The 134,756-nt window shown below is 42.6% G+C and overlaps 1 long non-coding RNA gene and 1 other non-coding gene across 2 annotated transcripts; one reads left to right on the forward strand and one right to left on the reverse strand.

Annotated features, from left to right (window-relative positions):
- Nucleotides 1-5,592: 5,592 nt before the first annotated feature.
- On the reverse strand, nt 5,593-93,724 carry LOC103224120 (uncharacterized). The gene is made up of 4 exons (XR_005240337.2): nt 93,600-93,724; nt 77,615-77,699; nt 77,328-77,506; nt 5,593-5,864 (listed from the first exon to the last, which is right to left on the reverse strand). It is a non-coding gene; the product is annotated as an uncharacterized lncRNA (long non-coding RNA).
- Nucleotides 91,278-91,400, forward strand: LOC119624628 (small nucleolar RNA SNORA40). The gene has a single exon (XR_005240784.2). It is a non-coding gene; the product is annotated as a small nucleolar RNA SNORA40 (small nucleolar RNA).
- Nucleotides 93,725-134,756: the final 41,032 nt, after the last annotated feature.

A 134,756-nucleotide genomic window follows, 5' to 3' on the forward strand; every position in this document is an offset into this window, starting at 1 on the left:
GATTTAAGCAACAACATCTCCAGATTTAGGTTAAGCAGCACCTTTGTTGATGTTTGGATCTGCCACCAAGAAGGTGGGGCCTTGAGCATTACTACCCTGGGAGAAAGTATAAAGCATTTGAAAAATTATTGGAGAATTTAAAAGGGAGTTGAAAATCAAGGTTAGAGAGGAAGAAGATGCCATAAATATGGTGTTAATGTTCAAAAAGGAAAGCAAAAGAAAGCTAATTGTGGAATTTACTGGCCAGTAAATTAGATAGTCACAGTAATAAAACAAATGTCAACAGTGAAAATCCATCGCCATCTGGAAAGGGTAATGTCACAGAGGATTTATGGAAAGAAGTGAGTTCAAGCAACTCAGCAGAGGAGAAAAACAGAGCAAGGCCAGGTTTTTAGTAAATGGTTTGGAACTTCGGTAAAAAATTTTGCTCACCCTGCCACACCATTTCTCCTCTAAGGCCAGCTCAAATTGCCTTGGATGAGAATGTGGTCACATGGACTCAACAACTGGCTGGGAAGATCATAAACAAAGAATAATGATATATGTACCCAGAAACAGCTCCAGTGAGTAGAGTGGGGGGAGGGGCCTAAGTGCACTTCCCCAGAGAGTGGGGTCAGGTCTGGTTTCATTTAACATCTTTGCTAATGATTTGAAAGCAGGAACAAACAAATGTCAAGAAAATGCACAAAGCACATCAACTAGAGACAAGGCACACATCAACTAGGAACGTCACCCAACAGGACTGAGGCAGTTATGAAAAGGAGCTAGAAATAACCTAGGTCAAAACAGCCTAGGAGAATAATCTACCATGGTTTGAATGTTCCTCCCAAAACTCATGTGGAAATTTAATCGCCATTGTGACTGTGTTAAGAGGTGGGACTTTTAAGAAATGATGAAGTCATGAGGGCTTTTCCTTCTTGAATGGGTTTATGCCATTATTGTGGGAGTGGGTTTTTTATTCCAGGCATTCAGCCACCTTTCTCTCTGTCTTGCGTACCCACCTCCTCATCATGTGATGCCCTCCACCATGTTATGATGCAGCAAGAAGGTCCTCACCGAATGCAGCCCCTCAATCTGGGACTTCCCAGACTCTAGAACCATGAGCCAAATAAATCTCTTTTCTTTATAAATTATCTAGTCTGCGGTATTCTGTTATGACAACAGCAAGTGAACTAAGACACAATATTAAATTAAAAAACAGTCACTCTTCAAGGTGGTGTGGGGAAAGGGTGATAGCTGGAGGGGAAGAGTAGGAAATAAGGGTGGCCAAGAGCTGCCCCAGGAGACAAATAATGTTTAATAGCATAACATGGTAATGAGGAAGACCAACAGAACAGAGGCCCAGTTTTGTAAGTATGTGGCTATGGTTCAATACATGTGAAATGATAACTGCCCCATTTATTCGAGTCAGAGGGAGAAGAAAAAAGGGTAGGAGTGTTCAGATTGGATTTTAGACATTTATCCTGAACATTCAGACCAAAGGGTGTGCATCTGTGCACTTTTGTGTCAGACTTCTAGAATGTTTGAAGTCCCATCACCTAGCACAGTACCTAATGTATAGTAGGTGCTCAGTGATTGTGAGAGAAATGCAGAAAGTATATCTGTGATCATCGAGTGATAATGGAGTGAGGGTTGCAGCCAAGGGTTCTTGCATCCTTGAGATTTGGGAGTCTCTGTGATTAAAAGAAAAAGAGCCAGGAGCCACCAGGTGTTTAAGCAAATAGTGACAACCGCCCCAGCTTCTGCTCTGGAGCCCTATCTGCCCCATCTCTGCCTGTGAAAATGGAATGGTGGTGTGTCCACAACCCCTCTGGTTCTGACGCTCATGCTCCTGGCCTTGCCTAAGAGACTAGTCACCTATGATCAAACAGTACTTTCCTGTGTTCTGTACCTGCCCCACAATGTTCTGACTCTATCCAGGACCCCACTTGGATTCACGAATGGTCTCTTTATTTTCCCTAACTCTGAGTTGGCAGCTCAGAGGAGAGGCCCAAGCCTCTTGTTCCACCATCACCAAATGCAATACCACTGTATCCCCCTGTACCTCAAAACCCACTGTGCCTCTAGACCGTCTAGAGTAGGGCTTCTTTAACTTTAGAGTGCATAAAATCTCCTGGGCAGGGAGACTCTGAATTTCTAACAAATTCCCAGGTAATGCCAGTGTTGGTCTATGGACCATGCATTTGGAAAGAAAAGCTGTAGAGCTTGCTGCTATAAAGACACATGCACACATATGTTTATTGCGGCACTACTCACAATAGCAAAGACTTGGAATCAACCCAAATGTCCATCAGTGACAGACTGGATTAAGAAAATGTGGCACATATACACCATGGAATACTATGCAACCATAAAAAAGATGAGTTCATGTCCTTTGTAGGGACATGGATGCAGCTGGAAACTATCATTCTCAGCAAACTATCGCAAGAACAGAAAACCAAACACCGCATGTTCTCACTCATAGGTGGGAACTGAACAATGAGATCACTTGGATACGGGAAGGGGAACATCACACACTGAGGCCTATTGTGAGGAGGGGGGAGGGGGAGGGATGGCATTTGGAGTTATACCTGATATAAATGACGAGTTGATGGGTGCTGACAAGTTGATGGGTGCAGCACACTAACAGGGCACATGTGTACATATGTAACAAACCTGCACGTTGTGCACATGTACCCTAGAACTTAAAAGTATAATAAAAATAAATTAATTAAAAAAGAAAAAGAAAAACTGTAGAGCAGCAGTGTTCAGTAGAACTTTCAGTGAAGATGGAAATGTTCTTTATCTACACTGTCCAATACAGTAGCCACTAGACATGTGACTATTGAATATTAGCATGATTTGAAAAGTAACTTTTAAATTTAATTTTTATATTTATATTGTAATTTTATTTAATTTAAATTTAAATAACCACATGTGGCTAGTTGCTACTATATTACACAGCACAGTCACAGAGCAATTATATGCACATGAAATGTTGAGAAGTGCTGGTCTGGAGAACACCTTGTCATCAGTTCCTCCCCACAATAAAACATCAATCATGTACTCATATGGGCTACACAAAACTGCATGACCTGCTGGATCAATAACTAGTTTGACTGGAAATAAGTGTTTAATTTATATGATGCTTTCTGAACAAAATTGTTCTCCATTTACAGAGATTAAAAGAAAGATGACAAGACATTTACAAGGAGACATTAAAAGATTTGCTACATTTGAATTTTGTTAAACCATTTTATAGAGTTACAGTTGACATAGAGTTGGTTGTATACATTTAAAGTGTAAAATTTGACAATTTTTTAGTTACTACAATTGCTGCAATCAAGATAACAAATAGGCCAAGTGCAGTGTCTCATGCCTGTAATCCCAGCACTTTGAGGGGCCAAGGCGGGAGGATCACTTGAGCTCAGGAGCTCAAGACCAACCTGAGCAACATGGCAAAACCCCGTCTCTATGAAAAAATACCAAAAATTAGTTGGACGTGGTGGCATGCGCGTTGTAGTTTCAGCTGAGGTTGAGGTGGGAAAATTGCCTCAGCCCAGGAAGTTGAGGCTGCAGTGAGCCCTGATTGCGCCGTAGCGCTCTTGTCTCAGTGACGGATTGAAACCTTGTCTCAAAAAAACAAAAACAAAAGAGAACAAACATATACATTACTTACAAAAGTTTCCTTAGGCCCCTTTGTATGCCCTTCGCCTTGCTTTTCCCTACCCCACATCTGCCAACAGGCAATGACTGATCTGTTTTTTCTTTTATAATACATTTGTTTGCATTTTCTAGAATTGTATATAAATGGAATCATATAGTATGCATGATTTTATTTGCCTGGCTTCTCTTACTCAGCATAATTATTTTAGAATTCAACCATATTTTTTCATACATCAATAGTTCATGCTTTTTTTTATTGCTGAGTAGTATGCAATTTGTTCACCCATTCACCAGTTAATGGAGATTTTAGTTGTTTCTAGTTTTTGACTGTTACAAATAATGCTGTTATACATTTGTGTATAAGTTTTTGTATAGCTATATGTTTTGATTTCTCTTGCATAAATATCTAGGAGTGGAAAGACTAGAAGTTCTGTAGGCATCTATTTAAATCTTTAAGAAACTGACAAAATGTTTCCCAAAGGGTACCATTTTACATTTCAACCAGAAGTATATAAGAGTTCCAGTTCCTCCACATTTTCATTGACACTTGATATGGCCAGACTTGTAAATTTTAGCCATTCTAACAGAAGAGTAATTATCTCTTATTGTGGTTTTAATTGCATTTCTCTAATGATTAATGATATTTAGCATATTTTCACATACTTATATGCCATCTGAATATCTTCTTCAATAAACTGTCTGCTTAAATCTTCCACTCATTTTGAAAAATTTTTTTTCGTGTTATTACTGAGTTTTCAGAGTGCTTCATTACATCCTGGATCAAGTGTTTTCTCAGATAGAAGGTTTGCAGATATTTTCTCCCACTTGATGACTTAACTTCTCATTCTCTTGAAAGTGTCTTTTAAAAAGTAAATATTTAATTTTGATGAAGCCCAATTAATCAATTATTTCTTTTCTTTTAGCATTTTATCTAAGAAATCTTTGCCTAACTCAAGATCACAAAGACTTTCTCTTATGTTTTCTTAATTTTTGTACACAGTATTAGGTATTAAAGTTCATTTTTTTGGCATATAGATATCCAACTATTCCAACACCATCTATTGAAAAGACTATCATTTCTCTACTGAATCCCTTTCTATCTTCATTGAAACTCAATTGATGATATGCATGTGAGTCTATTTCTGCACTCTTTATTCTTCTTTTTGTTGATCTATCTTGACTTCAATATCACACTATTTTGACTACTGTAACATTTTTTTTTTTTGTTTTTTTGAGGCAGAGTCTTGCTCTGTCGCCCACCCTGGAGTGCAATGGCACGATTTCGGCTCACTACAACCTCTGCCCCAGGGCTCTAGTGATTCTCCTACCTCAGCCTCCCGAGTAGCTGGGATTAGAGGTGCCCACCACCAGGCCTGGCTAATTTTTTTGTATTTTTAGTAGAGACGGGGTTTTGCCATGTTGGCCAGGCTGGTCTCAAACTCCTGGCCTCAGGTGATCCACCCGCCTCGGCCTCCCACAGTGCTAGGACCACAGGCGTGAGTCAGCATGCCCAGACTGATTACTATAACTTTATATTAAGGCTGCAAGTTAGGTAGTGTTAATCCTCCAACTGTGTCCTTCTTTCTCAAAGATGTTTTTAGCTATTCCAGATGTTACGAATTTCCAAATAAATTTTAGAATCATCTTATCAATTACTACCAAAAAAGGCCTGCTGGGATTTTGATTGGGCTTTCTTTGATTCTATATATTAATTTAGGGAAAATTGATATTTTAAGAATATTTCATCTTCTGATCCATAAACAGCATCTCTCTGCATTTATGTAAATCTTCTTAATTTGTCTCAGCAATGATTATTAGGTATGGTGGATGCAGGCTATAAATCACAAGTTGGAGGTTCATTCAAAAATACACAGACACACACACACATATATATTTTTAAATTTTATTTTATTTTATTTTAAGCTCTGGAATGCATGTGCAGGACGTATAGGTTTGTTACATAGGTAAATGTGTGCCATGGTGGTTTGCTGCACCTATCAACCTAGTAATTAAGCCCTGCATGCATTAGCTATTTATTCTGATGCTCTCTCCCTCCCCCTACCCGCCCCCCAGCAGGCCCCAGTGTGTGTTGTTCCCCTCCTTGTGTCCATGTGTTCTCACTGTTTGACTCCCACTTATAAGTGAGAAAACGCAGTGTTTGGTTTTCTGTTCCTGTTTTAGTTTGCTGAGGATAATGGCTTCCAACTCCATCCATGGCCCTGAAAAGGAAAATATAAACATATATTTTGAAAACATAGTGTTGATTGGGAAAAAGTACAAAATGATGAGATGTATGGCACAATAGCATGTATAAAAATTTAAGATGAACATATAACCCTTAAAATTGTGTTTTTCACAAATATTTTGCACAAATATTTAAAGACAGGAAAAAGTATATTTGAATGACTTTGTGGTATGTGGTATGGTAAGGGAGGGAATGGAAGTCAGAATCTGGAATGAAGGAAAAACAAAAGAGGGACCTTGTAGGAACATGAAGGTAATGCACCAAGAAGCAAGTATGGTTAACAACTCTCTATAAACCTGTAAACCAAAAGTGTTAATAATATTGTATAATATGTAGTGTTTTTGTAGACCCTACTGAATATTATACATAGACAACCATGTCATCTGCAAATAAAGACAGTTTTGCTTCTTCCTTTCCAATCTGAGTGTCTTTTATTTCCTTGTCTTACCTTATTGCACTGACTGGAACCTCTAGCATAATATTGAATAAAAGCAATGAAAACAGGCAATTTTTGCCTTGTTCCTGGTTTTAAAGGGAACGCATTAAGTCTTCCACCATTGAGTGTGATGTTAGCCATTGGCTTACATAGATGTTCTCTGTCAGGTTGGGGAAGTTCTTTGTTGCTTTTAGTTTCTGAGACTCTTTATCAGAAATAGGTGTTACATTTTGTCAGATGTTTCCTCTTCATCTATTGAGATAATATTTTATTGAATTTTCTTTGTTAGTCTTTAGTATGATAAATTCCATTGATTGATTTTCAAATGTTAAATCAAACCCTGCATTCTAGGGATAAACACTGCTTGGTTATGTTGTATTATTCTTTTAATGTATTGTTGGATTCACTTTGCTAAAAAAAAAATAGTTAAAAAATTTTGCATTCCTGTTCATGATGGATATTGTTCTATAGTGGTTTTATTCTTGAAATATCTTTGGTTGTGGTATCAAAGTAATGCCAGGCTTATAGAGTCATTTGGAAAGTATTCCTTTTACTTCAACTTTCTGGAAGAGTCTGCATGAAATTGATATTACTTCTTCATTGTATATTTGATAGAATCCCCTCAGATGTCATTTTGGCATTGAGTTTTCTTTGTGGGAAGGTTTTCAACTTTAATTTCTTCAATAGATATTGGACTATTCAATACCAATTTCTTCTTGAATAGTCTTTGGTAGTTTGTGTGTTTCAAGAAATTTGTTCATTTCATCTAAGTTGTAAAATTTATTGGCATAAATTTGTTCAAAAGACTTCCTTATTGTCTTTTCAATATCTGTAGAATCAATAGTGATATACCCTTTCTCATTACTGACATTGGTAATTTGTGTCTTTTCAACTTCCTGATGAGTCTGGCCAGAATTTTATCACTCTTGTTGAGTAGTTTTGTTTCTTAGACTTTGGCATTACGGGGAGGATCAACAATTATATTAAACAGACAAATAGAAAGCTTTGAACCTGTTGAAGCATCAATCAGACTAAGTTGGCTACTATTTTATGGCCATGCTTTCCTACCCTTTCTCTGCCAGCCCCAACCTATTCCTCTACTCCTTGCCCAAATCCAGGTATAGCAATTCAAACAGGTTTTAAACCCTTGCTAGCAGAACCTTCACAGACTCTTTCAGTGATAATTCTCTGTTAAACCAATAAATTAGCACTGCTGCCTAGCATAGTGATAGTTGAAAGCAATCTGTTGTACTTCTGCCCTCACAAGTCAACACCATTTCTCCCTACTACTTGACCAAAACAACCAGAGGTGAATGAGGTGTGAGGGGTAGAAGAAACACTTAACAGAGTTGTGGCCACAGAGAAGCAAGAGCGCCAGGCCCAGGAGTGGATAAATTGAAGAGGAGTCAGCATTGCCCTTTAGTTATAATTTTTGTAACCTATTATTTTGTAAGACTGCAAGTTGTTAAGTAGGAAATAGTGGGCAATTTTTAACACTGTAAGCCAGGAAAAGACGGAAAAAGAATAAAGATAGATTATAGAAGCCAAACTTTACCCTGTGTGTAATGAACCGTTGTCATCAAAGTTTCTAATCAGGGAAATGATAATATCCAATCTATATTTTCAGGAAGTCCTCTCTGGGGATAGTGTGGAGAAGGGGCTGAAAGGGACCAGGACTGGAAAAGGAAGACTAGGAGAATATTTGAATGACTGAAACCTGGATCAAAACTGATTGGCAGTGGGGTATTCATTAAGTATAGAGTGAAGGTAAAAACAGGAAAGAGGAATGTTTAGGGGATCTCTTATTGCTTATACCTTTGCTGGCAGGACTTCATAGAACCATAAAATATATCCCATCAAATGCACACTAAATGATTCCCCCAATTCAACTTCCACTTAGCTAGATCACAAAATACTCTCAGTTATACCACTGCCATCTGTCATGAGGGCAAGTGTGACGGAGGCTGAATTAGAGTAGAAAGAAACTGCAGTTTTATCTTACTCTCACAAATTCTGCAAAAACATCTGAGCATAAGAACTCATTGTTGGGCTCTCTCTCAGGGCCATATAAAAGCTTTGTGCTAGTGAAGAGCCATATAAATAAGCTTCATAAACATGATAGTAAGTCCTTTTTGCCTTGATTTTACAATAGCATCCAAACTGGCCTCCCAATCTATTTTCCATATAGTAGCCAGACTAATCGTAAAAGACAAACTAGGTGATATCAGCAAGATGACAAAATAGAGGTCCCCAACCTACACACACACATACCCTACACACACACACACACATACACACACACACACACAACCTCTTAAATATTTGGTAGCTATTTATGGGAAAGTGTCTTTGTAGGAGTTTGGGGATCTGGGCAGAAGGTTGCAAAGCCCTGGTGGCACCCAAGACTCGGGAGGGCTGCTTTGCGAAGGCAAGGCAACACATTGGTGACAGTTTCACTGGCCAGAGTTCCAGCTGTGGGCTGAAGGAGCTCCATTCCCCTATGAACTCTGCTCCAGCACCCCTTGTTCACAGTCCTGACACCAGCCCCTTCCACCAAGGGACCTAGGAGAAGTCACATCCATTCATGCTCCCCATAAGAAGCCTACCAACCTTGGACCTGATTGAGGTCTCTGGAACAATTAAATGACCTGGCTTCAGCCCCATTCTATCATTGTCCATGGCAGTCTTGCGCACCCAGGGACCTGCCCAGGGACCTAATGGAAGCCACACCAAAAAACAACCAGGTAGCAGATCTGACATCATTGAATCCAACTGTGGTTACTGAAGCAGTCCTATGACCTGGCTTCAATTCTATTTTACTGAAGTTCAAAGGCAGTCCTGATCACCCAGAGATCAGCCCAGCTACCTAACAGGAGCATACTTAGAGCCTCAAAGAAGCCATACCTCAACATGTTCCTGGTAACAGGCTTGCCAACCACAGATCTGACAGTGAATCTGGAAACAGCCATCAGACCTGGCTCTAGCCCCACCTAACCACAATCCTGGAGGTAGTTCATCCAGGAACGTGGCAGGAAAAAAATCTTTACCTACTGAAATCAGTTTATAAAGACAGGAATAAGTGTCTTCTCCTTCAAATGCATAGACACCAATGCAAGACTACACAGATCATGATAAATTAGGCAAACATGAGAGCAGTAAAGGAAACTAATAAAGCGCCAGTAATAAACCCTAAAGAAATGGAGATCCATGATATTAAAAAATTTTTAAAAATTAAACTTAATCTTAAAGTACAATTAAAAGTAATCTTAACGAGGCTGAAAGAACTAAAAGAGAACACAGATAGATGACTAAACAAAAATTTTTAAAAAATGAGCAAAATTAGAAGCTTAACAAAGAAATAGAAACCATAAAACAGAACTCAACAGAAATGCTGGAGCTAAAGAGTACAATGACTGAACTAAAAAATTCATTAGAAAGCTTAACAGTAAACTCTCTCATGCAGAAGAAAGAATTAGTACCTTAAAGACAGGTCATTTGAAATTATTCAGTTAGAGGAATGAAAAGAAAAAAGAATGAAAAAGAGTGAGGAATGTCAACATGACCTATGGTACACTATCAGGCAAACCAATGTACACATTATGTGAGTCCCAGAAGGATTAGAGAATGAGAAAGTGGAAGAAAGACATAATGACAGAAAACCTTCCATGTTTGGGGATATGATTTTCCAGAGCAGGATGCCTAGAGAATCTCAAATAGATTGAACATCAAGAGGTCTTTACTGAGCCACATTGTAATCAAACTGTCAAAAGACAAGAAGAAGGAAGAAAGGAAGGAAGGAAGGATAGGAGAGAGGGAGAGATGGAGGGAGAGAGGGAGGGAGGAAAGGAGGAAGGGAATGACTAATTAATTCTGAAAATGACTTATCAACCATAAGGGAACCACCATAAAATTATCAGAATATATCCCAGCAGAATCTTTGCAGGCCAGAAAATATTGGGATAATATATTATAAGTGTTGAAAGAAAAAATACTGCCAGTCAAGAATATCATATGTAGCAAAGTTATCCTTAAGAAATGAGAGATAAAGACTTTCCCAGACAAACAAAAGCTGAGGAAATTAATCACCACCAGACATGCCTTACAAGAAATCCTAAAGGGAGTTCTTCAAGTTTAAATGAAAGGATACTATCAACATGAAAGTGTACAATTCAGTGGCAAAGGGAAGTATATAGTCAAATTCAGAATATTGTAATATTGTAATAGTAGTACACCTTTAACTCTAGTATAAAAGTTAAATGAAAAAAGTATCAAAATCACTATATCTTAAATGATTTGTTAATGAACACATAATGTAATAAGATGGACTCTGTTACTTCAATAACATAAAATGTTTGGGGGGAGTAAAAGTGTAGAGTTTTTGTATTCAATTGAAATTAAGTTGTTATCAGGTTAAAATATACTATTGTAACTATGAGATGTTTTATGTAAGTCTCATGGTAATCACAAGGAAAAAAATCTGTAGTCAATAAACAAAGGAACAAGAGAAAAGAATCAAAGCACACCACTCCATGTACATTATCAAATCTCAAAAGAAGACAGCAATAATGAAAAAAAGGAAAAAAAGAACTGCAAAACAGTCAGAAAACGATTAACAAAATGGCAATAGTAAGTCCTTGCTTAATACTTACTTTAAAAGTGAGTAGATTAAATTCTTCACTCAAAAGATGTAGGACTCCGTTCCAACATGGCTGAATAGGAACCACTCCAGTCTGCTGCTCCCAGCGTGATCAACACAGAAGACAGGTGATTTCTGCATTTCCAACTGAGGTACTTGGTTCATCTCATTGGGACTGGTTGGACAGTGGTGCAGCCAAAGGAGGGCAAGACAAAGCAGGGCAGGGTGTTGCCTCACCCAGGAAGTGCAAGCGGTCAGGGGATTTCCCTTCCCTAGCTAAGGGAAGCTGTGACAAACTGTACCTGGAAAAATGGGACACTCCCACACAAATGCTGTCCTTTTCCCACAGTCTTAACAACCAGCAGACCAGGAGATTCTCTCCTCGGCCTGGCTAGGTGGATCCCACACCCATGGAGCCTTGCTCACTGCTAGTGCAGTAGCCTGAGATCAACCTGCCAGGCTGCAACCGGGTGGGGGGAGGGGCATCTGCCATTGCTGAGGCTTGAGTAGGTAAACAAAGTGGTTGGGAAGCTCGAACTGGGCAGAGCCCACTGCAGCTCAGCAAGGCCTACTGCTTCTATAGACTGCACATCTGTGCGCAGGGCATAACTCAACAAAAGGCAGCAGAAACTTCTGCAGACTTAAACTTCTCTGTCTGAGAGCTCTGAAGAGAGCAGTGGTTCTCCCAGCATGGCATTTGAGCTCAGAGAACAGACAGGCTGCCTCCTCAAGTGGGTCCCTAACCCCATGTAGCCTAACTGGGAGACACCTCCCAGTAGGGGCCAACAGACATCTCATACAAGTGGGTGCCCCTTTGGGATGAAGCTTCCAGAGGAAGGATCAGGCAGCAAAATTTGCTGTTCTGCAATATTTGCTGTTCTGCAGCCTCTGCTGGTGATACCCAGGCAAACAGGTTCTAGAGTGGGCCTCCAGCAAACTCCAACAGACCCACAGCTGAGGTACTTGACTGTTAGAAGGAAAACTGACAAACAGAAAGAAATAGCATCAACATCAACAAAAAGGACATCCACACCAAAACCCCATCTGTAGGTCACCAACATCAAAGACCAAAGGTAGATAAAACCACAAAGATGAGGAGAAGCCACAGCAGAAAAGATGAATATTCTAAAGACCAGAACACCTCTTCTCCAAAGAATTGCAGCTCCTCGCCAGCAACGGAACAAAGCTGGACAGAGAATGACTTTGATGAGTTGACAGAAGTAGGCTTCAGAAGACTGGTAATGACAAACTTCTCCAAACTAAAGCAGCATGTTCTAACCCATTACAAGGAATATAAAAACCTTGAAAAAGGGTTAGATGAATGGCTAACTAGAATAAACATTGTAGAGAAGACCTTAAATGACCTGATGGAGCTGAAAACCATGGCATGAGAATTTCGGGACACATGCACAAGCTTCAATAGCCAATTCGATCAAGTGGAAGAAAGGATATCATTGACTGAAGATCAAATTAATGAAATAAAGTAAGAAGGCAAGTTTAGAGAAAAAAAAGAGTAAAAAGAAATGAACAAAGCTTCCAAGAAATATGGGACTATGTGAAAGACCAAATCTACAATTGATTGGTATACCTGAAAGTGACAGGGAGAATGGAACCAAGTTGGAAAACATTCTTCAGGATATTATCCAGGAGAACTTCGCCAACCTAGCAAGGCAGGCCAACATTCAAATTCAGGAAATACAAAGAACACCACCAAGATACTCCTTGAGAAGGGCAACTCCAAGACACGTAATTGTCAGATTCACCAAAGTTGAAATGAAGGAAAAAATGTTAAGGGCAGCCAGAGAGAAAGGTTGTGTTACCCACAAAGGGAAGCCCCTCAGACTAACAATGGATCTCTTGGTAGAAACCCTACAAGCCAGAAGAGAGTGGGGGCCAATATTCAACATTCTTAAAGAAAAGAATTTTCAACCTAGAATTTCATATCCAGCCAAACTAAGCTTCATAAGTGAAGGAGAAATAAAATTCTTTACAGACAAGTGAATGCTGAGAGAGTTTGTCATGACCAGGCCTGCCTTACAAGAGCTCCTGAAGGAAGCACTAAAGATGGAAAGGAACAATAGGTACCAGTCACTGCAAAAACATGCCAAATTGTTAAGATCATTGATTCTATGATGAAACTGCATCAATTAATGGGCAAAATAACCAGCTAATATCATAATGACAGGATCAAATTCACACATAACAATATTAACCTTAAATGTAAATGGGCTAAATGCCCCAATAAAAAGACATAGACTGGCAAATTGGATAAAGAGTCAAGACCCATCAGTGTGCTGTATTCACGAGACCCATCTCACATGCAGAGACAAACATAGGCTCAAAATAAAGGGATGGAGGAAGATCTACCAAGCAAATGGAAAGAAAAAAAAAGCAGGGGTTGCAATCTTAGTCTCTGATAAAACAGACTTTAAACCAACAAAGGTCAAAAGAGACAAAGAAGGCCATTACATAATGGTAAAGTGATCAATTCAACAAGAAGAGCTAACTCTCCTAAATATATATGCACCCAACAGAGGAGCACCCAGATTCACAAAGCAAGTCCTTAAGAGACCTACAAAGAGACTTAGACTCCCACACAATAATAATGAGAGACTTAAACATCCCACTGTCAATATCAGACAGATCAATGAGACAGAAGGTTAACAAGGATAACCAGGACTTGAACTCAGCTCTGCACCAAGCAGACCTAATAGAAATCTCCACCCCAAATCAACAGAATATACATTCTTCTCAGCACCACATTGCCCTTATTCTAAAACTGATCACATAATTGGAAGTAAAGCACTGCTCAGCAAATTTAAAAGAACAGAAATCACAACAAATTGTCTCTCAGACCACAGTGCAATCAAATTAGAACTCAGGATTGGGGGGCGGAGCAAGATGGCCGAATAGGAACAGCTCCAGTCTCCAACTCCCAGCGCGAGCGACACAGAAGACCGGCGATTTCTGCATTTTCAACTGAGGTACTGGGTTCATCTCACTGGGGAGTGCCAGACGATCGGTGCTGGTCAGCTGCTGCAGCCCGACCAGCGAGAGCTGAAGCAGGGTGAGGCATTGCCTCACCTGGAAAGCGCAAGGGGGAAGGGAATCCCTTTTCCTAGCCAGGGGAACTGAGACACACAACACCTGGAAAATCGGGTAACTCCCACCCCAATACTGCGCTTTAAGCAGACAGGCACACCAGGAGATCATATCCCACACCTGGCCGGGAGTGGCCCACACCCACGGAGCCTCCCTCATTGCTAGCACAGCCGTCTGTGATCTACCGGCAAGGCAGCAGCGAGGCTGGGGGAGGGGCGCCCGCCATTGCTGAGGCTTAAGTAGGTAAACAAAGCTGCTGGGAAGCTCGAACTGGGTGGAGCTCACAGCAGCTCAAGGAAACCTGCCTGTCTCTGTAGACTCCACCTCTGGGGACATGGCACAGTAAATAAACAACAAACGCAGCAGCCCTGCAGACGCAAACGACTCTGTCTGACAGCTTTGAAGAGAGCAGTGGATCTCCCAACACGGAGGTTGAGATCTGAGAAGGGACAGACTCCCTGCTCAAGTGGGTCCCTGACCCCTGAGTAGCCTAACTGGGAGACATCCCCCACTAGGGGCAGTCTGACACCCCACACCTCACAGGGTGGAGTACACCCCTGAGAGGAAGATTCCAAAGCAAGAATCAGACAGGTACACTCGCTGTTCAGAAATATTCTATCTTCTGCAGCCTCTGCTGCTGATACCCAGGCAAACAGGGTCTGGAGTGGACCTCAAGCAATCTCCTACAGCTACAACCTACAGCTGAGGATCCTGACTGTTAGAAGGAAAGCTATCAAACAGGAAGGACACCTACACCAAAACCCCATCAGTACATCACCATCATCAAAGACCAGAGGCAGATAAAACCACAAAGATGGGGAAAAAGCAGGGCAGAAAAGCTGGAAATTCAAAAAATAAGAGCGCATCTCCCCCGGCAAAGGAGCGCAGCTCATCGCCAGCAACGGATCAAAGCTGGACGGAGAATGACTTTGACGAGATGAGAGAAGAAGGCTTCAGTCCATCAAATTTCTCAGAGCTAAAGGAGGAATTACGTACCCAGCGCAAAGAAACTAAAAATCTTGAAAAAAAAGTGGAAGAATTGATGGCTAGAGTAATTAATGCAGAGAAGCTCACAAACGAAATGAAAGAGACGAAAACCATGGCACGAGAAATACGTGACAAATGCACAAGCTTCAGTAACCGTCTCGATCAACTGGAAGAAAGAATGTCAGCGATGGAGGATCAAATGAATGAAATGAAGCGAGAAGAGAAACCAAAAGAAAAAAGAAGAAAAAGAAATGAACAAAGCCTGCAAGAAGTATGGGATTATGTAAAAAGACCAAATCTACGTCTGATTGGGGTGCCTGAAAGTGAGGGGGAAAATGGAACCAAGTTGGAAAACACTCTTCAGGATATCATCCAGGAGAACTTCCCCAACCTAGTAGGGCAGGCCAACATTCAAATCCAGGAAATACAGAGAACGCCACAAAGATACTCCTCGAGAAGAGCAACTCCAAGACACATAATTGCCAGATTCACCAAAGTTGAAATGAAGGAAAAAATCTTAAGGGCAGCCAGAGAGAAAGGTCGGGTTACCCACAAAGGGAAGCCCATCAGACTAACAGCAGATCTCTCGGCAGAAACTCTTCAAGCCAGAAGAGAGTGGGGGCCAATATTCAACATTCTTAAAGAAAAGAATTTTAAACCCAGAATTTTATATCCAGCCAAACTAAGTTTCATAAGTGAAGGAGAAATAAAATCCTTTACAGATAAGCAAATGCTTAGAGATTTTGTCACCACTAGGCCTGCCTTACAAGAGACCCTGAAGGAAGCACTAAACATGGAAAGGAACAACCGGTACCAGCCATTGCAAAAACATGCCAAAATGTAAAGACCATCAAGGCTAGGAAGAAACGGCATCAACTAACGAGCAAAATAACCAGTTAATATCATAATGGCAGGATCAAGTTCACACATAACAATCTTAACCTTAAATGTAAATGGACTAAATGCTCCAATTAAAAGACACAGACTGGCAAACTGGATAAAGAGTCAAGACCCATCAGTCTGCTGTATTCAGGAGACCCATCTCACATGCAGAGACATACATAGGCTCAAAATAAAGGGATGGAGGAAGATTTACCAAGCAAATGGAGAACACAAAAAAGCGGGGGTTGCAATACTAGTCTCTGATAAAACAGACTTTAAACCATCAAAGATCAAAAGAGACAAAGAAGGCCATTACATAATGGTAAAGGGATCAATTCAACAGGAAGAGCTAACTATCCTAAATATATATGCACCCAATACAGGAGCACCCAGATTCATAAAGCAAGTCCTTAGAGACTTACAAAGAGACTTAGACTCCCATACAATAATAATGGGAGACTTCAACACTCCACTGTCAACATTAGACAGATCAACGAGACAGAAAGTTAACAAGGATATCCAGGAATTGAACTCATCTCTGCAGCAAGCAGACCTAATAGACATCTATAGAACTCTCCACCCCAAATCAACAGAATATACATTCTTCTCAGCACCACATCGTACTTACTCCAAAATTGACCACGTAATTGGAAGTAAAGCACTCCTCAGCAAATGTACAAGAACAGAAATTATAACAAACTGTCTCTCAGACCACAGTGCAATCAAATTAGAACTCAGGACTAAGAAACTCAATCAAAACCACTCAACTACATGGAAACTGAACAACCTGCTCCTGAATGACTACTGGGTACATAATGAAATGAAGGCAGAAATAAAGATGTTCTTTGAAACCAATGAGAACAAAGATACAACATACCAGAATCTCTGGGACACATTTAAAGCAGTGTGTAGAGGGAAATTTATAGCACTAAATGCCCACAAGAGAAAGCAGGAAAGATCTAAAATTGACACTCTAACATCACAATTAAAAGAACTAGAGAAGCAAGAGCAAACACATTCGAAAGCTAGCAGAAGGCAAGAAATAACTAAGATCAGAGCAGAACTGAAGGAGATAGAGACACAAAAAACCCTCCAAAAAATCAATGAATCCAGGAGTTGGTTTTTTGAAAAGATCAACAAAATTGACAGACCACTAGCAAGACTAATAAAGAAGAAAAGAGAGAAGAATCAAATCGACGCAATTAAAAATGATAAAGGGGATATCACCACCGACCCCACAGAAATACAAACTACCATCAGAGAATACTATAAACACCTCTACGCAAATAAACTGGAAAATCTAGAAGAAATGGATAATTTCCTGGACACTTACACTCTTCCAAGACTAAACCAGGAAGGAGTTGAATCCCTGAATAGACCAATAGTAGGCTCTGAAATTGAGGCAATAATTAATAGCCTACCAACCAAAAAAAGTCCAGGACCAGATGGATTCACAGCTGAATTCTACCAGAGGTACAAGGAGGAGCTGGTACCATTCCTTCTGAAACTATTCCAATCAATAGAAAAAGAGGGAATCCTCCCTAACTCATTTTATGAGGCCAACATCATCCTGATACCAAAGCCTGGCAGAGACACAACAAAAAAAGAGAATTTTAGACCAATATCCCTGATGAACATCGATGCAAAAATCCTCAATAAAATACTGGCAAACCGGATCCAGCAGCACATCAAAAAGCTTATCCACCATGATCAAGTGGGCTTCATCCCTGGGATGCAAGGCTGGTTCAACATTCGCAAATCAATAAACATAATCCAGCATATAAACAGAACCAAAGACAAGAACCACATCATTATCTCAATAGATGCAGAAAAGGCTTTTGACAAAATTCAACAGCCCTTCATGCTAAAAACGCTCAATAAATTCGGTATTGATGGAACGTACCTCAAAATCATAAGAGCTATTTATGACAAACCCACAGCCAATATCATACTGAATGGGCAAAAACTGGAAAAATTCCCTTTGAAAACTGGCACAAGACAGGGATGCCCTCTCTCACCACTCCTATTCAACATAGTGTTGGAAGTTCTGGCTAGGGCAATCAGGCAAGAGAAAGAAATCAAGGGGATTCAGTTAGGAAAAGAAGAAGTCAAATTGTCCCTGTTTGCAGACGACATGATTGTATATTTAGAAAACCCCATTGTCTCAGCCCAAAATCTCCTTAAGCTGATAAGCAACTTCAGCAAAGTCTCAGGATACAAAATTAATGTGCAAAAATCACAAGCATTCTTATACACCAGTGACAGTCAAACAGAGAGCCAAATCAGGAATGAACTTCCATTCACAATTGCTTCAAAGAGAATAAAATACCTAGGAATCCAACTTACAAGGGATGTAAAGGACCTCTTCAAGGAGAACTACAAACCACTGCTCAGTGAAATCAAAGAGGACACAAACAAATGGAAGAACATACCATGCTCATGGATAGGAAGAATCAATATCGTGAAAATGGCCATACTGCCCAAGGTAATTTATAGATTCAATGCCATCCCCATCAAGCTACCAATGAGCTTCTTCACAGAATTGGAAAAAACTGCTTTAAAGTTCATATGGAACCAAAAAAGAGCCCGCATCTCCAAGACAATCCTAAGTCAAAAGAACAAAGCTGGAGGCATCACGCTACCTGACTTCAAACTATACTACAAGGCTACAGTAACCAAAACAGCATGGTACTGGTACCAAAACAGAGATATAGACCAATGGAACAGAACAGAGTCCTCAGAAATAATACCACACATCTACAGCCATCTGATCTTTGACAAACCTGAGAGAAACAAGAAATGGGGAAAGGATTCCCTATTTAATAAATGGTGCTGGGAAAACTGGCTAGCCATAAGTAGAAAGCTGAAACTGGATCCTTTCCTTACTCCTTATACGAAAATTAATTCAAGATGGATTAGAGACTTAAATGTTAGACCTAATACCATAAAAATCCTAGAGAAAAACCTAGGTAGTACCATTCAGGACATAGGCATGGGCAAAGACTTCATGTCTAAAACACCAAAAGCAACGGCAGCAAAAGCCAAAATTGACAAATGGGATCTCATCAAACTAAAGAGCTTCTGCACAGCAAAAGAAACTACCATCAGAGTGAGCAGGCAACCTACAGAATGGGAGAAAATTTTTGCAATCTACTCATCTGACAAAGGGCTAATATCCAGAACCTACAAAGAACTCAAACAAATTTACAAGAAAAAAACAAACAACCCCATCCAAAAGTGGGCAAAGGATATGAACAGACATTTCTCAAAAGAAGACATTCATACAGCCAACAGACACATGAAAAAATGCTCATCATCACTGGCCATCAGAGAAATGCAAATCAAAACCACAATGAGATACCATCTCACACCAGTTAGAATGGCGATCATTCAAAAGTCAGGAAACAACAGGTGCTGGAGAGGATGTGGAGAAATAGGAACACTTTTACACTGTTGGTGGGATTGTAAACTAGTTCAACCATTATGGAAAACAGTATGGCGATTCCTCAAGGATCTAGAACTAGATGTACCATATGACCCAGCCATCCCATTACTGGGTATATACCCAAAGGATTATAAATTATGCTGCTATAAGGACACATGCACACGTATGTTTATTGCAGCACTATTCACAATAGCAAAGACTTGGAATCAACCCAAATGTCCATCAGTGACAGATTGGATTAAGAAAATGTGGCACATATACACCATGGAATACTATGCAGCCATAAAAAAGGATGAGTTTGTGTCCTTTGTAGGGACATGGATGCAGCTGGAAACCATCATTCTTAGCAAACTATCACAAGAACAGAAAACCAAACACCGCATGTTCTCACTCGTAGGTGGGAACTGAACAATGAGATCACTTGGACTTGGGAAGGGGAACATCACACACCGGGGCCTATCATGGGGAGGGGGGAGGGGGGAGGGATTGCATTGGGAGTTATACCTGATGTAAATGACAAGTTGATGGGTGCAGCACACCAACAGGGCACAAGTATACATATGTGGCAAACCTGCACGTTGTGCACATGTACCCTACAACTTGAAGTTTAATAATAATAAATAAATTAAAAAAAAAAAGAAAAAAAAAAAAAGAAAATAAAGAAGTGTAATTGCCAAAAAAAAAAAAAAAAAAAAAAAAAAAAAAAAGAAAATGGCTTAGCAGTTTGTTATAAAATTAAACCCAGCAATTCCATTCTATTTTGCCCAAGAGAAATGAAAATCTATGTTTGCAAAAAGACTTGCGGAAGAATGCAGCTTTATTCGTCTCCAGTGTCCCCAAAGTGAAAAGAACCCAAATGTCCTTTAATACATGAATGGGTAAACAAATTCATCAGTGGAATAGTATTCAGCAGTAAAGAAAAACTACTGTTACATATGACAACATGTACAAATCTCAAAAAATATTATGTTGAGCCAAAGAAGCCAGACATGAAAACTTATACTGTATGATTCATTTATATTTCATTTTAGAAGAGGACAAACTAATATGTGGTGATGGAACATTGACAAGTGTTTGCCTTGGGATGGAGACTAGGGAGGAGAGTGTGGAGGAGAGTGGGGTTAACTGCAAAGGTGCTCAAGAGAATTTTCAAAGGTGATAAAACTTTTCTATCTCTGTATTGGTGGCTATATGGAAGTGTCCATTTGTCAAAACTTATTGACTCATACAATTAAAATCGGTATATTTTATTATATACAAATTAATCTCAATAAAATTGACTTTTAAAAAGTTAAAAAAAAAAAAAAAAAAAAAAAGAACTCAGGATTAAGAAACCCACTCAAAACTGTACAACTACATGGAAACTGAACAACCTGCTCCTGAACAACCTGCTCCTGAATGACTACTGGGTAAATAACAAAATGAAAGCAGAAATAAACATGTTCTTTAGAATAAATGAGAACAAAGTCACAACATACCAGAATCTCTGGGACACATTTAAAGCAGTGTGTAGAGGGAAATTTATAGCACTAAATGTCCACAAGAGAAAGCAGGAAAGATCTAAAATCAACACCCTAACATCACAAATAAAAGAACTAGAGAAGCAAGAGCAAACACATCCAAAAGCTAGCAGAAGGCAAGAAATAACTAAGAGCAGAACAGAACTGAAGGAGATAGAGACATAAAAAATTCTTCAAAAAAATCTATGAATCCAAGAGATGGTTTTCTGAAAAGATCAACAAAATAGACTACTAGTGAGACTAAAATAGAAGAAAAGAGAGAAGAATCAAATAGACACAATAAAAAATGATAAAAGGGATATCACCACTGATCTCACAGAAATACAAACTACCATCCAAGAGTACTATAAACATCTCTACACAAATAAACTAGAAGATCTAGAAGAAATTGATAAATTCCTGGACACATGCACCCTCCCAAGACTAAACCAGGAAGAAATTGAATCTCTGAATAGACCAATAACAGGCTCTGAAATTGAGGCAATAAGTAATAGCCTACCAATAAAAAAAAAAAAAAAGCCCAGGACCTGACGGATTCAAATTCTACCAGAGGTACAAAAAGGAGCTGGCACCATTCCTTCTGAAACTATTCCAATCAATAGAAAAAGAGAGAATCCCCCCTAACTCATTTTATGAGGCCAGCATCATCCTGACACCAAAGGCTGGCAGAGACACACACACATAAAAAGAGAATTGTAGACCAATATCCCTGATGAACATCGACGCAAAAACCCTCAATAAAATACTGGCAAACCAAATCCAGCAGCACATCAAAAAGCGTATCCACCACAATCAAGTTGGTTTCATCCCTGGGATGCAAGCCTGGTTCAACATATGCAAATCAATAAACATAATCCATCACATAAACAGAAGCAACAACAAAAATCATATGATTATCTCAATAGATGCAGAAAAGGTATTCGACAAAATTCAATAGTCCTTCATGATAAAACTCTCAATAAACTAGGTATTGATGGAATGTATCTCAAAATAATAAGAGTTATTTATGACAAACCCACAGCCAATATCATACTGGATGGGCAAAAACTGGAAGCATTCCCTTTGACAACCAGCACAACGCAAGGATGCCCTCTCACACCACTCCTATTCAACGTAGTGTTGGAAGTTCTGGCCAGGGCAGTCAGGCAAGAGAAAGAAATAAAGGGTATTCAATTAGGAAATGAGGAAGTCAAATTGCCCCTGTTTGCAGATGACATGATTGTATATTTAGAAAACCCCATCGTCTCAGCCCAAAATCTCCTTAAGCTGATAAGCAACTTCAGCAAAGTTTTTTTGCTGAATATATTTTATATCTCAGGATATAAAACCAATATGCAAAAATCACAAGCATTCCTATACACCAAAAACAGACAAACACAGAGCCAACTCATGAGTGAACTCCCATTCACAATTGCTACAAAGAGAATAAAACACCTAGGAATCCAACTTACAAGGGATGTGAAGGACCTCTTCAAGGAGAACTACAAACCACTGCTCAACGAAGTAAAAGAGAACACAAACAAATCGAGGAACATTCCATGCTCATGGATAGGAAGAATCAGTATCATGAAAATGGCCACACTGCCCAAAGTAATTTATAGATTCAATGCCATCCCCTTCAAGCTACCAATGACTTTATTCACAGAATTGGAAAAAACTACTTTAAAGTTTATATGGAACTAAGAAAGAAACCGCATTGCCAAGACAATCTTAAACAAAAAGAACAAAGCTGGAGGCATCACGCTACCTGACTTCAAACTATATTACAAGTCTACAGTAACAAAAACAGCATGGTACTGGTACCAAAACAGATATACAGACTAATGGAACAGAATAGAGGTCTCAGAAATAACACCACACATCTACAACCATTTGATCTTTGACAAACCTGACAAAAACAAGAAATGGGGAAAGGATTCCCTATTTAATAAATGGTGCTGGGAAAACTGGCTAGCCAAATGTAGAATGGTAAAACTGGATCCATTCCTTACACCTTATACAAAAATTAATTCAAGATGAATTAAAGACTTAAATGTTAGACCTAAAATCATAAAAACCCTAGAAGAAAACCCAGGCAATACCATTCAGGACATAGGCATGGACAAGAACTTCATGACTAAAATACCAAAAGCAATGGCAACAAAAGCCAAAATAGACAAATGTGATCTAATTAAATGAAACAGCTTCTGCATGCAAAAGAAACTACCATCAGGGTGAACAGGCAACCCACAGAATGGGAGAAAATTTTTGCAATGTACCCGTCTGACAAAGGGCTAATATCCAGAATCTACAAAGAACTTAAACAAATTTACAAGAAACAAACAACTCCATCAAAAAGAGGGCAAAGGATATGAACAGACACTTCTCAAAAGAAGACATTTATGCAGCCAACAGACACATGAAAAAATGCTCATTATCACTGGTCATCAGAGAAATGCAAATCAAAACTACAATGAGATACAACCTCACACCAGTTAGAATGGCAATCATTAAAAAGTCAGGAAACAACAGATGCTGCAGAGGATATGGAGAAATAGGAACACTTTTACACTGTTGGTGGAAGTGTAAATTAGTTCAACCATTGTGGAAGACAGTGTGGCGATTCCTCAAGGATCTAGAACTAGAAATACCATTTGACCCAGCGATCCCATTCCTGGGTATATTTCCAAAGGATCATAAATCATGCTACTATAAAGACACAAGCACACACGTGTTTATTGTGGCAATATTAACAATGGCAAAGACTTGGAACCAACCCAAATGTCCATCAATGATAAACTGGATTAAGAAAATGTAGCGTATATACACCATTGAATACTATGCAGCCATAAAAAAGTATGAGTTAATGTCTTTGCAGGGACATGGATGAAGCTGGAAACCATCATTCTCAGCAAACTATCACAAGGACAGAAAACCTAACACATGTTCTCACTCATAGGTGGGAATTGAACAATGAGAACACTTGGACACAGGGTGGGGAACATCACACACCAGGGCCTTTTGGGGGATCGGGGGCTGGCGGAGGGATAGCGTTAGGAGAAATACCTAATGTAAATGAGGAGTTGATGGGTGCAGCAAACCAACATGGCACACGTATACCTATGTAACAAGCCTGCATGTTGTGCACATGTACCCTGGAACTTAAAGTAAAATAATAATAAAAAAAGATGTAGAGTGACACCCAACCTCCTATGCTTATGACAGCACTATTCACAATAGCAACATCATAGAACCAACCTAAGTGTCCATCAGCGGGTTGACTGGATAAAGAAAATGTGGTATGTATACACCATGGGCTATTATGCAACCATAAAGAAAATGAAATCATATCCTTTGCAGCAATAGGGATGGAGCTGGATGGCATTATCCTAAGTGAACTATCCTAGAAGCAGAAAATTGAGTATCACATATTCTTGCTTATAAGCGTGAGCTTAACATTGGGTACACACGGACATAAAGATGGAAATAGTAGACATGGTGGACTCCAAAAAAGGGGAGGAAGTGAGGGGAGTGAGGGTTAGAAGATTACCTATTGGATACAATGTTCAATATTTGGGTGATGAGTACACTAGAAACCCAATCTCCATCATTAGATAATATATCCATGTAATAAACATGCACATATACCCCCTGAATCTAAAATAAATAAATAAATATTTGATGAATTGTAACTAAAAATATATAGAGAGAATGAATAGCTAAAAAGAATAAGATCATCTCGGTGCAGTGGCTTATGCCTATAATCCCAGTGCTTTGGAAGGCCAAGGCAGGAGGATTGCTTGAGCCCAGGAGTTTAAGACCAGTCCTGGCAACATAGCAAGATCCTGTCTCCATAAAAAATTTTAAAATTAGCCAGGTGTGATGGTGCACATCTGTGGTCCCAACCACTCAGGAGGCTGAGGTGACAGGATCGCTTGAGCCTGGGAGGTTGAGGCTACAGTGAGCCGAGATCATGTGACTGCACTCCAGCCTGGGTGACACAAAAAGAACTTGCCTCTAAAAAAAATATTTTTTTTTTGAGATGGATTCTTGCTCTGTTGCCCAGGCTGGAGTACAATGGCATAATCTCAGCTCACTGCAAGCTCTGCCTCCTGGGTTCAAGTGATCCTCCTCCCTCAGCCTCCTGAGTAGCTGGGACCACAGGCATGTGCCACCATGCCTGGCTAATTTTTGTATTTTTAGTAGAGATGAAGTTTCACCATGTTGGCCAGGCTAGTCTTGAACTCCTGACCTCAGGTGATCTGCTCGCCTCAGCCTCCCAAAGTGCTGGGATTACAGGCATGAGCCACTGCGCCTGGCCAAAAAAGTTTTTTAAAGGATAAGATCAACTATATGCTATTTACAAGGGATTAACTTTAGATTTTAAAACATACATAAACTGAAGGGGAAGAGGTGGAAAAATATAGAAATGGTAACTGAAAGGTGACTAAACTTATATCAGACACAATAGACTTTAAGTCAAAAGCTGTCACAAAAGACAAAGAATGTCATTACATACTGATAAAGGCATCAATTCATCGAGAGGATATACTAATCATAAATATATGTGCATCCAACAATGGAATGCCTAAATATGTAAAACAAATATTAACATAAATGAAGGGAAAAGTAGATAGCAATACAATAGCAGTGGGGAATTTCAACACTTGACTTACAATGGTGGATAGATCATCTAGACAGAAAATCGATAAGAAAATAGCAAAGTTGGACAACACTATAGACCAAATGGGCCTAATAAACATATACAGAAAATTTCATTCAATAGCAACAGAATATACATCCTTTTCAAACACATGTAGAACATCCCCCAGGATAGATCATTTGTTAGCCCACAAAACAAGGCTTAACAAATTTAGGAAGGTTGAAATATATCAAGTGTCTTTCCCAACAATAGTGGCATGGAACTAGAAATCAATAACAGAAGAAAAATGGAAAAATTCACAACGTGGGGAAATTAAACAACATATTCCTGAACAAGTAATGGGTCAAAGAAGAAATCAAAAGGGAAACCAAACAATACATTAAGACAAACAAATATGAAAACGCAACATACAAAAATTTATGGGATGCAGCAAAAGCAATTTTAAGAGGGAAGTGTGTGGTGATAAATGCCTATGTGAAGAAAATAAAGATCATAAATGGACAACCTAACTTTATACATCCAGGAACTTGAAAAAGAAAAGTAAACTAAGCCCAAAGTTAGCAGAAGAAAGGAAATAATAGAGTAGGACAGAAATAAATCAAATAAAGAGAAAACATAGAAAATATCATGAAACTAAGAGTTGGTTGTTTTAAAAGATAAACAAAATTGGTAAACCTTTAACCGGACTACAAAAATGAAGAAACTAAAATAAATAAAATCAGAAATGAAAGAGGAAACATTAAACTAATACAAAGGATCATAAGAGACTACTATGAATAATTATACATCAACAAATTAGCTAACACAAAAGAAAGGAATAAATTCCTGGAAACATACAACCTACCAAGACTGAATCATGAAGAATTAAAAAACCTGAACAGACCAATAACAAGTGAATCTTCTTTACTGAGTAGTAGATCTCAACAGTGGGCTTAAAATATTAAATAAACCATGCTATAAACAGATGTGCTATCATCCGGGCTTTGTTGTTCCACTTATACAGCACAGGCAGGGTAAATTTAGCATGATTCTCAATGATCACCAGATTTTCCAGAATGACAAATGGGCATTGGTTTCAACTTAGTAACCAGCTGCATTAGGCCCTAAGAAGAGAGTTGGCCTGTCCTTCGAAGCTTTGAAGCCAGGCATCGATTTCTCCTCTCTAGTTATGTAAGTCCTAGATGGCATCTTCTTACAATTCTGTTGGAAGGATGTATTGTCTACATTGAGAATCTATTATTTGGTATAGCCGCTTTCATTAATTATCCTAGCTAGCGCTTCTGGATCACTTGCTGTAGCTTCTACATAAGCATTGACTGCTTCGCCTTGCACTTTTATGTTATGGAGGTGGCTTCTTTCCTTAAACCTCATTAACCAACCTCTGCTAGCTTCAGACTTTTCTTCTGCAGCTTCCACATCTCTCTCAGCCTTCACAGAATTGAAGAGAGTTAGGGTCTTGTTCTGGATTAAGCTTTGGCTTAAGGGAAATGTTGTGGTTGGTTTGATCTTCTATCCAGAACACTAAAACTTTTTTTGCATCAGCATTAAGGCTGTTCCACTTTCTTATCATCTATGTGTTCACTGGAATAGCACTTTTAATTTTCTTCAAGAACTTTTCCGTGCCCCTGGGCTGGCTTTATCTGCTGAGAGGTGGAGCCCTGGAGAACTGGGTAGCCCTCTGTAGCCATTTGCAGCAGCCCTTATAGGAAGAGAGAGACGGTGAGGTGGGGTAAGGGCTAGATTTTCTGAATCTCATTGGCCTGGCTCCTGAGCCAGAGGTGGGGTGGGTTCAGGTGGGGAAAGAAAGCAGCCATACCATACTTTGCTGAGCCCAGATGGTGGATTCGTGAGAACCATTTAATTGCCCACAGAGAGTGGACATCTCACTTTGGCAGAGGACAGGCTAATCAGAAGCAGCCCCCAGCCTCTCCTCCCTTCTTCTCTCTCTTCCTCTGTGAATTCAGCTTGATGGATACAAGGAAAGGCTCAAGCACTTTGATCCCTAGCCACACTGCCCAGCCTCAAGCATGGGACATTCAGAAATAACTCAGGGATTTTTTTTTATTGCAAGGAGGGAAGGGAAGTTCCCATGTAAGCTCACCTTGGCCATGCCCCCAACCCATCATGAACCAAACTATCCCAGCTCTCACTACACCCAGCCAGAAAACTTTTTTTTCTTTGTAACAGAAGGCTTCATGCTGGGAATACTCTGAAAAACAAACAAACAAAAAAGCAAGTGGGATTACAGACAGCTTGGGGTTCAGGAGGTAAACAGATCAGGTTGCCAATGAAATAAGTTAGGCATCTATCATTTCACAGAGTGCCTCTGTCATGTAAGAACTGCATGACCTCAGGAAAGCCAAATAACCACCATGAGGTTTAGGTTCCTCCTCTACAAAATGAAGATGAAGATACCTGCCTGATGGGACATGAACGGGATGCCTGGTGCTCATTCAGGGCATTCTTTTCTCTCTCAGGCTGATGGGATGCTAAGACTAAAGATTAGGCTCAGTTTTATAGTCCTCCTTGGCCAAAAGTTGTGTTGTTCAATATATAGATTTGTCTACCACCTCCTTTACTATCTAATTCCTCGTTTTGTTTTTTCTACTGTGTCAATCCTATTATCCTTATTATCCCTATGATTTTTATTGTAAAGTCTTCATAATCCAACCAGGATGATTGATTGAAAGGACAGGTTGAAACCACAGTGGATTTTGTAACACCCAGATGGGCGTCTGAAACATATTGCATGCAAACTGTCACCTTGAACAGAGAATCATATTCAAATATGATTGATTAGGTCTGGTATGGTCTCTTTTGTTTGTTTGTTTGTTTTTTGTTTGTTTGTTTGTTTTACCTTCAGCGACCGACAGGTGGTTTCAGAAACTTCTAGCCCTGTCCCTGGGACCTTGCTATTATTCTTTGACTGTGGCCATGGGACTCCCCCATCCCCAGCCATTCCTCAGAAAAAAAGATGGCGAGAGCCCCCTCCCCTCTCTTCTCGACATGGTGGCTACCTAATGCCTGAAATGATGGTCTCTATCCAGTTCCAGAACATCATTGGCCCCATTTTCTCATTGCTGAGATAGGTTTGAAGGCTGGACTCGTGAGAGTGAGGTGGGGAAAACAATATATATCTTCTTTTCTCTCTAGCTCATCCACTTATTCCCACATTCCTTCTCTCTTAAAGTGTCCTTACCCCTTTAAATCCTGGGTTGAGGATTTGAAGTGCACTCCAGAGTAGTCACCAATTGACTTGACCTTCAGCCTCAACCTGCCAGAGCCAGAGTGTGGCCAGTGGCAAACTGGACCATACCAGACCTAGTCCTGGGATCACAAGAGCTAGGTTCTATTCTAGTCCCAGCCTCACAAACTGTGTGCTACCGGAGAAGCCACTTCTCCACTGTATGTACCCACTGTTTCCTCAACCCTCAAATCAGTGGGAAGACAGATGACTCCAGGCTCTCCAGGGAAATGTGGGAATTGAGAGTGGCCACTAGGTGGCAGTACTCAGAAAGACACGGTGCGGGAGCCCCTGACAGACACGAGGGCTCTGAGGCGCTTTAGCCTCTGAGACAGATGCCCAGGTTGGGCCTGAGGAGAAAGCTGCGACTTCCCTCGCCCGGTAAACGCATTTACCCTTCCGAGCCCCCGTTTGCAGCCGTGGGAATCGGGTACACCCCTCCTCCTCCCTCTCCAGCTGACCGTAGGCGTCCCTTAGGACTCTGGTGAAGCTCTCCCTGACTAAGTCTCTCTCCCCACTTCTCAGGGTGAATCCTTGTCACCTCTGTCTCCCCACCGCCCTTAATCCACATCTTGATCAGGACACCACTCTAGAGAGCCGTCATTCCCCTCTTGGTCTCCCTGTGAGGTTCTGGAGAGCAGACACCAGGTTTTCTTCACGCCTGTCTCCCCAGTGCCCCGCATGGGACTGGCACAGGGCCTGCTGCTATGTATGTATTTGTCTTCCGGATGAATAGGTTCCTGAATAGAGCTTGAGAAGATTAAATTAACCCCTTTATTCAATGACTTTCGAGCTCCTTTTTTTGGTAACTCAGTACTGAGTTATGCTTTTCTTGATTTTGATCAGCAAATATTACTTTGGTGGGGTTTTAAGCATCTCTTAGCTGTGGGTTTCTTGGTTCAAACAAAAACTTATGACAACCCAAATATATAAAATGAATAAAAGTAGAGCTACTTGATTTGAAGCTGGGTGGGAAAGCCTGGAGTCTGTACTGCTCCTACCTCCATCCCCTGGTTGGTTAGAGCAGGCCCCGCTTAGAACCCGAGGGCCCTGTAAACATGTTTTTTAAGCTCCACCTTGGTTGTCCTATCAGTTCTTCTTCTATTTATCTCCCGTTTCCAGAAAAGATAAATGCCTAGGGAAGTACTGAGTTTCTTGGGGGCAGAAGCTGTGTGTCCTGTCACAAGGCAGCCAGGGGACAGTGCACTCAGAGGGTGTTTGACTCGCTAATGAAGTTGAATTGAATTATAATAATAGGGTTCAAAGACAAATATTGCTTTAGAAGTTGGAAAGAAGTGGCCTTTCCTGGCTTTTCCCCAAAAGGAGACATGGGAAGGTGACTAAGGAGATGGCTGGCCTGACCATCACCTCTGAAGGACTCCTGAGTGAAGTCGTTGTAATCTCTGCATCAGAGAGGCCTAGGGGTGGCCAAATGGTCAACAGCTCTTGCTTCAGAACTGGATGATTCCGTCGGTGCTATGGTTTCAATTTATCTGCGTGTTCCACTGGGTTAGTGTAAGGCAATGCAAATACTGAAAACTCCAATAAATCACTGTTACATTGCAAAATCTTAGAGTTAGAAGGTGCTACTGGATTGAGCTATGTTGGTCAAGGAAGTCTTCCTCTAGCATTCGTGATGGAGGGCTCATTCCTGTGAGGGGCAGGATGGGCCATTGCCAGAGTGGACTGCCTTACAGTTGGCCTCTATCTTCAACCCCTTCTCCTCTGATGGCTCTTCTCTTCTCCACATAAATGTGCTCAGGTCTCTCAATGTCCTTTAAAAAATTCCTCCCTCAACTGGAACCTCTTTATCAACCTGTCCTTTCTTCACGGCCAAGAGTCTTGAGAGACCAGACCATGTTCTGTCTCCACTTCCTCTCCTCCCGCTCCCCCTCAGCTCCCTGCAATCTGGCTTGTGTTCTCATGACTCCATTGACCTGCTCTTGACTGGATTGAAACTGCCCTGGTATTGCGAAGTTCAATACTTGAACACTGATGGCTTTTTACTTGCAACTCTTGCATTTCTTAATTTTTCATGCCAGCTCTCTGCTGGTTTCTTTCCTCCTTCTTTGCCTGCTTCTTCTCAACTTTCTTCTTGGTTTGAGCTCCAGCCAACCCTCCATCTTCTTTTCATTTTATCCCAGCACTCTCCCTGGGCCATCTCATCCATGTCTTTCAGTCATTAATATTATCTTCTGCGTTATCATCAGCAGTAGCATCAGGCCTTTTTGCTTATCTCTTGTATCCAATTCATAACAAAATCATGTCAATTCTACCTCCTAAAATCACCCCAACCCATCCCTCTTCTTCATCCTCTTGCCACTTCCTAATTTATGCCTGGTCTCTTTTAGACTTCTGCCACACCTTCAGCACTGGTCTCTCTACTTTCAGTTTTGACCTGAAAAAGTCATCCCATACGATGCCACAGATCTAAGATATAAATCAGACCATGGCACTCCATCAGTTTAAACTTTTCCATGGTGTTCACTGCCTACAGAATAGCATCCAAGTTCATTAGTAGCAAGACCTTTATACAAAGCTTTCTTTTTTTATTTTTATTTTTTTTTTTTTGAGACGGAGTCTCGCTCTGTTGCCCAGGCTGGAGTGCAATGGCGCCATCTCTGCTCACTGCAATCTCCGCCTCCCAGGTTCACGCCATTCTACTGCCTCAGTCTCCTGAGTGGCTGGGACTACAGGTGCCCGCCACCACGCCTGGCTAATTTTTTTGTATTTTTTGTAGAGATGGGGTTTCACCCTGTTAGCCAGGATGGTCTTGATCTCCTGACCTCGCGATCCACTCACCTCGGCCTCCCAAAGTGCTGGGATTACAGACAAAGCTCTCTTTATACAAGGCCCACCATCACCTGGCCCTCTCTCTACCTCTCCAGGCTCATCTTCCTTTATTCCTTAATTTGAACTCAGTCTTACAGTAATGTTAAATTGTTTCAAGGTTCCACTATGATGTCTTTCAGACATTCTATTTATTCAGAATGGAATCTCCTTCTTACCTTGTAATTTCTATGCACTCTTTAAAACTCAACTCAGCTCTCACCTCCACTGGGGAGCTTTCTGTGACTCTTCCTAATCTGACTAGGTGCCTCTCATAGGTTTTATTGGCAGCCTGTGCACACTTCTCTCTTAGCAGTAATAAAACTTTACTGAGATTGGATACCTGATGGTCATCCCCATAAATTATACACTGTAAGCTCTTATTTAGGACAAGGGCCTTTTAAAAGAAATGTGTTTCCCCTGTAGCATAGAACTTGGAAGGTTGTAAGTGCACAATAATACCTGGAGTAAACTAGTATCACCAAAAAGTTCTTTCTTTTTTCTCCTTTATGGGTATAATTTGTGATTGTAAAGTTTCATTTTGAAAATCACCACTATTCAGAGTACTGTCTGATAGGCATATCATTTCTGTCTCTTGTGCTTATAAATTGGGAGATGACATAGTCATTTTCTCCCAGTGCGCCTCCCATGTTTACATCACCAACTTCTTCCTCTTTGACGGTGAAAATGAAGTCCAGTGTATTATCAACTTTGTTAATGCATTCACATACTACACAATAAAAATGCCAGTGAAGTAGGTTGAAAACTTATCAGATGCTCTCCTTTTAGCAGAATGAAGTGTCCAGCAAAGAATTTAGAACACATACTTCCCAATCATGTCCAATGTCTTAGCTTCGGAACTAGCTTCATGTATACACCAGGAAAATATCATCTATGACCCCCTTCTGTCTAGGCAGCATATAGACTAGCCCTACAACATCTCTTCTGTTTTCGCCTCACTTTATTATCAAATAAATATTCTATCCCTGTGTTGGTCGGCACCCCCCGCCACTCCCTGCCCCAGGCCACTTTTCATAGGGTTGTCCTGGGGAGCGATATTTCCGTATCCGCATAGCTCTTCTCTACCTTCTTTTTGATTTTACTACATGCACTGGAGAATTGGTAACTAACAGAGAGACTTTAGAGGTCAACTCTGTCATTTCATTAATGAGAAAACATAGCCCATACAGTTAAAATGATTTGCCTGAGTAATATTAACAGCTAACATTTATTATGTGCTTTCTGTGCTACATACTTTACATATATTACCTTATTTAATCTGTGTGACAACCCAATAGGGAAATATTATTAGTATTCCTATTTCACAGATGAGGAAAATTAAGTTTGGAGGATGAATTAACGTGCCCAAAGTCACACATCAAGTGAGAAGTAAATCAAGGATTCCAACTGAGGCAGTTTGACTCAAGACCCATTTCGTTTAACCACCAAGCTCTGCTGCCTAGTACCACAAAAAAGCTACTTATTTTTCCATTGACTTAAAATATATTTTATCTTCATCTCTGATTGTTCTTCATTTGGCAATAGCTAGAGAATGCTGGCCAAATTGTTAATGGTCTTAATGGTCCACAAACAAGCTCTGCAATGTATAAGAGAGAACCTATTTCAGATGTTAAGAATTTGTATGTAATTCATATTATCTGCAATGTGAGCATAGGCTTTCATATATCGACGTTCTTAGAATAAGAGCCACCTGTTTTAGAAGTGAGCAGTCCAGAAGATAGGAAGCACTATTTGTAATTAAAGTGGAAAATTCCCCCATGTCTGTGAAGTTAAATTCAAAAGGGGCTGATTAAGGAAAGTAAAGAGAGTACTATCAGTCCTTTTAGTGCAAACTCCTTGTTTGCCCAAGCCAAACAGTTGCCATTTCTGAACAGAAGTCAAACACCTGTTGCTTCAGAAAGGAAAATTTCAGACCTGGCTTTTTTGAGCTATTGCTGATAAGAGCTGACCATGAAAACCTTCCAAAAATGGACATCTGGGGCCAAAAGTTTATCTTCCCCTCTGTTTATTTTTCTTTATCTGTCCATGTGCCTTAGCTGGAAATGTGGCTTGCAACTCTCGTCCAAGATTCATTCCCCTCTTTACTTCTGGAAGGGGCACTGGTTTCTGTGCAGCTGCTCTAGACAAACAGTGAGGCTCCCACTGGCATGACGAGCCCTGGTCTCTAGGGGGACACAGGGAGAGGCTCTTCGGGTTTCTCCCCTCCTATGGTCTATCCAAGGGCCCTGACCGTTGGATTCTGTGGACTGTCCTCTATCCTTAGTGGGCAGTGATTACTTAGAGAAAAACCATTTGCACAAACCAGTTAATGCCCAGTCTCAGACCCGCTGCTGCTAGCCAGCTGACTCTATCCTCTTAAAGAGCCACATTGACCGTTTTCTCCTGCCATCAAGAGTAGGAATATTGGGGAATGTGTTCTCGCCTTGAGAGCAAACCACTTGAGGTACAAATCTGATTTTATCACTCTCTTGCCCATAGATGGCGCCCCATCACCTGTAGCTCTCCCAACTCCAGTGGATTTTGATTAATTGAGCCAGGAGTCCGCTCAGGAATTCGTATTTTTAACAAGCTTCCTAGGCGACCAATTGTCCCAGTTTACCTGGGACTGAGGTGTTTTCCAGAACTTGGGGCTTTCAGTGCTAAAATCGAAGAAGTCCTGGGCCAGATGGAATGAGTTGGTCAGCCTGTTTCTGGATAATTGTGATTTACAGCAGGAGTCTGCAGACTACAGCCCACAGGCCAATCCACCTCTACACCTGTTTTTGTAAATAAAGTTTTATTGGAATGTAGACATGCTCACTGATTTACATACTGGCTATGGTTACTTTCGTGCTGTAGTAGCAGAGTTGAGTAGTTGCGACAGAGAGGATATGACTCAAGAAACCTAAGATATGTATTATTTGCTCCTTTACAGAAGATATTTGTTGACTCCAGCAATCTAATCCCTTCGTCGTGAGTTGGCTGCCTTCCTCTCCAGCCTCATCTCTACTCTTCCCTTCTTCACTCTGATGGCATGAGGCACACTAATCTACTTACAGTTCCAGAAAAGTGCCAAGTGCTCTTCCTCATACATGTTTCTTTTATCACATGCTGTTCCCTATACCTGGAGTGTTTTCCTCCCCATTGTGCTTGACTAATTCCTTCTGGTCCGACAGGACACAACTCAGGCAGACCCTTCTCCAGGAATTCTTCCCTGTCTCTGTCCCCACCCCCAGCCAGGTTCACTCGCACATGAAGCCTCCTGCACATATCTCAATCGTTGCACTCACCACACTGTGCCAGAACTGATTGCTTGCTTATTTGTTTCTCTGTGAAATCCTTCAGGAAAAGCACTGTGGCATATTCACTTCTATGACTCCATTCCTTAGCTTTACTCCTAGCAAAGAAGAAACCCAGGAAATGTTTGCTGAATTGTGAATCTATAAAGTGGGAGTACGAATTTTCCCCTAGGCACTTATCTGTTTGTGTATCTTAGCTAGAAACTTAGGTTGTGGCTCCTGCCCAGAACTCACACCCTCTTCTCTTCTGGAAGGGGCACTGGTTTGGGTGTGGCTTCTCAGCCTGGTGGGCCCTGGTCTTGGAGTGGAGGCACATGTGGATAATATAGTATTCCCTCCAGTGTGGAAATATATGGTAGCTATTGACTAGGAGTGGTGGCTTTTGTGAGTATACTTTTCTGGTCACAATAAGAATTGGAAGAATCTGGGAGTTGGAAAGATTTTTTTTTCTGAGAATAATTTTTGTTTTCTTAGAAAACTCAAGGGGAAATATAGGAATCCCCTTTTCTCTCCTGTATTTTATCCTTTTCTTCCTCAAGCATGCTTGTCTCCAAATATGCCAAATGTGATAACTTTTTGGAGCAAACTGAGTTATAATGTGTTACTGTGGCTCTAAACTAATAAAATGGCTTGAGATCAACAATGGCATCCAAAAAGTACTTGAAGGCATGCTCATTTTTCCAAAATTTTTTTTTTCTTTTAACAGGATTTTTTCTTTGTCTGTTGCTTTTAAATTCCCAGAAACTGCTTCTCCTAATGAATTATTCTACTCCCAGAATTAGGACCCAAGTGTTGTTCAGTTCAGAGTGCTAGATCTCTGTTTTCTATGATCTTTCGGGGGAAACTAGGGAGACCCATGGAGGAACAGCTCATCCAGGAAACAAAAGGAGCCTGGAAAGCCACAGAGAAGGTAGGCCTCATTAGGGCCCCAGCCTGAACAAGCTAGATGATGGCAGCTCTAGCTGGCAGCAACTAAGGAGAGAATCCAGCATGAGGTAGGTTTGCAGACCTAGACTTCACTCCTTGAAGTGGACTTGGCAAGAGTTAGCAATGATTTAGTGTTCAGGCTGCTGACTTTGCCCTCTGGGGCCTTTTATTCTTACAGCTCCCATGGGATGGACCCACTCTCCCTCCACAAGGCACAAACCTGTGATAAAGAGAAAGCCTATAATGGAATGATCACAGCGCTGGAGTCCCAGCCAGGACCCATCCCAGATGTTGGATCCAGGGCAAGTTTTTTACCTTCCCGAGTGTCTGATCCTTCTTCTGTAAAATGGGCATAATAGTTTTTACCCAGGTTAAAGAATGAGATCATATATGAAAAAGTTTTTAAAGTTCCTGACATATTAGATACCCTAAGACAGTCCCCAAGTGGAGGATGCATGGTTCTGAGAAGATAGACAGAGGTTGTGTCTGGGTGGGAACCTCTGCCCTGGCCAAGAGGGCACTTGTCTTCCCAAGAGTCAAGGATGCTGGACTGAGCCTCACACTACCTTCTTCCAGACTCCTCCAAAATCAGGACTACCCTTCTTGGCCAGTGGCTCTTCAGGCCCAGCTGGAAGACAGGAATTAAGCAGACTCTGAGGACCACTGGACAGCTCTTCATCTAGACCAGCCTGGGTTTCTTTTTATTCTCAGGTCCCTCTCCTCAGTCATCAGTTCTTTCCCATATTTAATGCTCCCTGGAGGATCTCGTAAGCCCCTAAGGTTTCCAACACTCCCTATTATCTAGGGCCTCCCAAATCAGATCTCCATCCTAGTCCTCTCTTCTAAGCTGGATACCGATGGACCCCCTATTTGCTGGAAAGCTACACTCTATATGCCATGAGCGCCCTAAACTCACCTCTAAAACTTAGCTCATATGCTTTCTCTCCAACATGGGCTTCTCCACATATGTTCCCAATACAAGTCGATGATATCATCCTCGCTTCTCTTGGCAAAAACCAGAAAAATGTGAAGTCATCCTAAGCCTCCTCCCTTTTCTACCCCCTCTTTATATCTAGTCAACTACAGAGTCATTTATTTACTCATCAATTCAGCAAATATATATCGAGTGCTTGCCATGGGTAAAGCACTACACTGTGAGCCAGATAAAGAGTAGTGAACAAAATACACATGGTGTCTACCGACCATGAGGAGATAGGCGCTAAATGAATGAATATACAAACATAAGTTCTGATAAGTGTTATGAAGGAAAAGCATAGAGCATTTTAAGAACTATGACAAGAGGACCTGATTTATATTGGGAGGTCAAGGAATGCATATTAGTCGGGAAATCTTTCAATTACAAATAACAGAAACTCAATCTGAACAAGCTTAAACAAAAAGAAAGAACGTATTGAAAAGATATTGCTGTGGTTCATAGAAGCAAGGAAGAGGTGGCACTCCCAGCTTTGAGAAGGCCGCAAGAGTGGATAATAAGGCCGGGTGCAGTGACTCACGCTTGTAATCCCAACACTTTGGGAGGCCAAGGTGGGTGGATCGCTTGAGGTCAGGAGCCTAGACCAGCCTGGCCAACATGGTGAAATCTCGTCTCCATTAAAAGCAGAAAAATTAGCCAGGTATGGTGGTGCACTACTGTAATCCCAGCTACTCGGGAGGCTGAGGCAGGAAAATTGCTTGAACCTGGGAGGCAGAGGTTGCAGTGAGTAGAGATTGCACCACTGCACTCCAGCCTAGGCGACAGACTGTCTCAAATTTAAAAAAAAAGAGAGAGAGAAAATGGATGATAAGATTCAGAGACTGGCACACTGTCAGAACTCTCTCTGTCTCACCATTTCTCCCTCCATGACTCTCTGAGTTGGCCTCATTCTCTCCTACTACAGACAAACTTTCTCCACACATCAGAGAACATGTTTCATAGCTGAGTGGCTCTCTGGTCCAAGGACAAAAGCGTCTTCCTTTTCATCTTCTGGTAGGAAAATCAGAGAAAAATTAGATGAATCATAGGAATGGGATACTTGAAGTTGGCCCACCCCAAATCAGTTCCTATCCTCATAGCTAGGAATGGTGGCTCCCTAAAGAAGGAAGGGTAGGATGAGGTGAGAGGAGGCAAACAACTTTTTTGAGGATGTGACATTTTAAATAACATGAGATCTAAAAGAAAAACAGGATTTAGCCAGGTGGGGGAAGAACATTCTAAACTTAAAAAACATCATTCATTTATGTAGCATGTATTTATTGAGCACTTACACATGCTTGAACGTGGGTATATAACTGAGTGCAAGAAGATACAGTCCCTGCCCTCTTGCAGTTTATAAGTGCAAAGATTTTAGTCAGGAAAAACTGGACCTCTCAGAGGACTATAAGAAGGCCCAAGTGACTAGAGGAAAGTGAGTGAAGAGATGAACAGCACAGGTAAAGCTGGCGGAGAAGGAAGAAGTCATAGCAGGAAGGTCCTCATAGGCCATGCTAAGGTCTGGGATTTTACTCCTAGGGCAATGAGAGGTCAGTGAAGAGTCTTATACCGAGCAACAACATAATCTGGTTTATAATCCTAAACAATCCCTTTAAACTGGTTTGTTAAAGGGATTTTGAGAAAATAAAAACTTAAAGGACACTGGCTAGAAGGCTATGGCTGTAGGGTAGGCAAGAAAGAATGGTGGTTTAAACTAAATAGACATGAAGAAGAAGGTGCATATGAGATACATCTTGATGTTTTAATAAATAATACTTGGTAATAGATTGGATGTGGGGGATGAAAGAGGGGAAGGAGATAAGATGATACCCAGATTTACAAGTAACTGAGTGGCTGAAGGTTCCATTTACCGAGATGGGGAGATAATAGAAGAATTCCATTTGAGGAAGAAATTTTGACCATGTTAAGTTTAGATGTATGTGTGTGTGCACATGCGTTATGTGTGTGTATGATCAAACTGATGTCATACAGAGACATGGAATGGATAATCTCAATTAAGAATGGTGTAGTATAAAAGAAGAAACCCAGGATGGAGCCCTAGGGAGCTTCAACATTTAGGGGACAGATAAATGTTAAGCAAATAATATCTAGGAAGAAGCAGTCAGAGACTATAGAAACAGAGTTTGGTATTGGAAAGCCAAGAAGAGAATTTTAAGAATAGAGGTGATCGATGATGTCAAATGCAACTGAGATCAAACAAAACTATCATTTTCAAGTGTCTGTTGAACTTAACAACCTAGAGGTCATTGATAACCTCCACAGAGTAGTTCTTTCTTTCTTGTTTTTATTTTTTTCTTTTTGAGACAGAGTCTTGCTCTGTTGCCCAGTCTGGAGTGCAATGGCACAGTCTCAGCTCGCTGTAACCTTCACCTCCAGGGTTCAAGTGATTCTCCTGCCTCAGCCTCTTGAGTAACTGGGATTACAGGTGCCTGCCACCACGTCCAGCTAATTTTTTGTATTTTAGTAGAGATAGGATTTCACCATGTTGGCCAGGGTGGTCTCGACCTCCTGACCTCGTGATCCACCCTCCTTGGGCTCCCAAAGTGCTGCGATTACAGGTGTGAGCCACCACATCTGGACTGCAAGAGTAGTTTCAGGGGAGTAAGATGTGGAGGTGGGAGAAAATGAATGGTGTATTAGACTGTTCTCACATTGCTACACAGAAATACCTGAGACTGGGTAAGTAATTAAAAAAAGAGGTTTACTTGATTCAAGGTTCTGCAGGCTATACAGGAAGCATGATGCTGGCATCTGCTCAGTCTTTGGGGAGGCCACAGGAAACTTAAAATCGTGGTGGAAGGCAAAGGGAGAGCAAGGCATCTCACCTGGTGTGAGAAAGAGCAAGTAGGGGGAACATGCTACACACTTTTAAACAACCAGATCTCGCTGAGGGGAGTGCTCACACCTGTGATCCCAGCACTTTGGGAGGCCAAGGCAGGCGGATCATGAGGTCAGAGGATCAAGACCATCCTGGCTAATATGGTGAAACCCCGTCTCTACTAAAAATACAAAACAATTAGCCAGGCGTGGTGCCAGGCACCTGTAATCCCAGCTACTTGGGAGGCTGAGGCAGGAGAATGGCGTGAACCTGGGAGGCAGAGCTTGCAGTGAGCCAAGATCATGCCACTGCACTCCAGCATGGGTGACAGTGCAAGACTCCGACTCAAAAAAATAAAAAATAAAAAAATATATATTTTTTAAAAAACCCCAGATCTCATGAGAACTCACTGACTATTGTGAGGACAGTACTAAGGGGGATAGTGTCAAATCATTCATGAGAAATCCATCCCTATGATCCAATCACCTCCCACCAGGCCCCACCTCCAACACTGGGGATTATAATTCAACAAGAGATTCGGTAGGGATACAGATCCAAACCATATCAAATGGGGAGCCTTTAAAATTGTGAATAAGACAAAGATGCCTGCTAATGCTGCATTAGTTCACTATTATGTTAGAGGTCATAATCAGTGAAACAATACAAGAAGAATAAATAAAAAGCATAAGAATTTTAAAAGAAGAAACAAATTGGTCATTATTTGCAGATGACATAATGTCTACATGTAAAATTGAGAGTAATATGCTAATTACCAGAATAAGAAAATTTAGCAAATTTGCTGGGTATAAGAATGATATACAAAAGTCTATTGTATTTGTCTACTCAATCCAAATAGAAATAATAATTCTTTAAAAGTTAATATCTATTATGGCAACACCAACAACAATAAAAAACAGAAGGTTCATGTGTAAGATCTTTGTGGGAAAAAAATCCCACAAAAATTTATTAAAAGGCAATAAAGAAGATCCAAATAAGTGAATAGAAATACTATGTTAATGATGAAAACCTCAATACCTGAAAGATGTCAGTTTCCTTAAGACATACTTGCTCCACCTTAAAAGGAGATTAAGAGATTGCAGCTCCCACTCAAATGGACAGCGTAGTGTGTGGAGGCTTGCGTCGTGAACTTTAGCTCCAGAACAACTTCAGGAATAAATCAGGAAAGCCAAGAGAACCCACAGACCCTCTGAAGGAAGTGGATTGCTCCTGCAGGCTCCAAGAAACACCCCTAAATACTGTGAGTGCCCAAACTGTGGAGGTGGGAAAGGAGGAATCTTCCACCCCCAAACAAACACCCTCAGTCAGGAACCTGGAGGTCTAGAACATGGGAGAAGATTCTGACCTTACCTGGTGCTAAGTGAACTTAGAGAGCCGAGTGAAATACAGGAGTAGAGGAAGCAGTGAGAAAAGCCCTGTGGACTTGCTGGGTCACCTAGGAAGCTATTTCTGCCTTGCCTTACAGGGTTCCTTGGGGAGGGCTGGCAGAGGCATTGGGAAAAGGCCAGTGAGAGAGAAGGAAACCTCCAGCTGAACTTTGTAATAATTTGAACTGATTGAGAAGTCTCATGACCAGAACTCAGGAAAGGGTGTGAATCTGGTGTGCAGACTCCAGAGGAAGGGGAAGCACGAATGCCCTACTTGCTTTCACAGCTAGGAGATGGGTGGCCTGGGGCGAGTTCTCAGCCCCGCTTGCCCACTGCCTGGAAACAGACTCGGTGCTGTTGGAGGTGGGCACCGTGGGAAGAGGCCAGCCCTTTGACTTGCACGGGAGCTGAGTAAGTCCTGTGACTGCAGCTTCCCCCCACTTACCTGACGACCTGCATGACACAGTAGAGGCAGCCATAATCTTCCTAGGAACAGAACTCCATTGACCTGGGAACTACACCCACATCCCCACAGCAGCCACAGCAAGACCCGCCCAAGGAGAGACTGAGCTCAGACAGGCCTAGCCCTACTCCCACCTAATGGTCCTTCTCTACCCACCCTGGTAGCTGAAGACAAAGGGCACACATACTCTTAGGAGTTCTAGGGCCTTGCCCACTACCTATTCTTCCCCCTAGTACCACAGCTGATGCTCTCTTAAAAGCACCATCTCCCAGCAGGAGGCCAACCAGCACAAAAACAATGCATTAAGAAACCAAAGCTAAGGACCCTCACAGAGTCTATTTCACCCCCCTGCCACTTCCACTGGAGCAGGTGCTGGTATCCACCACTGAGAGACCCACAGACAGTTCACGTCACAGGACTCTGTACAGACAACCGCCAGTACCAGCCTGGAGCCTGGTAGACTTGCTGGGTGGCTAGATCCAGAAGAGAGTTAGTGATCACTATAGCTCAGTTCTCAGGAAGCCACATCCATAGGAAAAGTGGGAGAGTACTACATCAAGGGAACACCCTGTAGGACAAAAGAATTTGAACAACAGCCTTGAACCCTAGACCTTCCCTCTGACAGAGCCCCCCGCCCCGCCAAAAATGAGAAGGAACCAGAAAACCAACCCTGGTAATATGACAAAACAGAGTTCTTTAACAACCTCAAAAAATCACACTAGCTCACTATCAATGATTCCAAGCCAAGAAGAAATCACTGGCATACCTCAAAAGGAATTCAGAAAGTTAGTTAATAAGCTAATCAGGGAGACACCAGAGAGAGGTGAAGCGCAATTTAAGAAAGTCAAGAAATGAGGGGAGAAATTTTCAATGAAATAGATAGCAAAATAAAAAACAATAAAAACTTCAGGAAACAATGGATGTACTTACAGAAATGCAAAATACTCTGAAAAGTCTCAGCAATAGAATCAAACAAGCAGAAGACAGAACTTCAGAGGGTGAAGACAAAGTTTTTGAATTAACCCAATTCAACAAAGACAAAGAAAAAAGAATACAAAAATATGAACAAAGCTGCCAAGAAGTCTGGGGTTATATTACATGAACAAACCTAAGAATAATCAGCATTCCTGAGAAAGAAGAGAAATCTAAAAGTTTGGAAAACATATTTTGTGGAATAATTGAGGAAAATTTTCCTGGCCTTGCTAGAGACCTAGACATCCAAATACAAGAAGCTCAAAGAACACCTGGGGAATTCATCACAAAAAAGATCACTGCCTAGGCACATTGTCATCAGGTTACCTAAAGTTAAGGTAAAGGAAAGAATCTTAAGAGCTGTGAGGCAAAAGCACCAGGTAACCTATAAAGGAATACCTATCAGATTAACAGGAGATTTCTTAGCAGAAACCCTACAGTCTAGAAGGGAATGGGGCCCTATCTTCAGCCTCCTTAAATAAAAAAATTATCAGCCAAGAATTTTGTATCCAGTAAAACTAAGCTTCATAAATGAAGAAAAGGTTACAGTCTTTTCACACAAACAAATACTGAGAGAATTCACCACTACCAAGCCAGCACTACAAGAACTGCTAAAAGGAGCTCTAAATCTTGAAATAAATCCTGAAAACACATCAAAACAGAACCTCTTTAAAGCATAAATCTCTCAGGACCTATAAAACAAAAAAACAATTTAAAAAATCAAGGTAAGCAGGTAACACACAGCACGATGAATGGAATGGTACTTCATATCTCAATACTAATGTTGAATGTAAATGGCCTAAATGCTCCACTTAAAAGATACAGAATTGGAGAATGGAGAAGAATTCACCAACCAACTATCTGCTGCCTCAAGACCTGTTTAACACATAAGGACTCACATGAACTTAAGGTAAAGGGGTGGAAAAAGACATTCCATGCAAATGGACACCAAAAGCGAGCAGGAATAGCTGTTCTTATATCAGACAAAATAAATCTTAAAGCAATAGCATTTAAAAAAGACAAAGACGGACATTATATAATGATAAAAGTCCTTGTCCAACAGGAAAATATCACAATGCTAAATGTATATGCACCTAATGTTGGAGTCCCCAGATTTACAAAACAATTTCTACTAGACCTAAGAAATGAGATAGACAGCAACACAGTAACAGTGGGGGACTTCAATACTCCACTGAGAGCACTAGACAGGTCATCAAGACAGAAAGTCAACAAAGAAACAATAGATTTAAACTATACCATAGAACAAATGGACTTAACAGATATGTACAGAAAATTCTACCCAATAACTGCAAAATATGCATTCTATTCATCAGCACATGGAACTTTCTCCAAGATAGATCACATAATAGGCCATCAAACAGGCCTCAATACATTTAAGAAAATTTGGATTATATCAAGTGCTTTCTCAGACAAGAGTGGAATAAAACTGGAAATCAACTTCAAAAGGAACCTTCAAAATCATGCACATACATGGAAATTAACCTGCTCCTGAATGATCAATGGATCAACAATGAAATCAAGATGGAAATTAAAAAATTCTTCAAATCAAATGACAATAGTGACAGAACCTATCAAAACCTCTGGGATACAGCAAAGGCATTGCTAAGAGGAAAGTTCACAGCCCCAAATGCCTACATGAAAAAGTCTGAAAGAGCTCAAACAGACAATCTAAGGTCACACCTAGAGGTGTTCTAGAGAAACAAGAACAAGCCAAACCCAAACCCAGAAGAAGGAAAATAACCAAGGAAAGAACAAAGGAAATAACCAAGATCAGAGCAGAACTAAATTAAATTGATACCAAAAAAATACAAAAGTTAAATGAAACAGAAAGCTGGTTCTTTGAAAATATAAATAAAATGGATAGACCATTAGCAAAATCAACCAAGAAAAGCAGAGAGAAAATCCAAATAAGCCCAATTAGAAACAAAATGGGAGATATTACAACTGATGCCAGAGAAATACAAAAGATCATTCAAAGCTGCTATGAACACCTCTATGTGCGTAACTAGAAAACATAGAGGAAATCGATAAATTCCTGGGAAGACATAGCCCTCCTGTTTTGTCATGAAGAATTAGATACCCTGAGCAGATTAATAACAAGCAGCAAGATTGAAATGGTAACTAATAAATTACCAACAAAAAAACTTCAGGGCCAGATGGATTCACAGTAGAATTCGATCAGACATTCAAAGAAGAATTGTTACCAATCCTATTGACACTATTCCACAAGATAGAAAAGGAGGGAATGCTCCCTAAATCGTTCTATGGAGCTAGTATCACCCTAATACCAAAATTAGGAAAGGACATAACCAAAAAAGAAAACTACAAACCAATATCCCTGGTGAACATAGATGCAGAAATCCTTAATAAAATATTAGCTAACAAAATCCAACAACATATCAAAAAGATCATATACCATGATCAAGTGAGTTTCATACCAGGAATGCAGGGATGGTTTAACATACACAAGTCAATAAATATGATACACCACATAAACAGAATTAAAAGCAAAAATCACATGATCATCTTAATAGATGCAGAAAAAGCATTTGACAAAATCCAGCATTTGTCAATAATTAAAACTCTCAGCAAAATTGGGATACATGGGGCATACCTCACTGTAATAAAAGCCATCTATGACAGACTCACAGCCAGCATAATACTGAATGGGGAAATGTTGAAAGCATTTCCTCTGAGAACTGGAACAAGACAAAGATGCCCACTCTCACCACTTGTATTCTACATGTGTACTGAATGGAATGGTATTTCATATCTACATAGTACTGAAAGTCCTAGCCAGAGCATTCAGACAAGAGAAAGAAATAAAGGGCATCCAAATTGGTAAAGAGGAAGTCAAACTGTTGCTGTTTGCTGATGATATGATTGTTTACCTAGAAAACCCTAAAGACTCTTTCAGAAAGCTCCTAGAACTGATAAAAGAATTCAGCATCACGCTACCTGACTTCAAACTATACTACAAGGCTACAGTAACCAAAACAGCATGGTACTGGTACCAAAACAGAGATATAGACCAATGGAACAGAACATAGTCCTCAGAAATAATACCACACATCTACAGCCATCTGATCTTTGACAAACCTGAGAGAAACAAGAAATGGGGAAAGGATTCCCTATTTAATAAATGGTGCTGGGAAAACTGGCTAGCCATAAGTAGAAAGCTGAAACTGGATCCTTTCCTTACTCCTTATACGAAAATTAATTCAAGATGGATTAGAGACTTAAATGTTAGACCTAATACCATAAAAATCCTAGAGGAAAACCTAGGTAGTACCATTCAGGACATAGGCATGGGCAAAGACTTCATGTCTAAAACACCAAAAGCAATGGCAGCAAAAGCCAAAATTGACAAATGGGATCTCATCAAACTAAAGAGCTTCTGCACAGCAAAAGAAACTACCATCAGAGTGAGCAGGCAACCTACAGAATGGGAGAAAATTTTTGCAATCTACTCATCTGACAAAGGGCTAATATCCAGAACCTACAAAGAACTCAAACAAATTTACAAGAAAAAAACAAACAACCCCATCCAAAAGTGGGCAAAGGATATGAACAGACATTTCTCAAAAGAAGACATTCATACAGCCAACAGACACATGAAAAAATGCTCATCATCACTGGCCATCAGAGAAATGCAAATCAAAACCACAATGAGATACCATCTCACACCAGTTAGAATGGCGATCATTCAAAAGTCAGGAAACAACAGGTGCTGGAGAGGATGTGGAGAAATAGGAACACTTTTACACTGTTGGTGGGAGTGTAAACTAGTTCAACCATTATGGAAAACAGTATGGTGATTCCTCAAGGATCTAGAACTAGATGTACCATATGACCCAGCCATCCCATTACTGGGTATATACCCAAAGGATTATAAATTATGCTGCTATAAGGACACATGCACACGTATGTTTATTGCAGCACTATTCACAATAGCAAAGACTTGGAATCAACCCAAATGTCCATCAGTGACAGATTGGATTAAGAAAATGTGGCACATATACACCATGGAATACTATGCAGCCATAAAAAAGGATGAGTTTGTGTCCTTTGTAGGGACATGGATGCAGCTGGAAACTATCATTCTTAGCAAACTATCACAAGAACAGAAAACCAAACACCGCATGTTCTCACTCGTAGGTGGGAACTGAACAATGAGATCACTTGGACTCGGGAAGGGGAACATCACACACCGGGGCCTATCATGGGGAGGGGGGAGGGGGGAGGGATTGCATTGGGAGTTATACCTGATGTAAATGACGAGTTGATGGGTGCAGCACACCAACATGGCACAAGTATACATATGTAGCAAACCTGCACGTTGTGCACATGTACCCTACAACTTGAAGTTTAATAATAATAAATAAATTAAAAAAAAAAAAAAGAATTCAGCAAAATTTCTGGATACAAAATTAACGTACATAAATCAGTACCTCTTCTGGTAATGGCAACCAAGCTGAAAATCAAATCAAGAATTCAACCCCTTTTACAATAGCTGCAATACATACATACATACATATATACATACATACCTAATTAAGAATAGACCTAATCAAAGAAGTGAAAGACCTCTACTAGGAAAACTACAAAACATTGCTGAAATAAATCATAGATGACACAAACAAATGGAAATACATCTCATGCTGTTGAATGGTAGAATTAATATTGTGAGAATGACCATACTGCCCAAAGCAATCTACAAATTCAAGCAATTCCCATCAAAATACCACCATCATTCTTCACAGAATTAGAAAAAAAAATCCTAAAATTCATATGGAACCAAAAAAGAGGCTGCGTAGCCAAAGCAAAACTAAGCAAAAAGAACAAATCTGGAGGCATCGCAATACCTGATTTCAAACTATACTATAGGGCCATAGTTACCAAAACAGCATGGTCCTGGAATAAAAATAGGTGCATAGACTGATGGAACAGAATAGAGAACCCAGAAATGAAGCCAAATATAGCCAACTGATCTTTGACAAAGAAAACCAAAACATTAAGTGGGGAAAAAACAGCCTATTCAACGAATAGTGTTGGGATAATTGGCAAGACACGTGTAGGAGAATGAAACTGGATCCTCACCTCTCATCTTATACAAAAATCAACTCAAGATGGACCAAAGACTTAAATCTAAGACCTGAAACTATAAACTTTCTATAAGATAACATTGGAAAAACCCTTCTAGTCATCAGCTTAGGCAAGGATTTCATGACACAGAACCCAAAAGCAAATGCAACAAAAACAAAGATAAATAGCTGGGACTTAATAAACTAAAGAGCTTTTGCATGGCAAAAAACAGTCACCAGACAGCCTAGAGTGGGAGAAATTCTTCACAATTTATACATCTGACCAAGGACTAATATCCAGAATCTATAAGGAACTCAAACAAATCAGCAAGGAAAAACAATCCCATCAAAAAGTAGGCTAAGGACATAAGTAGACAATTCTCAAAAGAAGATATACAAATGACTGACAAACATGAAAAATGCTCAACACTAATGATTAGAGAAATGCAAATCAAAACCATAGTGTAATACCACCTTACTCCTGCAAGAATGGCCATAATCAAAAAATCAAAAATTAATAGATGTTGGCGTGGCTGTGGTGAACAGGAAACACTTTTACACTGCTAGTGGGAATGTAAACTAGTACAACCACTATGGAAAACATTGTGGGCATTCCTTAAAGAACTAAAAGTAGAACTACCATTTGATCCAGCAATCCCAATAGTGGGTATCTACTCAGAGGAAAATAAGTCATTATACAAAAAAGAATCAATGTTCTTTTATAGCATGTTTATAGCAGCACAATTTGCATGTTTATAGCAGCATAATTGGCAATTGCAAAAACATGGAACCAACTCAAATGCCCATTAATCGAGTGGATAAACTGTGGTTATATATACATGATGGAATACTACTCAGCCATAAAAAGGAATGAATTAATGGCATTTGCAGCCACCTGGATGAGATTGGAGACAATTATTCTAAGTGAAGTCACTCAGGAATAGAAAACCAAACATCGTATGTTCTCACCATAAGTGGGAGCTAAGCTATGTGGATGCAAAGGCATAAGAATGACACAATGGACTATGGGGACTAGTGGGAAAAAGTGGGAAGGAGGTGAGGGATAATAGACTACTAATTGTGTTCAGCATATACTGCTCAGGTGATGGGTGCACCAAAATCTCACAAATCACCCCAAAAGAGCTTACTGATGCAAGCAAATACCACCTGTTCCCCAATAAACTATGCAAATAAAAAATTTTAAAAATAAAAATAAAAAAATACAAAGATTAAAGGACAGGAAAATACTGGAGTCATTTAAAGTTATATACATAATTTAATGTTCTCTGGGCAAGTATTCCATCTTTCCAAAAAAAATGCTTCATAACTCCAAATATCTATATAAAAGGTCTTCTTTACATCAAAAAAGGAGATTAAAAATAAAATAAAATGAATGCAGATGCAGGAATGTATATAGATCTGGTAATAGATAATAGATATTTCTTAAAATTCCATGTGGTCACAATCATATTCATTTTTTCAGGCTGTTCCCACTTTCTAGAATTTTCTTCCACCTTATCTATTTGACGAGCTTCTATTTATCCTTTAAAACCCTGGGCAACACTGATCTCCCCTGCTTTTCTCAGCCTCCACAAATAGAATCTCTCATTTCTTTAATAAACTGCTTCTGAATCTTATGCTTACTCTGATTATTGCTCAGGACACAGTGCATTCTAAGTGTGTATTTATATGACTGCCTGAAGCTAGACTTTCACCAGCAGAGCTCATGTTCTAGGGAATAATCAGAAAAGAAGGTCAGCTGTGGAGTCTCCAAAAGGTCTGTGTAAGTTCTCAATAAATATCTTTTGAATAATAAAGTACATAGAATTAGCCCACGATACTGAGCAAATCATCTGCTCTCTACTGTTTTCTCCCACCGTCCTGATCTGGCTCCTGTGTCACTCTGGAAATAGCCTGAGAATCTGAGCATCTGGATGCTGAAAACCCAGGCGTAGGAGCACTCCCAGAGGGAGAAGTCAGAGGATCGCCTGCTCCAAAGTCCCAGGACAGGTGCTTCAGTACCTTTCACACCAAACAGACTGTGCAGAGAATGACCATTTTCCTTCCCAAAGGCTCTCCAGCCTCCCAGAGCATTCCTTTCTGAAAAGAATGACCAGGGCATTGTTTACAGATTGCAGGAGAGGAGGGGCTGGCAGGAAACTTAGAACTAGAATCCCAAGTACTGCCATCATGTCACCATAAATCAGAAATACAGGAAAGAAATCTCTTGAGATAGCAGTTTTAAGCAATGAGGCAATATGATTTATTTAACAAAAAAATTAACTTCTCATTTAGTTCTAAGCAAACCCATAAATTTTATCAAGGCAAAGAAACCTGTATACTCTCTATAGTTGTTTTAGTTTAAATTCTGTATTTATGGAACAACCTTGACTTCCACTTTTGAGGACAGTTTGTAATCTTGAGGACAGTAACACAGTTTACAAAATTATGCATTGACACAAAGCTTTACAGATGACAGGGCCCACTGAGGACAGACTGATGGATGAATGTGGTGAAGCAGAAGATATATAGAGAGACATATAGATACGGTTAACAACTTCATGTTTTAGTAAAGTAGGTAAGAGTTCTCCCAGTCATTCCCAATAGCGTTTGCTGGTATCACATTCTTACATTTATAAAAGAAAATTAAGCATTTTGCCTTAAAATGATTTTAATGAGGCTCTCTCTGTACTGGTTCCAAGGGCTGGGACACAGCTGATGATGTGATGTTGAGCAGAACTGCTCTCTAGAAGGTTAACAAGACTTGTGTTTTAAAAGTAAATACTCTGAGCCCCTACATGTGCCAGGTTATTGTCAAGGCATTGGAGGTGAGCCATGTATAAATCTTTGAAGGAACCCACAATCTGTTGTGGAAATAAATTTGCACAAAAATAAAACCAAAAAGGGACAAAGAGGAAAGCAGAAACCCTGAATGAGAGTTGAGCTTATAACTCCTGGTCCTGGGTTGCAAAAGTGGCCTGTGCTGTTGGAAATATCGAAGAAGGACCTAACTGGAAGAAAAAGAACAGAACAGATGAAGAAGCCACAGTTTTGTTTTGTTTTGTTTTGTTTTGTTTTGGTAATAGTGCTTTTTGCTAAGTTTTAAATCAAATACATGAACATGGCCTGAATGGTAAGGAGAGGTTTATAATGAAAAGCAACACATTGCCCACCTCTATTGATGCTTCCTAGAGATAACCATGTTTAACTCTTTAACTGTTTATTCTGGTTATATAATCTGCTTCTACCACTATTTCTTAATTTACCAATTTGGAATCATAGCCATTGACTTTCTGTTCTCCTGGATGAGATTTAAGTCTTTAGTTTCATCTTTGCCAATCTAGATCCTCCAATGTAGTTGTCAGTATTTTAAGATCCTTGAATAAAGGAATGAAATAAACTATTCATGACTTTATTTCTTTTCCATTCACCATGACAGTATTTTTCAATTCTCCATTGTTATAGACAGATTGTGTCCTCCAAAAATACACATGTTGAAACCCTAATCCCCAATGTGACTGTATTTGGAGATAGGGCCTTTAAAAAAGGTAATTGAGGTAAATCATGTCATAAGGGTGGGAACCTAATCCAATAGGACTGGTGTCCTTATAAGAAGAAGAGACACCAAGAATGTGCATGTGCAAAAGAAAGGTCATGTAAGGACACAGTAAGAAGAGGGCCATGTGCAAGACAAGGAGAGCAGCCTCAGGAGAAACCAAGTCTGCAGACACCTTGACCTTGGACTTCCAGCCTCCAGAACTGTGGGAAATATATTTCTGTTCTTTAAGCAACGCTGTTTGTGGTATTTTGTCATGGTAGCCTTAGCAGACTAATATACCTCCTTTGTAAGATTAGAATCATTTATTTGCATTATAGTAACTGTATTTTTATTTTCCATAACTTTTTCTGCTCCATGCTTGTCCCTTTTTCATTTGATTCTGACCTTGTTTGTGGGATATGTCTCAAATCATTAGAAGAATAATAATTATAAGTTTTAAAAAGTTTTTTCCACAACAAGGATTCCATTTTAAAGGAATAAAAAAAAGAACGATAAGTAAATAAATGTTTTTCTTTTCTCCAGCTATTTTCCTGGTTTATTTTCATGCCTCTCTTTTCTATTGCAGGATGTCCTCAAATATCTGGATATCCTTAATTTACCCAGGAGAAATTACTATTACAATTTGGGAAATGTCCTTTCTGTTTTTCTTTACTAGTGTAACTTTATGTATAAAAATGATACAAAATATTGATATGAACATCTGGAGTTCTAAAATGTTACAGATATCAGTGACACACTCAGACCTCTCAGATACTCAGAATCTTTCCCTTTGCCTTCATCCATAAAGAATGAATGGAGAAAACAGTGATTCTATTAAACCTGCCTAAAAATAACTGAATATAACAAGAAAACTGCAGAACAATATCCCTCATAAATGCAAAATTTCTAAACAAAATTTAAGCAAATCAAATTTAACACTATGCTAAAATATAACGAATTGTGACCAAGTGGAGTTTATCCTAAGAATGCAAACTTGGCTTAACATTAAAAAACCAATCAAGGTAGCTAACTGTATTATTAAATTAAATGTAAAAAGAAAACCATGCGATCATCTCGCTAGACATGGGAAAAACATTAGACAAAAATTAGTACCCATTCAGGAAAAGTATTATCAGCAACTGAGAGATGTAAAGGAACTTACTAAACCCGATAAAGGGCATCTATGGAAAAACCAAAACCCAATGGCTTATATTTACCATAGAAAGACTGAATACTTTTTCCCTAAGACAGTGAAAAAGGCAAGGATGTCCATTCCTACCACTTCTATTCAACATGATAGTGGAAGTCCCAGCCAATGCAATGAGGCAAGGATAAGAAATAAAAGGCATATAGATTGGAGAAGAATAAGTAAAGGCAACATACAGAGATACTATCTCTACAAAAAATTTAAAAAAGAAAATAGCCAGGCTCGGTGGCATCCGCGGGTGGTCCCAGCCACCTGGGAGGCTGAGGTAGGAGGATCCCTTGAGCTCAAGAGGTCAAGGCTACAGTGAGCTGTAATTGTGCTGCTGTGCTCCAGCCTGGGTGACAGAGTAAGACCATGTCTTAAAGGAAAAAAAAAAGAAGTAAAGCTAGATTTATTCACAGACAACATAACCATCTATGTTGGAAATCCTAAGTAATCTACAACAATGCTACTGTAAATAATAAATAAGCTTAGCAGGGTTGCAGAATATAATGCCAATATACATAAATCAATGGCATTTCTTTGTATTAGAAATAAGCAATTGATAAAGGAAATTTAAAACAATACCATTAACACTAGCATACAAATATGAAATACTTAGGGACTGATTTAACAATATATGTACTCTGAAAACTACAAAATGTTGAAAAGAAACATTTAAAATACCTACATAAATGGAGAGATATACCAGGCTCCTAGACTGAAAGACCCTGCTATAGCTCTCTATTTATTTGTTTTAAATACATTCAATATTGTTAAGATGTCAATTCTCTGCAAATTGATCTATAGATTTAACATAATCTCAATCAAGATCCCATTAGGCTTTTTTTTTTTTTTTTGTAAAAGTTAACAAGTGTATTATAAACTTTACATAAGAATACAAATGACCTAGGATAACCAAAACAATTTTGAGAAGAGGGGAACAATGTTGGAGGGGTTACAACAAGATTCAAGATTTATTATAAAGCTACAGTCATCAAGACAGTGTGGTATGGACATCAAGATATACAAATAGATCAAAGGAATCCCATGGAGAATCCAGAAATACGTCCAAATACATATGGTCAATTGATTTTCAAAAAAATGCAAAGGCAATGCAGTGGAGAAAGAATCTCTCTTCAACAAATGGTGCTGAAACAATTGGATATCTACATAAAACAACAAATCACTTCAATCCACACCTTCCACTATATTCAGAATTAATTCAAAAATTAACTCAAGATCCAGCTGATCTAAGTCTAAAAGATATAAATCTATAATAAAAAGATCCAAATAATCTAAATTTAAATGATCCAAAATATCTAAAGCTAAACCTAAAACTATGTAACTTCCAGAAGAAAATCTAGGAGAAAATCTTTGTGACACTGGATTAGACAAAGATTTCTTGGATACAACAACAAAGGAAGTCCAATTGGTAAAACGACTTTGTCAAAGTCAGTCAGTTCTGCTCTTCAAAAGACACTACTAAAAGAGTAAAAAGCCACAGACTGGGAGAAAATATTTGAAAATCACATACCTAAGAAAGGACTTGTATACTGTTATATAAGCAACTCTAAAACTCAATAACAAGAAAACAAAATTTTTAAAATAGGCAAAAGATTTGAACAAGTATTTTTTCAAAAAAGATAATGGATAGGAAATAAGCCATAAAAAGACACTTTATTGCACACCATGAGGGAAAAGCAAATTAAAACCACAATAAGTCACTACTATGTACCTATCGGAATGTTTAAAATTAAGAAGACTGGCCATACCACATGTTGGTGAAGACATGGAGGAACAGGAATTCTCACACGTTGCTGGGGGGAATGTGAAATGGTACAGTCACTTTGGAAAACATTTTGGCTTTTTAAGAGTTAAACATACACTGACCACGTGATCTACCCATTCCGTTCCTAGGTATTTACCCTAGAGAAAGTCTATATGAAGATTTATATGTGGATGTTCATAGCTTTATTTATAATAATCTTTAATAATCCCAAATTGGAAACAAATCTGGTATATTCCTAAAATGGAATACTCTTCGGCAATAAAAAGGAACAAACCATTGTGATACATTCAACAGCAGGGAAAAATCTTAAAATAATTAGGCTAACTGAAAGAAGCCAGACAGAAAAGGGTACATACTGTGTGCTTCCATTCACATAAAATTCTAGAAAATGCAAAATAACACGTAGTGACAGAAAGCAGATCAGTGGTTGTTTGAAATGTGAGGGTCAGGGTGCGTGAAAAGGAGGTATTAATAAGGGAACAAGGAAATTTGGGGGTATTGGGGACCTGGGGGATGAATACGTTCATTATTTTGATTATGGTGATGGTTTTGGTGATGTATTCATGTGCTGAAACTCATCAAACAGGTATGTTTTATTATTACACCTCAACCAACTATGAAATATACATAGCATTCCTAGTGTTTTAAAACACAGGAAACAAAGAAAAGCGCAAAAATAGCATGGACAAACTCCCAGCCTCTGTAGACACTAACTTTTGTAAAGTGAACAGCACAAAATGAAAGTGAAATAGGAATGCCACTCCTCACATTGGCCCCTCTCTGTTTGAAATCCTCTCCTCAAAGGGAGTCACAGGAGCAAATTCTAATGTGACACTCTAGTATGACTTCTAATGTCTCTGTTCACTGCTAGGAAATTTTATCAAATGAAAACAGGTCAAACATCCTTGGATAGCTCTTTAAAGAAAACTGGGCCATCCAAATCCTGTCCAAACATCTTTTAAGATTCTTAATAGTCTAATAAAATAATTTGTTATTAGACTTCGAAGATTATTATAGCTAGTATATTAACTCTAGGTCAAATGTATGCAGAATTAAACTGCATCTTTACATGCCATATATATAGTTTTGTAGAATATCAAGCATCCCACCCTGTGCCATCAATGATTACAAAATATTTGCACTGATTTTATAGGTCTCAAAGCAGAGTTGCATTATCTCATGTGAAGAAAGAAATGTCGAATTTGGGGCCTCCAAGATATTGTTACTCCAACATGCTTAGGCTGAAGACAGGAAGGGACAGGGGGAAGGAAGCTTGAGCTGGGGTGGAGGATGAGCCTAACCTACGTACAGTGGTCATCCTCTGAGAGAGAGGCAGTGAGGTCCAGAGATCGTGCAGTGAGGACACTATCGCTATGCTCACCAGCATGTTCATCCAGGGGGCAGGGCCTAGCCCTCAGGCTTCCAGGCAGCAGAAGGACCCCAGCATGAAGGAAAGGAGGTCCTCTCCTTCATCAGTTGCCTTCTGGATGCTAGACATTTTGCTAGACACTCCAGAGCAAGCCTGGGGGTGGCTATGATGCCCTACACTTGACTGCTCAGGCAACTGAGGCTCAGAGGCAAAGGGTTAACTTTGAACAAGTCAGGTCTACCTGATTCCAATACACGGGCCTTGCTCTAGGGGGACCTATTTGGGGATCTGGCTGGCTGCAACGGAGGAGAGGCAGAAAGACAAAGGGGTGCAGTGCTCATGTCAGAGCCCCTGGGTGCTGGGTCTGCCGGCCCCACTGGGCATCAGTGTGGGAGACACAAGGGTGAGAAAGAAGAGACCATAAACCCGGACACTGTCAGTCCTGGCCCAGTGACTGACCCAGTGGGCTTGTTTGAGGGATGCTGGGAAAAGAACCAGGGCAAGCAGGGTGAGTTACCAAAATGGCCTTCAAGCTCCTCACTTGGTAAAGGAAGGAACAGGGATGAGCAGAGGTGAAGAGGACTTGCCTGGCACATGGCAGAGCTGGGACCCTGAACTTGACATAACCTAAAAGGGTATGCTGAATAAACAGAAGGGATTGCTACTAACCGGGAGCATTAAATAGAGAGACTTGTAACTGGAGACCTACTTATGTATTAAGTGGTTAGTCTCATCAATGATTTTTCTTACGCTTATCAATGGTTGGTTTGTTGCTCTGTCCTTGGCAAGAATAAGTAGCCTATTTTTTATTGTGAAAAATGAGCAACTTTGCCTAGGTCAGTGGCTTCTCAAAACACTTTGAGTCCAAGAGCAGGACCTACCATTACCTGTGCCCCAAGCTCTCTGTCCAGTGGAACTATGGAAGCTTGGTTTTTGCGACCTCTTTATACCTCAGAGTGAATCTGGGCCTTCTCTGCCCCCAGAGAACAGAACATTCTTCCTAGTTCACGATGAGGAGAGGTCAAGGCCATGGGGAAGCAGCAGAATCTTCCTTCTCAAGTCAGGGCATGCCAGATTTTACAGCTGATCCCTTCCCCTTGTGCATGTTTTCTCTCTCCCTGGCTCCACGCATCTCACCTTGCTCAGCACCTGGAATACCTTTCTGTCCTCGGTCCTTGTATTCAAGGCCTGGTAGGAATAGATGGCACCCTCAAATGAGACTGGTGAGAGTTTCATGAAGGCACTATTCACAGAAGTCTGGGCAGGGTCAAAGGAGATGCCCAGGGACGAGAGAAGCAGGAGGGGCTATTAACCTCGTAGGCTTGAATGGGCAAATGGAGGCAAGAGTGTTAGCTGAGCCCATGAAAACTAGTGCCATGGAAAAGGGGCTGCCTAACAAGAGTCGTGGCTGCAGAGGAACACGGCAATGCCAGAACTGCAGCCAGGCCGGGAGGAACTGCGGTGTTGAGTGCTCTGCCTGCTGTGTCCTCTTCTGCTCTCCCATCTGCTGCTGGGGCTTCCAACCAGCAGAGCTCAAAGGGAAGCCAAAGGGCAAAGGAACCCAGGAACTGCAGCCCTTGGAGATCAGCCCTGCGAGACACAGAGCAGCGCAGAAAAGGGTGAGAAAGGATCTGGAGGGGGTGACAAGCAGAAAATAGCCCATAATCTTCACATCAGCTCTGTGAGGTGAAGGCAGTGGGCACCATCATTCCCATTTTCCATATGAGAAAAACTGAAGCCCAGGGTCTACAAAATAAAAATGTAAGGATGAATCTCTAAATATACTGTTTTATTTGGGAAGAAAGTATTGCAATTTGGGGCATACACGAGCCTCGATTGTCTTTGGTATATCCAAAGAACAAAGAGAAGGTTAGAGGTTTTATAGGAAGGAGAACTGTTGTGTATTGCCCTTTGAGAAAGTTCATTGGCACGAGCAAGGGTTTGGGGAGATGGTTAGCTCCACTTGGTGAGCAACAACTATCGGCAAAATTAGTCCTATCTATCTGAGATAGCAGCAGGCTGTCTCAGAAGCTGTAGATAAAGCTGGTTTCAGGTTACAAAAAGCTGTTTCTGCAGTCAGGCTTGTGGAGAATTACATTGTTGGAGCAATGTTTTGTACCCTGAGTGCTTATCCCCACTGGCATCTCAACTCTGTTTTAGTTGGGTATGACAAAAATGACCCAGTTCTTACGATTAACTTTCATGCCAAGAAGTTCACAGGAACCCACAGAAGAGACATGGTGGAACCAGATCTATAAACCAGGTCTCTGGCCCCCAAATTTGGTGCTCTTTTGCTTCTGTCCTCCAAGCCCAAGCTCCGTAAACACTCTGCCCAGCCTCGGCTGTCAGTCATTCAACAAGCTCTTACTGAGCACTTGCCAGGACGAGGCTCTCTGTTCACAAAGCCAGTCTAAGTTGTGTATCGTATCACCTAAGACTATTTCATGCCTTAATTTCTGAACTCAAAACTCCCACACCTTCTTCCCAGTGTCTCCTCATACTCACTCTCAGCTGACGACTCCCCCTCACATTTTATTGAACAAATGGAATTCTCTAGAACTGAGCTCTGTCCTTCTGTCTCCACCATCAAGGTTTTGCTACTCTTGTGCCAGCACCTTCTCCCCTCTCTGTTAGAATTGAAAACATGTCTCTTCTGCCAAAAGACCATTAGCACTTGGGCTGTGGATCCCATCCCCTCTCATCTTGGCCCTTAGTTAATCCTTTCTCTTTCTTCCCCATCATTCATCTCTCCTTCTCTACTACATCATCCCTATCAGCATAACATGCCCTTGTATCTCTCCCATCTTAAAATTCTCCCTTCGTCCAATAGTTCCCTCCAGCTTGCACTCTCTCCTTGTCCCCTTTTCAGCCATATTTATTTGCCTGTTGGATGGTTTGTCCTCAGGATCAGAGGGTAGAGTTAATCCTAATTTTCATGTCGCATTAAGTCTATAACTATCGGTTTGAGCAAGACACTTCCCTGCTCCTGGACCACAAAGCTACCTTGTTATTTATTTTTTCTTTTTATGATCAAAAATGCTACTGATTTTTACAAGGTGATCTTTTATCTGACAGTCTTGCTGTCATATAAATTTTAATATTTGTTGCTTTTGTTAGTTTTTCTCTGTAGGAAATCGAATTATCTGCAGAGTGGCAGTTTCATTTCTTCCCTTCCACTCTATATCTGTTATTTCTTTTTCTTTCTTAAAATTGTTGGCAAGGGCCTCCAGTTATATCTCAAACAGTGGTTGACAGTTGGCCTCTTGTCTTATTCTTGATCTCAGAGGAAATGCAGTTGAAATTTCTAAATTAAGTATGTTACCATTTTATACAAATATACTATATCATATATTTTGGTATATATAATATTAAGGTTTGGTAGGTCTGTCAAGTTGAGAGAATTCTCTTCCTATTATACTTGAAGGGTTTTCAACAAAAAAGTGATGAGTGTTAACAAGTGTGTTTTTCCGCACCATTGAGATAATCAAGTAATTTTCTCCTTTCATAATATGGAAAATTATATTGAGAGAGTTTTCTAACGTTGAACTATTCTTGCATTCCTCATATTTTATGATTATCGTGCACTTTTTTTCCTAATACACTATTGAATTTGTTTAACAAATATTTTATTTAGATTTACACATCTATATTCAAAGTGGAATAGCCCTATATTTTTTTCTGAACTTTCCTATCCAGTTTTGAAAACAAGAATACACAATCCTCATGGTAGAAGACTTTTTATTCTTTTTCTATATTCTGGAACTCATCTAAGATAGAAATTATCTGCCCTCTGGGAATTTGGTAAAATTCATATAGAAAACCATCACCTAGGCCTAGGGATTTTTAGAAAGAGAGATCTTTGATTACATTTCATTTTATTTAGTGTTTATTGGTCTATTCAGATTTCGGTTTCTCCTTCTATCAATTTTTGTGTTTTTTATTTTTCTAGAAATGTTTTCATTTCATGTAGGCTTTCAAGCTTATTATCATAAAGTTTCCATAATGCACTTTTTAAAAAATTTTTATTTCAGTAGATTTTTGGGGAACAGGTAGTGTTTGGTTACATGAATAAGTTATTTAGCGGTAATTTCTGAGATTTTGGTGCACCCATCAACCAAGCAGTGTACACTGTATCCAATTTGTAGTCTTTGGTCCCTCACTCCCCTCCCTCTCTCTCTCTGAGTCCCCAAAGTCCATTGTGTCATTCTTATGCCCTTGCATCCTCATAGCTTAGCTCCCACTTATGAGTGAGAACATATGATGTTTGGTTTTCCATTCTTGAGTTATTTTACTTAGAATAATGGTCTCCGATTCCATCCAGATTGCTGCAAATGCCATTATTTTGTTCCTTTTTATGGCTGAGTAGTATTCTATGGTATATATATACCATAATGTTTTTATCCACTTGTTGATTGATGGTCACTTGGGCTGGTTCCATAGTTTTGCAATTGTAAATTGTGCTGCTATAAACATGGGTGTGCAAGTATCTTTTTTGTATGATGACTTCCTTTCCTCTGGGTAGATACCCACTAGTGGGATTGGTGGATCAAATGGTAGTTCTACCTTTAGTTCTTTAAGGAATCTCTGCACTGTTTTCCGTAGTGGTTGTACTAGTTTACATTCCCATCAGCGGTGTAGAAATGTTCCCTGTTCACCACAGCCATGCCAACATACATATTTTTTATTTTTTGATTATGGCAATTCTTACAGGAGTAAGGTGGTATCACATTGTGGTTTTGATTAGCATTTCTCCGATCATTAGCAATATTGAGCACTTTTTCATACATTTGTTGGCCATTTATATATCTTCTTTTGAGAATTGTCTATCCTCAGCTCACCTTTTGATGGGATTGTTTGTTTTTTCCTTGCTTATTTGTTTGGGTTCCTTGTATATTATGGATATTAGTCCTCTGTTGGATGTATATATAGATTGCAAAGATTTTCTCCCATTCTGTGGGTTGTTTGTTTACTCTGCTGATTATTTCTTTTGCTGTGCTGAAGCTTTCTAGTTTAATTTAGTCACATTTGTTTTTGTTGCATTTGCTTTTGGGTTCTTGGTCATGAAGTCTTTGCTTAAGCCAATGTCTAGAACGGGTTTTCCAATGTTACCTTCTAGAATTTTTATGGTTTCTGGTGTTAGACTTAAGTCCTTGATCTTGAGTTGATTTTTGTATAAGATGAGAGATAATGATCCAGTTTCATTCTTCTACATGTGGTTTGCCAATGATCTCAGCACCATTTGTTGCATATGGTGTCTTTTCCCCACCTTATTTTTTTGTTTCTTTTGTTAAAGGTCAGTTGGCTCTAAGTATTTGGCTTTATTTCTGGGTTCTCTATTCCGTTCCATTGGTCTATGTGCCTATTTTTATACCAGTACCATGCTGTTTTGGTGACTATGGCTCTATAGTATAGTTTGAAGTTGGGTAATGGCATGCCTCCAGATTTGTTCTTTTTGCCTTGTCTTGCTTTGGTGATGCAGACTCTTTTTTGGTTCCATATGAATTTTAGGATTGCTTTTTCTAGTTCTGTGAAGAATGATGGTGGTATTTTGATGGGAATTGCATTGAATTTGTAGATTGCTTTTGGCAGTAGAGTCATTTTCACATATTGATTCTACCCATCCATGAGCATGGGATGTGTTTCCATTTGTTTGTGTCGTCTATGATTTCTTTCAGCAGTGTTTTGTAGTTTTCCTAGTAGAGGTCTTTCACTTCCTTGATTAGGTGTTTTCCTAAGTTTGTTTTTGTTTTTGTTTTTGTTTTTGTTTTGCAGTTATTGTAAAAGTGACTGAGTTCTTGATTTGTTTCTCAGCTTGGTCACTTTTGGTATATAGCAGAGCTACTGATTTGTGTACATTAATCTTGAATGTACCTTGAAACTTTGCTAAATTCATTTATCTGTTCTAGGAGTTTTTTGGAGGAGTCTGTAGGACTTTCTAGGTATATGATCATATCATCAACAAACAGCAACAGTTTGACTTCCCCTTTACTGATTTGGAAGACCTTTATTTCTTTCTCCCGTCTCATTGCTCTGGCTAGGACTTCCAGTACTATGTTGAATAGATGTGGTGAGAATGGGCATCCTTGTTTTGTTCCAGTTTTCAGGGGGAGTGCTTTCCCAGTTCAGTATTATGTTGGCTGTGCGTTTGTCACAGAAGGCTTTTATTACTTTAAACTATGTCCTTTCTATGCTGATTTTACTGAGGGTTTTAATCATAAAAGGATGCTGGATTTTGTCAAATGCCTTTCTGCATCTATTGAGATGATCATATGATTTTTGTATCACATTTATTGATTTGCGCATGTTAAACCACCCCTGAATCGCTGGTATGAAACCCATTTGATCTTGGTGGATTGTCTTTTTGATATGCTGTTTTATTTGGTTAGCTAGTATCTTGTTAAGGATTTTTGCATCTATGTTCATCAGGGATATCGGTCTGTAGTGTTCTTTTTTGGTTATGTCCTTTCCTGGTTTTGGTAGGATGATACTGGCTTTATTGAATAATTTAAGGAGGATTCCCTCTTTCTCAATCTTGTGAAATAGCATCAACAGGATTGGTAGCAATTCTTCTTTGAATGTCTGGTAGAATTCAACCATGGATCTGTCTGGTCCTGGACTTTTTTTGGTTGGCAATTTTTTCATTACGATTTTAATTCATCTCACTGCTTGTTACTGGTCTGTTTCGAGTTTCTATTTCTTCCTGGTTTAATCTAGGAGGGTTGAATATTTCTAGGAATTTATCCATCTCCTCTAGGTTTTCTAGTTTATGCACATAAACTAGAAGTGTTCATAAGAGCCTTGAATGCTATTTTGTATTTCTGTAGTATTGGTTATAATATCTCCTGTTTTGTTTCTGATTGAGCTTATTTGGATCTTCTCTCTTCTTTTCTTGGTTGATCTCAATAATGGTCTATCATTTTTATCTTTTCAAAGAACCAGCTTTTGGTTTCATTTATCTTTTGTGTTTTTTCTGGTTTCAATTTCATTTATTTCTGTTCTGATATTTGTTATTTCTTTTCTTCTGCTGGGCTTGGGTTTGGTTTGGTCTTGTTTCTCTAGTTCCTTGAGGTGTGACCTTAGATTGTCTATTTGTGTTCTTTCAGACTTATTGATGTAGACATTTAAGGTTATGAACTTTCTTCTTAGCACCACCTTTGATGTATCCCAGAGGTTTTGATAGGTTGTGTCACAATTGTTCAGTTCAAATAATTTTTTCATTTCCATCTTGATTTCATGGTTTACAATGATCATTTAGGAGGAGGTTATTTAATTTCTAGGTATTTGCATGGTTTTGAAGTCTTTTTTTTTTTTTTTTTAGATGGAGTCTCGCTCTTTTGCCCAAGCTGGACTGCAGTGATGCTATCTTGGCTCACTGCAAGCTCTGCCTCCCAGGTTCATGCCATTCTCCTGCCTCAGCCTCCCAAGTAGCTGGGACTACAGGCACCCACCATTTTGTCCAGCTAATTTTTTGTATTTTTAGTAAAGATGGGGTTTCACCATGTTAGCCAGGGTGGTCTTGATCTCCTGACCTTGTAATCTGCCTGCCTCAGCCTCCCAAAGTACTGGGATTACAGGTGTGAGCCACCACGCCCAGTCAAAGGCTTCTTTTAAAGTTGATTTCCAGTTTTATTCCACTCTTGTCTGAGAAAGCACTTGATATAATTTCAGTTTTCTTAAATTTATTGGGACTTGTTTTGTGGCCTATCATATGATCTATCTTGGAGAAAGTTCCATGTGCTCATTAATAGAATGCATATTCTGTGGTTGTTGGGTAGAATGATCTGTAACTATCTGTTAAGTCCATTTGTTCTGGGGTATAGTTTAAATCCATTGTCTCTTTGTTGACTTTCTGTCTTGATGACCTGTCTAGTGCTATCAGTGGAGTATTGAAGTCCTCCACTGTTATTGTGCTGCTGTCTATCTCATTTCTTAGGTCTAGTAGTAATTGTTTTATAAATTTGGGAGCTCCAGTGTTAGGTGCATGTATATTTAGCATTGTGATATTTTCCTGTTGCACAAGGCCTTTTATCATTATATAATGTCCCTCTTTGTTGTTTTTAACTGCTGTTGCTTTAAAGTTTATTTAGTCTGATATAAGAATAGCTACTCCTGCTCACTTTTGATGTCCATCTGCATGGACTGTCTTTTTCTACCCCTTTACCTTAAGTTTATGTGAGTCCATGTGTGTTAGACAAGTCTCTTGAAGGCAGCAGATAGTTGGTTGGTGAATTCTTCTCCATTCTGCAATTCCGTATCTTTTAAGTGCAGTGTTTAGGCCATTTACATTCAACATTAGTATTGAAATGTAAGGTACCATTCCATTCATCATGCTATGTATTACCTGTATACCTTGGTTTTGTTAAATTGCATTTTTGTTTTATAGGTTCTGTGAGACTTATGTTTTAAAGAGGTTCTGTTTTGATGTGTTTTCAGGATTTGTTTCAAGATTTAGAGCTCCTTTTAGCAGTTCTTGTAGTGCTGACTTGGAAGTGGTGAATTCTGTCAGCACATGTTTGTCTGAAAAAAAACTATATCTTTCCTTCATTTAGGAAGCTTAGTTTTACTGGATACAAAATTCTTTGGTGATAATTATTTTGCTTGAGGAGGCTAAATATAGGGCCCCAATCCCTTTCAACTCGTAGGGCTTCTGCTGAGATATCTACTGTTAATCTGACAGGTTTTCCTTTATAGGTTACCTGATGCTTTTTCCTCACAGCTCTTAAGAGTCTTCCTTCCTCTTGACTGTAGATAACCTGATGACTATGGGCCTAGGTGATGATCTTTTTGAGATAAATTTTCCAGTTATTTTTTGAGGTTCTTGTATTTGGATGTCTAGATTTCTAGCAAGGCTGGGGCAGTTTTCCTGAATTATTCCCTCAAATATGTTTTCGAAGCTTTTAGATTTCTTCCTCGAGAACACCAATTATTTTTAGGTTTGGTCATTTAACATAATCTCAAACTTCCTGGAGGCTTTATTTTTTAAAATTCTTTTTCTCTTTGTCTCTGTTGGACTGAGTTAATTCAAAAGCCTTGTCTTTGAGCTCTGAAGTTCTTTCTTCTACTTGTTCAGTTCTATTGCTGAGACTTTCCTATGTATTTTTCATTCCTCTAAGTGTGTCCTTCCTTTCCAGAAGTTGTGATTGTTTTTTATTTACACTGCCTATTTCACTGAAGACTTTTTCCTATATAACTCATATCTTTTTTTTTTTTTTTATTTCATTAAGTTAGACTTCACCTTTCTCTGGTGCCTCCTCGATTAACTTAATAATCAACCTTCTGAATTATTTTCCTGGCAATTCAGAGAATTCTTCTTGGTTTGGATTCATTGCTTGTTAGCTTGTTAGTGTAATCTTTTGGGAGTGTTAAAGATTATTGTTTTGTCATATTACCAGAGTTGTTTTTTCTGGTTCCTTCTTATTTGGGTAGACTATATCAGAGGAAAGTCTGGGGCTCAAGGGCTGCTGTTCAGATTCTTTTGTCCCACCAGGTGCCCCTTTGATGTGGTGCTCTCTTCCTTCCCCTAGGGAAGTGGCTTCCTGAGATCCAAACTGCAGTGATTGTTATTTCCCTTCTGGATCTAGCCACTTAGCGGAGCTACTGGGCTCCAGGCTGGTACTAGGGGTGTCTGCAAAGAGTCTTGTGATGTGAACTGTCTTCAGGTCTCTCAGTTGTGGATATCAGCACTTGCTCTGGTGGAAGTGGCAGTGGAGTGAAGTGGACTCTGTGAAGGTCCTTGGTTGTAGTTTTGTTTATTGAGTTAGTTTTGTGTTCGTTGGCCTCTAGCCAGGAGGTGGCACTTTAAAGAGTGCATCAGTTGCGGTAGTATAGGGAGAATCAGGCACTGGGTGGGGCCATAGAGCTCCCAAGAGAGTATGTCCTTTGTCTTTGGCTAACAGAGAAGATAGAGAAAGACCATCAGGTGGGGTGTATTAGTCCATTTTCATGCTGCTAAGAAAGACATACCTGGCACTGGGCAATTTACGAAGGAAAGAGGTTTAGTGGAGAACTCACAGTTCATTGTGGCTGGGGATCCCTCACAATCATGGCAGAAGGCATGGAGGAGCAAGTCATATCTTACATGGATGGCAGCAGGCAAAGAGAGAGCTTGTGCAGGGAAACTCTCCCTTATAAAACCATCAGATCTCATGAGACTTATTCACTAACATGAGAACAGCACAGGAAAGACCTGGTCCCATGATTCAATTACCTTTCACTGGGTCCCTCCCACAACATGTGGGAATTCGAGATGAGATTTGCATGGGGACACAGCCAAACCATATCATGGGGGCAGGGTTAGGTGTGTCTGAGCTCAGATTCTCCTTGGGCAAGGCTTACCAAGGCTGCTCTGGGGAATGGGGTGTGGTTCTCAGGCCAATGGAGTTATGTTCCCAGGTGGATTATGGGAGCCTCTGCTGCATCATGCAGGTCACCAGGGAAGTGAGGGGAAGCCAGCAGTTGTAGCACTCACCCAGCTCAAAAGGCTGGTCTCACATCCACCATCTCCACCCCAACAACAGCACCAAGTTTATTTCCAAGCAGTAAGTGAGCATGACTGTGAACTTGCCCCAGGCTACCAGCCTCCCAGCTGAGAAAGCAAGCAGAGCTGTCAGGTTTTGTGCCTCACTGCCTGCTGCAACTTCTGTACTGTGCCTACACCCCCAATTTGCCCCCCTCTCCCAGGTTCTGGCCAGGAAACTTCATGCTTGGTCAAAATTGTTACAAAGCTCGGTTGGAAGTTTCCTTCTCCCTGTGGTCTTTTCCCAGTTCCTCTGGCAGCCCTCCTGAAGGACCTTTGTGAGACAAAGTCTGAAATGGCGGCCATGGGGACCAAGATTTCCCACAGGGCTCTTCCTACTGCTTCTTTTGCCCCAGTTTTTTGCTCACCTCTCTAAATTTGTCTCAGCTCCAGGTAAGGTCAAATCCTTCTCCTGTGAGCTGGACATTCAGGTTCTCCAGTGAGGGTGTATTTGGGGGTGGACGATCCCCCTTTCACACTTTCACACTTTGGGCATTCACAGTTTTTTGGCTGTCTCCAGGGGGCTGTAGCAGCAATCCACTCTCTTCTAAGGGTCTGTGGATTCTCTCAGCTTTCCTGGTATATTCCTGCAGTAGTTCTTGGAGGAAAAGTTGATGATGTGAGTCTCCACACACTACTCTGTTCATCCAAGTGGGAGCTACAAGTTAGTCCTGCCTCCTATCTGCCATTTTTCATCCATTGTCTTCCATTGGATGGTGAGACATCCAATGTCTCACCATTTCATCCATGTCTTCATAATGCACTTTGAATTTTCTTTTATAACTTTATTTACTTTTCTGTATTGTGTTTGTGTATTGCCTTTATTTCTTGAACTGTCTTGACAGTGACCTATCTTATTAATCTTTTGAAAGAACCAGGTTTTAGTTTTGTTAATCTTGTTGGTTATTATAATTGTAACTCTCTATTTCACTGATTTCTGTCTTAGTTTTTATTATTTCCTATTGTCTTATTCTGAGTTTTTCTCTATTGCTTCTTTTCTAAATTTTGAATTGGTGGCTTAGCTTATTTGTTTTCAATCTGTCTTGTATCCTGATAAATGTATTTTAAACTACACATTTTCCTCTAAATTCCACAGTGTTTTCATTGACATTTGGTTCTAATTATTTTGTCATTTCTTTCATGAGTTAGTTTTTTAACCCAAGTGATGATATTTAGTTTCAGACATGTAGGTTTTTAAAAATAAAATCCTTTTGTTACTTATTTCTAATTTTCTTTCATATGTTAGAGAACATAGTCTGAATAACACTGATTCATTTTATTTATTGAGGCTTCCTTAACTACTTAATACATGGACAGTTTTTAATGTTTTATGTGTACTCAAAAACAATATGTATACTTAAAAAATGCATATATACTTATTTATTATATTTATCAGATCTTCTATTTCTCTATATTTTACAATTTTTATCTGTTCATTCTACCACTTTCTCAGAGGGATATGTTAAAATCTTCACCTATAATTGTTGGCTTATCTATCTCTCTCTGCAGTTTGAGTACTTAATTTTTTTGCATTTTGAGTGTACGTTTTTCAGCGTTTCTCTCTCTCACACACACACACACGCGCGCACACACACACTCACCCTCCCTCATGGGCCTCATACTTGATGCCCCTCCTCTGGCCCACCCTTTCCAGGGCTATCCACATAGGGGCTCCCTCCCTTCCTTCAGGCTGCCCAAACTCCTTACCATGGCCTCTGAGTCTTGCACCATCTGGCTTCAGCTTTGGTCTCCAACCTCGTTTCCTGACACTGGCTTCGTCACTCCACTCCAGACACACTGGCCTTTCGGCAGCTCCTAGAGAGTCTAAGGTCCTCATCACCTCAGGCCTCAGCACTTGAACTTCCCTATGCTTGGCCAGCTCTTTTCTAGGTTTGTTGCATAGTTGGCCCCTGTCGTCCTCCAGAATTCAGTTTAAATGTCACCTCTTCCGAGAGGTGTCCAGAATCAACCATTCTCTATCATATCACCTAATTTTTCTTCCTTATATTTCTTACACACTGCCATGATTTATTTAATTTTTTATTTTAAATTATCTCTTTCTGCCCCAGAATGTAATCTCCTTAAAGGCAGGGATTTTTGTCTTTTTCGGCCACTGCTGTATCTTTACTACTGGGAACAAGGCTTAGCACATAGTGAATGCTCAACAAAAATTGCTAAATGAATGGATGACTGAATCAATGAATGAAAAGGAAAGAATCACTAAAACTTTTCATGCTAGAAAGGGTGCTAGGTACTCTTTATACTTTTTCTCTTTTAGATCCACATATTAACCCCAGGATAGTTAGCGAAGCTTCCACAAGCACATAGGCAGCAGGAGGCAGAACCTCTTAGAGCATGAACATGCCTCTGGGTAGCAGCCTGCTGCCTCTTAGCCCCTCCATGTCTGCAGAATAAGAGTGGGGCCTCCTGGGTGCATCGATGCCATGTCAGCAGGAGAAGGAAAGTGCTAAAACACATGACCTGGGAAGCGGCATAAGTTGCCAAGTCTTGACATGGTAATATTCTAACTTTCCTTATCTTCACAGCAGGAAAGTGGGTTTACTGGAAGCTGTGGAGAGGAGCTCAGGTGGTACCTGACATCCCTTTCGCCTTCATCAGCTGGAGGGCACATCTCAGTGGAGATCAGAGGTTGAAGTCTGAGAGCTCAGAAGGTCCAGGTTTGAGTTCAGGGTCCCTTTGGTTCTCAAGAGGGTCCCCACTCACTTATAACCTCCAGTAAGTCCCTTTCTCTCTCCAAGCCTGTGTTCTTAGCTATAAAACAGGGATAATTCTACCTGCCAGCCTAGCTCCCAGGGTTGTTGTAGGTCCCAAAGGACAGAATGTGTGTGAAAGAAAGAAAATGCTGCTAGACTGTAGCAGACTCTCAAAGTGTATTTGTTTCAGGCGTTCCGTTTAAGAGGTGTTACACGGATTTTAGATACCATTTGGTGAAAATATAAGCCTGATTATAGAGCTCTGGGGACTTTTATGGATTTGAGGCCATCTGCTTCCTTCCCACTGGCCTTCAGTTTGCTTCTGCTCAACTGTGCTGAGTCAGGTCCTCTTCGAATGATTATCATGTTTGAAGGATATTTTATTTAATGAAGTGTGAGTTGAACTGGGATTTAGCTGTTAATGTTTCCAATTTCTTTCCAATTACTGTAAGAATTTTATAAGCAGTTTTATACTTATAATAATATTCCCTCTCTACATCAGGAAGAGCAGCCCAATATCTGATTTCAAGCCTTGTTTTCATCTAGGTCTTAGGGAAAGAGAGAGGTTGAGAGAGAGGGAGACTGATTGAGTCTTTGTGGAACTCCTGTGAAAAATTCCATTCATATCAGGTTGATTCCAAGCAAATTTCAGATTCTACAGAAGAAAAGGGTGACACATGATAGCCATTTGTGCTGCTTCTTTAAGGGAATGCATTTAGACGTTGGTTTTCTTTGGAGTTGGGAATGTGATAAGGTTATTGTTAATACGGGTAGTCCCTGATATGTAATTTATAAAGAGCCCCTAGATAAGAGTGAATGTCATAGTATCTAGCAGCAGCCTCATTGCTCCAGAAACTCCTGAACTCCTTTTCCAACTCCATTGGTGTTTCACTTATCCACTCGACAAACAGTTATCGAGAACACCAGCTCCAGCCCAGAGGCAGTATGGGGGCTATGTCTGAGAATGTGGGCTCTGGAACCATGTGGTTGGGGTTCAAATTCTGGCTGAGCAGCTGTGAGACCCTGGACAAATGGCTCTTCAAAAACTGACTAAAGGCAATTCATTCTTATCTTAGTTCCACAAATAGTTATGCTTCTCTCCAGATACTTGAGCTTTATACTTTAGAGACACTGGGAATCTTGAAAATTGTGATTTTCCTCTTCCTGTTGATTACAAAAAAGCTCATAACTAACTATCCATGTGGCTTATCACTGGTAAATAGGACTTCATATCAAGCATTTTGTTACCACTTTTGCTTGTGGCGGTACTTTTACTTTCCTTCTTATTTTCTCCTTGTGTTGCTTGAATATTCTCACAAATCTCTTAGTTCTCAGTTTTGGCCTCCATTTGACTCATTTTCCCTGCTCTGCTGCTGTGAATCTTTCCATGTCTAGTAGGACAGCAGGTGGTTAGGACAATACACTCAGCTCTACCATTACTGTGATGACCTTCGCTGGTTACTCTGTCTCCTCATCTCTGAAGAGCTGTTGTGAGGACCAGATGAGACATATGTAAAGTGCTTAGACTAGTGCCTGGTATATAGCAAGTGTTCACCAATTCTGTTACTATAACAATGCCATGATAGGACGATGGCATCCATGCTTCAGAGCATTCTTTTTGAAAATGTAGGGTTGTGCTGGGGCACACAGCTGGGAAGGCAACAGGGGCTGGAATCCAGCTTGCACTCCACTCTTCAAAACTGGGATAGAGCTGTGACCACGCAGGGAAAGGGGTGCCTTTTAAAAGTAGCTCCTGACCCCACTCCTCTTTCCTTCTTCCTTATGAATTGAACAGTAAAAGATAAGAACTGACAAAAAGATAAGAACTGACAACATTGAGCAAGATTTTCCATTTGGAAAAAATTTAATCTGGCGTTGAAAGAAGTTTAATCAAAAGAAGTTCAATCTAGTGTCAACTTGTATCCCAATGGACAGCTCCTTGGAGATACGTGTCTTCTAAAAGTCTCGACCTCACTAACCTTTGACTATAAAATAATGCCCCATTTCTTTTAATAACCTAATTATAATAACTCTGAGCCCCCACCTGCTAAACTGAAGCTCAGACATTTGTGCAGGTTGTCCTCAAATGTCCCTAAAAATTGCATGCATACATGCACACTGCAACACCCCTCACCCTACACCCCATCTGTGCCCGTTATCCCAACCTTAGTCCTTCTTTTTGCTTTCCTGCTGCCAGCTACTGGAAGAGAAGGGACTCAGATTCACCGAGTGGGCTGACCTCAGGACCACCACACTCTGAACTACCCGTCTCCATCTCAGCTGCTTCCAACCTGCAGGTATGACTGAGCGTGTGCCAAGGTCTTAAGCGATCTCCAGAGATAAGGACTGACTGAGCCGCCACTCCAGCTGGTCCCAGGGCCCAGCCTGCTGTCCCCACAGCTGCCTGTATAAGTTATGCTTATTTGTCCACCTGATCTTGGTGCTCCTCAAGGAAGGAGAGAAGCCAGCCTGTAAGGAGGATGCCTAACAGAAAACCCCCTTGGGGCCTACATGTGTAAGTCATAATGGCACAGATCTTTTTGTTCACACGTGTAACCTTTTTCTCTTCACCCCCCAGGATTCCCTAATTGGGCCATGGTCCATGTGGTCCCCCATATCAGCTGCACACTGTACCTTGGAGAGGCACTCTCCTTCATGAGCCTTGCTCCTTCCCACCTCCCTCTTTGTGCAGTGTTTCCTCTTGGGGTCCCTCACTGCCTTTTCTATTGTCAGGACTTCACCAAGGCCACCTAGTTCACATAAGCCTTTATGACTGTGAAAGTCTAGAAAAAGAGATTGTAACCCCGACACCTTTTCTCCAGGGCCCATGCAAATTCCTGGATACAATTAAGGACGGCTCCCCATGGCAGCCGTCAAGACCCCAAAGCCAAAGATATGTTGCAGAAGGGCTAGTGTCTAACCCTTCCCCTCCAGCATCACAGCAGCAGACCACCACCTGCCCAAGGCCCTGGACATCACTTAACCCACCCAAACTCATGTTTTCTGTGTGTACACGTGTTCTCTTCAAGACTTTGCAAGATTCGCCAATTTGATTACCCTCGAATCCCGCACTGAGCTCTCTCATCTGCCCATTAAGTAGAGACCTAATTAGTTATAGACCTCACAGCAAGTTACTTCTGGAGCCCACCTGGTGATGCCTGGGAGTCTATGACTCATGCAGCAGGGGACAGGAACAAAAGACTAGACCCAGAAATCTCCACAGGAAATGAAGGACATGGGCCTGTTCTGCACGGGAAGTAAAACAAATAGATTCAGAAATGGGCTCCTAAATTAGGGTTACCAGATTCAGCAAATAAAAATGCAGGAAGCCTAGTTAAATTTGAATTTCGGATACATAGCAAATGCTTTTGTGTGTAAGTATGTCCTGTGCAATATTCAGGCATCCTGTGTTTTCTCTGGCAACTCTATTCCAAGACCCTTCGAGCTACTGTCATGCCCCCTTAGCACTCACTGAAGCCACAGAACCACATAACTGCCCACAGCCTGCTCAAAACTTTATTTCATAGCCTGGGTGCCTGAGAGGTAGTCACGGGTCATACACTGCCTTTGTGTTGGCCTCGTGGATGTGAACCACGCAGCCGGGAGGTAAACCAGAGTAAACAGCCCTCGGCTGGAAGAGAAGAGGATTGTTTCCAGGAAGAGATTTAGAAGAGAGGATGCAGGCTCCTGCTTTTATGAGGAAGGTCCCACCCAGTGTGCTGGCCTCTTGACTTTAACAGCTCCCATATGCTTTTCTTGGAGGAACGCTTTGGGGGAGCCCTGCTCTGTGGCGTGCATGCTCTCCAAAGGAATGGGAAGCTTTTCTCCTGAGGACAAGCATTTCATGGAATGGTTCCATTCAACTCTAAATGTGTTTGTTCCCCCAGTGAAAGGAAAAGGAGGTGCAAGCTGGAGAAGAGGCGGCCAGACCAGGAGTCCAGGAGGCTGCTGTCCAAATGGGCCTTGGCCACTGCTGCCTGGCAGACGGATTGTTCACAGTGGAGAGGGGCCCAAGGCGGTGACCTGGATCATCCTCCTAAGAACGGTCTCCCTACATCCTCAACAGGGCCCTGTGGGGATTTCCAGCATTTTCAAACCTAAATGATCCAGAAAGGAATGCATAAAAATACCTTATCCTTGAAAGATGACAAAGCATTTTTATAAACATTATCTTATTAGGCCCTTGCAACAACCCTGTGAGGCAGCAGGGCCAATAAGGGCAGGGAGAAGTGTGATAAAATGAACCTGGAGTTTGTTTTAATCAGGCATGGTAAGAAATGGAAACGATTGTCAGGGAGGAAAAAGTTTATACTCACAGGCCCCTAGAACAGGAGGTACGGCATGCCATGCAGGCCTCCCCAGGAAGCGCTGGGTCAGTCAGGAGGCAGAAGTGGGGAGAGGAGAGCATGCATGACTCAGGGCCTTTACTGGGGTTCCAGTGGGAAGGAATGGGCGAGGTGCTGCAAATATGCTGAGTAAGTTTAGCTTTGGGTAGTTTGGATAATTTCAGTAGGTTCTGGGCTATAGGGGTGATCCCTAGTTGTCCAGGACCTGGCCCTGGGGTGGTTTAGGGCAGGGGAGATATTGCACTGGTGTATGAGAATTTGCTAAAGGAGAGGGTTGGGGATGCGGGCTCTGGATTGGCTGGTTCACATATCAAAAGCATGCTCCACAGGGAGCTATTTGCTAACTCTGGAGATTAGCCCTAGGAATCTCTCTAGGATCAAGACCCCAAATTCCAGAACATACAGAATTTAGAAAATAAGCAAATGTTGTCAATATAGGGAGGCTGGAGACACAACTTCTTCAGAATTACAAGGGTGGTGTGGGACAGAGCTGGGACTCAAACTCAGGTGTCCTGGCCCCAGTCCGGGGATCATTCTGAGACATTCAGATGCCCTGTTTCTCCTTCCAGGTGCTTGGGTGACCAGAGTAAACCCTCTGAGCAGGGTGACCAACTTTTCCTGTTTATCCAGGGACCAAGGGGTTTCCAGGACGTGAACCCTTCAGTGCTAAAGCCAGGACAGTCCCAGAAAAAACTGCGACTGTTGGCCACCCTGCTTGTGAGCCAGAAGGGACTCTCTCCCTGCTTTCACTCCATCCTTCTGACAGAGATCGCTTAAGCAAGGCCTTAGCCTGGGACAAACGGGAATTGGAAAGAAGGCAGAAGGGTAAGAGAAGAAGGGATTTGAGGACCAGGCAGTCTCACTTCTTAGTCTTTGAGCAAGCTGATCCTTCTACCTGGAGACCCCTACTCTCTCCAGTTTCTTTTTCTCCCTCCCACCCCCATTCACTTAATTCTTAAATACGCTTCAGATCTCCTGCCAGGAACTAGAATACAATCTCCTCAAGGAGCATCTCAGACCTCCCCAAAACTGTTAGGTGCTCCGTGGACTCCCAGTGTATAATTACTTCATCACAAAATTTTGTGTTGTGCTTGTTTCCTTACCTATCTCTTCCCCTAGAAAGCAACAACATGAGGGCAGGGGCTGTATCTTCATGTATTTATTAGTTCAACAAATATTGATTGATGACTTACTGTGTGTCAGGTACTAGGCTAGATACATTGTATCCTGGAGATCCAATTATGAGGAAAACAGATGCAGTCCCTGCCCTCATGGAGCTTACAGTCTGTTCTTGGCTGAGGCAGATGTTAATCAAATAATCACACAAGTACAAGCAAAACTACGAATATGTTAGTAATCATTTATTTTGATTACCAGCTAATAAGTACAACACAGGAGAAGTACCCAATGCTAGGAGAACTTATAACAGGGGGACCAGAGAGGCAGAGGTATTAGAGAAACTTCCCTCAGGAAGTGATGATGGAGTGGACATTGGAGTGAGGCCAAGAAGGGGTGAATTAAGAAGAGGGGCAGGGCCTGGAGAGTGCTCTTGTCAAAAAGAGGCCTCTGTTTCCTTATTTCAGGAGGGAGGACAGCATTTACAGCAAAGGTTCTTAACGGGGGTGATTTCACCTCAGGGGATATCTGACAATGGTGACATTCAGTCACATTTGGAGATTTTTTTTTTTTGTCACAACTTAGGGGAAGGGTTGTCATTGGTATCTAGTAGGTAGAAGCTAGAGATGCTACTAAACATCCTACAACCCACAGGACAATCCCTCACAACAAATAATTATCTGGCCCAAAATGTCACTGGTGCCCCTGCTGGCAGAGCAGAGAGCGAAGGGAGTGGGGAGAGTGTGGTGTGAGCAGAGTCTGGAAACCCTGAAGGTCTTGTTGGCAGGGTGACATGATGAGATCGATGTTTTGGAAAGACAGTTTAGCTGTAGCGTGGAGAACAGAACAGACAAGGGTGGAAATAGAATGACTAAATAGTGGACAAGTGTAATAGTCCAGTTGGCAGATGATGGTGGCTTGGACCAGGACTTTAATAATGAAGAGAGCACTGAATGGATTCTTTGACCATTTAGAAGGTAATATAACAAGACTTGGGATCGGGGTTGGAGCAGAAGGAGGAATCAAATAGGACTCCCGATTTTCTGGCTCGAGTACCTAGACAGTTGGTCATAATAGTATGTGTCATTCTACCTTATGAGGAAACTGAGGCACAGTGAGTAGGGGGGCATGGCCAGTCCTCACCATAGAGAGCAAGTCTGAAACCCATGCTCTCTGCCATTCTAAGTAGCCTCTCTGCATAATGGTGCTAAAAATGGATGGGACCCAGGCAGGGCCACAGCACATGAGCCCACATTGAGTGTATTACGTTTGAGGTCAAGGAAGAGAGCTGCAGGCACAGGCTGAAACCCAGAGAAGTGCTCCTCACAGGTGTATATCCTCACAGGTTACAAACGTGACCATCACATAGCCGGGACTCTGGCAGTAGTTGTTGAATGGGCTGGTGGATTAATTAACTGGTTAAAAAGTAATTAGGTGTATTGAGACAACTACAAGATAGACCTTGTCTGCAGGGACTTCATAATCCCAGGAAAAACATAAGAACTTGCAGGTATTGGAACTCTGCTCAGCCCAGCCTTAAACTCAGTCATCCTTTTCTCTTCTACCTTACCCCAAGTCTTGGGAGGCAAAGTCCAATGTCTGTGAGGAAACTCTTTGAGCTTCCCAAACTGGAAGACCAGAATTCAGTTGTCAGGACATCTTTAGCCAATCAGCGACAAACAAAAAATTTTTTAAAACACTAAGTCAAAACCAAAAACCTGAGGCATGAATGCATGTGTGTGCATGTGCACAGGCTGTCCCCTCCCCCCATGCGTTCTACCCACCTAGGCCTCTGCGGGGTCGCTCGTTATACTGGAGAGTTCTATATCCTCCTCCTGCTTCAGTGCTCCCTGAGAACAAAATGAGGAGGCCCGCCTGAGATACGGAAAAGCAGCTCTTCAAAGCTTCTGCCTAATTTTGTGTGGCCACCAGAGGGTCTAAGGCTGGGTGATGGGCTTCACTTTGCTACACAGGCAGGCCCAGGGTTTGGCTGTTTCCCTGATAATGAGAAACCTTAGTTTGTCTGTGGGCTGGGGGTTAACTTGGGCAGGCTGTTTTCTTGTCTTATGGAATGGTACACTCATAATGCACAGCTACATAATGCACAGGGCCCAGTGCAAAATGGAAATGCAGGGGGCCCCTGTGCAAAAATCAAGAATTTCAAGATAGCAACAGCAAAGCATTAAACCAAATGTGGGGAGCCTACCTCACATTTTCTATCTGCTGCCCACCACCTGCGTGGAGCTGAACCAGATTCCTGGAGGAGCAGACCAATCTCAGCAGAGTGAGTGCATCCACAGCAGACCAGAAGAGCACCTTCCAAAGGGCAACCTCTTTTCCCTGAGGTGCATAAGAAGCAGCAACCTCTGAAGAGGGAGACTGGTTCTTCTCCACTCCCCTAGCTTCCAACATCAACCCCCCATAGCCAGGAACACCTCTCTACCTTTCTTCCTTGTGCCTCATGCTACCTGTTTGGACTTCCTTACCTTGAAATGTTGCTTTCTCTGTCCATTTTTCCCTTTTACTTAACTAATTAAACAAATATTGATTGACTGCCTGCTGTTTGTCTGGCACAGCTCTAGGCCCTAGTGATACAGTTGTGTGTGCTGATGTAGCCATACTGATGAAAATACTGAGGTCACCTCTACCAGGTGGTAAATAGCTGCTACCCCAAGTCATCCTCCATTCCCCTTTCCCCTGTCCCCAGCCTCCCACTGTGGCCATACTAGACTCTCTCCCAGGCCTCTAGGACCTCCCAAAAATCCAGCACCTAAAAGATCTGCTCTAGAGCTATGGGCAGTATCAGCTCTGGTTGGTCGGGAAGCAAAAATAAGAGGTCATTTTTGGTGTTCAGAGAAGATTTCTTGCAGAATGTGACATTGGAGCAGAGACCTGAGTGAAATGAGGGAGTGAGTAACATGTGAAGATCTGAAGCAAAGAGATCTAGGCAGAAGGAACAGCAGATGCAAAAGAATCCCAAGTGAAATCAAGCGCCAAATTCAAGGACACAAAGAGGCCCTTGTGGCTAAAGTAAGGGGAGGAGATAAGGTCAACGGAAAGCCAGGGAGCACATCCTGAAGGCCTTGCACCTCAAAGTCTGGAATCTGGGTTTCCTTGTAAGTGTGATGGAAAACCAGTGGAGAGTTTCAAGCAGACAAGTGATAGGAACTGACTTACATTTTGCCAGATCACTGTGGCTGCCATGAGTGGAAGGACAGGGCCGGTCAGCTCGCCCATGTGATAGCCCAACTAGAAGTTCCTGATCCCCCTGGAGGTCCAGCGGGAGCTTCAGAGAGAGGGACGGTGTACAAGGAAACTTGGCTTTTGCCTCCAAATCTCCTAGGCAGAGTCTTGTACTGAGGAGACAGAGATTTCATGAACACAAAGCTCCATAGAGAGAGGAGCTTCCCACTGTGTGGTGGGAAGGCATGCGTTTGGAAGTTTGCAATGTCAGGTGTGCCTACCTTCCAGTCCATGTCTCAGTAGGGCTAACTTAGCTGTATTTCTTTTGAAACATGGCTTGTCTTCTCTGCATTTCTGTTTCCCCTTCTGTGAAAAGAGAGTTAAAACTAATTATAACACCTACATAGCATTCATTATGTGCCACTCACTTTTCTGAGTGTTTTATATACAGTAATTCACTCACTCCTCCCATAACCCTATGAAGAGATTCAATTATCACTCTATTTTATAGAAAGGAAACCTGAGGCCCAAGATATTAAGTGATTTTCTCAAAACCTTACAGTTTGTATATGGAGAAGCTGGAATTTGAATCCCGGTACTTGGCCCAGGATCCCTGCTTTTAATCATCCTACTCTACCACCTACTTTAGAGAATCACAGTGAGGATTATAATTTATCTGGCACAATCCTCAACATTCTAAGACCAAAGACACTTACCAGACTCTCATAGAATAGTCAAATATGAAAAGAATAATTAAAAGCAAAACAAAACATGAGAGCCCTGGAATCAGAGTGCTTCAAAGAGGATGTGCACACAAAAATGCTTGATGCAGTATAGTCTGCTATACAGACAGCAGCAACCGGAAACAACGTAACTGTCCATCTTGTGAGAATGGATTAATTAACTCTAGTTTATTTATATAATGAAGTACAACACAGTAGTGAAGATGAATGAACATAGATAAGTCTCAGAAACTAAGTTGGATAAAAAGGAGAAGCCAAGTTGCAGATGAATATATACAGCATGACAACACTTACAAAAAGCTGAGAACATAAAAATAGTCTATGCATTGTTTACAGATGTACATCTATCCATATTAGTATACAATACATCTATATTATATATAGAGAGAGAATGGGAGAGAAATAAAGTATGGATAGGAAGGAAACACACTGTCGGAGTGGAGAGCTCTGGCAATGAGCAGAGAGCATTGGGAGGGAAGATGGAAGTTCCATGTTAACTATAATTTTACTCCATTGAAAAACAGATCTGAAGCAAATGTGACAAAATGTTCTCACCTGTTACAGCTCAGTGAAGGTAAAGAGTTTCCATTTCATAATAGCAGCTAACATTTGTTGGGAGCTTTCTGTATGCCAGAACTGTTGTGGAAGCTTTACAGGTATGAACACACTCAATCCTTTAAAGCTATCCTATGAGGTTATTCTAGTATAATTTAGACTCATATAGGTAAGGGAATCAAAGCACAGAAAACTTAAATAACTTACTCAATATTATACTGTTCACAGGTGGTGTGGCACTGAATGGGACTTACATGACAGCAACTTGACCACAACACTGTACATGCTGCCTGCTGGAAAGCATAAAAACTAACGCTTCTACATGCTGACTGCGTGCCAGCACTGCTCAGTCTCCCAGATGAGTGTTATTGTCCCTATCTGATGGAGGAGGAAGCTGAGGTGCACGATGGGACAATAACCTGTCCAACCATCACTCAGTGGTAGGAGGGAGTGTTGGAATTTGAACCCAGGCAGTTCAGTTCTAGAGTCTGTGCTCTTAACAGTCACACAAAACCACCACTTAAGGTGCCATCTCTTATATTATTTTCACTGTTTTGATGCATGCTTGAAATACATTACAATTTGAGTATTTTAATTAAAACAAAATTAATTAAAAATAGAGGGAGGTTTATCAAGAGTCAAACACCACGGAGAATGAAGATATTGACAATGCCGTTGGGTGTGATCTGGAAGGAGTCAGGGTGGCTTTTACCATTTACTGTCAGGGCTCAGCTGCCCTTTGCCTCTGTTCCCTTTATTCCCTGGGCCAGCCTCCCTTGCTGTTCCTCCACACTGCGTTGTAATCATCTGTTTCTCTCTGTCTCCTCCACAGACTATGAGATCTTTGAAGGTAAGTCTATTTTGAATTTATCTTTGTGCCCCCAAGAGCAGTGCTTACTAAACAGTTGATATAAAATAACTACTGCTGGGTGAATAATGAGACCCCAAAAAGATGCCAGCTGCTTCCCACTCCTGCCACCCACTGCACCCCAACCCACACGAGAGTTCACAGCTCTGCTGGTCCTCCTAAGGAAAGATGGGGCCCCAGCTCTGGTCTCACCATAGCTTTCATACAGGGGCCAAGATGTAAGACAGTGGAGGAAGAATGAGAGGGGACAAAAATCAACCAAAATTGGCCCAGTGGAAGTGGGTGCTGTGATGAGCCAGGTGCCCATCTGATAAAAATCAAGGCTTCAGGAGAATGGATAGTTAGGTACAGAGAGATGGGCGATGTTGGGTTTGATTGACAATGCTTGGCTGTAAGACAAGCTGCCTTATGAGGATGCTGCAACACCACTGAGTGAGTTTTCTGAACCTGAACAAGGCAACAGAGGCACCACAGAATCTGTCAAAGAACAAGAAATGACGTGGACAGACCTAGCCTTACATTACCTCCATGAGAACACTGCTCCCACATCAGAAACTTACACCTAGCTCCCTTTTTATGGGTGGATTTTTTTTTTTTTTTTAATGCATGGATACAAAATGTTTTCTTTCAGTTTTCTAATTTAAATCTAATCTAAATCCCAATTTAAACCTTTTAGTAATAAAAATTCAAAAAGGTATACCCATTTGGCTGTGGCAGCAAAGTGCAATGTGAAAACATTTCCCAGAATAAGAAACTGAGATTTCTCAGGAATGCAGAGTATTTGACTCTTTGAGCCTAAAATTCTTCATCTGCTAGCTTGTATTTGAACATGATTGGTTAAACATTTGCCTTTAACTCTGATTTGACTTTACTGTGAGAGTTTAGCACTTCCCAAAGAGTTATCCATGTCCAGTGAAAAAAGATGATTGAAGATATGAGAGAAAGGCAAAGAAAGAGGAAGCCAGACATAACAATTATTAACTTCTCATATTACCTCTTTTTTCTGAAGCCTTCTGAGTGGATATGAAACTTAAGTGGATATGAAACCTATAGATACCATGAATATAGAGATATCCCAATCACTAATTTCTAAGATTTCTAAGACTCTCCAAGGTATTTTCAAACTTTGAATAAATTTGCAAATTAAAAAGTTTTCTGACAGTTAAAATTATATATAATAAACCGGAGTCACACACTAGGGTCTTGACAACATTGTTGTGGTCTTCTAGTTGATAGGCCAAAGACAGAATCTGACAAACCCAGTTTCTTAGAAAGAAACATTTAGTAGGGACGTAATGAACAGAAGCCATGTCTGTGTCTTGTCTGGTCACAAGACAAGATAGTGGATCCCCATACCATTACCCACCAGACCCAGGGATTATATACCACAGGGGAGGGGCACACCTGCCTCAGAGGGAATGGGTAGGGATTTGCCCTAAGGGCAGGCTTTACAGTAAGTATGTGCTCTTACACAAAGAACAATAGATAAACTGGAAATCTAAAAGGAATTTCTGGAACTGGTGTTAATCAAAAGTCATCCTGGCAGGTTAGCATCCAAGATGGAGTTGCTTTAGTCTCCAGAGAGGATCATTAATCCTAAATCTCTGCCAACACTTTTATCTTAAGAGAAAGGGAATGTGCTTTAACCATACCTTTTATATATCTAATTATAAACTATTCCTTAGAAAAGGGAGGCCTTTTTAGCTTATTGTAAAACTTCCCATTCCCTGTGTTAATTAAGAAAACAGCTAACCAGAATATCTTTAAGTAATTTTCTCCCCTTCAAGTCTAGTCAAAAACAAACCTCTGTGTTATCTTGGGTTCCTCTTGCTCCCTTACCTCCCACACCCAGGAGGCTGCCAAGTGTTGTCAGTCCTGCCCTTGCGACATCTCTTCTGTCGACCCCACCCCTCTCTTCTGCTGCTGCTTCCTGAGTTAGCCTCCTCGCTGGCCTTCTGGTTTCCTGTCTGTCCTCCTCCACTCTGTTGTCCCCATTACTGGTAGATTCATCTTTGTCCGGCGCCTGGGACACAGTCATGGCTTAGAAATGCTCATCAATTCTGAAGCTCTGATTTTTCCAACATCTTATGCAGACTTCTACAGGCATCCCTCAACCCCATACATGAAGTCTGAACTCTTCAGCCTGCCACTCCAGGCCCTCCCTCATCTGATATCAGCCTACCTGTTCTTGTCACCTACCTGCTCTCATCAGGGAGCTTACATTCTGGACATGCTAAGGGCCTGCTTCTAGTGCTCTCCTGCTCCTCGTCCTTTGCTCATGGTGTTTTCTCTACTTGCAATACCTTGTCCCCCAGATACTACCTATTCTGCAAGACTCAAACCCAGTGCCACCTCCTTCTTGAAGCTGTTTCCGACCCCACACAGCCAGGTACCTCCTCTCCTTCCTCTGCACTCACTTAGCACTCTCCGTCTCTCATGTGGAACTATTGAATTACATGTCATTGTGCATAGTTTGAGAGCAGCATTTGTGTGCATTTGTGTCTTCAGTGCAATGCCACACGTAAAGTGTACAACAGAGTTCCTGGTACACAGCAGGTATTCAATAAAGGTGAGAGTCTCCCCCTTCTGGTAGACTTTTTGAAAGATGAACCACTAAAATCTCATGGCAGCCACAGCAGAACTCCTTTTCTTGAGAAACCCAGGGGGTTCACGTTGTGTCTGTCTGCTTACTTTAAGGAAGGTGACATGATATAGCAGAACACAGCAGACCTGAGTCTGAGTCTGGGCTCTGCCATATGGTACCTTAGAAATTCCAGAATTTCAGAACGTTTGCCTAACTTCTTTATATTTTTCATCATTAGGGTAGCTTTCTTATTACTATATTAGAACTATAGAAATTAGGCTTAAAAAGCAAGGAGATCCCCTAAAGAGAAAGACTCAGATAAGATAGAAATACCTTGTTCTTTCACATAATGACAAGGAGATGGACAGACAGATGAGGATAGGTAGGAGACTCTACTCTCCCAAGCCATCCAGGGCCCCAGCTTCTTTTTGTTCATTGCTCTGCCATTGTCCAGATAAACTAAAGCTTACTCATCAGCTCCACAACCATGTCTCTTTCTAGTTCCCAGGAAGGCAAGCAAAGAGAAAATAGCTCCTTTTATAAGGACTTCACCCCTAAAGCTGCACAGTCACTTTTGTTCAAATCCTATTGACTAGAATGATATGACCACACTTAGCTACAAGGGAGGCCGAGAAAGGCTTAGCAATCCCGAGCCTCTGATTCTTCAGTCATCCTATTCAGCAATAACTGGGAAGCCACATACACTACCAAAACTCAGAGTAGGAAGGTTCTGTTACCAAAATAAAGCTAAGAATGAATATGGAGGAACAAATACCAGTCTTTGCCATACCTGCCTCACAAAGTTATTGTAAAGATTAAATGCTAAGATTGGGAAAGCACCCAACATTATGTGCAGCAAAGTAAATATTCATTCCTCCTAATTGAGATCAGTCTTCCCCACTTGCCTAGCAGCTTTCCACATAGCAAGCTCTCACTACGTTTTTAATGAATGAATGCTTACATAAATGAGCTCATTTTGAAGGCCCACCATTGCTAACTAGATAAAATCACTTGTAACTTACTTACAATTGTTGTTGTATGAAAGCTTGCTGCCAAAGTAGTTTACTGTTTAAGTGGATAGGGAGCTCTCTTTCTACATCATCCATTTGCTAAACGAATGGAATTTTGCTGAATACTCCTAAGCCTCAGAAATTCCCAAATGAGCTGGACTAACATTATTAGAGATCTACTGGCTTAGTATGTGATTGCTAAGCTACATTTTATGTGGATCTCTGCTGTTTCTCCAAAGAGCAGATAGCACATTAAGTGATCCATACCAGCCCCTCACATTCTTTGGTTTGAGCACTTACGCTTTGACTGTCTCCAGGGACACCAGGAGGGAGAAGTGGATGGGCAGGCCAGTGGGGGTTCTGCTCTCCTGGAAGTCCCAGGAGAAACTGAGAGCATTAGGGGAGCCCTGCAGCTGGAGGTCTCCGCAGCCTGTGACTCCTGGGAGTAAAGGACATGGAGGAAAGCTGTTCCAGATTGAGAGACGGTGGCTCAGCTGTCAGGGATACCTGGGGTTTTTCTCCCCCATGTTAAGCACTTAGCAGTCTCAAAATCCATTTCTGTTTAGTTTGGGCCTGTTGCTAGGGCTCTAGTGATGTAGCCTGTCGCCTTAGTCAGTGGAGTCTCAGACTACTTTGCCGGAAAGTTCTTCAGCAGTGACTCAGCAAAGGACTTACAATGTCCAGAAATTGTCATTTAAAGCAATTCCCAGAGCTCTGGGAAACAGAGCAAACTGACGTAAATAGAAAAGCAACTTTTGGATGGCTAGAGAGAAGCAGCTACTGCTTCACTAGATGCAGCGTCCATAGAAAGCCCTGGAAATGACCAGCAAAGGGTGCAAAGCTGCCTTCACCCCCTTCCGGAACAAACCCTGTGAAAACCCAGCGCAGCCCCGCTGGGGTGAGGAATCGGGGTAGTTGTGACCGCCAGCCAATCAGCACCAAGTCTCTCACAACCCAGATTTCCCAGTTCTGGCCAGGCAGCTCCCCCTGTCTCTCTTCCTCCCTCAGCATCATCTCCTCACTGGAAACAACTTCCCACTCCCTCCTCTTCCATTCCGTCAGAGTTGCTCTGTTAACCTCTACTCTATCTTCTTGAAACCTCAGGTTTTATATACTAAGATATTTCCTGAAATTGGATCATGCTAACCAAATCTCTCATAATCTGCTCCTGGCTAGCTAATGGGACTCTTAGTCTAGTATCAAGATTCCTGGCAAGAAAATGTATTTTTAATTATGTGTGTGTGTGTATAATCATATGGGTATATATATAGATATCTGTGTGCATATATAATTGTATGTGTGTGAATATAAATGTGTGTATATGCACGTATATGTGTATGATATGTTTAGGGATTTCCCTAAACACTCATTTACTCAAATAATATTTTGGGATGCCTCCTATGTCTCAGACATTGTTCCAGGTACAAGAATACAGTAGTGAGTAAAACAGACTAAGAACCTTCCTTGATGAAGATTAGGGCAGACTCACAATAAATAAATATTACATAGTATGTGGGTATCTGTACATTTACTATGTGCACACACACACACACACACAGTGGCTGGCACATAGCAAGTTTTCAATAATTCGATGTCCATTAAAAATAATGAGAGCAGCCAGGTGTGTTGGCTTATGCCTGTAATCCCAGCATTTTGGGAGGCAGAGATGGGAAGATCGCTTGAGCCCAGGAGTTTGAGACTGGCCTGGGCAACATAGTGAGATCCTGTCTCTACCAAAAAAAAAAAAAAAAAAAATTTAATTAGCTGAGCATGATGGCCCATGCCTGTGATTCCAGCTACTAGGAAGGCTGAGGTAGGGGGATTGCTTGAGCCCAGAAGTTCAAGATTGCAGTGAACTATGATCACGCCACTGCACTCTGCTGGCCTGGGTGACAGAGCGGGACCCTGTCTCAAACAAAAGTAAAAATAATGCGAACTAATATATATTGAGTATTTATTATGTGCCAAGTGTTTTTTAATTCTTAATAATGCTATAAAATAGGAGCTAGTATTATCTCCATTTACAGATGGAAAACTGAGGCCGAGAGAGATCATACAGCTAGGAAGTAGGAATGTGCGATCTGAGCCCAGACACTGCCTTCAGACCCTTCCTTCCTTATTGCTCCTCTTGAAAATGGGCTGCCTTTATAATAAGGCAGGCTGAACACTGCTCTACATCTGCCAGTGCTATTCTAAGAAGAGCAAGTCTCAAGAAAAAAGTCTGGGGCAAAGAGAAACTTTAAGCTGGGTTAGCAACACAACTCTGGAACTATTTTGACTATGTTGCCTGCAACATAATTTTTCTCTCCAGTTCTGCTTTTATCTGACAGCAGGAAAGTGGCAAAAAGAAAAAAAAGACAGCCTTTTCTTAGATAAATCATAAACATATAGTTTTAAGTGTTTCTCGTTTAGAAAAAGAAACAAAGAAAAGATAAGGCTAAGTGATCTCAATATATTTTTCCACCATGGAGCACCTGAGAGAGAACGTAATTCCTGTTGGTTCTCAAAAGAGTGAAAGGAAGAGGTGGGGAAAAGAATCAGAAAAAAATACCTCCAGGAGGGTTCTGATTACTGGTCAAGCCCTACCTCAAACCTCTGAGACCCACTAGGCTAAATAAAAGTTTCTTACAAAGGATTTCAGGAATCAAGATGTTAAAGAGCTCCAAAGGGCCTTCAATGAAAGGGTTAACCTAAAAATGATTCAAGGTGAGTTATTTTTATAATCACTATATTTTAGTTGCTATTTACTGAGTACCTACTCTGTACAAAGGAGCTTGCTAGATCTCTTATAGACATTATCTCATTTAGAGTTAGAAGTGTGTTATCTGCATGAGCTTGAAAGAAAACCAGTAATTGGCTGGGCATGGTGGCTCATGCCTGTAATCCCTACACATTGGGAGGACAAGGCAGGCTGATCACTTGAGGCCAGGAGTTTGAGACTAGCCTGGCCAACATGGTGAAACTCTGTCTCTAAAAATACAAAAATTAGCCAGGCGTGGTGGCACATGGCTATAGTCCCAGCTACCTGGGAGCCTGAGGCAAGAAAATTGCTAGAACCCAGGAGGTGGAGGTTGCAGTAAGCTGAGATTGCATCACTGCACCACTCCAGCCCGGGCAACAGAGCAATACTCTGAGAAAGGAAAGGAAAGGGAAGGGAAGGGACAAGGGAAGGGACAAGGGAAGGGAGAAGGAAAAAGAAAAGGAAGAAAGAGAAAGGAAAGAAAGAAAGAAAAAGAAGAAAGAAAGAGAAAGAGAGAAAGAGAGAAAGAGAGAAAGAAAGAAAGAAAGAAAGAAAGAAAGAAAGAAAGAAAGAAAGAAAGAAAGAAAGAAGAAAGAAAGAAGAGAAAGAGAAGGGAAGGAAAGAAGGAAGGGAGGGAGAAAGGAAGGAAGGAAGGAAGGAAGGAAGGAAGGAAGGAAGGAAGGAAGGAAGGAAGGAAGGAAGGAAGGAAGGAAGGAAAGGAAAGGAAGGGAGGGAGGGAGGGAGGGAGGAAACCAGAAATTGATTTTTATTAATGGTGAATAAAAAAAATAACAAATTCTACCTGTGTAATGATTTAAATCTTGTACTGAATGGAATACCAATTTTACACAGTCATTGCTATGCCAAGTTAACATTTTTTAAATTAAACAGGTATGAATAGAAAAACTTAATTCTCCCATTTATGCCAATGACACACCCCTCTGCATGGCTTATCATATTGTCCTCAGCAAAGTACATTAATTACCTGTTTATTGTATGAGGGGATAACAACTTGGTACTGGAGATACAAAAACTGTAAGAATATTCTAATATGATAAAGAGAGTCTGAAACTCACCTGTGAAAATCAACATGTACAAATGGAGAATCAAGAGGCCAGGGAATACAAAACTTGCTCTAACTGATACTAAAATATATGGAGAATCTCAAAAAAATAAAATTTAAGACATGGATTCTGTTCTTGGGGATCTTGTAGTGTGGTTGGGAGATGGAACTTCTATGTAGCGATGTACAGGGCACGGCAGATAACCATGCTCAGAGTCAAATGGGCAATATGGGTGAGAAGAGTGGAAGTTCAGAGAGCAGAGGGCTTTTTGAGAGCTAAGGATGCCAGGAAAAGCCTCAGAGTCACACAAATTGATAATTTTTTAAAATTATCACTTCTGGATTTTAGAATCAACACCTTGTTTTCTTTTCTCCCTTACCAAATCACCAGTATCTTCCTATCCAAAAGCCATGTTGGTCTTGAACCTAGTCTAATAATCTCCTATTTTTAGATCATGAATGTTTTAATCAGTCAGTCAACACTATCTAGTGAGTCCTAGTGAGTACAGACAGTGGTAAACATTGCAGGACAAAAGGTAATGAAGGAAGCAGAGGAAATAACCTTCATCCCCCAAACTGAAGTGGATACTTGTTAGGGAAGCTGCCTGTCTCACAAGAACTGGCCCTTCTCTTGGTACAACCTCTGATACACAGGCTGCACCACTACCTCCATCCCCCAGCAGACCCTTTCTCTACTGTATAATCCTGTCCTGTCCGTAGTCAGACGACAGTTCTAAACTGGGCCAACTTCAAATTCTATCCTAAGAAATACTAAACCTGATTTTCATTGAGGCTGATTCAAATTTCTAGCAGGGTTCCAGATAGAAGGGTCACAAATTCCCACTACTAAGGCCTTTAGCATGGCCCTGGTTTCTATCCTTCCTACAGGTTGCTTATTCAATAATTTGCCCTCTATAGATGCCCTAGTATTCCTTTTTTTTAGAGATAGCATCTTGCTCTGTCACACAGGGTGGAGTGCAATGGTGTAATCACAGCTCACTATAACCTCAAACTCCTGGGCTCAAGTGATACTCCTGCCTCAGCCTCCCAAGTAGCACATAGCTGGAACTACAGGTGCACACCACCATGCTTGGATAATTTTTAAATTTTTATTCTTGTAGAGACAGGGTCTTGCTATGTTACCCAGGCTGGTCCCTAACTCCTGGCCTCAATTGATCCTCCTGCCTTGGCATCTCAAAGTGCTGGGATTACAGGTGTAAGCCACTGTGCCTAGCCTATTCTTTTTTTCAATAAATGTCCTCCCCTCATGATTTTTTTGCCAAAACCAATTAGAGTCAGTATCTAATGTTTTCAAATAAGAAGAAAAATAAATAATTTATGAATTGTTTCTAGAGAGTATGCTGTGAATTCTAGACTTTCAAGAAAAATGTAATGGTTCATTTTATTGCGGTGGGAGTGAAGGAAGGCAGCAAGGCTCTACCCTGTATTTGGAGATATGAAATTAGCAGTGCTTGCTAAAAAGTAGCAAAACAGCAATAAATGAATTTCTTGTGGTCAACTAGATACTGGGAAGAAAGTATTGGAGGACCCAGTAGCTGGCACCATAAGCAATTTGAAAGAAATGAGACAAGCCGATACCACAGGTTAGATGGTTGGTTTGAGTGTATCAGGATAACCTAATGTAAGAGAACAGCACATTTAGTCCTATAAGTCTCTCCTATAGGTGTAAAATCAAAGTCAAAGTCGTCATATGATCCCACTAGCTACTAACCTGAAATAACAAAAAATCAAATTTAGAAATTGATGTTTTAAGGTATTGAATTATACTTCCACTTGCAGATATAAACTAGGTTTCATATGTAGATACAGCATGATCAGGAAAGAGTAAAATCCTAGCGATGGAAACTGAGATATATGGGAGGAGTCAGAGGAACTGGGGAAACTAAGCCTTCTAGCTTCTCTGAAATGTTCCCACATTGCACCCCCATTCCCACCAACCAGAAGAAACTAACAATCCAGCCCACTGGGCTCCACTGCTCAGCAATGCCCACTGTATGACCAGCATTTGAACTCTTCATGGACTGGATGAGGTTATGCAGAATCAATGCAGAGAAGAAAGAAGTTATACACAGAGACTAGCTAAGGAAGGAATATCATTAAGACTGGGGATATTGTGTTGGCATAGATTTTGAGGATAGGTGTGTTATTAGTGGTTTCATTTACTAAGTAATCCATCTCCTGATGAATATCAGATGGGATTTCAATATAACTAAAAAAGGAATGAAGATTACCCAGGTATCTAGATTAGAAAAAAATAGCTCTGTGGTGTAACCTTGGATTCAGTAGTTGGTGTTACTTTGCATTGCAGCTCATTGCATTTGTGGTTATCAGGTCATGTTGAATAGGAGCATCTTGGGACATATGGGATGAAGTGTATTTTGTGTGTGTGTGTGTGTTGTGTGTGTGTTTAATGCTAAGCAGCTAAAAAGGAAAATGTAATAGTCACCACATGGAGCTGGTGCCTGATGCCCTCTTCTCTGAGTACAGCCCCTGAAACTCAGAATGAGCCCATGAAGCCTTTGTCTGTATTATGTGGCATCCTGATGCCTCCCACCCTCTGCTCCCACCACCACAATAACTGGATGCAGTGGTGTACCAAAGGTTGGGCAAGGGAAGCAGTGTGCCTGGGGGAAGGCAATAAAAAAATCTGTAGAGAATTTAAAAGCAATAATAAAGCCAACTAGAAGTCAGTCTGCTTTTCATTATCACCATGTGCCGGTGATTCCAAACAATGTCAGTGATACAGTACTGCTTCCTAAAAAAAAGCTTTTGTGAGTCTAAGTTCTAAACCATTGTTTTGTTACTACTGAGTTTTAATAATATGCATGTAAGCTTCAAATTAGCACTTTTTTTTATTACTTATCCTTTATAGCTTGCATTCTACTTAGAAGTTAATTCAAACTCCCAGTTATACAGTCATGCCCCAATACACACAAACTCAGCCACACATGTTTGTTTTGAATAAGTTCCTGACAGTTTGAAAATCATTCGAGCTTACTTCACATGCCCAACCCCATGGTGCCACATACTCCTGCATCTAAACAGTAGATTGAAAATAAGCAATAATATTACAGTGATTACAGAAATGAAGAAACAGATTTTGAGTTGCTTTAATTCCATCATTCTGTGAATGCCAGGAGAAATGACAAAAGATGCTGGTCTTATGCTGCCAGCAAAAATCAAAAGAGCAATGTATAAATGTCTTGGTCATTATCACCAAGAACTGGGCACCTGATCTAAAACAATGGGCAGAATAATGTTAGTATTTGCTATTATTCAGACATGAATGCTGATATTTTTATTGAAACATAACTGTACATATTTATTGCATGCATGTGATATTTTGATACATGCATACAATATGTAATGATCAAATTAGGGTATTTAAGATATTCATTACCTCAAAAATGTATCATTTCTTTATGTTGGGACTATTTCACATCTTCTAGCTACTTTAAAATATACAATAAATTAGTATTAACTATAGTTACCCTACAGAACTATTGAACACTAGAACTTATTCCTTCTATCTAACTATATGTTTGTACTCATTAACCAACCTTTCTTCTTTCCCCCTGAACATCCCTTCCCAACTTCTGGTAACCATCATTCTACTCTCTATCTCCATGAGATCAACATTTTTAGCTTCCACAGATGAGTGAGAACATGAAATATTTGTCTTTCTGTGCCTGACTTATTTCACTTAGTATGTTGACCTCCCGTTCCATCCACGTAGCTGCAAATGACAGGATTTCATTCCTTTTTATGGCTGAATAGCATTTCACGGTGTATCTATACCACATTTTCTTTTACTCCTTCATTAATCAATAAACACCTAGGTTGATTCCATATCTTGGCTTTTGCAAATAGTACTAGAATACACATGGGGTGCTGGTATCCTTTTAATATACTTTCTTTTGGATAAACACCCAGCAGCAGGAATGCTAGATCGTATGGTAGTACTATTTTTAGTTTTTTGAGAAAACTCCATACCATTTTCCATAGTAGCTTTACTAATTTACATTTCTACCCACAGTGTATAAGAGTTCCCTTTTCTCTGTATCCTCATCCGTATTTGTTGTTTTTTGTCTTTTTTTTACAATAGCCATTCTGAGGCGAGATGGTGTCTCATTGTGGTTTTGATTTGGATTTCCCTGATGATTAGTGATGTTGAACATTTTTTCAAACACCTGTTGACGGTTTGTATGTCTTCTTTTGAGAAATGTCTACTTGGGTCTTTTGCCCATTTTTAATGGAATTATTTGGTGGGGGGAGAGGTTGCTGTGAAGTTGTTTGTTACTCTAATTTTTGTAGGACAAAAATTTTGGAAGTTTTAACTAAAAATAATAAAAAATATGACTGCACTTGCGTTTCTGTTTAACTTGTGAACAAGCACTTATAGACAGGTGCAAAAAATAAATCCTCTTTTGCAACCCAGATCTCATTGTTTAATAAGAGTTTTGATACACATAAAAGAGATATTACAATTTTTTAAATGATGAATTTTCTAATTTTTTTAGAAATGTTTCAACTGTGTCAGCATTTGAAAGCTACTAGACTCATTCCCTAAGACATGAAAACATGGATGGCATTGTAATTTCTAGAACTTCTTGTGAAATGAGATTTTGTGAGTCTCTGCTAAACTTATCTTTCTGTTTAAAACTTTTTCTATTTATTTATATGTTTCTTCAGATGAATTTTTAAATTAAAATTAATAAGAAGTATGAACAAAGATAGAGTGACATACCTGATTATACTGACTATTGAGGATAAATATGCAAAGATTAATTTTGATAAAATTATTTACAAGTTTGCAAAAGTTACAACCTGAAAATGAAAATTGTGATATATTTTTATCATTCATTGCTGTGACAGACCAATCTGCAAGTCTAAATTTTTCTTTTCTCCAAAAAAATTAATGTAATAAAAGTATTATTTCATTATTTTGCCCTTTATTATACTGTAATAATTATTTTGTATCATATTGTTTGTTTATATTTTATTAGTATGACTGTATATACACAGTTTAATAAATTGTTTTTTCACTGTTTGCATTTCTTTTCTGGCATCATCATCAGTTATACTGATGCAGACATTAACTATATTTCATGATTACCAATGAAAATAACTTTGTTGGGGAGGTGTTACAAAATTATTCACTTCAGGTATCTAATATGCCAAACATCTCACTAGCTGGCTGATCCAGGGCACATAACTGACCAAACTGGGGCCCCTCGACTCCCTCCCCAGGAAGGTGGAGGGTGGCTCTGAGCAGCAATGGGCCTGACTCAGTGGGAGCTGAGTCATGTAATCAATAGCACCATAGAGTCCGTGAACTCCCACCACAGAGGTCCTAGAGCTGCCCTGCTCTCACCTTCCCACAGCCCCCTTGGGTTGTGAGATACCCCAGAGTCATTCTAGTAAAACTCCCTTCTGCCTCTTTTGCCCTTAGAGCCAGGATCAGTTTCTACTACTGGAAGAGCTATTTTTCCACAAGAAAAGACCTACTGGTAGAGGAGGAAGGGTGGCATGGGAATGGAATAGCAGGGAAATAATTCTGCCAGCCAAAGCGTCTGAAATGAGAGCACACACCCATGCTCCGCTGCTCACTCTGCAAGGACGACCCACAGAGACACCTGGCACAACAGCGTGGGGTGTGTGAGTGGGACACGGGGAGGGACAGGAGTAAAAAGACAGCTGAAGGGGAGGCTGCCTGTGCACCGGAGTCCCACACCTCCTTTCTCACTGGGCAAGCCTCCTAGCCCAGGACCTTTTTCCAACCATCTAAAGATGTGGGTTGTCCCCTGCTGAAGAAGTGACAGTGACATCAGCCCCCAGGTGGCTAATAACACTTGTAAAACATCTGATGTCCAGGTTAAATATAAGCTGTGGACGTCCATAGAACTGTCTACCCAGCCTGCTCTCAGCCCCATAGTAAGGCAAGAGTGTCCTGATTCTTGCATGTCCCCACCCCACTGGCCTCAGCTAACTGACCCAGGGATGGTCTCTGACTCATGCTGAACCAATGAGCTTCTTCCCCAGGAATTTTTAACTGGGCCTTGAGGAAATCAAGGTCAGACTCCCTCTCATAGGGGAAGCTATGGCCAGTCATGTTCCAGAAAGCAGGATTGCAGTGATGAAGGGACAGGCAGAGATAAACAGAACAAAATAATAGGTGGCATTTGAGTCTCTTGTTCTAGCCACATCCTCGAGACTTGGTTGTTCTACATGTCTTAGGATTCTTAGAGGAATAAATTCCTTGTTTTGCTTATTGAGGTGAGGTCTTGGTATTTGCAAAGTTACACAGGTTGTGTGAACCTTAAGTGTGCCGGGTTACTTTTTGAAAACAAGAACAACATTGAGAGATCAGAAAACATGAGTAGCCATCACACCAATCCACCTACCAGCTGTGACTTGTGATTGTCGTACCTGGCAGTTGCATACTTGAGACTGTGCTGTGTCTGGTTTCACTGTGCTGCCTGCACTTGGCGGGGCCAACAAGCAGTGGGCAGAGAGCACCCCTCTGCTCTCTGGGGTGCTGTGCCCACCTGCAGATCCCACGACAGTTTCATTCTCAGGATGGGATCCAGCTGCCTGGCCCTGCCTATCTAAGGACCCCACATACCCTGCTGTTGCCTCCTGCTGGATTTCTTCTCTCCATACTTTATCCCCCAGGGCTTACCTCTCACAGGGAGGAAACCCTCTTCTCTCTCCTGATTTAGTGGGAGGGAGGAGATCAGTCTCCAGCGAGCTGTCTTGTGGGGTCCAGAGCAGATGAAGAAAGGAACTGATATTTCCCTGCACCTGTGATGTGCCTGGCACTTCTATGTAGGCCATCCCATGTAATCCTGACCATAACCACGTGAGGCAGGTGTTGTTATCCTCATTTTACTTGAGAGCTCAACCAGAATGTTATTCTTCCTCATGTCTGTAAATAGCACATGTCCTTGGCAGCCACCGTTCTCTCCCCACCCATTTTTCAGCCTTGTTTTCCACACACGAAGCAGCACGATTAGAAGGCCAGCTACTGCTGACTCCTGAATGTTAGAAGCCAGGGGAAGTCCCTATTTTCATACCAAACCTGGTTTCCTGGTGGGCACACAAATTGTTGCCTGCTAAAATAGCAACTCTGGCAAAAATGTCTCCAATCTGCTTAGATGTGCATCAAATTAGGAGCTGGCCTTGCAGTTAAACCGACTGACTGTTTCTAGTGACCTGGAAACAAAACTCCCTTTAAAGCTACCAACTGCTGGCCTGGAATCATCAGCACCACTAGAAACATGGGGCCCTAAAGCAAAGCCTCCTGATGGCTTTGATTTATTTCAACCCCACCCCTCTCCATCACTATTCTTTACTCTTTTCCAGCCCGCACAGGCCAGGACAAGACTGCCTTCAAGCAGACACACACGCACGCACTAACAGTTATAGATCGTATCAGATGAGCGCAGGCTGGGGGCCATGGTCTCTGCGACTTTAAGAAGAGGAGATGCTCGACCCTCGACTGTCTCTCTTGCACTGCGACTGTCTCTCTTGCACTGCTCGTGCTCTCTCTCTCTACGCCCTCAGCCTTTAGGCAATCAAGACCAGAGTCACAGGATCAGTTTCCACAGCCACTTTCAACCAAAGTTGATAGCACTGTCATAAACTCAAATGCCCTTAGGGATCTAGCAGGTCACAATAAAAAAAATAGTTGACATTTTCTCAAACGTGATGGGCTGTCTCAAAACTTCTATGGCTGCTGTTCCATGTAGCTCAACACTCTTCCTCCCTGGGTTCTCCAGGTGGCTCACTCTTCACCTCCCTCCAGTCTTTTCTGGAGGGTCATCTTTTCAGTGAGGCCTCCCTGACCGCCCTATTTTAACTGCACCCAAGCACTGTCCCCTTGCTTTCCTGCTTCATCTTTTTCCGTAGCATTGATCACAATGCTTACTAAATAATGTGTCTCTCCCATGCCTCCACAAGGCTATAGGTGTCATAAGGGTAGAGATTTGTCTGTTTTGTTCCCTCATGTATCCCCTGTCCCTAATATGGCCTGGCCTATAGCAGGTGTCCAAATAAATATTCACTGTATACCCTAACCACCTGGACGTATTAATCCTCCCAAAAAACCTGTGAGACAGGTACCACGACGATGATGATGATAATGACAATGATGATGCCCATTTTATAGATGAAGCTGGAGTACAGAGAGGTCAAGGTACACAGCTAGTAAGAGGGAGCTTTCTGAACTCAGACCCATGAAGTCTGGCCTCACACCACACCAGCAATCACTGCAGTGCTTCTCATACTCTCTGTACAATGTGGCAGAGGCTGGCAGCAACTGTGACCATTGGAAAATGCATACCCTGCCTTAAAACATTGTGTTTTTAAAATCTTGTTCTGAACCAAAAAAAGAAAAATAAAAATCTGTTTGCCTTATTTAGCCCTCAGGCCACAAGTTAGATGGGGATTAACCTAAAGCAGGCATTGTAGATAAAAATAGGATTTTATGGCTGGGCATGGTGGCTCACACCTGTAATCCCAGCACTTTGGGAGGCTGAGACGGGCGGATCACGAGGTCAGGAGATCGAGACCATCCTGGCTAACGCGGTGAAACCCCGTCTCTACTAAAACTACAAAACAAAAAAACAAAAAAAAACCTAGCCGGGCGCGGTGGCGGGCACCTGTAGTCCCAGCTACTCGGGAGGCTGAGGCAAGAGAATGGCGTGAACCCGGGAGGCGGAGCTTGCAGTGAGTCGAGATCGTGCCACTGCACTCCAGCCTGGGCGACAGAGCCAGCTCCGTCTCAAAAAAAAAAAAAACCACATAGGATTTTATTTTGTTGGGAAGGAATAGCGATTTAAAGAAAGATTACCCAACCAACCTCGAGTGTTGAGGAATCCAAAGGTATTTTTTGCTCGGTTATTTTACCTTTGTGGCAAGAAGGTCCATGCTAAGGGAGGGTCCCAGGAGAGCCATTTGAACAGTAATCTTGTGGGACCCTCTAGATTTTTTAACAACAGAAGCAGTTAGAAAAACATGGGAGAACCTTCCTGGAGAGTTGATTGCGGGGCCATCCAAATGACAGGCAGGCTGTGGATTGCCACAAGCTGATCTTCTGGGACAGCAGCAGCTTCAGAGAAGAAGGACCCCACACAGAGCCATGGACATGTGCATTGTCCTGGCATCTTCCATGGCATTAAGGGATCCCATTGTGTGTCCTTCTAGACCTTCCAGAAACGATCCATTTCTTTGGTGGTTGGGCAGTTTATGATTAAGACACCACGACATCCCAGCTTCCTTCAGCCCCCAGTCATCTCACATCAGTTGTCAGTTCAGGAATTACAGTGCCAGCCAAAGCCTCCAGAAATGCCTTCAAACAAGGAGACTCTGAAGCCACAGATATTTGTTGAAAGCCACAGGCCACATTAATATCATGACCCAGACTGTAGGAAAGATGAAAGAGGACCATTTCTCTTTTGTGAGGCAGCTGCAGCCAAATAATAACTGGCCCAGTCTCTCCATGCAACTGAAAATGGCTAGATATTATCCATTCCTTCATCAGCCACTCAATAACCATGGGCTGAGCACCTCACATGTGCCAGCACTGTGCTGTGCAGTGGCATAGACAGGCATGAGGCAGGGATGTTCCCACACAGGGAGATAAGCACTGCGTCAGATGTGCGGCTGGAAGCTGTGAGAATGCAGAGGAGGCAGCCGCACCCTCTCTGAGGTATGCTGTTTACTGGGGTGAGAAAGAAGCAAATCAGAGCCAAGTTGCGTAGGGTTGTTTGAAGGAAGGGAGTCCCCAAGGGGCCTGCCAGGTGGACAGGTTGGAGCAGACAGTTCCTCCCCAAACAGGAAGGACCATCAAGTCATCACAGTGTCCAGCCATGGTATGGACTGCCCCACATGCAGGAAGCGCCCTAGAGCCCAAAAGCGCTTCAGCAATGTCCAGTTCTTCATCCACCCAGGCTGAGGTAGAAGGAGTCCTGTCTTTGACAACCTCCAAGTTCCTTCTACCTGTGAAATTTCATCATTCTTTGGAACAACAGAAGAACTTGCCTTCTCCAAACTCTGCATCTCACTGAGCCTCTATATTTGCAAGTGGGCGCCACCAACTTCTCTGTGCACAGTGGTTGAGATCTTATTTGGGCTCTCAAGTCAGACATACTTGGGTTAAGATTCACTTCCTGGCTGTGTAGACCTCACAGAATTTACTGCTTCTTCTGGAGTCTTTGTTCCCCTGTCAGTAAAATGGAGTGGTGTCTAACTCAGGGGATTGCTGGAAGGATGAACTGAGGACAGGCAAGTGGAGAACCACACACATTGTGTTAGCACAGAGTATTCAATTGGATGTTCTACCAAGAAATGGCATGGAAAAGTGCTTTGCAAGCTAGATCAGCCAATGCAATTTATTTATTACGATTTTTGTTACTTGTAAGCTCCACAAAAGCAGGGATTTTTGTCTGTTTTGGCCACAGTTATACCCCAGAGCCTAAACAGTGACTGGCATATAGTCGGCACTCAGTAATATCTATGGAATAAATGAATGAATGTTAGCTAGCCCAGGAAGAGATACACAGCCTGAGAAGTTGGCAGGCAGAAAATGCACTCCTCCTTTATCTGGCCAGGACTGGAAGCAGCTGCTGTTCCACATGGAGCGGCCCCCAGCCCCCAAATATCTGCCAGCTTGTGGGGTGAGGGTGTAACCCTGGCTGCTTCTCTGGAGCTCAGTTCTCCCCACCCCCACCCCCACCTCCCCACCCCCCCCCATCCCCCCCGCCAAGACCTAACTCTTCCAGAACTCTCTCTAGCCTAGCTGAAGGCTGGATGGCACGTGCACATCCCTGCTACATCTGAGCTGGTCCCAGGCACCACCTCCAGGTCAGGGCTATTTTGGATCTGAGGGTGTCAGGAACATAAAAAGGACCAGTCTTGGAAGTTGTGGCTGAGACATGGGCAGAGAGTGCTGGATTCACTCCCCACGTCTAAGCTAGAGCCTGAAATAGCGGAAAGATCTCAGAATAGCTCCTGGCTTCACCACAACTCCAGACTGGAGCATAACACACACCAGAGAGGGGCCAAATACGCAGCTTACACAGGCAGTTCAGGGCATGGGAAAGTCCTCTGGATGAAAAAATGAAAATCACAGAATAAAATCTAGGACTGTCCTTGTTCAGGGGAGAGTGGCAGCATCTTCCGAGGATCTAGTGATAGGGCCTATGAACGGTGACTAGTGTAGGCAAGGTCACGGAGCCAGCAGTGTGGCCATAGCTAGTTGCAGTTAGCCCTGGAAAGCCCTAGAGTGGAAGCCTGTAAACATCCAGGGGGGTTCAAAAGTATTCGACTCAATAAGGATGTGACCTGCCATGGCCCTGAGGAGGACACCAGGACCTTATAATCATCAAAAGCCTCATGAGCCAGGCATTGGGTTGTGCATCTTTTTTTTTCTTTTTTCTTTTCTTTTCTTTTTTTTTTTTTTTTTGAGACAGAGTCTCACTCTGTCGCCCAGGCTGGAGTGCAGTGGCGCGATCTCAGCTCACTGCAAGTAAGCTCCGCCTCCAGGGTTCATGCCATTCTCCTGCCTCAGCCTCCGGAGGAGCTGGGACTACAGGCGCCCGCCACCACACCTGGCAGGTTGTGCATCTTAAAGACCTTATCTTATTTAGTTCTCACCGTAAGTCTGAGCAGAAGGCACTATTACTCTCACTTTACAGGTAAAAGCACTGAGATCCACAAGCATTAAGAAACATGGCTCAGTGAGTAAGTGGTAGAACTTGGATTTGATTGCTGGTCTGTGTGATTCCAAACAGCATTCCAAACCTACCTTTATGAAAGGGTAGGATTTTGATATCTTGAGAGGGTACATAGTAGTGAAGAGCCTGTGATTCCAACCCTTAAGTGTTTGAAAAAAGCCTCCTGAAACCACTGTGAACGCTGGTGACATTACCAAGTCCCAGGCCAACAGTTTAACATGGGCAGAGATGGGGGCTGGAGAATCCTGAGTTCTCCAGATGGTCTTGCAGTCCAAACCCTGCTCCTGGGGCAGGCATCCCATCTCCAGTTTCGGAGGGAGCCCAGGGGCAGCCCATTTCCTGTGGGCCTACTCCACTTGCTGCTTCTGCCTTGGGAGTCCCAATCACTGACTCTAAGAGGGACTACATCCCCCTCCCAGGGTCTGAGACTCTTCCTCAAGGACAGACACTGTGCCACTTTTCAACAATAGCCATGGTACCTGCAGAAGTGGCTGTGGGAGGCAAAGAAGGAGGAGCATGTGAGATAAAGAAGTCAGACTTAACCAAGACCTAGGTTACCCCACCCACATTCTCATCCTGTTGCCCAAGATGCTCAGCCCAGCCAACATGTGAAGATTCCGTGTTGCTCTCTCCCCTTCCCCTCTTAGGCACTGACTGACACGCCTCTAGAACTGCGCTGGGTAGGTAGACACTAGGGACTGTGTGGTTGAGGAGGAGGCCACGATAAGGGAGCAGTGTGGAGCAAAATCCCCATCTACCATCTCACAAAGAGCTTTTCTTTTTCTCCTCCAAAGTCCCAGGACAAAACAGCCACCCGTGAATATGTGTTAAGGGATCCATGAGATTTTCATGGAGAATCTTTATATTCATTGTTCTCATTACTATGCTAAGTTAAAGTATAAACATTATCTGAATCATCCAGATGACATCTCACTATTCAAGACTGCACTGCAAACCTGTCCTTCCCATTTGGCAATAAGTAGCAGCACTTTCATTGGCATGAACAACTGAGTAAAGCACAGGGGCAGATGCAATATGGAAATAATGAGTTTGTTCCACGTGAAGGCCACGTGATATTACTGTACCACGCTTTTGCAGTTATTAAAATGGAACTGACTAGTACATGGTACACGGCAAGCTGGATGCTGAAGAACTTGAACCATGGCTGTCATTTTATGAGAGGCAATCATCTTCCAGCAAAACCACCTCCTTCATTAAGTTAGATTAGAGACACTTTTAACTTTATTGTTATGATCATTGGATGATATTTGATCTGTACATTTATTTTAGTCTTAGAGCTATATGGTTTAGGAACTTATATCTAGTTTTATATATGTACATATTTAATTATAAAAATAACGTAAGTCAACACTGATGGCCTGTGAGCATTTTTTTTCTTGTAACTTACATTACAGATGTGATCACCCTGAAGCCTTGATAAGGCTTCCTCAGCATTTAGAGAAGGGAATGAATGAGCAGGAAGGGTGGGGTGTGAAGAGCAAACATACGTGTCCCCCTTTGGAGAGGTGAAAGCAGAGGACACCATGGGAAGGATTCTGGACTTAGAACCAGAAGGAAAGGGTCTAGTTTTGGTTTGGCCATTTTGTAGCTGCCACTTCACTTCTCTGGGCCATGGTTTCCTTTGCACGTCTGCTTCTGCTTCCACTGTTCAACTGCAAACTGCTTAGCAACCTTCCTGTCATCCTTGCACCTCAGTTTATCTGCTCCCCTGAGCTGGAGGGGTCAGGGGCTGGTGGGGGACAAGAGGGTGTTCTAATCAGGAAATAGCTTTGGCCCTCACAGTTCCACCCAAGGTGTCTGGCTGGTGCCAGCCCCCAGCACACTCCTCCATTTAAGCTATTGGTCACTCTCCAGCCAGTCCATAATAGACACCAGGGGCAACTAAGCACCAATCCATGGCAGGTCCTTGCTGGGAAGAGGCCAAGCTTGTCCATGCTTGCTTGGATTTTCATTCCTTATCAGCATGTGCAATCTACATAGGTTAATCAGACCAGAGATTCCACAGGTCTGGAGTTATAAATAAGAGAACCTACTTCTTTTCAGTGGGGAGATTAAGACCAAAGCTACCTGACAAAGGAAATTTCTGAAATCCCTGAGGCCTCCTCTCTCCTGGACAAGGGGCCCTCTGCTGCTGGTAAGATAACATCGTCCCACCCCCACCTTCAGGTTCAGGTTCATTATCACCAATAATAATCATTTCTAACTACTCTTTCTAGTTTATAAAAGATGTTCAGTTCACATATACTACCTTATTTGATAATCAGAATGAAGAACTGTTTGGGAATGAATCTGAGACTAGGGGTTAATAACGTATCTGAGAACACACAGTTGTAAAGTGGACCCAGAGGCCAGAATCCAGGCATTGGGACCCAGAGTTGTTCTTTCCACCACACAGTTCTGTTTTCACTTGCACAGTGTACAGGGAAATTTTGCAGCTGTAGCCTGCCTCAGAAACACTTACAATCCCAATTGGTAAGCCTTACCTTCCCAACTTAACTGAAAGGTACCAGGACAGGCGATATAGTGTATACCCTGGTATCACCTAAAGCACTTACACATACTCATCAGTTTGGTTTTGACTTGAAAGAATAAAGGTAAAGTAATTTGGCCATAAGGATTCCCTGTTCCTTAGAAACATCCCCCTCTTGTCACAGATGTAATTCTTTAGAGGACAAGCATTTTCATTCTACAACAGTTATTCAATCCTCTTCCAATCCTTTTCCCCATGAGAGGGGAGGGTTGAAGGCGGTAATGTTAACCCTAAAATGGGACTAGAGAAGGAAGAAGAAGGCAGGTTAGTGCTCAGATGTTAGATTTTCCTCTGCAATTCCTGTGAATGTGTAAAATACATATGACCCATGGAAACAGACTAGATTGGTGATTCTTGAAACTTTTGTTTTAAAGAAAAGAAAACTCTTTTTAAAGTGAAACCTCACTTGGAAATTCAATACATAACCAGAAAAAGCACAGGTGCTCTGGTTAAAAATAGAGGACCGGGGACCTGGGGTCCCCCCAACAGTGCCCCAAACCACCTCCCCTTGCTGGGGAGCCTTACATACCACCACCTCCTTGGAAGTGCGGGGACTCTGCTGGGCCCAGTTTGAGAATCACGTGATCAGATCATTTGCCAGCTGGACTCCAGGGAGACAGAGATGAATAACACCTGCTCCCTGCCAGCAATGAGCTCTCAGATCATTTCAATGCAGCGTGATAAGAACTGTGACAGAGAAGGGCCTGGGTGCTACAGAGCAAAGAAGAGAGTTGCCCCAGGCTGGGGCTACAAGGCCCGGGATGGGGGAGCCATCTCAAGAAGAAGTGGTGCCAGGGTAACTTGCCGAATACTTTTGTAAAACAAAAATGACAAAGTTTAAGCTGAAAAATCTATGCACGCTTAAAGATAAAAATCACATTCTGTGAGGTCACTGCCAAAATAGTTGTCATCCCCTGGAGGACAACCAGGACACTAGAGGGTCAAGAAGCTGTGTCCCATGAGAGGCACTGGAGTGCTGGCCTGCATCTGACTTCCCTGCCAACCTGCCATCCATGCACACTGCTCCCCAGGGAGTCACATCACCTGGGGGCTTATCAGAGACTGAGCAGCCCCTCAAGATGGTCCTCGGGGAATGCAGCAAGTGTGGTAATTGTCAGTGTGTTGAAGGGGCAGCAAAAGATCCGAGTTACCCAGTGACCAAAGCCCTGTCCTGTTCTGATCCTTGCCTTACCAACCCTCCTATTTATGATTCAACTTCCCTCAGACTCCAGATTCTTCCCTCTCTCCCTCCCTCACTTCGGTCTGTCTCTCTTATGTCTCTATATCTTTCTTCTTTTCCAGTTCTTCCTCCTCCTCCTCCTCCTCCCTTCACAGTCTTCCTTTTTCTCTCTGTCTCCTGCGTCTCTGTGTCTGTCTCTTTATCTCCCTCTCTGCCTCTAGAGTCTCCTCCAAAATCCAGAATATTTAATGACATGGAAAAGCATCACAGTATATTGTTAAGCAAAAAATATTTCTGAGGCAGCTTACAAAACAGTCTGTCCTGTACAATTCCATATTTCTTTCTTTTTTTTTTTTTCTTTTTTGAGACAGAGTCTCACTCTGTTGCTCAGGCTGAAGTGCAATGGTGTGATCTCAGCTCACAGCAACCTCTGCCTCCTGGGTTCAGGCGATTCTCCTGCCTCAGCCTCCCGAGTAGCTGGGATTACAGGCATGTGCCACCATGCCCGGCTAATTTTTGTATTTTTAGTAGAGACGGGGTTTCACCATGTTGGCCAGGCTGGTCTCAAACTCCTAACCTCAGGTTAACCACCCACCTTGGTCTCCCCAATTGCTGGGATTACAGGCATGAGCCACCGCTCCTGGCAACAATTCCACATTTCTAAGAGGAGACTGATGGGGAGGGCACCTCTCTTCTGATCGAGTTCAGAAAACATTGAGAAGGAAAGTCCAGGAGCAGCTGATGGGAGCTAGAACAGCAGCATTTTTATGGACAAAAACACCGTCAGAGGGTCCCGCCTAGGTAAGACTTAGAAATGAAGAGGAAGAGGGGAGTCACGTGGCCTGTGGGAGTTAGAGGGAAACACTCCCAAGGAGACAGGTGGAAAGCAACTAAGCAAACTGGATTTGTTCTGCCCAAATTTAGCAAGCAAGTTCAGTCACTCCCTTCCCTGGGGAAGCCCCAGGTGATGAGATGGAGACAGGCCAGAGTTGTTGCACTAATTGACCTCCCCACCCGGGGAGGAAACACCAAAACAGCTCTCAAACTTCTTTTGTTACCCTGCACTACTGAAGGCTCTACTACCATTCGATTGCAGCCAAGGCCTGATGCCGGGGCCAGCAAGCTAGGAGCAAAGTGCCTACAGATGGATTCCTTATCTCTGAAGTGAGGAGACTGGGTCGTTAAGTACCCTTCCACCTCCGGCATCTGGTTTTAGAGTTCCAATGCAAGGTGCCTACCAAGGGTCCATTGACATTTGAAGAGATCCATGGGTGGGCTCAGAAGGGGAAGGATGTTTGCAAACGGGGGTGTATGCAGATGTGTGTGCATCTTTCTGGGGAGATGATCCACAGTTTTAATAGGATTCTGGAGTGCGGCCCAAATCCCCCAAATCACTAATAAACACTCTTCCCTAAGTTGAAGGAACTGGATGCTTTGGCTGGAGACCTATCCTCATCTATTTGTAAGCGCAGTCATGTGAAAGAAGGCATACACTGTATTCTGCATAGCTTCCCAGCAAGAAATTGGAATCAACGGCTAAAATTTCAAGGAGGCCAATTTTAGCTCAATATAAGGACCAACTATTTTGAGTCATGTGAAAATAAAATAGATGGTTGCCCAGAACACTGAGTTCTTTGTCACTGAAGAATTCAATCAGTGGCTGTCCTTGGTGTTGGAGTGCAAGACAGACTGATGGCCTTTTGGGTCAGGTCCAGCTCTGTACTGGACTGACTGAAGGAAGGCTGAAACCGAGGAAAGAGACAAAGTTAAGCTGTACCTCTCCTACGGTTTGAATTATAGGCAGAAACCCGAGGGTGTGGGGAGTCGCTTGAACTGATTGCTTTGGCCTTGTCATGCCCTCCAGTGGAAGGGGACATCTTCCACAGGTTTGCAGAACCTCAGAGCTCAAGTCTTCAAGAATCTGGGAGGGGTCTGGACATTCCTGACTGTCTTCCACTGTGCTAAGCTGGGCTAGATGTGTACCCTGGTACCAGGAACCCACAAAATCTGCCTTTGCTTTTGCTCTTGTAGGCAACTTTTCTCAACTGTATTCTGTATAATATTATGTGACTGTGACATGCTTATGGATTTTCTCCCAAAATTATTTTTGCAATATATGTAAGAAAAACATTATGTGGGTACTTACGTTAAATATTTTTAAGAATGGTTATACCACACAGAAAATGTCATCCTCCTAGAAGACCTGATGGAATTTCTAGAGACAACCTGAGCACTGGTGGAGCGTTTACCACCTTAGGTTACGTTGACAGTCGGCTTATGGTCAATGATTACTGATATAACTTATGTGTCTTGCCTTCAAATATGAATGCATATTTTCTATTTAGTCAAATTCATTGTATGGTATACTTTGTTTTATTCCACAGATGTTTGTTTCCTACAGATCGGTGGCTTAAAGAAGGAAAATTTTACTTAAAAAGCAGAGTCATATGGTTCTCAACCTATCTGAATCAAATAAGCAAATAGACATAACACTTCAAAGGAAAGGTGAACAGTCATGGCCTTTGATTTCTAAAAAGAAAAAAAGGAAGAAAGAAAAAACTGGAGGAGAGCTACTGTTGGCAAAACAATGGTTTTGGAACAGCCTAATGAGAGTTATCACAAAACTATCACAAACTTGTTTCACAGAGGCAAACATTGCCTCTTATCCTGGTTTTCCTTATTTGTGAAGTTGCCACACCCTCGTTGGCCACCTGGAGGTAGCCGGCAAACCTCCAACAGGTGGAATGGGTCCTCCTGGGCTGGGAAGGCCTGCAGGCAGAGCAGAGTACACCCCGGCAACACTTGAGGAGCAGCCAGAGACTGTCTTCCCACCAGCAAACCTTCCCAGAGGGTCCCCTATACAAGTCAGTAGCTGGGCTGTTTCCTCTTGACTCCAAGTGGGCTGAGCCCCTCGTAGTGGAGGGAACCCAAACCTAGGAACCTGGCACCTGCCCAGAGGAGATTTGTAGGGTAAAAAAGTGGGACTCCCATGGTGGGTGCCACTGCCACTCAACAGCCCCGCATTCTCTAGAGTGTGAAGCACCAAATCCACCTCCAGACTAGACAGAGCATTGGTGCTGCACCAGGAGGAAGAGAGACAAGCCCTTCTGAAAAGTGTTTTGGGAGTATAGAAGGCTAGTGGGGGTGATGTGGGCCTGTGGAGGGAGCTCGGGAGATAGCTTAAAGAAGTGAGAAATTGTCAGCTTCCTTTTCTTGTCTTGGCAGGATCTTACTGTCTGAAGCACACAAGACTCCCATCCTCTGGGAGGACTGCGGTTGCTGAAGGAGAAACTCAACCCTGGTCCTGGCACTGACCAGCATGCAGCCCAGACTGCCTGGTTAGCAGAGCTTCAGCTGCTTTCATTCTCTTAACAACTTGGCAGTAAGGTGGATGGGGAAGGTGCCATCATCATCCTAGTTTTGCTGCTGATTCTTAGGGCTGTTGGAAACTTGCTCGAAGTCACATAGCTCGTAAAAGGCAGCTTCAGAGTCTGAAATTGGATCTTCTAACTCCAAAGTCCAGTTTCTTTCCAATATTCCTGCTGCCATGCTCACACACCCTAGAGAAGCCTGCTAGGCACCCTCCATTCGTCAAGGAGGCCACTTTTTACAACTTGCTCTGTAAACCCTGGCATCTTTGTGAGCTGTGTGACTGCTGATGTATCTGTATGACAGATGAGAGAGGTCACGGAAGCTGAGAGAGGTTCAAGGACAGGGACAGAGTCACAGAGCAAAGTCAGGGCTCCATTCAAATGTGTTCCCCTGTTCTCAAGAATCCTGAAGAACACTGTTGTCAGAGGGTAAAGAGTTTGACCAGTCTCTCCCTCTGCTTTGACTTATGTGACCCATCTCTGTGTTTTGCGGGTCTAATTGCTGGAAGGTTGAAAGGAAAGCAAAGTCAGTTGGATACATGGGAGGCTGAGAAGGGACCCCACAGTGGCAACAATGATCCAAACAGCTCACAAATCTGGACAGGTTTCTCCTGAACGGTCTAAAGACCGTGGCTCTCTGTGGAGGGAAGGGATGGGAATGACTGTCCAGCCCAAGGTAGGGCCAAAAAAGAAAATCTTAAAATATTTTCATTTTCTTAAAGGGTAACACAAGCCCGGGACTGCCCAGTTTTATAAAAAAGTGGTCAAGCAGATAGTTTTACTAGTTTTTTGGTTTTGTTTTGTTTTGAGACAGAGTGTCGCTCTGTCGCCCAGGCTGGAGTGCAGTGGCGCGATCTCAGCTCACTGCAAGCTCCGCCTCCCAGGTTCACACCATTCTCCTGCCTCAGCCTCCCAATTAGCTGGGACTACAGGCACCCGCCACCTCGCCCGGCTAATTTTTTGTATTTTTAGTAGAGATGGGGTTTCACCGTGTTAGCCAGGATGGTCTCAAAGTCCTGACCTCGTGATCCACCCACCTCAGCCTCCCAAAGTGCTGGGATTACAGGTGTGAGCCACCGTGCCCGGCCTACTAGTTTTTTTTGTTTTTTTGTTTTTTGTTTTTTAACAGGACAAAAGAAACTTAATAAAGCAATAGTGATTCGCTAAAAGAACCCCAAAGGGAGGTGAGTAATAACATTATATCCATAGCTGTGGGGGAACATACAAAGTAATCCCTTGAGCATGGGATTTAGCATCAGAAGATAAGGACTGTGTGATCTTGTGTGAATCACTTAACCTCTCTGAGCCTCAGTGTCCTCCTCCATAGACACTGTCCCCTCTTCAGAGAGCGATGGTGATGAGCATATGGGCACACTCTGTGCTCCAGAGGAAAAGGTGAGTGCCATTGCAAACCATCCTAAATGCTTTGTTCATACCACCATTGTAGCACTTCACACATTGCAGGATAATTGTCTGTTTATTTCACTGAGTGTCTCCTCCCAATGAGGGACCCTAGCATCTACCACATTGTGGTGTTCAATGAATGTTTTTTGAATGAATGAATAAACGAATGAATAATCAAATGAATTAACAAATCTGAAAAGTATAATGCAGACTTCAGCATTTTTTTTAACACAGATACACATGTGGGTCACAATGCAAGGAAACTTTCCAAGCTTCTGGTCATACCCAGAAACATAAAAGCATGGAATATTCAAGACACAATCAGAGGTGGCAAGAGTATGGAACACTCTTTCCTGCTGCTTTGGCACAAGCTTCACTCTAGTGAGGTTCAGTTTCCCTTCAAACCTTGCCCCAGTGCTCAGTTCGCCAGCTCTCTCAGACATACTGTTGGACACTGGAGTGCCAGCAGTTGCCATCCCTGAGCTGACTGAGGTCTGCGATCCTGCCTCTGTAATCTGTCTCACAGATGGGAAAACCAGGGCCCTGGCAGGTGCAGTGGCTTGGCCCAGTGATGGCTCAGGGTGCCTGACAACACACACAGAGCTCTCTCCATCCCCGCCCTGCTTCTCAGAGGGTACAAGGTAGTGAGCTGGGGGTACGAGAAGCCCTCAAGAGCTCAAAAATCAGGAATTACACAGGTGATGCGGTAGAATGCAGGATTCACATTAATTCAGTAAACATTTACTGAGTGTCCGTCATGTGACAGGCACTGGATTTTTAAGTTAAAGTATGGGGGTTCACAACAATTTGCTATTTGAGCCAGGTCACTCCAGAATAGGCCCCTGTGCCCAAGTTTTGTGACCATTCTGCTCGAGGGAAGGGATCTGAGTGGCGCTGCCCACCAGCCTGCTGACCACCTTGCCCATGTTCTCTCTATTCTGAGGGCTTCCTGCTCTGGTCTCCAGACCTCATCCTTGAAGAGTCACTCCTACCCATCCCAGGTCCCTGCTGTTTTGCCTCCCGCCTCTGTGGCTGCAGCATCCAGGACCTTCTGCTCACCCAGTCCAAGGAGACAGTGCAGAGAGAGAAGGGAAAGCCCTGGGACCTGCACCAGGGCCAGCCTCTGCAATTCCCTTCTGCCTGGCAGCTGCCCAAGAATTTGACCCGAAGGCTCCCCTTCCACCCCATTGTTCTGTGGCCCTTGGGAGCCCATGGCGCAGAGCTGAGCGGCAGGGGGCACCCCTGTGCGTCATTGTGCTCCAAGCAAAGACAATTTCCTAGGGAAGGCTGGGAGACAGACAGAGTCAAGCAAGCCCTTCTGTCCAGACAGAGCAGAAAATAGAAAATGCCAGGAGAGGAACCAGACACAGAGGCAGGGTGGAGCAAGAGGAAGTGTCTGGAGACGCCTCTTCTTGGCTAATTGCTTTGAGTCTACACGTAGTCCGAGGTTGGACATATGGCCAAGCTGGGAGGGGCCTCAGTGACCATCCAGTCCACGCCTTCATGTCACAGATTGGGAGACCACGGACCAGATAGGGGAGGGGATCTTCCCAAAGCTGCACAGCAAGTTACACAGGGCAGGACTAGAACCCACCGGGCCCAGGCTCTGGTGTATATTTGGGCTAGTGTCTGGGAGCACAGTCTTCCCCTCCCTATATTGTCCCCACTGCTCACCCTGCTCTCTGCCACTGCTGGAAAAGCAGCATTTCAGAGGGCATTTTAGAAATCTAGACTCAGTTGGTCCTGATCCACTCGTGTCAGAACCCAGAGTTCAATCGCTGTTGGGAGGTTTCAGCACGCAATTCTGTGAATCCTAACCCTGGGCCCAGGGCGTTCAGCCTGGGGTGTGACCAGCCTCTGACTGTTCCAGATTTCTCTTGATCAGGAGGACATGAGGTACAACCAGAGCACACTGAGGCATGAGGTGCTGTGGCAGCGTTGCACAGTGCCGTGTGGGCAAAGCACTGAGGAAGGCGCTCAGGACAGCAGAGCTTTCTGAAAGGGACTTTGCCTTGGACTCTGATTTAAAGCCTCTCCTCCTGGCCCAGTATTATAACAACCATCCATCCCTGTTCTTCGGGGTTTGATGAGAATGGAAGAAAAAGAACGAAGGAAGAGAAGTAAAAATCTCTGGGTTTTCATTGCTGCTGTGGCGTTTATGAGCTACGTGACCCTGGGCCAGTCCCTTCCCCCTCTGGCTTCTTTTTTCTCATTTGTTAAATGGAAGGGTGGTCTGAATGACTCCGCGGATCCTTCCCTTTCTGAGACTCTCTGACTCACAGGAACTCTTAAACACCTTTAAGAGTTTAATTCCTAGCTAGGCGTGGTGGCTCATGCCTGTAATCCCAGCACTTTGGGAGGCCGAGGCAGATGGATCACCTGAGGTCAGGAGTTTGAGACCAGCCTGACCAATATAGTGAAACTCCATCTCTACTAAAAATACAAAAAATTGCCGGGTGTGGTGGTGCACGCCTGTAGTCCCAGCTACTCGGGAGGCTGAGACAGGAGGATTGCTTAAACCCGGGAGGTGTTCAAGCAGTCCAGCTTTTGCTGCAAAATTCCCAGGTAAAGAGTCATCAGTACCTCTATGATATACGATAATAAACTTTACTGCTTCTGTGTTTCCAGTCAGTCAGGCAGCTTTGCTGATTTGGGCTGGACACATCTCGTGTGAGGGGCTGAGGGCTGTTGGCTGATCTAGGCCACCCTTGGCAGAGGCAGCTGGGGAGATCCCGCACTGCTCCCTGGTCCCTCACCTCCAGCAGGCTGGCTCGGCTGCATTTTCACATCTATGACAGCGGCTCAAGAGACAGCCCTGGAAACACTCAATGCCCCTTGAGGCCTAGGCTCAGAACTGGCACACTGACCCTTTGCTTCATTCTACATGCCAAAGCAAGCCCTGCAGAGTAGGGAAATAAATACTGTGCTTTTATGGGAAGAACTCCAAAGTCACACAGCAAAGGGCTTGCAGACAGGGAGCGGTAAAAAAATTGAGGACATGAATGCTCTCAGCCTCCCATGTCCCCAACCCCTCCTGTGTGTTTTCCAGTCAGAAGCCCTCTCCCCTGTATCTTCCACTGCTCCCTCTGTACTTGGTCAGACCCAAAACCAGCATATGTTTAAATCTTTCCTATCTTAAGAAAAAAGTATTACATATCCCCCTTAAGCATTTATCATCCTGTATCTCCTTCCTTTCTTCTTTAGATAATTTATTCTAAGAAAAAAGAATATAAAATGTAGAAGTATGTATCTAAGAAGAATATAAAGTACAGAAGCCTTGCTCCTAACGGTATAACTGGAGGTAATGTAAATTTCAGAAGGGGAAAAAATTTAGCCAACTGTTACTTGATGTGAGTGAATGTTCATTATGTAGACCTTATAAATGATTTATGCAATAATGTTTAAAAACTGCATGAGATAAAGTTAATTCAAGAAATAAGATATGGACCACACATATAAGCCTATTGTAACTCTGTTAGCAAAAAGCTCTATCATGTAAAACTGGTGAAATCTGAGTGACATCTGGGGATTGGACCAATGTCATTTCCCTGGCTTTGAGGCTGTACTATACACGTGTCAAATGTCACCATTGGGGAAAATTGAGTGAAGGGGACACAGGACATCTCTGTACTGTTCTTGCAACTTCCTGTGAATTTATAATCATTTCAAAATAAAAAGCTTTTTTCAATCCCCAAAACTTACAGTGAAAGAAGTTTAAAAAATTAAAATAGCTGTATTATGTGATAGAAATATGAGTGATTTTCTCTTTTGTCTCAATTTTTCATTTTTTTAAAGTTATAATGCAAAGGAAATACCACTTTTTTTCTCTTCTTTTTCTTTCTTTTTTTTTTTTTTTTTTGAGACAGGGTCTTGCTCTGTTGCCCAGACTGGAGTTCAGTGGTGATCATGGCTCACTGCAGACTCAACCTGCCAGGACCCCAAATAGTTGGGCTTTCAGACCCACACTACCACGTTCAGCATAAACATGCGGGGGGGTAGGGTCTCACTATGTTGCCCAGACTGGTCTCAAATGCTTGGCCTCAAGTGATCTTCCTACCTCAGTCTCCCAAAGTGCTGGGATTATAGGCATAAGTCACTGCATCTGGCCAACCTCCCACTGTATTTTTTAAGAAAGAAATCCTAGATTCCCTCAGCCAGCTCTGAGCTCACTGTCCCTGGGCACAGGGCCTCTCATGGCCTCCCACTGTGGCCATTTTTAAAACTTCCCTTGGCCATCTGCTTGCCAGATAACGTACTTCTTGAGGACAGGAGCTACATCTTAGTCACCTTTGTGCATCTCCTCTTCTTCCCTCCTAGTGCTCGGGTGAGGGCTTCATACAAAACTTACTCATATTGAACAAATGTGTATTGAACCAAAAAATCTGCTGGATACTGGTGATCCAAAACCAAATACATCAAGATACATGGAAGAGTTCAAGCCCATAGACAGATGTATGTTTAGTACAACATAATCAGCCAGGCACAGCGGTTCACACCTGTAATCCCAGTACTTTGGAGGCTGAGGCAGGAGGATCACTTAAGCCCAGGGGTTCGAGGTTGCAGTGAGCTATGATTGCACCACTGCACTCCAGCCTGGGCTACAGAGTGAAATGGTATCTCTAAAAAAACCAAAAAATACAACACAGTCAAGTCACATAAAAGATGTACAAAGGACAGTGGGAGTGCAAAGAAGGTGCAGAGGAAGTGCCTTGGGTTGCAGGGAAGTCTTCACAGAGGAGATGACATGAGCTCACCAAGGGGTGAGTAGAAGTTGGGAGGAGGCCAAGTCAGAAGAGCATCTTCTAGACAAAAGGATGGCCTTAAACAAAAATGCAGAGAGATGGAAGAACACAGTGGGTGTTACAAACCCATCAACTTCATCCTGGGGATATTTTCCTGTTAAGAAAATATTTTCCAGCATAAACTCTGTTGAGCCAATTTATTTCCTTCATCAATTTTCTAATGCAAGGCAATTCAATAGTTTCCTATTTTTTTGACTTTCACTTTTATGTTACCAGAATTATTTTTGCCATCTATTCTTTTCTTTCCTTTGGCATTGTATAGTACCAGTTTCACTCATTGATCTGTTTGTTTTGTTCACACCAAACTGTACTAAATAAAGCTTTTTTCATGGTGATAGATGTACATAGGCCTTTAATTCTATGAACTTTGACTTTCCTGGGTCAGATTTTATATAAATCAACATAGTCTAGAATATTTTATTATTGTATACGTCTTTTGGTTAAAAAACAATTTTATCAAGTATACTTTTTGCCATTCTCACTTTTTAAAATTTCATTTCGATTATTCTATCACAAGACGGAAGGAAGAGGAAACTGCACATGGTGTACGTGTTTTGGGGGATGGGGTCAGAAATCTGGATAAGTATTCTTGATCCAGGGTTAAAGTATATATGTACTGGGTAAGACCATTGCTTAGCAAAGATCACCAGTTGCAGAGCTGAGAGTGGACAGTAATTCTACAGATGATGCAATATTGGAGACTCTAGGGTTCCAGGCAGAGTGGAGAGACCTCAATGAGCACCTCAGGCTTTCAGTGGTGATACTAGAAAGACCATAGTTTAAAAGTAGGGAACACATTCTAGGGTAAGAGGCATGCCCTAGGACTAAGTTCAAAACAGAAATAGACCTGCCCTAACAGAGAATAAAACCAAGCCTAACAGGACCAAAATGATGTGCTAATACTTTAACTGTCTGCTAGAACAAAGCTCACCACCATTTAAAAGAAGATAAGTAAATCCAGGCTCCCTACAAAGTATCATCCACAAAAGTCTAGCACACAATAAAAAATTACTAGACAGGCCAGACATAGTGGCCCACACCTGTCATCTCAGTACTTTGGGAGGCTGAGGTGGGCAGATCATGAGGTCAAGAGATCGAGGCCAATAATCCTGGCCAACATGGTGAAACCCTGTCTCTACTAAAAATACAAAAATTAGCTGGGCATGGTAGCCCATGCCTGTAGTTCCAGCTACTCGGGAGGCTGAGGTAGGAGATTCGCTTGAACCTGGGAGGCGGAGGTTGCAGTGAGCCAAGATCGTACCTAGTGACAGAGAAAGACTGTCTCAAAAAAAAAAAAAAAAAAAAAATTACTAGACATGTGAAGAAATAGAAAAATGCCACACAGAGTTAAGAGGAAAAGTGGTAAATCATTCCCAATGAAGATTTTTTTTAAAGGGAAAAAGGCATTAGTTATATCTTTCAGAAGGACCACTCGGGTATTGAAAGGCCCAAGGACCACTCTGGAAAAGACTGACCTAGGAAGAGATATTGAGTCTTGTTAGAAGAATCTCCTCATGGCTCTATAGGAAGGTGATGAAGATATAGACTAAAGTTCTGCAGATCTGTAAGTTTTGTGATTATACTAAAATTGCAAAGTATCATCCTCTATTTGTGTGTGACAAAAAATCACAAAATGTCAGGACAAAAAATAAAATCCCTTAGGTAGCATTCTATCTACCTTCTCTTATTACATCTGAGAGAACTAGGACGCAGAGACGGTGATTTTCCTAAAATCCCACAGACATTTTGAAGGTGCACTGGGATTACAACCAAAGCCTCATAACTTTCCGTACTCACATGGCCTTCCTGTGACTACCTTGTGCTGAAAAAGAGTCTCCAAGATGACTAATTATCTGCATGCTTTCAGGGGGAAGAACCCAACCACAGTTTCTGAGAAAAACATCAAGGTGTCACTTCTTCTTTCTTCAACCACGTAGAATGGGGAGGTTTCCTGTAAGCCATCAGATGGTGACAAAACAGTGCAAAAGTCGTCACAAACCAGACACTTGATGACTACTCATATAAATAGTTGATATTTAAGGCTTCTGACACTGGATTTCAAGAAAGGTATGTGCTTTCAATTCATATGTAAATTTGTTTAGTTGTCGCCCGGAAGCAACATGATGAGGTCATGACTGTGACTTTGATCCATGGTAGTGCCCAGATAATCTAATCAGAGGAAAAAGAAAATGCATTCCATGTTGTATTAGGCCTTTCTCGAATTGCTATAAAGGAATACCCAAGACTGGGTAATTTATAAAGAAAAGAGGTTTAATTGGCCCATGATTTTGCAGGCTGTACAAGAATGGCACCAACATCTGCTCAGCTTCTGGTGAGAACTTCAGGAGAGCTTACAATCATTAGCAGAAAGCAAAGCAGGAGCAGGCATGTCGCATGGTAAGAAAGGGGACAAGAGAACAAGAGTGGGGAGGTCCCAGACTTTTAAATAACCAGATCTCTTGTGTACTAACTGGGGGAGAAATCACTTACTACAAAGGGAATGATGCTAAACCATTCATGAGGGATCTACCCATGATCCAGTCACCTCTCACTAGGCCTCACCTCCAACACTAGAAATAATATTTCAGCATGAGATTCAGAGGGCACAAATATTCAAACCATATCATTCCACCTCCAGCCCCCTGCAAATCTCATATCCTTCTCACATTTCAAAATACAGTCATGCCTTTGCAATAGTCGCCCAAAGTTTTAACTTGTTCCAGCATTAACTCAAAAGTCTCAAGTCCGAAGTACAAAGTCTTACCTATGATGATGAGTTCTTATCTTATCTATGAGATTAGTTCCTTCCACCTATGAGCCTGTGGGATCAAAAACAAAATATTTATACTCTCAATATACAGGAGTGGTACAGGTATTAGGTAAACATTCTCATTCCCAAAGGAAGAGGCTGGCCAAAAGAAAGGGGTAATAGGCTCCATGCAAGTCTCAAACCCAGCAGAGAAAGCATTAAATCTTTAAGCTCTAACATAATCCTTGATTCCATATCCTGCATCCTGGTGTGAGAGGTGGACTCCCAAGGTGTTTGTCAGCCCTGCCACTGTGTTTTGCAGGGTACAATCCATGGTGGCTGCTATCACAGGTTGGAGTTGAGTACTTGCAGCTCTTCCAGAAAGAAGTTACAAGCTGGTGGTGAATCTACCATTCTTGTATCTGGAGGGCAGTGGCCCCCTTCCCACAGCTCCATTAGGCAGTGCCTGGGTGGGGAGTCTTTGTGGGAGCTCTAACCCCACATTACTCCTCCACATTGCCCAAGTGGCAGGCTTCTGCCTCAACATCTAGGCTTTCTCATACATCCTCTGAAATCTAGGGGGAAGCTGCCAAGCCTCCTTCACTCCTGCATTCCAGGCACCTGCAGATTCAACACCATGTGAAAGTCACCAAGGCTAGCAGTGGCTTGCACTCCTCAAAGTGGCCACCCAAGGAGTGTCTGGGGCACTTTGAGCCAAGGCTGGGGCCAGAGCAGCCAGGATGCAGGAAGCAGTGTCCTGAGGCTGGACAGGGCAATAGGGCCCTGGGTCTGGCCCAAAAAACCATTCTTCCCCTCCTAGGCCTCTGAGCCTCTGACCACAGGGCTGCCTCAGAGATTTCTGAAATGCCTTCAGGGCATTTTCCCATTGTCTTGGAAATTAGTACTTTGCTTCCTTTGAGTCATGCTAATATTTCTAGCAAGTGGTTGCTCCATAGCCTGCTTGGATTCCTCTTCTGAAAAGGCTTTTTATTTCTCTGCCACATGGCTAAGCTGCAAATTTTCCAAACTTTTATGCTCTGCTTCCTTTTTAAATACAGGTTTCAACTTTAAGCATTTGGTTGCTCCCGCATCTGATCACAGGTTGTTAGAAGCAGCCAGGTTACTCTCAAATGCTTTGCTGCTTAGAAATTTCTTCTGCAAGACACCCTATATCATCGCTCTTAATACCAAATTTCCACAGATCTCTGGGGCGTGAATACAATGCAGCCAAGTTCTTTGCCAGGGCATAGCATGGGTGACCTTTAATTCCGTTCCCAACAATTCCTCATTTCCATCTGAGACCTTCTCAGTCTGACTTTCACTGTCCATTTTTCCATCAGCATTTTGGTCACCACAACTTAACAAGTCTCTGAGAAGTTCTACACTTTCCTTCATTTTCCCGTCTTCTTCTGAGCCTTCCAAACTCTTCCAGCCTCTGCCTGTTACCCCGTTCCAAAGCTGCTTCTGCATTTTCCGGTCTCTTAATAACAGCACTCCACTCCTCTGTACCAATTTTCTGTATTAGGTTGTTCTTGCATTGCTATAAAGAAATACCTGAGACTGGGTAATTTATAAACAAAAGCTCATGGTTCTGCAGGCTGTAGAAGCATGTCACCAACACCTGCTTAGCTTCTGGTGAGGCCTCAAGAAGCTTACGATCATGGCAGAAGGTGAATCAGGAGCAGGCACATCACATAGCAAGAGCAGGAGCAAGAGAGTGAAGGGGAAGGTCCCAGATTTTTAAACAACCAGATCTGATGTGAATTACCTGAGTGAGAAGTTACTCATCACCAAAGGGAGGGTGCTAAACCGTTCATGACGGATCCACCCCCATGATCCAATCCCCTCCCACCTGGCCCCACCTCCAACACTGGGAATCACATTTCAGCATGAGATTTGGAGGGGACAGATGTCCAGACCATGCCACACGTTCTCAGCTTGTAATTGCCGAAAAAGTTGTTGGCAACATGCAGCAGCAACTAAAGAATCTCGGTGGATGAATCTTGTGCTCTTCTTGATCCCAGGAACAAATATAGGCACCAACAGCGGTTCTGCAGGTCATCTCCCTCTCCAAAGACAGTCACCTACACCTCCCGACCCATTCCTGGGCTTTTCTTGTCCAGTCTTTTCAGAAAGTATTTTCCAAGTACCTAACACAGCTGATAGTGAAATGAGCTCCCTGCTGCAGAAGTAACTCCCTTCCTAATTCCTAGAACCGGTCAGGACTGGGCTGTACATCCAGAAGGTTCAATCTAATAGGATTTTGCAACCCTGCTGCTGGCTGGGACTTGGTGCTGATTCTAGGTGTGGGGTACTAAGAGGATTGGAGAAGGCCAGGTGTGGGGGTGGCCATGACCTTTAAGGCTCCCCTCTACTTTACAGTATTGAAGTTATCCTACTCATTACAGGGGGAAAGAGGCTAGCCCCTCCCATGTGGCAGGTAGGAAGCACTGGTTTCATGTATGTCACTTCTTTTCATCCTAACCACAACCTCATGGAACAGGCATCATCATAGCACTGTTTTTTGTTTTGTTTTGTTTTGTTGAGACAGAGTCTTGCTCTGTTACCAGCCTGGAGTACAGTAGCATGATCTTGGCTCACTGCAACCTCCACCTCCCAGGTTCAAGTGATTCCCCTGCCTCAGCCTCCTGAGTAGCTGGGACTACAGGTGTGTGCCACCACACCCAGCTAATTTTATTTTTATTTTTTTATTTTTAGTAAAGATGAGGTTTCATCATGTTGGCCAGGATGGTCTTGATCTCTTGACCTCATAATCCGCCCACCTCAGCCTCCCAAAGTGCTGGGATTACAGGCATGAGCTACCACGCCCAGCCATACCACTGTTTTACTAACTGGGAGACTGACTCCAGTGATTAAGTCTCTGCCCAAAGTCATGCAGCTTATCCTTCATGTCCAATGAATGATGTGAGTGACTTCAAAGGCCATGCTCATCCTGCCACACCACTCTGCCTCCAGAAGCAGGAAGAAGGACACATACCTGGGGGAGCTTTTGGATGGCCATGAATTTGTAACTGAATGTATGACAAATATCTAGAGTAATGAAAGGAAGATTGAGAAAACAAAAATATGTTAAGGAGATGTAGCAGCTAACACTTATGTCTTCAAGCCTCATGCTGTGGGATATACACATCTTCACAAATTAACCACAGCAGAAGATCAGAAACTAGAACAAACGGTTAGCATGTGGGCATGAAGATGTGTGCGTGTGTGTGTGCGCGCACACTGCGCACTCGCACATGGACATCTGTATAAGCACATGTGATGGTGGCTTCTTATACACATGAGAGTATAAATGTGCATGAACAGATCCACGTATACATGTTGCAATAGGTAAAAATTTAATTTATTTGATTTTTCAGTAAACGGAATACAAAATGAAACCAAAAATGCTCCTACTTGTATTTACAAGATAGTTGTAAAGTTATTTTGTAACTTATAATATTAACATCTGCGTTTTCAAAAACACTTTTTTAACCATTTTAAGTGCATGAAATGGCAAATTCTGAGCTTTTAGGAGCGGATCACAAGGACAGGCACATCATGACTTACCCAAATGGGTGGTAATGAAACTCTTGCTAGTCAGGTTCTTGGAACATTCTTATCTAAGGATTGCATATGCTGAGGATGAGAAACCAGACCTGCCCAGTGGGCTTTGGAAGGGGCTGGCTTAGGGGAGGGGAGACAAGCTGGTAGACTGGAAGCCAAAGGACCTTCTGCACCCTTTATCTGCTTCTTCTGGAACTGGGGGCATCCAGCTCATTTGTGGGAAGCACTTCAAGTCCTCTGCCAGTGTGCACAGCTGAGAGAAGAGCTTACTGGCTCAGTGAAAGCTGCAAGCATCCCCAGAGGGAGCCCAGGAGGCCTGCAGCACAGTGGTAAAGAGGGTCACCTGTCAGGCCTGAGGCCAAGGTTCCTGAGCTCTGGCAAAGGACTTCCTCCCCAGCCCCTCAGCCACCAAGAAGCACCGACTTCTCTGACTCCTTTGAGCAGTGAGGTGCCTTCACTGCTCTCTACCTCAGCAGAGAGAGGGGGGCTCAAGTCTGTCCCCAGCTCCAGCACACACTGTGTATCCCCAGCACCCAGCCCGTGGCTCAGCCCACCGTGGACACTCAATAAACAGCTGCAGAATGAATGAAGGCATCTACCCCGCCCTTCCTGCTCTGCCGAACAGTAAGGTTTCCCAGGATAACTCTAAAGGATATTCCCCCTTTCCACCTGCTAAGCCATCTGAGGATCCAGTACACAATCTACTGGACACTCAAGAGGAGAGGCATTCTAGGTAGATTAAATTTGTCATTCAACAGGTATTTACGGAGTGCACACAGGACTACACACATCGGTCTAGGTAGCAAGTGGGTCTACACACACGAGTCTAGGTAGCACGTGGGTCTACATACGTGGGTCTAGGTAGCAAGTGGGTCTATACACACGAGTCTAGGTAGCACGTGGGTCTACACACGTGGGCCTAGGGAAATACAACTGAGTCATAGAGATGGTAAGTTGGTGGCATATCCCTGGCAGGCATCAATAATTGATCACAGCCTCTTTCCTACAAGGCCAGAGGTAGCCTAAGAATTCCATCTCAGCAAAGTCCTCCAGGAGGCTCCTGCATTGACCAGAACTGGCACTCAGGATGAAACCTATTTGCCAACCTGGTAGTTGGTGCATGCACAGGATGGGCTCCTCCTGTACTAAGTTCAGCAAACGAGGCATAAGCAAAAAGCTCCTGGAGCTCTGGAAACTATGACTGGGGGTAAAACAGACACCTGGAAGGGTGAGGGGCCCTTTCCTTCCTGCCTCACTGACGTCGGACACCTGGTGCACTAGTGTTGAGAGCAGGACACTTTGCAGCTCAGGAAGTCCAGAAACCCTAATTGTCCCCACAGAACCACAATACGCACTGAGGCCCCAGCACAGGGCCTCCTTCACACCATGATTAGCTTCCGCTGAGGCCAGCTTCAATCCTCTACACATCAGGACCTTGAGGCCCTTCTCCAAGTCCCTGTCATGTAAGACTGCAGTCTGGTGTACCTCCTTGTCCCTCTGCATCCGCCACTGCCTCAAACACACACACAGCAGGCCTCTCCTTGGTGCCCGTCCCCTCCCATCCTCACTCAACCTCCTCGTCCCTCTGCATCCCCCACCGCCTCAAACACACACACAGCAGACCCCTCCTTAGTGCCCATCCCCTCCCATCCTCACTCAACAAATGGCCTCCTTTCATTGACCTGGTGGGGTAGCCTCGTGCCCTTCCTCAAACCTGCTGGATGTGAAATTGTTTAGAAACTCCACACCAAGCTACTCCCGGGACTTATTTTCAGCCATTCTTCTCACCAGGACAGCTCAACTTCCCCCAGTGAACATGAAGCCTCCAGCAGTTTTCAACCCCTAGGGGGTATATTTCAGAGTTCAAGGGCAATGTGAACAGCCAGCAGCCTGAGGGACATTTGCCAAGAGCCTCTATCCAGGGGATCTTGTATTACCAGCAGAGAGCCAGAAGCACCGTGCAAGGAGGAGACAAGCCACGCACTGGCTTCATTTGTGCTGTGCTGCCACTAATGTCCCCCTAACGCTCTCTATTATCCTTGAAGTCATCCCCAAACATTCGCAAAGCCACTGGCCAATGCAGCCCACGGACATACGCTTTCGTCCAGGCAGCCATGATGTCCTGTTGGGGAAATAGGTTACCGCATAAAGCACCAAACACCGTCCAGCAGCACCTGTGCCCTGAGCCCAATCAGCGGCACAGACACTCCTAAGATGACAAGTTCTGGGAAATATACTGAAAAATAACAATAGATCGATGTCTTTTTCATCTTTGTAGCCCAACGCCTGACACATGGTATGAGCTCAAAAACGCTTCTAAAATGAGTGAATAATTCTGTGAAAAAATTTTTTTAAAAATTAAAAAATAAAAATAAGTAGTATTTGAATCAAATATCAGTTTAACTTTCTCATGTAGTTGGTATGTCTTATATTTTCTTTAACAAAGTAAAATTGAGTTTTTTGGGTCAAAAGAACAAGGAACTAATTAGGTAAGATTTTTTTCATTCAAAAAAACCAGTAAAATTATTTTGTTTTAAATAAATACTACATTACGAACACTGAGTTCTAAGCATTGCCTTAAACACAACATTCTATCTATTAGACTCTGTGATCTGGGGTGTTTTTTGATTTTTGTTTTGTTTTGTTTTTCCTAATGATCTGAGAGACTCAGCTCAGGGGTAAATCCAAAGAAACAGATGGAAATTTTGCATCTGTTTCAATTACTTCTGTGTCAATTCATCAACTCACACAAAACATCAACTATACCTTCCTCATCTCCCGGTATGGAGACTGGGCCATTTGGATCATAGAAGAGGATCAACAGCCTGATCCCTCTGCCAGTGGGAAAAGTGGATGTTCCTGTTGTCTAAAAGAATCAGACCCTCCCCAAAAGGTCAATACAACAGTGCTAATATTCTCTAAAAATGGCACGTAAAAGCCTGTCACCTGATGTTTCTTTCCCTGCATTGATTACACTGTGCCTTGTCTCTGCCCTCACTTGGATTCCCAGTCAAGGGAATCAGCTTACCCACTGCTTCTTCTGGGAAGTCTTCCCTGGCCCCCAGCTAAGTGGTGTCCCTCTTCACACTCTTCGCTATCACTCATCACATTGGCAGCCCCAGCAGTAACTGAACTATAAGCTCTGCAAGGACTTGCCTGTTTGTCTCACCAAGGCTCAACGCAATGCCTGTCACATGGCAGATGTTCCAAACTAGTCTATGAATGAATAAAGGAAGAAAGGAGCATTCCCTGAGATCTAAGCAGTCTCTTCTAGCTTTTTAGGCACGAGGGTCTCAATGGTCAGACATCTTTAGGCTCTTTTCAAACACATGCCTTCCCACACAGACGTGTCTTCTGTCCCATAGAGAGCAGAATCAAATGAAAATCTGCTCAAATAGGCAATCCTCAGCATTCTTCTAGAACAGGAGAATGGGTAAACAACAGCTCATGAAAATAAAGTTGTACTGAACCATGCTCACGCATTCACGAATTGTCTGTGACTGAACTAAACACACTGCAAGGGCAGAGTTGAGTGGTTGCAACAGAGATGGTCTGGTCCCCAGAGTCTGCAAGATTTACTGTCTTTCCCTTTTCAAAAGATGTGTGGAGCATGGCTGTAGAACTTCAAAGCAGTTGAGGGTCAAAAGAGAACTCAGGAACAAACAGAAGTGTAAACACAGTAGCACTTGGGTGCGAGGGGGCCCCCAGATGCAGACTGTCCAAAGAGAGTGAAGGTTCGAGCTGGGACAGTGGGGGTGAGACTGTCAGAAGAGGTAGTCTGTCGTTGGCGACTCAGAAAAGAAGCCTCTGAAACCACCACCTGTGGTGAGGAGTGTGTGGGTTTGACACAAGCCAGACCCGGGCAGAATCTGCCTTCGTGGTTTGCTGGCTGCATGATCTCAGGCAGGTTTTCTTGATACCCTGAGCTTTGGCTTCTTCAACTCTACGAAATGCCGCCTGCGTCACAAGGTTTCTGTGAGTTTTTGGTGAAATCGGCCACAGAATCAAGTGCCTCTTCGAGAGCTAATGCAGCACAGTGCTTCAGCGCCTGGGCTCTCTTTTTTTTTTTTTTTTTTTTTTTTTTTTTGAGACGGAGTCTCGCTCTGTCGCTCAGGCTGGATTGCAGTGGTGCGATCTCGGCTCACTGCAAGCTCCGCCTCCCGGGTTTGTGCCATTCTCCTGCCTCAGCCTCCCACGTAGCTGGGACTACAGGCGCCCGCCACCTCGCCCGCAGAGCCTGGGCTCTCAAGGTTCCAGCTGAGGTCCAGCTTCAAATTCTGCCTCTAGCTCTTGGGGCCTCTGGGTCCTGCGAAGTGCCCAGCCCCTATGTGCCCATTTCCTCATCTTGCACGTGAGGAGGGTAACCATTCCCAGCCAACAGCTACTATAAGTATTAAATTTCAAAAGCAGGAAAAGCACTGTGCACAGCACTTGGCACCCAGGGAGTTCCCTTTGCTCTTACTACTGAATTGTCCAGCAGACCCCAACCCATGGCAAGTGCTTGGTAACTCTGATTTCCTTCCATCCTTCCTTCTCTATGTGGTCAGAAGAGTGGTGTGACAGAAAGGCCCGGTGCTGGGAATCCACGTTTGCCCTGCTGGCAACTTGCTGTGTGGCTTTGCGCAGCTCACACAAATGCTATAGATCACTAAAGTGTTGCTTATAAAACGAAGGAGTTAGTCTAGATTCAGTGTTCCAAAACCATGAAGAAAGAAACTCTGAAGTGATAAGAATCTTTCAGGAACTTGGTAAAACATCCAGCTTCTTAAGAAGATTTTTAGAGATTCCCTTAGAATTCCAGAGACCTGGAATGGGCTGAGGTTGGAATTTGTCTTTTAAATGGGCGATTCTTGACACTAAGTGGTCAGGAGCTCAATGAGCTCGAAGGTCCTTTACAGCTGTAAAGTTCTGCATGCTCCGGTCCCACAATTCACATCAAGAGCGTGTGTGTGTGTGTGTGCGCGTGTGTGCGTGTGTGCGTGTGTATGTGTTTTGAGAGGGAGAGAAGTTGTCTCCAGACTGATTTAACTGTCAACTGGGCACTCGATTTCAAAAAGATTTGAGGCTGTTAGCTTGACATCGCACGATCATCTCATGTCCTGGCAGCCAGTCTGCAGGGGTGAGCTGTTTGTCTCTTTCTCCTGACTCATGTTTGCTTATCTCCAGAAAACTCTGTACCTTCCAAAAGGCCACTGCCCCAGGGCTATAGCTGGAGTGTCCCAGGCAGCCATTCTCGTAGCCGGCGCTTTCACAGATTTCTAGAAAATTCACCATTTTCCCAGCCCCACTCAGCATGGGTAGGGGCTCCACCAGGCCATGTGTGAGGGAGTCAGCAGCCAGAATGTGGAGCCCAGAGGCGGAAGGGGGCAGGGGCACACACCAAAGGCAAGAGGCTGAGCTGGTAGGGGTGGTAAGAGCACTTCTCTTTGGAATCAGAAGCCTACTCCCTGAGTCCCAGATCTGCCAATTACAAATTGCATGACTTGGGCAAATGACTTTACATGTCCAAGTCTCAGTTTCATCATCTATAAACACCTGTGCAGAAGGCCCTTCTGAGAGTTCAGTGAGATCATGGCCAGCCTGTGTAGTAAATAGCGAAACTGCCCCAGCTCACAAGTGGTCGCCATCTCCATACAGCATTGTTTCCCAGTTCTCTTGAAAGCTACACCTGCGTACTACCAGGTTTCCAGACTAAACCCAGTTTTTTTTCAGACACATAGACTGTGGAAATGCAAATACTGCAACATCTGGAGAGCGCTGTAAGTTACCCTCCCTTCCTGCCTGTTTTCAGCCTTATCAGGGAAAGCACTGAACCCCCTAGGCCTCGGTGCCCAGCCTCAGGGTCTGTTGAGACAGGGAAGACCCAGAAGGCAAGGGTAAAGACCCAGAGACCCAGAGACTCAGAAGGTCACAGAGCTGTCCTGGGCTCAGGGAGCTGCAGGTGGGCTCTGCAGCACATTGACCATGTGCTCGTACACCTCTGAGTGTGTGTGTGCTTTTATTTGTATGTAATTAGTTGTAAATGCACATATTGGTATGTGTGTGTGGCAGGCGTCCACACTGTCTGGGTGTATGTGACTCTTCAGAATATTTTTTCTCCGGAAGTCTCCTCCCTAGCACATTGAATTGAACCCCACACACTAAAAACGGGAGCCTGTGGTTTTGATTCTGACTGTCCCCTAGGCCCTGCCTATCAGGCTACACATGGGGACTGCGGGCCCCATGGGTGGCTGGGGAAATGAGTGGGTGAGTGGGCCTCGTTGTGGGTACTCTGCTGCCTCTGCCAAGCTCCCTAGCCTCCTCCCCCTCCCCCTTTAATTCAACAAGGCTCTCACATGCATTATTCCGTGAAGCCTTATGAGAAACCTGCACAGACACTAGCATTGAAAAGCCAAAGATTGCCAGAGCCGAAAGAGATCTTAGAGATACATAGTCCTCCTTTCTACTACAGAGGAGGAAACTGTAAAGCACAGAGAGGTGAAGTGACTTGCCCAAGGTCACACAGTCAGTTGCTGATATTCTCCTTTATTCATCGATGAGTATTTGTTTGCATTCCTGCTATGACCTGGAACTGTGCCAGGTGCTGGAGAAGATGCCGGGAAGCCTAACTCAGGTCACGGGTCAGAGGAATTATTTAGGAAATGACATTTAAGCCACCTCTTCCTGGAAGGGTGACTGATAACAACTAAGTCAGAAGAGAGGCCCAGGCAGGGGAAACTCCACAGGGAAGGGCTCTGAGGTTTGAAAGAGCTTCACCTGTTTAAGGAGGACAGAAGTGAGGGTGTGACCATGGGGAGATCAGTAGAGGCCAACTCATGCAGGGAATGTGAATGTTATCCCACACAACAAAGGTACGTGTAAGCTGGGGAGGGCAATAGTTTTAAAAGACCATTTTTGCAGAAGACACTGGTGGGAGCAGGAGCAGAAGTAGCGATGAGCTCTACGCTGCTGCTCCTGTGCTGCCCCTCCTCCTGCGCTGCTCCTCCTCCTGCGCTGCTCCTCCTCCTGCGCTGCCCCTCCTCCTGCGCTGCCGCTCCTCCTGCGCTGCCCCTCCTGCACTGCTCCTCCTGTGCCGTCACTGGCACAACCTCACTACACCTCACAACAGCCCTAGGAGGGGTGCTGTGTGCCCTCTTCTTCCAAAAGGCCAGGACCTGCCTAGAGGCTGCTAAATTGGCAACCTGTGGAGCCAGTGCTCCAATTTCATGCTTTTGCCTGCTAAGCCTTAGTCCCCTTTCTTTAAATTGCCTCCCATTTACGCTTCATTCCCCTGAAATAGGGCTTTGTCCCCTCTGCTCCCTGTACGTGTCTCTACAAAGTCACGGTGATGTGCGGCATCCATTCTCCTGTCTGTACAAGACTTGATGCTGCCAACTGCTCCTCCCCTGGCTCCTAGGACATTGCACTGTCCTGGTTCGCCACCCGCCTCTCTGTCCACTCCTAAGCCTTCTCTAGCTTTTTCAGCTTTGCTAATTCTCTCTGGATGGATGCTCCTCAAGGAATCTGCCCTGGCTGACTCTTGCTTGCTTGGTGCTTTACCCTACAGAGGAGGCTCCAGTTACCACCTCCTCACTGTGATTCCCAGTTGTCCATCCCTAGCCAGTCTCCTGGTCTTAAGCTCTGAAAATATACTGGTAATTATCAGCATCTTCTTCTGGAAATCAGCATGACCAAAGACACCAGACCTTTTACCCATGTTTTCTTCTGTTGGTTAATTACATCACTGTCTACCAAATTTCCCATTGCAGAAGCTTATTCCCACACCTCTCCTACACATCATTTCTTCCACATCTAATCTGTCATAAGTCATCCAATATTACTTTCTAAATCCTTTTTCAGTCTTTCTTTCCCATCCCTATGGCCACTACCCTAATTCATGTCCTGTCAACCTCCTTGGCAAGGTGTACAAGGCCCCAGGGGTAAAACTAGGATGAAGGGGGCCTATGCCCATTCATCATGGCCCGTGGTAACAGGAAGCCAATGCAGAGGCATCAGGCCTTCTTCCAGAGAGGGAATGTCATCTCTGTGCAGGGGTGGCTAAGAGGAGGCCAGCTCTCCCTAAGCCAATGAGACCAGCATGTGAGTTTGTACAAATCTGTCCTGGGTAGGTCTCCCTGCCCCTCTCTCTCACTAATATGGTACTTCCCTCCCCAAAGGGACCCATCACTGCCAGCCATGCCCCATCACATATTCACACAACTCACGGTTGCTTAATGTGGTGGACAGATTCTAAGATGGCTCTCAATGCCCCCTGCCTCCTGGCATGTAGGTCCCTTTGCATGTCTCTCTCTTGACTGTGGGCAGGACCTATGACATGCTTTTAACCAAAAGAACACTGCAAAGGTGGTAGGATGTCATTTCCATAATTAGATTACATGAATTATAATTTCAGTCTTATGGAAAGACTCTCTCTATTGCCTTCTTGGCTTGCATCCTTTAGTGAAACAAGTGCCACTTCAGAAGGCTCCATGTGCGAGGAACTGAGAGTGGTCTGCAGTTGACAGACAGCATTGGCCCTCAGTCCAACAACCTGCAAAGAAGTGAATTCCACTAGTAACCTCATCAGAGAGCTTGGAAGTGGATTCTTCCACAGTCGAGTCTCAGATGAGAGCCCAGCCTTAACCAACACCTTGACTGCAGCCTTGAAAGAGGCCCTGAAGCGGAGAACCCAGCTAAGCTGTGTTCTGATTCCGACTCTCAGAATATATGAGATAATAAATGCATGTTGCTTTAAAGTGCTGAGTGTGCTAATTTGTTACATGACAACAGGAAATAAATACACTTGCTGTCACTTCTGTGTGAACAAAAGGAGGTGAGCTCTTTCTGCTGTAAGCAGGGGCATACAACAAACAGAGGTGCACTAACCCACCAACCTCAGCACAAATCTCAGGACCACCCCCATCTTACTGGCCTTTCCTGGACATTTCTCCCCATGACAACTTCTCTATCATTCCCTGTACCTATATTTTCTCTGCTCAGAATGAATATCTGTCCCCTTTTCTTGGCCTGTGAAGTAACTTTTATCCATCCTGAACTAGCTGAAATGACACCCCCTCCAAGAAGTCCTCTGAGATTGATCCCTCCTCTGGGATCTCATAGCTCACTAAGTATCCCTTCACCCTGAACCAACTACAGGATCTTGTGGCTCTCTGCCCTGAGGTCTCACTCACCACTCAGTGCCCCACACTTCATCGTATTCATCATTTTATACCCAGGGCCTATTAAGTATATGAGGCAATAACCGTGCACCGAATGTGTGAATAGTTCAGCTTCACATACTTCCTCTACTAGGAACATCGCAGCCTGCGAGGGAGCTGTGTGACCATCCTGAGGAGAAGGCAAGGCCTTGCTGTCACCATGGCGGCCTGCTTTAAGAGTCTTATCGTATGATATTTATGTAAGAGAGGGAGCTACCTCGGAAGGAGAGTAGATCTGGGTGAATGAAAGGCCCTTTTGTTGTGCTCAGAGCCAGGATGGTTTTGGATATGCGAGATATGCAAGCTAACCTGCACTAGGACAAAGGAGGAACCGGAGCAAAGGGAAACCGGAGACCGGGAGCAGACAGCCAATGAGATGCAGGGCACTGGGGACGACAGAGGGGCCACGGTCCATGAAAAATCCCCAGTGGAGGGCAGCCCAAGGACCAGGGATGTCTAATGTGCAATTTGAGGTTGTTGGCATTGCTGTTAGGGCTGCCAGATTTAGGGAAAAAATTCAGGGGTGGGGGTTTCAAGGCAAGGGGAGACATACAATGAAAAAAATTATCCATTGTTTATCTGGAATTTGAATTTAACCGAGGATCCTGGGTATTATCTGGCAACCCTGAATGCTATGACATAAATCTCTCCTCCTATAGATTTACAGTCACATCTATAATTAACATCATGCTTCATACAATTTAGGGTGTTTTGTGGAATTATGTAAGAAGCTAAATTGGGGCTCTGGGCTCTGGGACCATGGGGACACAGAACAGGAGTAGCACAGGGGATTCAGGGTAACCCATGAACTGAATTAGTTCTGTGGAATCAGGAGTTTAGAGGTGGAGGTGACTAGAAAGGTGACCACAGTGGGGAAATCTTAGGAAAGGCTTGAAACTTTCCAAAGCCAGAGAGTGAGGACTTAGAGCAAACTTATTGAGACAATCTTATTGAGGACTCAAACAGGGAGTGCCCAACTGTCTCTTCCCATCCACTCCCTGCCCCGCCAACCCACCCACTAGGGGAGTTTGAGATGGAGGAGCCACAGCACAGCAGCAAAGCTCTTAACCTATGGCGGGGGGAGGCCTGGAGGAGTGGGAGGGGAGAGGTGCGTAGATGGTCTAAGAGGGGTTAGAAAAGCCCCAACAGGCTCACAAATGCACAAGTTATGCGTGTACATCTTCCTGAAAAGAGTGGCTGAAATTTTCCACCAGGCTCATCAGAATCCCTGATGTGAAGAGCGTTGGTGGGGGCAGTTCAGCACTCTGCTCCCCTCTAAGATGGGAGATGGCTCTGGCAGAGGAAGGTGGGCAGCTCTGGCTGTGCCACTCCATCAGGGTACAACTAGTACTGGCTGGTGGCTATTTGAGGAGAGACCGTCAGTTCACGGAGCAGCCCAGCACCATTAGCTTTGAGGCCTCACAGTTCCTCTGGGGCTGAATCTCTTAGGGAACCAGCCTGTGTGGCGCCATTCCCTCTGGGTAGTATGTCCAGTCATGGTGCTGAGCTCCCAGCAATGTACCAAGTATACCACTAAGAGGCAGGGCATTCCCAGCCCCAGGGCGCTTCGAGCCTGAGTACACCTGGAGAAAAAAGTTGCAGCCCAAGTTCTGCAGCCTGGAATGCCAGGCCCTGACCATAGGGCCCAGCCTCAAGTTCAAGTCTCATCTCTGGGCACCCCTTTACTCCACCTATTCCACACTAACCCATTCAAGCCACAACAGGCATCTCACTTTTCTCTACACATGCCAGCAACATCCATACCTCATGCCTTTGTACGTGGTGATAGAATTAAGATGTGACTGCAATTTAGTACTCTTCCCTTCTCAAGTTGGAGCCCAATTCCCTTTCCCTCCAGTGTGGACTGACTTTAGGACTTCCTTCTAACATGGAATAATGCAGAAATGACAGCAACTTCACAGACTAAGGCACAAAAGGCATTGCGGCCTCCTGCTTACTTTCTCTCTCATCAAGCACTCTACGGAAAGCTGGCTGACACATCACACAGATACTCAAGAAGCCTCCGGAGAGGCCCACGTGATGAGGAGCCGAGGCCTCTGACCAAATGCCATCAAGGAACACAGGCTTCTGTCCATCGCCCCGGGAGAATGCTTAGAAGCAGGTTTTCCAGCTTCAGTCAAGCCTTCAGATGGCTGCAGGCCCAGACAACTTCTCAGTAGCAATCTCAGGGGACATCCTGGCCAGGTCTGCCAGCTAAACTGCTTCTAAACGCCTGGCCCACAGAATTGTGAGGTAATAAATGTTTGTTGTTTTAAGCTGCTAAATTTGGGGGTAATTTGTTACACAGTAATAGATTACAAATAAACACCCGATCTTTCCTGGACTGACATAGCTTCCCTTCTCTACTTTCTTTTTATTATTATTATTATTATACTTTAAGTTCTAGGGTACATGTGCACAACGTGCAGGTTTGTTACATATGTATACATGTGCCGTGTTGGTGTGCTGCAGCCATTAACTCGTCATTTACTTTAAGTATTTCTACTAATGCTATCCCTCCCCCTACCCCTCCCCACAACAGGCCCCGGTGTGTGATGCTCCCCACCCTGTGTCCAAGTGTTCTCATTGTTCAACTCCCACCTGTGAGTGAGAGCATGCGGTGTTTGGTTTTCTGTCCTTGCTATAGTTTGCTGAGAATGATGGTTTCCAGCTTCATCCATGTCCCCTTTCTCTACTTTCTTTTCTTTGTCCTTCAAAACACCATGCAAATGCCACCGCTTCTGCATCACCTTGTGCAGTGCTGAAGGTCTAATTAGCCACTTTTCCCCCGGGCTAATTAGGCAGTGTGCATAAACCCCCATTACAACCCCTACTGTATTGAATGAGAAGCATTTACTTACTGCCTCTCTCTCTCTGTCTCTCTCTGTCTTTCTTTCCCTCTGTCATTGCAACTGGAGCTCCTTGAGGGATTATGTCTTGTTCATCCTTATATCACTAATGCTTAGCACAATAGTAGCACTCAATTAATATTTGTTCAATTACTTAACTCAATGAATTAACACAGAGAAAGCCTGCATAGCATAGTGCCCAGCCTCCTATTGTTCACAAATATGTTCATTTCTCTGTCTGAGTTCAGTAAAAAGGGAGTCAGTACTCATAGATAACTACTTCTCTTTTCTCCCATTCCCAGTAGTGATTTGTGACCCTTGTGTTACACTTATCTTCTCTCTTCTCCAGTAAGAGAGGAATTCGGAGTTCTGATGAGGCAAGCTAGGTTCAAAAAAGTTAAATGACTTTCCCAAGGACATGGAAACGATATGCTCAAAATCCGTTGCAAGTAGAAATTCAATAACATGGCTGAATTGTACAAACATCCTGCTAAATGAAAGAAGCAACTTCTACAAGAATGAAATTATGATTTCATTTCTATATAGCTTAAAAACAGGCAGAACTAAACTATAGTGCTTAGAGATACATACACAGGTGATACACCTATTAGGAAAAGAAAAAAAAAAAAGAGTATCACAAAAGTCAGGATAGTGGTACCCTCTGGGGAAGAGGAGAATGATACAGTGGGGGCTCTTGAGATTTCTCAAGTACTGGCAATGGTTCATTTGGCAAACTGGGTGGTAATTAGACAAATATGAAAAAAGTAATGAAGCATAAATCTTATCACATTAATTCAAAAGTTACTTTTTAAAATGTTCATTCTGGCCAGGCAGGGTGGCTTACACCTATAATCCCAGCGCTTTGGGAGGCCGGGGAGGGTAGATCACAAGGTCAGGAGTTCAAGGCCAGCCTGGCCAACATGGTGAAACCCTGTCTCTACTAAAAATACAAAAATTCTCCTGCCTCGGAGATCTGGCCACTGCACTCCAGCCTGGACGACAGAGCAAGACTCCGTCTCAAAAAAAAAAAAAAAAAAAAATTAGCCAGGAGTGGTGGTGCATGCCCATAATCCCAGCTACTTTAGGAGGCTGAGGCAGGAGAATTACTTGAACCCAGGAGGAGGAGGTTGCAGTGAGCCAAGATCATGCCACCGTACTCCAGTCTGGATGACACAGCAAGACTCCATCTCACAAAATACATAAAATAAAATAAAATGCTCATTCACTTGGATCTGCCAGTCCAGAATCAGTAGGAATTCAAGATGGGGCATGAATTGAACCTTGAAGCTGTAGAATGGGAAACGCATCTGCCCATAAGGCACAGTGGGACATGGGCTGTTATGGGGCACTGCTTCTTTTGGCAGTGCCTGAGTTTCTCTTTCTCTTATTTTATAGAGGCTTCAAAGCATGGCCCTTGTTTCTGTAGCGGTGGACCTCAGGCTTCCTGAGTGAGCCACGCGCAGCGGGGGCAGGACTCAGGTGCCTGCATCGGCCACAGCACAGCTGCTCTGCTTCCACCTGCTCCCTGCATTGGGCTTCCACCAGCAATTTCATTTAGAGAACAGGTTTTGATGTGAAAAGAAAAATGTCAAACCTTCCTAGGGCATCAATTCTCCCTTAAATACTAGATATAGGATTTGAAAATACTAAAATTACTTTTCTTTTTAAAAAAGTTTTCTATACCAGACTACACTAAGATAACTTCCTTCAGGCCTCCCTCTGGTCCTGAGTTCTGCTCCCCTGTCCTCCATTCCTTCCAGCTATGCTCTCCCACTTCTGTGCTGCGGAAAAGGCTGCCTCCCTGGGGCACGTGGGCCCATTCTAACATTGCTGCGCACCCACTGGTCTTCTGTAGGAAGCTGCGGCTCCTAGGAGGTATAGTCCTCCGGTCTGTACAGGGCGCGGTTCATATCTGGGCCACAGGAGAAGGAGCCTGGGGGCCAGTTGCAGCCACTGCAGTCTGGACTCCACAGGGCTGAGCCATGTGCTGCCAGGTCTGATGTCCCTGTTCTAGACTAGTCTGCCGCTGGGCCTCTGGGCGTCTCCAGCTCAAGACCTCTGGTCTCTCCCTCAGATCTGCTGGCTTCCAGAGCCGCTGACATAGGAGTTCTTCAAGCTGCAGGCCACCTGATATGCGCCAGAGCAAGCTGGGTGCAGCAAGGACCAGTCATACGACTCTGCCCGGAGCCAAACTCAGTGAGCCAAGTCCCAGGGAGCCAGAACGGAAGGGGCCGTGCTCAGTAAGGCTGCCCAGTGGGGTGGGAACGTGGGTCCAAGCTTACTAGCCCAGTTTCTCACCTCTCGGGGAACCAGCATCCTCCAGAGAAACCTGCCCATTGTGTCCCTGAGACTAAATTCAAAGTCATGGACAAGATGGATTATGTAACCAAAGGCAACTGTTCCTCTTGGCCTCACTCCAGTGCTTCATTATTAAAAACAGCTAAGACCATTCACTGAGTTATTACTACATTCCGGACATTCTGCTAAGCACTTTATGTACAGATTTGAGCCAATCCAAGCCAATCATACCTAAATTTTAAGTACTCTGTTTAAATTCTCTATTTTATCAGTGTGTTAGTTAACCCATGGGAAGATTAGGTAACCGTTAGGGTCACCATCAATACAAGTGAGCCCAAGTCTGAATGGCCCCATTCAATCTATGGAAGAATCAACTGCAGTCACACTGCTTCGTGCTCAGGGAAGCCCGCTGTGGCTGCCATCTGTGCACCTTTAATGTCCCCCACCACCACACCTCCCCCAACCACATTGTTTCCAGTTCTCCACTCTTCCCTGTCCTCATCAATCTCCTGTGACTCTTACTTTCTAGGAGACACCTCCAGAGCTTGCTTCTCTGGAGGCTTTCATGTAGAACAAGTGCTGCCCTGACAAGGTCCTCAATGGGTTCACAAGGAACCTAACCTCGAGGGGCCTCAGTTTCGTACTCAAACCTGTAGGCCCGTCCATGTTCATGTCTGCATTCATGGCTACAGTCCAACATTTGATGATCCTAGTGATATCTCTAAGGGGCCAAGAATAGATAAAATTGTGCTGTGCAATCTGTATGCCTTGGACAAATTCCTAATCTCCTTGTGTATGTTTCCTCATCGACAAAATGGTGAGAATACTTGTAATCTACTTCATAGGGTTGTTGTGAGGATTAAATGAATTAGCACACACAAAGCACTTTAAACCTTGCCAAACTCAATAAGCATTCGTTATTAGTGATAGTAGCATTGCCATTTTATTATTCTTACCAAGGCAGGAAAGTATGCAATAAATTTTGGAAAGAATTCTATCATGAAGGTAAAATTTTTGACGTGCTTATGATCAAAGGGCTCGTCTTTGGGTATGTGAGAAACACACTTGCCCAGAGACTTGCACCCCCTGAGCTGCAGGATAACAGCAGGATAGCACCAGAAGTCCACAGGAGATAAGAGATGAAGGTCCAGGGAGTCATCCAGTTAGCTGGTCTTTCTCAAGTTGCCAACATAGATCCCTTACTTAGCAATATTCCTTTTTCCAAATGGTTAGATGGAACTTTTTAATAAGAAAAACAGCACTGATATCATAATCACTTTTCCAATGGTTTCATCTTCACCCACCATCCTATGCCCTTGCTCTACTTCCCAAAGACAGAGACTGGCCTCTGGCCTTCCAGGAAATCAGACCCAGCCTCCACTGACTGCCACCATTGCAGGTCCCCATCTAGGAAGGGAGTGGCCAGATAACACGAGCCTCCTAGTGGCTCCATCATAGCTGACCCAAACCACAGACCAAAGGGTTGTGCTTGCTAGATTTTATTTTTATCATGACCACAGCTGCTGTGGAGTCTATCAATTCTGAACACTGCAGTAATAAAGATTTGTCTTTATTAATGAAATGGTTTAATTCAAAAGAAATCTTTAGACTTCCATCTCCAGCCAAGTTGAAATAAAAGACACCATTTTTATCTCCTTGGCTGAAAAATTAAAAACAAGACAAAATATTGAACAACATTGGACATCAGGCAATGAAAGGCAGCAATACCGGAGAGATAAGAAGCAAAGGAGGTGAGCCCTGTGACTGCCTCAGTTTACTGGCTGGAGAGAGTTTCCAGGCCCCTGAGATAGGAAGGAAGAAGCCAAGAGGATCTCAGTTTCAGAGATGGAGCTACGAATCTGGGGAGGCCAAGGCCTTTAGAGAGTGCAGGGCAGAGTACCAGAGAGGAGAGAGCACCACTGAGAGGAAGCCCAGAGGTGGGCAGGGGGTCTCCCTGGAGTCTTCAGCTGAATCCTGATCCACGCATAAAGGTAAGGAACCTACTCAAGGATGGGAAAAGAAGCACCGTAAAGGATTAGAGAGAACAATCCACAGAGCCAAGAATTGTTCCTATTCCTACCAGCCAGAGTGTAAAACTTTATCATTCATGGGGCATCAGATAGAGTACTCAAA

Source organism: Chlorocebus sabaeus, chromosome 20, assembly GCF_047675955.1.
Source record: "Chlorocebus sabaeus isolate Y175 chromosome 20, mChlSab1.0.hap1, whole genome shotgun sequence".
Taxonomy (NCBI): Eukaryota; Metazoa; Chordata; class Mammalia; order Primates; family Cercopithecidae; genus Chlorocebus; species Chlorocebus sabaeus.